Genomic DNA, 144,179 nt, shown 5'->3' on the forward strand with positions numbered 1-144,179 from the left:
TCATGCCCATCATGCCCGTCAGTTGTTCCTGACATTTAACTCCCTCCTCAGGCTCCCTGTTCCTCCCCCTCCTCCATCCCTCACCCTCAACGATCTGGCCTTCTACTTCATTAGTAAAATTAACACCATCAGGTCTGAGCTTCCCAAAGTCACCCCTCCCCCTTCTCCATCCCCCCCTCCACCCCACCGCCAGCTCTCAACCATCTCCGCTACTTTCCCGTCCTTCCCAGCAGCATCTTCAGAGGAGATCTCCCTCCTCTCAAGTGCCACCCCATCCATCTGTGCTTCAGACCCCATCCCCCCTCATCTTATGAAAACTCTCGCCCCTTCCCTCCTCCCCTTCTTAACTTCCATCTTCAACCACTCACTCTCCACTGGTTCCTTCCCCTCTGCCTTCAAACATGCCCACATCTCCCCCATCCTAAAAAAAACACTCTCTTGACTCCACTGCCCCTTCTAGTTATCATCCTATCTCCCGCCTACCCTTACTTTCCAAACTCCTCGAATGAGTTGTCTACACTCGCTGCCTCGAATTCCTCAACTCCAACTGTCTCCTAGACCCCTTCCAATCTGGCTTCCGTCCCCTACACTCCACCAAAACGGCCCTCTCAAAGGTTACCAATGACCTCCTTCTTGACAAATTCAATGGCTCGTACTCTATCCTAATCCTCCTCGACTGCTCAGCTGCCTTCAACACTGTGGACCATCCTCTTCTCCTCAACACGCTAACCAACCTTGGCTTCACAGACTCCATCCTCTCCTGGTTCTCCTCTTATCTCTCTGGCTGTTCATTATCAGTCTCCTTCGAGGGCTCCTCCTCCCCCTCCCATACCCTTACTGTAGGGGTTCCTCAAGGGTCAGTTCTCAATCCTCTTCTGTTCTCCATCTATACTCACTCCCTTGGTGAACTCATTTGCTCCCATGGCTTCAGCTATCATCTCTATGCTGATGACACCCAAATCTACATCTCCATCCCTGCCCTTTCTCCCTCCTTCCAGGCTCGTATCTCCTCCTGCCTTCAGAACATCTCCATCTGGATGTCTGCCTGCCATCTAAAACTCAGTGTGTCCAAGGCTGAACTCCTTATCTTCCCTCCCAAACCCTGCCCTCTCCCTGACTTTCCTGTCACTGTGGATGGCATTACCATCCTTCCCGTCTCACAAGCCCACAACCTTGGTATCATCCCTGACTCCTCTCTCTCATTCACCCCACACATCCAATCCCTCATCAAAACATGCTGGTCTCACCTCCACAACATCGCCAAGATCTGCCCTTTCCTCTCCATCCAAACTGCTACCTTGCTGGTTCAATCTCTCATCCTATCCTGACTGGATTACTGCATCAGCCTCCTTTCGGATCTACCATCCTCCTGTCTTTCCCCTCTTCAGTCTATACTTCACTCCGCTGTCTGGATTGTCTTTCTACAGAGAAACGGTCTGGGCATGTCACTCCCCTCCTCAAAAATCTCCAGTGGTTGCCTATCAACCTTCACATGAAGCAAAAACTCCTTACTGTTGCCTTCAAGGCTCTCCGTCACCTTGCCTCCTCCTACCTCACCTCCCTTCTCTCCTTTTACAGCCCAGCCCACACACTCCACTCCTCTGCTGCTTACTTCCTCACTGTACCACATTCTCGCTGGTCCTACCATCGACCCCTGGCCCACATCCTACCTCTGGCCTGGAATGTCCTCCCTCCACACATTCGCCAAACTAGCTCTTTTACTTCCTTCAAAGCCCTACTGAGAGCTCACCTCCTCCAGGAGTCCTTTTTCTTCCCTCCTCCTCCTCCCCTCATCACCCCCACTCCCTCCCTCTGTCCTACCCCTCTTCCCCTTCCCACAGCACTTGTGTATATTTATTACTCTATTTATTTTATTAATGATTTCTATATATCTATAATTCTATTTATTTTGATGGTATTGTCACCTGTCTACTTGTTCTGTTTTGCTGTCTGTCTCCCCCTTCTAGACTGTGAGCCCATTGTTACGTAGGAACAGTCTCTTTATGTTGCCGAATTTTACTTTCCAAGTGCTTAGTAGAGTGCTTTGCACACAGTAAGTGCTCAATAAATACAATTGAGCACTTGTATATATTTGTACATATTTATTACTCTGTTCATTTTATTTGTACATATTTATTACTCCATTTTATTAATGATGTATATATAGCTATAGTTCTATTTATTCTGATGGTATTAATGCTTGTCTGCTTGCTTTGTTCTGTTGTCTGTCTCCTCCTTCTAGACTGTGAGCCCGTTGCTGTGTAGGGACCATCTCTATATGTTGATGATTTGTAATTCTCAAGTGCTTAGTGCAATGCTCTGCACGCAGTAAGTGCTCAATAAATATGATTGAATAAATGAATGAATGAATGAACAGAATTAGCAGACACACTCCCTACCCATTATGGGTTTATAGTCTAGAGGGGAAAACAGACATTAATTTATAATATAGAATTCAAAAATATGTACATACATGCTGTGGGGTTGGGGTGGGGTGAATATCAAATGTCCAAAGGTCACTGATCTGGTCACAGATCGTAGTCCATAGATGATGCAGAAGGGAGAGTGAGCCGAGGAAAAGAGGGCTTAATCAGGGAAGGTCTCTTGGAGAGATGTGACCTTAATAATGCTTTGAAGATGGAGAGAGAGGTTGTCTGGAATATATGAATGGGAAGGGAATTCCAGGCTAGGGGAAAGATGTGGGAAAGGGGTCAGCAGCAAGATGAAGAGATTGGGGCACAGTGAGTAAGGTGGTGCTAGAGGAGCAAAGTGTGCAGGTTGGACTATGTAGGAGATCAGTTAGATGAGGTAGAATGGGGTGAGCTGATTGATTGGTTTAAAGCCAATGGCAAAGAGTTTCTGTTTGATGCAGAGGTGAATGGGGAAGCCATTGGATGTTCTTGAGGAGTGGGAAGGCATGGACTGAACGCTTTTGTTGGCGAATGATCCATGCAGCAGAATGAAGTATGGACTGGAGTGGGGAGAGACAGGAGGCTGGGAGATCAGCGAGTAGGTACATGCAGTACTCAAGATGGGATAGGATAAGTGCTTGGATCAGCATGGTAGTAGTTTGGTTGGAGAGGAAAGGGTGGATTTTAGCAGTGTTGTTAAAGTAGAACCAACAATACTGGGTGACAGATTGAATATGTGGGCGGAATGAGGGAGATAAGTTAAGGACAATGCCAAGGTTGTGGGCTTGTGAGTCAGAGAGAACAGTGGTGTTGTCTACAGTGATGGGAAAGACAGGGGGAAGACTGGGTTTGGGTGGGAAGACAGGGAGTTCAGTTTTGGACATGTTTAGTTTGAGGTGTCAGCAGGACATCCAGGGAGAAATGTCCCAAAGGCAGTGGGAAACACAAGATTGCAGGAAAAGAGAGGTCAGGGCTGGAGATTTAGATTTGGGAATCATCTGCATAGTGGTGGTAACTGAAGCCATGAGCGCATATGAGTTCTCCAAGGGAGGGGTTGTAGATGGAGACTAGAAGAGGACCTAGAACTGAGCCTCGAGGGACCCTTACTCTTGTAGGGTGGGAGGCAGAGGAGCCAGCAGAAAAGACTGAGGGGAAGCAGTCAGAGAGCTATGAGGAGACCCAAGGGAGCAGAGTGTCAGTGAAGCCAAGATTAGATGAAGTTTTCAAGAAAAGTGTGGTTCAAGGAAGAGGGGGTGGTCTACAGTGTTGAAGGCAGCTGAGAGGTCTAAGAGAATAGGATTGAGAAGCAGCGTGGCTCAGTGGAAAGAGCACGGGCTTGGAAGTCAGAAGTCGTGGATTCTAATCCCAGATCCGCCACTAGTCAGCTGTGTGACTTCGGGAAAGTTACTCAATTTCTCTGGGCCTCAGTTCCCTCATCTGTAAAATGGGGATTAATACTGTGAGCCCAATGTGGAACAACTTGATAACCTTGTATCTATCCCAGCACATAGAACAGAGCTTGGAGACAAATACCATTATTATTATTATTATTATTATTATTATTATTAGGATAGAGTAGAGATCATCAGATTTGGTGAGAGGAAGACTTCCTTAGAGAGGGATATTTCTGTGGAGTGAAGCCAGTGGAAGCCAGATTGGAGGGGATCTAGAAGAGGTAGTGGAGACACCAGGTGTAAATAACTCTCTTAAGAAGTATGGTGTTCTGGTAGGAGGGAGATGGGGCATTAACTGGAGGGAGCCATGGTGGTCAAGGGAGGGTTTTTTTAAGACAGGGAATACATAAGCATATTTGAAAGCAGTGGGGAAGAAGTTGTTGGAGATTGAGCAGTTGAAGATGGCAGTCAAGGAGGGAAGAAAGGAGGAGGAGAGTGTCTTAAAAAGGTATGAAGAGATGGGGTCAGAAGCATAAGTGGAGGGAGTAGATTTAGAGAAAAGGTGAGAGATGACACCTTGAGTAATTGCAGGGAATATAGGGAGACTCAAATTGGGTGGAAGAGAGTGTGGGGGGAAATGGAAAGGAGCAAGGGAGATTTTAGGGAGATCATGCCTAATGGTTTCAATTTTGTTGATGAATTATGTGGCCAGGTCAGTAGGGGAAAGAGATGGTGGGGGCAGAGGAACAGGAGGTTTGAGGAGGGGAGTTAAATGTCTGGAATAGCTGGAGGGGGGAGTAGGTATGGGAGTGAATTAGAAAGGACAAGTATTGTTGTTGGTTGATGGAGAGCGCCTATTTGAAGCAGATGAATTTCAGGTGGACAGGGACAGAGAGATGGTCTGGATTTCTTGCAACAGCACTCCACAGGTCAGACACAGGAATGGAGGAAGCTTACTGTGGAGGTGATCCAGGTTGTGTGTTAGTGGTATGAGACTGGCGGAGAGATGGAAGAGCAATGGAGTTCAGTACAGTGGTGAGGATGGTGTTGAGTGTGTCGATTTGTGCATTAGGAGAAGGAAAGTAGTTTGGGTATAGAGACCAAATGGAGTAGGATATGTGGGGAGATGCCCCCTAAGTCAGCTGGGGTCGCCAACCAGAGGGTGGCTCCAGGTTCTTTAGAGTGGGCGACGACGAGCCAAAGACCAGACACCAAGCCAGAGTGGTCAGTTCTGCGTCTTTATTGGCTGTACTCACACAGCTGTAGCCTGCAATCAGCAGTGCAGGCTCTGCAGGGCTTGGTCTAAATGCCTACAACTAATAATAGCAGCAGTGCCTCTTGTGTGACCTTGGGCAAGTCACTTAACTTTTCTGTGCCTCAGTTCCCTAATCTGTAAGATGGGGATCGAAACTGTGAGCCTCATGTGGGAAAGGGATTGTGTCCAACCTGATTTGCTTGTATTCATCCCAGCGCTTAGTACAGTGCATGGCACACAGTAAGCACTTAACAAATACCACAATTATTATTATTATTATTATTTTTGTAATATACGAAGCCCCCTTACACCAAGTAGCCCTCCCTGTGTTCCCAGGATGTCTGTCTGACTGGGGCAGTTCCCATTCCACAACCTTTTCATTCATTCATTCAATCAATCGTATTTATTGAGCGCTTACTGTGTGCAGAGCACTGTACTAAGCGCTTGGGAAGTACAAGTTGGCAACATATAGAGACGGTCCGTACCCAACAGTGGGCTCACAGTCTAGAAGGGGGAGACAGAGAACAAAACATAGTAACAAAATAAAATAGAATAAATATGAACAAATAAAATAGAGTAGTAAATACGTACAAACATATATACATATATACAGGTGTTGTGAGGAGGGGAAGGAAGTAAGGCGGGGGGGATGGGGAGTATCCAAATATTCAAGTGTCAGGAGAATGTTGAAGTGACCACCATGGGGGATGTAGTCATTCATTCAGTTCCGTGTCCTTGCTGTGGGTTTCTCAAGAGGAGGGAGGGGGTGAATTCAACAGATACGGCACTCTTCCCACAGATAGACTATTGGAGGGGTTGAAAAAATGAAGTCTGTAGGGGGGAAAGGACAGATTTGGGGGGGGGGGAGAGTGGGAGAAAGCAGGTGAGAAGGTGGTGGTCTTACAGAGGAATTTCAGAATTGGTCAGGGTGGAAATTGCACAGTTACTAGAGATTCTAAAATCAAGTGTGTGCCCAAATTGGTGAGTGTGTTAAGTGGGGTGGAGCAGAAGGTCATTGGAGTAGAGGAGTGAGAGTAGGTGGACAGTGGAAGAATTGTCAGGGACATCCACGTGGATGATATTGAAGTCTCCAAGGGTCAATGCAGGAATGGAGAATGAGAGAAGGAATGTGAGAAAAGGATCAAAATGGTTCAGAAAGTTGGAGGTGGGACCTGGGTAAGGTGGTAGATGACTGTGACTAGTAATTGGAGTGGGTGGTAAAGGTGGATGCTATGGACTTCAAAGGAAGCGAAAGAGGGATGGAGGGGGGGATGGTGAAAAAAGGGGCATTGGAGAGTGAGAAGGAAGTAGATTTCTCCTCCTTTTCCCAGTGAGTCTGGGGGAGTGGGAGAAGATGAGGCCCTCTCTAGAGAAAGAACGCGGAGGGGAGACTATGTCATCTGGGAAGTAGTTGCCAGTGATGGCAAGGAGCAGTGCTTGGTCAGGAACAGGTCAATGATGAAGGGAAGCTCCCCCATGATGGAGCAGGGATGCACATGGGTGAAGCTGTGGGGAGAGTGCGTGGGATGGGGCATGTACAAAGGGTAGAAAGGGGGTGAGTTGGGGTGAGTTGGCAGAGAATAGAATGGGGATGGGGATGAGAGGCGGCATTGGGACAGGATGACAGGGATGGGGGAAGCGTTGTGGAGAGTTTGGATGGGAGTGCACCGAGGAGAGCCGGCCTGTGGGGAGGGGATGAGAAAGGCTGTTGGGGGTGGGGAGGAGGAGGGATCAGAGGGAGGGGACTGAGGCACATGGGGGGGCTGGGGGAGGGCGAGTATAGGAGAAAGAAAACCCGGAGCTGCAGCAGCTGATCTGTAGACTCCGTGGCTAATGCAAGTTCATCTAGTTGGTGGCGACTCAGCAGCTCTCAAATGGGGAGAGGGGTGTAGAATCCACAAGTTCTGAGCAGCGATTAGCAAGTCACTAAAGCGTCTGTCCAGACTGAGTAGGCGAGCAGCGCTACCAAATCCTGAGTTGGTGATGGATCGTTGTTAACACGTTCTTCTCTCCTTGTTGAGTCACAGCCCTACTTCTTTGGTCGGGGTCGGGGATCCCCGTGTGCGGAGGGGGTGGGGGGATTAGAGATGCTTCCTCGTACAGGCTCCAGGCCTCGGTGCACGGTTGGGGGGTGTGGGGGGGCCGTGGGGGGGCCGGTTCTCCTCTCCCTGTGCAGTTCCAGGCTCCTGGTGCCTGGGGCCTCTTTCCTCTGGATAGTCCCGGGCCTCCGGCGGGTAGGGCTGGGGAAGGGGACGACCCTCCCCTTTGCTCAGTCACGCACCCACGGTCAGTGGGCAACCCTTCCGGCGGGATCCTAGGCCTCCGGAGTTGGGGAAGGGGCCGGGGTGCTCAGCGCCCTTTCCCCTGGAGCGAGTGTAGATCCCTCGAGGTGGTGGTGGTGGTGGTGGTGGTGGTGGTGGTGGGGAGGAGGTGGCGGAGACGCTCCCCTTGCCTCAGTTTTCTGGCCCGTGGCTTGCAAAGTGGGCGCTGGGGAGGTCGACAACCCTTCCTTCCGGTATGAAGGGAGGGGAGGGACTGGAGGGTTCGACTTCCCTCCCTCCACTGCGATTCTAGGCCCCCCTTGGTGGGGGGAGGGTGGCGGAGACCCTCCCCTTATCTCAGTTTTTGCCCTCCGTGGCTTGCGGGTGGTCTGCAGCCCTTCTCTCTGGCATGGTCATAGGTGTGCTGCATGTAAAATTATGCCTGTTCGTTGCCTTGCATGGTCTCCAAATTTTATTCTGCAGAGTGGTCAAACACCACACCTCGGGAGGTGATCAGTGTAAGACTCCGAAGACACTTTCTAGATTACATTTATACGCAGGCCCCCCACCCCTCCCGTGCAGGCACATTTCAATCTCTGACATAGGCATCTTGAGTCTCAGGTACAGTCATCTTAGCTGCCAGGGTTTGTTAACACACTCTCAATGGTCAGCAGTAAAATTCAGCCACTACAAAGGATTCTCTAAACCAGTCAGAACCTTTTCAACTTTTCGTATTAACATTTTAAAAGTTCTCTTCGAGTTCCTCAAAAAGGTGTTACTTCAGCCAAGGGCTGTATTTAGCCCCTTGTTGGGTAGGGACCCTCTCTTTATGTTGCCAACTTGTACTTCCCAAGCGCTTAGTACAGTGCTCTTGCACACAGTAAAACGCTCAATAAATACGATTGAATGAATTGGTGGAATGTATTTCCACCAAATGGTGGGGTCTTGGCTCAGGTATGGCAGTTTACATCGCTTTTCAGAGGTGTGTGTGTCGAGGGGGAAGGGTCCGGAGGGCTCAGCCTTCCTTCTCTCCAGGGTGATCCTAGGCCCCTCCGCGATGGGGGGAGGGGCGGGGTGGCGGAGACCCTCCCCTTGGCTCAGTTTTCTGGCCTGTGGCTTGCGAAATGGGTGACCTTCCTTTCATTAAGGGGAAGGGGCCAAAGGGGGTCTCAGCGTCTCTTCCTTCCATCGTAGTCCTAGACCCACCCTCAGGCTGGAAGGGGGCACGGGGGTAGGGTTCAGCGACCCTTCCCCTTCGGAGTGGTCCTGGAGGAGTTGCCCCACTTCAGGCCTCTGGCGCTGTTGCTACCGCCTCACAGCCCTGCCTCCACCTCTGCCATCTTGGGGCAAAACTGTGCCACAGCGAGCAGGAGGTGGAGCTGCGATTAGAACCTCGCTCCCGTGACTCCCCGACCTGTGCTCTTCTCACTAGGCCACCCTCCCGCGCTGAATCCATCCCAATAATAATCGTGGCATTTGTTAAGCGCTTTTTATGTGCCAGACACTATACTAAGCGCTGGGGTAGACGAAGGTGATTGGGTTGGACTCAGTCCCTGTCCCACATAGGGCTCACTGTCTCAATCCACATTTTACAGATGAGGGAATTGAGGCCCTGGGAAGTGAAGTGACTTGCCTAAGGTCACACAGCAGACATGTGGGAGAGCTGGAATTAGAACCCATGACCTTCTGACTTAACTTTCGCAGCTCAAGAGACCCCATCATCCTCCCTGTCCCAGAAGCTAGCAGCCTCAGTAAACCTCGATTTTTGGCTCTCAGTCCTCAGCCAAATCCTGCCTATCTTTATCACTCAGCATCTCCCAACTAGCCCCCCCGCCCAAACCAACACACACACGCATGCACACGCTCACATCCACACACACCCTCTTACCCACGCTCCTTCTTACCACTCACCCTGGTCCCAGCTCTGGTCTCACCTCGGTACCCACACAATTGCCCCTTCCCCCCCAGCACTGGTACCGACTCTCACCCACTCCCCCTGGCACCAGAGTCTACTCTCCCCTGGGGGTGTCACTACAGGAGGGGGAAGAAGACTCTTTGAACCCCTGGGAAGTTGGCCCATACCCCTCTGCCGGCAGGTGGTCCAGGGGACGGCCAGAATGCTGCTGCTGCTGCTGCTGATGATGGCATTTCTTAAGCACTTACTATGTGCAAAGCACTGTTCTAAGCGCTGGAGGATGCTGAAGGCCAGTGTGGTATGATGTGGGGCTCAGTGGGCCTTTATCATGTCTGGAGCAGGTTGGGCAGTGCCTTCAGAGCAGGCAGGATTATGGGCACGAGCACGGGGGCTGGGCAGGGGGAGGCGGGGAGTGGGTCTTGACAAGCTTCACAGCTTTGGCACTGCCAGAAGAGGAGAGGAAATGGGGGAAGCAGGTCACCAGGTGGGTAGCACTGCAATCTTTCTGTCACTTGGCTGAGGGTCAGGACAAGGCCAAGGCAAGGATCTCATGGGGGTCTTGCTCCATTAAAAGCAGATCTGCAAGAAATCTTTCCAAATCTTCACCTCCCCACTCTATTTGCCCTCTCTTCCTCCATCAACTATAAACTTGGGTCTGTAGCCCTTAAGGACTTTGATACCCCACCCTCACTGTATCATCATCATCATCGTCAATCATATTTATTGAGTGCTTACTGTGTGCAGAGCACTGTACTAAGCGCTTGGAAAGTACAAGTCGGCAACATATAGAGACAGTCCCTTCCCAACAGTGGGCTCACAGTCTAAAAGGGAACAAAACCAAACTTACTAACAAAATAAAATAGAATAGATATGTACAAGTAAAATAAATAAATAAATAAATAAATAGAGTAACAAATATGTACAAACATATACATATAAACAGGTGCTGTGGGGAAGGGAAGGAGGTAAAATTGGGGGGTAGAGAGGGGGACGAGGGGGAGAGGAACGAAGGGGCTCAGTCTGGGAAGGCCTCTTGGAGTAGGTGAGCTCTCAGTAGGGCCTTGAAGGGAGGAAGAGAGCTAGCTTGGCGGATGGGCAGAGGGAGTGCATTCCAGGCCCGGGGGATGACCTGGGCCAGGCGTCGATGGCAGGACAGGCGAGAACGAGGTACGGTGAGGAGATTAGCGGCAGAGGAGCAGAGGGTGCGGGCTGGGCTGTAAAAGGAGAGAAGGTAGGTGAGGTAGGAGGGGGAGAGGTGATGGAGAGCCTTGAAGCCCAGGGTGAGAAGTTTCTGCCTGATGCGCAGATTGATTGGTAGCCACTGGAGATTTTTGAGGAGGGGAGTAACATGCCCAGAGCGTTTCTGGACAAAGACAATCCGGGCAGCAGCATGAAGTCTGGATAGAAGTGGGGAGAGACACGAGGATGGGAGATCAGAGAGAAGGGTGATGCAGTAGTCCAGACGGGATAGAATGAGAGCTTGAACGAGAAGGGTAGCTGTGTGGATGGAGAGGAAAGGGCGGATCTTGGCAATGTTGCGGAGCTAAGACTGGCAGGTTTTGGTGACGGCTTGGATGTGAGGGGTGAATGAGAGAGCGGAGTCGAGGATGACACCAAGGTTGCGGGCTTGTGAGACGGGAAGGATGGTAGTGCCGTCAACAGAGATGGGAAAGTCAGGGAGAGGGCAGGGTTTGGGAGGGAAGACAAGGAGTTCAGTCTTGGACATGTTGAGTTTTAGGTGGTGGGCAGACATCCAGATGGAGATGTCCTGAAGGCAGGAGGAGATGCGAGCCTGGAGAGAGGGGGAGAGAGCAGGGGTAGAGATGAAGATATATACTGTATATACTGTACAGTGTATACAGTTATATACTGTATAACTGTAGTTATATACTGATCCTTATATTTTGCTACTTCCCCTCTTTGTAATTTGATTTCAGTATGTGTCTCCCTTTGTAATGATGACATTTATTAAGCACTTACGATATGCTCCTTGAGGGCAGGGATCATGTCTATCAACTGTATTGTATTGTACTCTCCCAAGCATTTAGTACAGTGCTCTGTACACAATAAGTACTCAATGAACATTATTATGTCTCTGTTGCCTCAGTTTCCCCATCTGTAAAATGGGAATAAGATACCTTTTCTTCCTCCCACTCAGACTGAGCCCCAAGACTGAGTCTGATCTGATTTCATTCCATGTATCCCAGTGCCTAGTTCAGTGCTTAGCATTTACTAACTGCTTAACAAATACCACAGTTATTAGTATTACTAATGAAAAAGGAGTAGGACAACCCAAGCAGATACTGACCTGAGAATCTAGGGTCAGAGTGCACATCATTGGTCATAGTACACATCAGAACTTTCTTGAAAATGATCTTTTCAGCTCTACCCTCTCTTTGCTCTTAAATACCCTTTTTAAATAGTCATGGAAAGGGTGGACCCCCTTTAAACAAGGCATATATTCCAGCATTTAAGGTTTTAGGCCAACTTTGACCCTGAAAATCCAAAAGCTGAGGAATAATACATTCAGGCCCCATAAGGACCCAGTCTCAGAACAGGTATGACTGCTGTAACTAAAACATTTGAGGGCCCCATTGCAATTCTTACCTCTGGCTTTCCAGTGAGAGATATTATTGTTATTGTTATTATTATTATTGTCTTTATTAAGTGCTTACTATGTGCTGGGGTTAATCAGGTTGGACACAGTCCCTGTTCCATATGTGCCTCACAGTCTTATTCCCCATTTTACAGATGAGGTGACTGAGGGCCAGAGAAGTTAAGTGACTTTCCCAAGGTCACATAGCAGACAAGTGGGGGAGCTGGGATTAGAACGCAGTTCCGTCTGATTCCCAGGCCCGTGCTCTATCCACTAAGCCAAGCTGCTCAGATATATCTGCTTCTCAGATATTGATGTATACACATAAGTAACAATTCCCACATCATCCTACTTTCCTTGTTGATTTTCTTTTTCATTACACCCCCCACTCCTGCCATTCATAAAACTAGCATTACCCAAGTTACAAAAGTTTTTAAATGAAGTAGGCCCCTTGGCCATTTCAGTCCTCTGGTTGTTGATGTTACTGTCCAAGATTAGACAATTAAAAGGCATCACCTTCTTTTAAGGAACACAAACTGAAAACTTTATTTTAAATGGGAAAAAATCTGAACATTTGTATTACCTCTGAATATTTTTTGAAATGAGGGTCAGAAAAAGTACAAATTCCTATTGTTAAATATATTTCCCTTTCATTTTCCGACCTACTTGCTGTTTAGTGGGAATCAATTTGCACATTTCTAGTTTTACTCATCAGAGCACCTGCCCCCTTATAGAGATTATGGGATGTGTAGACAACCAGGTTATGACTATTTTCAAAGAAATGGGAAATTTCTTTAAAAAAAAAAGCAGGTAAAAGTTAAAGCTCAATAATATGAAGTGAGAAAAGAATTAAGGATGATGTTTTGGTCACAGAGTTTATAGAGAGCTTTTCCCATTCCACATGGCCAATAATTTATTAGTTGGATATCTGCCTCTTTCTACCACTTCCAGATTTCCATATTCTGGAAATCCCATTTAGATTTCTAACCAATGGTAACCTTACCATCTGAGGTGTCCTGTTCCTTTTTCAGCATTCCCTAACTGCTCTGAGGAACTTGATTTTTAATTTTTATAAATGAGGTGGAGATCAATTAGGCTGATGTTAAGATAAGCAGCAGAGTGTAAGGATATGTACATAAGTACTGTGGGACTGAGGGTGGAGTGAGTATCAGAGTTCCAGACGAAGTGCATAGAGCATACAGAATGGAGGGAAAATAGGGTAAGGAAATGAGAGGTAAGTCAGGGAAGGCTTTTTGTAGAAGATGTGATTTTAGCAGGGGTTGGAAGATGGGTTGAATAGTTGTCTGTCGGGGATGAAGGAGGGAGGGAGTTCCAGGCTGGAGGGAGGATGTGAGCTAGGGGTCAAAGGTGAAAGAGACAAGATTGAGATACAATAAGGACATTGCCATTAGAGGAGCGAAATGTGCAGGCTGGGTTATAGTGGAAGATAAGGAACATTAGGTAGGAGGGGGAGAGTTGATTGAGTAACTTAAAGCCTAGGGTAGAGACTTTGTTTAACGGATGGGCCAACCATTGGAGGTTGTTGAGGAGTGGGGAGATGTGCGCAGAATGATTTTTCGAAAAAATAATCCAGATGGCAGAGTGAAGTGGGGAGAGACTAGAGGCAGATAGGTCAGAGATCAGGCTGATGAGGTAGTCCAGGCAGGATGTGATAAAGTAATCTTTGTAAATCCCTTGAAATAACAATAGTAATAATAATTGTGATATTTGTTAAGTGCTTACTGTGTGCCAGGCACTGTACTAAGTGCTGTGGTGGATAGCAAGTCGGGTTGCTGTCTATCCCATTCTATCCCACATGGGGCTCACAGTCTCAATCCCCATTTTACAGATGAGGTAATTGAGGCACAGAGATGTCAAGTGACTTGCCCAAGGTCACACAGCAGACAAGTGGTCTGACTCCCAGGCCTGTGTTCTATCCACTAGGCCATGAAAATTTAATTGGGGTTCAACCATTTCTTACTGGTTTTTATGGAAAGAAGAAGAAGAATGATTCTCTAGAGGTGTATGGACTGAGTGACCAGAGACGGAGAACTAGAGGAAGGGGCAAGTCCAAGAAATGTGGAGAAAAATTGGCTACAGATTGACTGCGGAGTTAAAAGACAAAGAGGAGTCAAAGATGGCACTGGCTGAGAACTACTTGGACAGGCAGGATGCTGCTGTTGATTGTGGATTGTGAGGAGAAAGTTAGGCAATAAAGAGAGTTTCAGTTTTAGATATCATCAGCAGAAGGTGCTGGCAGAATATCCATGTTGAGATGTCTTGGAGGCAGGAGAAAATGAGATTTTGGGCTGGTTAGTACTGGTGAGGTAGATCTGAGAGTCAAGTGCAGAGAAAAGTGGGATCAATCAATCAATCAATCAATCGTATTTATTGAGCACTTATTGTGTGCAGAACACTGTACTAAGCGCTTGGGAAGTACAAGTTGTGTGAAGTATGAACTCCGAGAGCTAATTACCTGACATCTAGACGAGTAGACCAAAAAACTCCCATTCTGTCAGGCAGTGCAGGGGTTTGTCTGGTTAAATTCTTAAAATGATTTTCTCTATGCTTGTGATTTTACTTTGGTGACTTCAGGCTGCTAAGTGGCGGCTAATATTCATTCATTCAAAGCAATGCCACATAGTAGGTGCAAACCCTGCCAGTAAGGAGCTTCCAGTCTATCCTCTCATAACTGGACAGAATGCGCTAAGCATTTGGTTAGAGACATTTCTGGTTGGCCTGTTCCAGGAATGTGGGATGCCAGGAAAAAAACAATTGCTTGTCAATCCTGATGACTCTAGAGAATCTAAAATGACCTGCATGGAGTTCAGAGAATGGAGAATGGCATCAGTGTGGCTCAGTGGAAAGAGCACGGGCTTGGGAATCAGAGGCCATGGGTTCTAATCCCGACTCCACCACTTGTCAGCTGTGTGACTTTGGGCAGGTCACTTAACTTTTCTGTGCCTCAGTTACCTCATCTGTAAAATGGGGGTGAAGACTGTGAGTCCCATGTGAGACAACCTGATTACTTTGTATCCCCCCAGCACTTAGAACAGTGCTTTGCACATATTAAGCACTTAACAAATGCCATCATTATTATTATTATCCCCTGGTTTCAGTAGGATGATGAACCAGGCCTGTTAGGGAGGCATCCATAGAGAAAATGATTTTATGAGTGGATTCTGTGAATGGGTGACCCTTTGATCAGTTCTCCCAAAGGGTCCCTTTAGGTGGCTGAGGAGATTTCATGAGTCATCTTGACCTTATAAAACAGAGGACTAGTAGTAAGGATCCCTTCTGAAGGTTGTGGCCTCCATGAGATGTACAGGTAGGCATGCACTTGTTGAGACATAGTTCTTTGTTTTGAAGCTAGGAATGAATGATGGGGCATTCGGAATCCTTTTGCTGGGCAGAATCGTGTTCTTCTGGGTGCCCCAGTTGTCTACTATGGTGTCCAAAGATTTAGGAGAAACTAGTCTGGACATCAGTAGGTTGAGCAGAGAAGCAGTATGGCTTAGTGGAAAGAGCGTGAACTTGGCACATCACTGAAGGAGGCACCACCACCCTCCCTAAGAATAATAATATTATTACTAATAATTAATAATAATTATTATTAATAATATGGTGATATTTGTCAAGGACTTACTATGTGCCAAGCACTCTACTAAGCACTGGGGTGGATACAAGCAAATCGGGTTGGACACAATCCCTGTCCCACACGGGGCTCATAGTTTCAATCCCCATTTTACAGAGAAGGTAACTGAGGACCAAAGAAGTGAAGTGACTTGCCCAAGGTCACATAGCACACAAGTGACAGATTAACTCTCTGGGATTAGCCTTATGACTCTATCCGCTAAGTCATGCGCCCTGTCTCACAAGCCCCTAACCTTGACTTATCCTCGACTCATCTCTCTCCTACAACCCACATATTCAATCTGTCACCAAATCCTGATGGCTTTACCTTCACTACATTACAAACATCCGCCCTTTCCTTTCCATTCAAACTGCTACCCCATTGATCCAAATACGTCTCCTATCTTGGCTTGACTACTGCATCAGCCTCCTCACTCACCTCACTGTTTTCTGTTTCTCCCCACTCCATTTTATACTTCACTTTGATGCCCAGATCATTTTCTAAAAAAAATTTAGTCCATATTCCCCACATCTCAAGAACCTCCAGTGGTTGTCCACCCACCACCACATCAAACAGAAACTCCTTTGAATTGGCATTAAAGTAGTCGATCACCTTTCTCCCTCCTACGTTTCCTCACTGATTACCTACTCCATTCCAGCAAGTTCACTTCACTCCTCTAACACAGCTAAAGCTGTACTCACTGGACCTCTCAACCTCATCTGTTGCCAACTTGTACTTCCCAAGCGCTTAGTACAGTGCTCTGAACACAGTAAACGCTCAATAAATACGATTGAACGAATGAATGAATGAATCTGTCAGCCCCTTGCCCTTGTCCTACTTTTGGTCTGGACCTCCCTCTCTCTTAATATCCAACAGATGATCACTTTCCCTACCTTCAAAGACATAATAATAATAATAATAATAATGGCACTTATTAAGTGGTTACTATGTGCAAAGCACTGTTCTAAGCACTGGGGAGGTTACAAGGAGATCAGGTTGTCCCACAGAGGGCGTACAGACTTAATCCCCATTTTACAGATGAGGGAACTGAGGCCCAGAGAAGTGAAGTGACCTACCCAAAGTCACACAGCTGACAATTGGCAGAGCCAGGATTTGAACCCATGACCCCTGACTCCAAAGCCCGGCCTCTTTCCACTGAACCACGCTGCTTCTACTTGGGATTCAGCCAACACCTCAAGCTTAACATGCCCAGACAGAACTCATTTTTTCCAAACCAAACCCTGTCCTCCCCATGATTTTCATGTTACTGTAGACAGCACCACCATCCTTCCTGACTCACAGGCCCTCAAACTTGGTGTTATCTTCGACTCATCTCCCTCATTCAACCCACATAATCAATCTGTCACTAAATCCTGTTGGTTCAACAGGGTTCACAACATCACTAAAATCCTCCCTTTCCTCTCCATCCAAATTGCTACCCGACTGATTCAGGCACTTATGCTCTCCTGCCTTGATTACTGTATCAGCCTCCTTTCTGAACCTCCTGCCTCCTGTCGCTCCCCAGTCCAGTTCATATTTCACTCTGCTGCCTGGGTCATTCTTTCTACAGAAACGTTTGGGCCATGTTTCCCCACTCCTTAAGAACCACAAGTGGTTGCCCAACCAGCTCTGTGTCAAACAGAAACTCCTTACCATCAGCTTCTAAGGCACTGAGTCACCTTGGCCTCTCATACTGTACCTCACTGTTCTCCTATTACAACCAGCTGGCACATTTTGCTCTTGTACCTTAGTGTACCTTCATCTTGTCTATCTCTCTGACGACCTCTTGCCCACATCCTGCCTCTGGCCTGGGATGGCCTGCGTCATATCCAATAGACAATTACTCTCCCCACCTTCAAAGCCTTATTGAAGCCACATCTCCTCCAAGAGGCTTTTCTCGAGTAAACCCTCATTCCCTCTTCTCCCACTTCCTTCTGCATTGCCCTTGCATTTGGATTTGCTCCCTCTATTCATCCCTCCCTCGGTGTCACAGCATTTATGTACATATCCGTAATGTATTTATATTATGATTAGAGAAGCAGCGTGGCTCAGTGGAAATCAATCAATCAATCAATTATATTTATTGAGCGCTTACTGTGTGCAGAGCACTGTACTAAGCGCTTGGGAAGTACAAGTTGGCAACATATAGAGACGGTCCCTACCCAACAGTGGGCTCACGGTCTAGAAGGGGGAGACAGAGAACAAAACAAAACATTAACAAAATAAAATAAATAGAATAGATATGTAAAAGTAAAATAAATAAATAAATAGAGTAATGAATACGTACATATATACATATATACAGGTGCTGTGGGGAAGGGAAGGAGGTAAGGCAGGCGGGATGGAGAGGGGGAGGAGGGGGAGAGGAAGGAGGGGGCTCACTCTGGGAAGGCCTCCTGGAGGAGGTGATCTCTCAGTAGGCCCTTGAAGGGAAAGAGCACGGGCTTGGGAGTCAGAGGTCATGGGTTCAAATCCGGCTGTCCCAATTGCCAGCTGTGTGACTTTGGGCAAGTCACTTAACTTCACTGTGCCTCAGTTACCTCATCTGTAAAATGGGGATTAAGACTGTGAGCCCCACGTGGGACAACCTGATCACGTTGTATCCTCCCCAGCACTTAGACAAGTGATTTGCACATAGTAAGCACTTAACAAATACCAAAGTTATTATTAGTCAGTGCTTAGAACAGTGCTGTGCACATAGTAAGCGCTTAATAAATGCCATTATTATTATTATTATTGTCTGTCCCCCACCCCCCAAGACTGTAAGGTCTTTGTGGCCAGAGAATATGCCTACCAACTCTGTTATATTTTATTCTCCCAAGTGCTTAGTACAGTGCTCTGCACACAGTAAATGCTCAATAAATCCTACTGACTGATGGGTTGATTGATTGATTCAAAGCCTTACTAAAATACCATCTCCTTCAAGAGGCCTTTCTTGGCTAGACCCTCACTTCCCCCTCTCCTTTCTGGGTACTCTTGTACTTGGATTTGTACCCTTTATTCAGCCCTTTCTCAGCCCCACAGCATTTATGTATATATCTGTAATTTATTTTAATGTCTTATCTCCCCTTTGAGACATTGTGGGCAGGCAACGCATCTACCATGTGAGCAGGCAACATATCTACCAACTCTGCTGTGTTGTACTATCCCAAGCATTTACTAGAATATTCTGCACACAGAAGGGCTTAATAAATATTATTGATTGATTGATTGAATAAGAATCAGAGAATAAAGATGATCCAGGAGCAGGGTGTTGTATTATTGTATTGTATTAAGGCTGGGAGCCCCATGTGGGACAGGGACTGTGTCCAACCCGATTTGCTGGTATCCACCCCAATGCTTAGAACAGTGCTTTGCACATAGTAAGTGCTTAACAAATACCACAGTTATTACTTTTATTATTATCATTATTATTATTAGTAGTAGTAGTAGTAGTTTACAGACTGAAGAGGGGAAAGGCTAGAGGGAATAATCCAGCAGGGAGGTACCTCAGTCTCGTCTATCTCACTGCCGACCTGTCATCCACGTCCTGCCTCTGGCCTGAAATGCCTTCCCTTTTCATGTCTGACAATTACTCTCCCCACCTTCAAAGACTTATTGAAAGTACATCTCTTCCAAGAGGCCTTCCCTAAATCTGCATTTCCTCCTTCTCTCTTCTTCTTTGCCCTGATTTGCTCTCTTTATTCATTAATTCATTCAGTCGTATTTATTGAGCGCTTACTGTGTGCAGAGCACTGTACTAAGCGCTTGGGAAGTACAAGTTGGCAACATATAGAGACAGTCCCTACCCAACAGTGGGCTCACAGCCTAGAAGGGGGAGACAGAGAACAAAACAAAACATATTAACAAAATAAAATTAATAGAATAAATATGTACAAATAAAATAAATAAATAAATAGAGTAATAAGTATGTACAAACTTATATACATATATACAGGTGCTGTGGGGAGGGGAAGGAGGTAAGGTGGGGGGATGGGAAGGGGGAGGAGGGGGAGAGGAAGGAGGGGGCTCAGTCTGGGAAGGCCTCCTGGAGGAGGTGAGCTCTCAGTAGGGCCTTGAATGGAGGAAGAGAGGTAGCTTGGCGGATGTGCGGAGGGAGGGCATTCCAGGGGATGACGTGGGCCGGGAGTCGACGGCGGGACAGGCAAGAACGAGGCACGGTGAGGAGATTAGCAGCAGAGGAGCCCGAGGGTGCAGGCTGGGCTGTAGAAGGAGAGAAGGGAGGTAAGGTAGGAGGGGGCGAGGTGATGGAGAACCTTGAAGCCGAGGGTGAGGAGTTTTTGCCTGGTTCACCACCCTGACCCAGCCCCACAGCACTTGTGTACATATCTGTTATTTTATTTATTTATATTAATGTCTGTCTTCCCCCACTAGACTTTAAGCTCATTATGGGCAGGGAATATGTCTGTTATATTGTACTCTCCCAAGGTCTTAGTATAGTGCCCTGCACAAAGTACTTGATAAATGATTGATTGATTGCTCCACACACAGTAAACACGCAATAAATACAATTGAATTAGATGAGAGAGATGAGTATGAGAGAGATGAGTCAAGGACAACACCAAGGTTATGAGGTATATTCTCTACAGTGATGGGAAAGGCAAAGAAAGGACACGGTTTGGATGGGAGGATCAGGAATTCTGTTTTGGACATTTAGGTTTGAGGTGTAGAAATGTCCTGAAGGCCGGAGGAAATAAAGAGCTACAGAGAAGGAGAGAATTCAGGATTGGTTATGTAGATTTGGGATCATCAGCATAAAGATGGTACATAGTCGAAGCCATGGGAGTGAATGATTTTCCAAGGGAGTAGGTGAAGATGGATAATAGAAGGTAACCCAGAACTGAGCCACGAGCTACTCCCACAGTTAGAGGGTGGGAGGCAGAAGAGGAATCTGAAAAAGAGATTGAGAATCAATCAGTCAATAGTATGTGAGCCCACTGTTGGGTAGGGACTTTATATGTTGCCAACTTGTACTTCCCAAGCGCTTAGTACAGTGCTCTGCACACAGTAAGCACTCAATAAATACGATTGATGATGATGATGATTTACTGAGTGCTTACTATGTGCAGAGCAATATACTAAGCGTTTGGGAGAGTACAATACAACAGAGTTGTCAGACACGTTCCCTGCCCACAATAAGCTTACAGTCTAGAGGAGAAGACAGACATTAATATAAATACTTTAATGTATATAATGTAAAAATAGGCACATAAGTGGTAGGGGGTTGAGGGTGGGGCGAGTATCAAATGTCCAAAGGACAGAGATCCAGGTGTAGCCAGCAGGAAAAAGTGCTGTCCAACTTTTATGGTGCTTTTATTGCAAACTCCAGAAATGAGTGCTTTTCATCGAGAATACGATCGTCACGCAGGTGCTGTCCGTAAATTGAAGCCTAACAGCTAAATTATTTGAAACCAAATCCGAATTTGACGATTCCAATACTCACGCCCCAAACCGGGTAGCGTTTCAAACCTCCCAACTCTTCAGCTTAGCAACCATGTCTTGGGAGACAGTGAAGACGCTGCTGCAAGAAGAACCGTTCTCGCGGTTCCTCGACCCCGTTGCCGCCTGATCAGTCGGGGTCTGGGGCTTCGAGCCTCGCAAACGTGGGTGATCCGTTATTAAGTCGGGCGGCTGCAGTGCGGGAGCCGTGGCCGAGCCAACTCGGCGGCCAGCTGCCCCCCCCCCCCCCCCGCCCTCGCCCCCCGCGGCGGCAGTCTCTCGGGCCGGATCCGGACAGGGGGGATCCGGGCCTCCGGAACGATTCTTGGAGCGGGGAAGTAGGGCTCGGCCGTCCCGACTGAGCCAGGGGAGGACGACGAGGAGGAGCCCACGTGGACGCGCTGCAAGGGAAATCGCGCCTTTTCAGCGGAGTCCAGTGAGAAGGGAAAAGCGAAGCCCGACCGGTCCTTGGCCCGAGGTGGACCGGCCCGGGGTCCAAACCACAGTCACCGTGACCCCCCCCAAAAAAAGATTGGGGGTGTGGGGGAAGGCTGGCTGCCGCCCCGTTGCCAACATCCTGCGGACCCTGCCCACGACCCTCCCAGGGCACTGCCCCTACCACCCCGTCCCCATCTTTCCCTCCCCCGCCCTGCCCGCACTCCCTCCCCTCACGCCCCCCCATCCCATCCTTCCTCACACTTGGCCCCCTTCCTTCTTCCCCTCCCAACACCCCCCAGGCTCTTCACTTTTTCCTCCCTGTCCCCCGTGCGCCCTCATTCCGCCTTTTCTTCCTGCCGCCCCTCTCTGCCCCGCCCCGGTGCCCCTCCCCGTCCCCGTCCCCGGCCCGGTGCCCTGCCCCTCCCCGTCGGGCGGAGCGCGGTTGCGGCTGGGAGCGCCGGTCCCCTGGGGCAGGAGCCAGACCCTCCCCGGGGGATCCGCGGTCCCCCTAGCAGGCTGAGCCCCAAGTTGGGCCGGGAACGAGGGTCTGGAGCCCCGCAGAGGCGGGCTGGATCTCGGGGAGACAGCGGGAGGGAGACCCTCCCCTCACCCCGGGACCCCCAGCCATGGCCCGACTGCCGCCCCTCCGGAGCTGCCCGGTCCCGGTCCCGGCCCCGGCCTTGGCCCTGGCCCTGGCCCTGGCCCTGGGCAGCCGCCTCCGCGCCGGCGCCCAGGTGAGTGGCACCCACTGGGGGTCTGGGGCGGGGAGAGGCGGACATCCCAGGAGCGGCGGCAGCTGGGGTCGCGGGACCGACCGAGGGGCGGCTAGATAACGGGGGCCGGGGAGCGGAGAAGCGGGGGCCGGGGCCGCGGGAGGGATTGGGGGCTCCGGGTTGGGGGCTTGGGAGTGGGGGCAGGACAGGCGAGGAGCGGGGGACGCTGTTGTCCCCCTCAGGACCGGCCGGAAGCGAGACGCGCTCCAGTCTGGTCCCATCCCGGTCCAGGCTTGGCTGGAGGGTGAAGCCCGGTGAGCCAGAGTCCCTGGAAGCCCCGGAGCCGCTGGAGAGGCTGGGGCGGCGGCTGCTGGGGTTCCAGCGGTCCGCCCAGCGCTTCCACCTCGGGCCGCCCCTCGCCGCCCCTGACCGCTGCTCCTTCCCCAAGCCCGCACTCCCTCCCCAACGCCCGCCCCGACGGCCCCACCGTCTCCCGGGGCTGAATTGCACGTTGGGCTGAGTTTAATCGTGGGCTGGGAGAAGTTGGAGCCTTAGGGGTGGGGCTTGAGCTTCATCCCGAATTCATCTTTTGAACCGGGATCCTCTCCCGGGCGTGAACTCCACCGGGAAATGGGAAAGAGAAGAGGACCGGCGGGGGGGGTGGGGGTGGGAGGGGTGTGTGTGTGTGTTTGTGTGTGTGTGTGTTGGGGGTGGAAGGGTGGGGAGAGGAGAGTCCACACTGCCAGGTTGGACAAAACAGAGCTGGATTTGTGTACTCCAGGAAGCAATGGAGGGTTGAATTTAGAGCCGGGTCTAAGGCGACTGTGAGCTCGTTACAGGCAGGGATCGTCCCTCCTTATTTCTGCATTGTACTTTCCCAAGCGCTTAGTGCAGTGCTCTACACACAGTAAGCACTTAATAAATACGATTGAATGAGTAGGTTGGGGGAACTCGAGAATGAGATCTGTAACGTGTCTTCTCTCTCTGCTGCACAGCACGGGGCACCTCCTCCCACCCCCCCATTTGACGCCTCTGCGCGACTGTTCCCCTGAAGGAAATTCTTGGACACCTATGCCCCCTGGTTCGCTTGATGCTATTATTAATATGAATTCCGACTCTCAGGGGAGAATTCCGAAATGCAGGAATTGCACAGTAGCCATAATGTCCCAGTTTACGTGACATAACTTCATGCATCAGGATATAAGAGGAGCACTCCTGTAAAGTTTCCCATTGACTGGAAGGTGTATTCTTGGAGTATGTCACTTCAGTTGATATTTTGAGTGATTTTGTCTATCAAATCCCAAATCTGCCAGGAAGTTTGGAACCTTTTATGGAAGGATCACCCAGAATTTTATTTTGCCTGAATTATGTCAACAGGTGAGCAAGCGAAGAGTTTGGGAACAGGAAATACCCAACAAGACTCTGCAATGTCAGGTTTACTTTAATGGAATTCTTCTTATTTCCTTTGAGAGATGTGAATTATTCATTAACAAACACGGCTTCCTCGCCCATAGTTCAAGGAAATTGCAACCAGTTGTTCTGTTTGTCAAAAAGTATTGCTAGTTTGTTTTTCTTGAGCTGAGAAGAGAATGAGGGTTGCAGGCTAGGGGAATTCCAAACTCCCCTAGGCCATAGCTTGATTGGATTCTCATGAGTAGCTACATCCCCTAAATTCAAGTAGCTTTAAAAATGTCAGACCATTTGATTTTATAGCAAGACAGCAATTCTATCACATCAGTGTTTTCAAACCCAATTGATTTCTAGCAGGGCTCCAGTTGTAGAGATTGTTTGGAGACAGCTTTTCGATGACCACTGAGGAGGATGGGCTAAATTTACCTTTGCTAAAAGGAAAAAAAATGTTAAATTCTAGTTGCAAATTCAGGTATGAGGGACAATTTGCCTATTCCACATTTGGCTAATCTGGGTGTTTTCCCCTTCTAGAGGACTGTTTTTCTCCTTTCTGTTGGAAACTCCTGCAATTTGGCCTCTGGCTCCTGGGGAGTCACTTATTTCGGATGTGAAATTTCTCTTGGGTAAAATGGCCACCTTCCGCCCTAGTGCTATCTCACTGGCAAGATTCATGATCTAGAGGATGTGAGTCTCTACTAGCACACAGAGCATTTGCTGTCTGCTTTGAGAACCTTTAACATGGAGAAACGTCCTTCCGGTAGGTAGTTCCTCTGCATGAGACATTAACTGGAAGCAGTCTTACTGCCATCAGGAAAAGAATGACTTTTTTTGAGCAAAACCTTCGTAAGGAATGAGAGACAAGATATAAAGGGGAAAACAATACCAGGCACTGCACACATTAAACCTGACAGCACAACAATATGTTAATATGTTTTGTTTTGTTCTCTGTCTCCCCCTTCTAGACTGAGCCCCCTTCTAGACTGAGCCCACTGTTGGGTAGGGACCGTCTCCATATGTTGCCAACTTGTACTTTCCAAGTGCTTAGTAGAGTGCTCTGCACACAGTAAGCGCTCAATAAATGCAATTGAATGAATGAATGAACAAGGGATGGCCTTTACATGGGCACAGTGGGAATTTCACCATCTCTCCTCTCTTCAAACACCCAGGACAAGGGAAGCAGCTTGGCCTAGTAGGAAGAGCTCAGACCTGAGAGTCAGAGGACCTTGGTTCTAACCTCAACTGTACCACATACCTGCTGTGTGGCTTTGGACAGGTCACTAAACTCTCTGTGACTCAGTTCGCTCATCTGCAAAATGGGGCTTCTCAATCTGTTCTCCCTCCTACTTAGACTGTGAGCCCCATGTGGGACCTGATTATCTTGTATCTACCCTACCCTGAACTAGGGTTCAGTGCTTGGTGAGAACAGAGGCAGGAGGAAGCTTTGATGACTTTCTTTTTCTGGAGGTGTTTCCCTAGAGGAGTCAGTCTCAGAAACAAGACAAAGCTGCTATTTCCAGCTCCGAATAGACACATGACTCCTCTCCCCGGCCCAGCTGTCCGGCCCTCTCAATCCATCCATTAAGAAACCAAAACCAACACTGATGAATCCTTTTTCCTTTTCCCGTTTTGGGCTTGTACTCATTTTGGAAGCCTAACACACATGAAGTGCTAATTGAGAGGCTTTATTATTTTATTTTTCCTCCTTTCTTTTCTCTCTTTAAATCCTGGATGCAGACAGTCACATCTTTCCCCTTTTGCCCCACTGTCATTGTGCAATCTTTCTGAAGACTTGGCGGTCAACAGATTAAGGCAAGCAAATATTTTTTTAAGATGTTCTGACCTGAACAGCTCTGTTAGCTGTCCTCTTTCATAACAAGGCTGCAAATGCAAACAGGTGACTGTTTACATTAAAATGTAAACATGAAATACTCATGTTTACTCATGAGTTTACTCATGAAATACTCTTTTCATTGCATAATGTGGTTGGGATGGCAGTCATCAATAGAACCATTTAGCCACTTCCTTGCACTTTGATTCAATTCCACTTTCAAGATGTCATCTTTGAATCTGGTCTTTTTCATGGAAATAGCCACAGTTGGCACTCCAGTCATTCATTCATTCAGTCATATTTATTGAGCACTTACTGTGGGCAGAGCACTGTACTAAGCGCTTGGGAAGTACAAGTTGGCAACATATAGAGACGGTCCCTACCCAACAGTGGACTCATAGTCCAGAAGAACTCTGATTCCCAGGTCCGTGCTCATTCCACTAAGGCCAATTGCTTTGCAAACTGTACTAAGCATTTGGTAGAGGATAATCTAGTAAGTGGAAATGATTCCAGCCTCCAAAGAGCTTACAATTTATCAATCAGGGGACATAGGTGTAAAAATAAATTACAGATAAGGGAAGCAAACTTGTGTTAGCATAGCCAGGTGGAAAGAACACAAGTCTGGAAGTCAGAGGACCTGTGTTCTAATCCCTGCTCTGCCACATGCCTGCTGTGTTACCTTGGGAAAATCTCTTAACTTTCCTGTGCCTCAGTATCCTCAATTGTAAAACAGGGATTCAATACCAACTCCTCTCCCTCTCCTTTAGACTGCAGGTCCCATGTGGGACCAGGACTGTGTCTGACCTGATTATCATGTATTAACCCCAGGGTTTACAGCCATGCTTGACACGTAGTAAGCGCTTAACAAATCCCATAAAAAAAGGATGTGCATATACAGTGTTGTCGGAGTTGGGTTGGTATAAGGAAAGCAGCGTGGTGTAGTGGATAGAGCATTAGCCTGGGAATCAGAAGGTCATGGGTTCTAATACTGGCTCTACTGCATGCCCGGCACATACTAAGCACTTAATAAATACCACAATTATTATTATCACATAGCACTTGACCAATACCATTATTATTATTATCATTGTTATGAATAGTAGCGAAACATTTTAGAGTGGAAAACTCAGAGAAAAAGAGCCAGCTATGAAATTTAGCATCTTTCTCATAACGTTTCATTTACTTCTAAACTGCCCTAATCAAATCCCAATCCAGACATGAACCCAAACTCTCTCCCATCTCCCTCTCCCTGACTTCCAGCCCAGCAGCCCATCATCCTGGATTAGCTTGGTCTGGTGAAAAAAGCACAGGACTGGGAGACTAGGGCGCCGGAGACTAGGGCTTTAATCCTTGCCCTTGACTTCTTTGTGACCTGTGACTCAGTTTCTTCACCTGTAACAGGGTTAAAACATCTGTTCTCCTTCCCTGTCAGACCGTGCACCCCGTGTGGAACCGGAACTGTGTCCGGTAGGATTATCTTATACCTATCTGCCCTGGTGCATAGCATAGTACTTAGTACACAGTAAGTGTTTAAAAAATGCCACTGTTATGGAAACCGCAGTGGCCAAGGGAAAAATCACATACCCGCCCCTCCCCAATTAGCTTGTGACTGTTGACTGTTTTCCCATTATCCTCCATTCCAAGCAGGGAACGTCTCTTGTAGGAGCTTAAGCCATCCGACTTCCACCTTCACCTTCCCATCCCATCTCTTCCCATCCCGGCTCGTCAATCAATCGATCAATTGTATTTATTAAGTGCTTACTGTGTAAGGAACACTGTATTCATTCAGTCACTCATTCATTCAATCGTATTTATTGAGCGCTTACTGTGTGCAGAGCACTGTACTAAGTGCTTGGGAAGTACAAGTCGGCTACATATGGAGATGGTCCCTACCTAACAACAGGCTCACAGTCTAGAAGGGGAAGACAGACAACAAAACAAAACATGTAGACAGGTGAAACATGTAGTCACTTGGGTGAGTACACTATAAAAGAATTGGTAGACATGCTCCCTTCCCACAACGAGTGTCCTGGTGCCCATCCTGCCTCATCCCCATCCCGTCCCTATCTCCAACCCAGCCTGTCCCAACTAGTCCCTAATCCATCCCAGGGAATCCCCATCCCATCCAGTCCATTCTGCTCTCACTCGTGGTCAAGGAGGATGTGTCCTGTCCTCTTCTATGACCTCTGACCCAAATCTGCGTGGTGTTTGTTTGTTTTATGGTATTAAATGCTTACTATGTGTCAAGCACTGTTTTAAGCACTGGAGTAGATACAAGTTTATCAGGTTGAACACAGTCCCTGTCTCACATGGAGCTCACAGTCTGGTGGTCCCCCAAACTGAACCTGTGGCTGACAGTTCCCACAGCACAGCACAACTGTGTGTGGCAAATACACTCTGTATGGGGAAGGAGTTGGATTTGTGGCCAACAAAGGGGTCAAACCACGGAATGGTGCTGAACCAATACAGGCCAGGTCTCACAAATATAACAGACTTGGTATTTCAGCATCTATTCTGCCAGTTTATTTCGCATATCAGGAAATCTGCTAGGAGAAAGGCCTGGTCTCCTGCGGAGGTCTTAGGATCCAATGCTTTGGTTGGATTTTTATGGGTATGGATGAATGCTGTCTGGAGATTCATTCATTCATTCATTCAATCGTATTTATTGAGCGCTTACTGTGTGCAGAGCACTGTACTAAGCGCTTGGGAAGTACAAGTTGGTAACATATTGAGACGGTCCCTACCCAATAGAGGGCTCACAATCTAGAAGGGGGAGACAGGCAACAAAACAACACATATTAACAAAATAAAATAAATAGAATAGTAAATATGTACAAGTAAAATAGAGTAATAAATCTGTACAAACATATATACAGGTGCTGTGGGGAGGGGAAGGAGGTAGGGCGGGGGGGATGGGGAAGGGGAGGAAGGGGAGAGGAAGGAGGGGGCTCAGTCTGGGAAGGCCTCCTGGAGGAGGTGAGCTCTCAGTAGGGCTTTGAAGGGAGGAAGAGCGCTAGCTTGGCGGTTGTGCGGAGGGAGGGCATTCCAGGCCAGGAGGAAGACGTGGGCCGGGGGTCAACGGCGGGACAGGCGAGAACGAGGCACAGTGAGGAGGTTAGCGGCAGAGGAGCTGAGGGTGCGGTCTGGGCTGTAGAAGGAAAGAAGGGAGGTGAGGTAGGAGGGGGCGAGGTGATGGAGAGCCTTGAAGCCGAGAGTGAGATAATCAAAGGAGCATGGAATCTAGAGGCTCTTTGGGACTAACCTAGAGTAATGCAATTAAATGTATAGGTGATACTGGTGAAAGTGGATACATCTCCTAGAACAGTCCCTGGTCTCCCAGCCATATACAAGGTGAGACACACAAGAATCTTATATAACTTCCACTTAATAAAGAAGATGATAATGTATCGTCCTCACTCCGTCTCCATCTCCCCAGGAACATATTGGCATTTTAGCTTCAGTTTTTTCTTCATAAGAATGTTTGACAGTAAGCAACTCCACTCCTGAGCCAAACCAATGACCCATTAGCCCAGGATCTGGTCTCTGAAAGTGGCAAAATGTGAAAAATCTTGTATAATATTGAGGAAAATCCTGGACATTGGTTAAATTTAAGTTTTCCTGTGCAGGGCTGTCTACCATAGGGGCAAACCAGGACATTGTCTTGTGTGCCATTTGTCAACAGCTGCTCTCTGCCCTTTCCAACTTCTTATTTATTTATTTATATTAATAACTGTCTCCCCCTCTAGACTGTATGCTTATTGTGGGCAGGGAATGTGTCTATTTATTGTTATATTGTACTGTCCCAAGCACTTAGTACAGTGCTCTGCACCTGGTAAGTGTTCAGTAAATACAAATGAATGAATGAATGAATGCTTCTAACTCCATCACTCACATGCTTTTCTCATCCCATTTTCCCACTTTTGACAATCACACCATCGGGTGGATGAATCACAAGAAAGACTGATCCAGTCCACAGGGGGACTTGATCTAGTTAAGTCTCTATTCTTATGGGTCCCTAGCAGCCGGTGCATGACAGATCAATCAATCAGTTGGTCAATTTGCTAAGCACTTGCTGTGTGCAGAGCACTGGACTAAGTACTTGGGAAATTATAATGTAATAGAGTTAGTAGACACAATCCCTGCCCATAGAGAGCTTAAATTTTATCACCCCGTCCCACACTGCACCACGACACGCTAGAATGAAAGGAAAGAAATCTGCCTTTCATATTTGATAAACATTTTTATAGACTATGAATAAATTTGGTAAAGTATTTTTTACATATAGTAATAATAATGGCATTTATTAAGTTCTTATGTGCAAAGCACTGTTCTAAGCACTGGGGAGGTTACATATGTAATGCTGATAAGTATATTTTGTGGGGAAAATGGAATAATTCTGTAATGTTAACTTCAACTTCCTATATATGATGGCAAGGTTGCATGTTTCGATTTTTGACTGGATTCATTAATTATTCATTATTAAGTCAAATTAGTAACTATTATTTGACTAAGAAACTTTACTCCATGACTACTGCAGCAGTATTTCCTCAAGGGGTACATTGTGATAGGTAATGCAGGGAGGCAAAATGTCTTGAGTCATCCTTGGAGGTTCAGTCTCAAGGAGCTCGGCCTAATGGAAAGGGCAGAAGCCTGAGACTCAGAAGGACCTGGGTTCTAATCCTGACTCTGCCATGTGCCTGCTGTGTGACTTCAGGCAAGTCTCGTAACTCGCCTGGGCCTCAGTCTCTTCATCTGAAAAATGGGGATTCAAGTACCTGATCTCCCTCCTGCTTAGACTATGAGGTCCACCTTGCCCTTTCCAACCACACCTCGTTATTTTCCTAGTACAACCCAGCCCATAATCTCCCTCCTGATATCTGACTCTCTCCCACTTCAAAGGCAGATCTCCTCCATGAGACCTTTCCTGATTAAGCCCTCCTTTCCTCTTCTCCTATTTCCTTCTGCATTACACTGCTTTGCTCCCTTTACTCATCACCGCTCCCACCCCCACAGCCCTCATATACATATCTATAATTTATTTATTTATATTAATGTCTGTCTCCCCCTCTAGTCTGTAGGCTTGCTGTGGACAGAGAATGTGTCTGTTTATTGTTATATTGTACTTTCCCAAGCACTTAGTACAGTGTTCTGCACACAGTAAGTGCTCAATAAATATGACTGACTGCATGAATGAATAAATGCTACAGGGATTGTGTCCAACTTGTTTATCTTGTATCTATACCCTGTGCTTGACACATAGTAATTATTATTGTTGTTCTACAATGGGGAATGTAGGCACTTAGGGACCTCTTAATGCAATGGATTTTTTCACTGGTCTCTGCCCCTTTCTTCCACTCCCACCACTGGGCCTCTCTTGAGATAAGTCCATAGTCATCAAGGGGGCCATTCCTTTAGACTGTCCTGACAGCTGCTTCCCTGTTTCCCCAGGGCTCTCTTTCTCCTCTGCTACCTAGTTCACTGGCCATACACTCCCCCTGTAATATTTTCCTGATCACAGCCTTGCCTCCTCCCATTAGCCTCTGTCTGGCTATGGCTAATGATTAGAAAGACCCCAGTTATTTATGCAGAAGGAGTCCTACAAATATTCTGTTTTTGCCATCATATTCAATGATTTTTGAAGTCTCTGGCAAGTAGATCCATATTGTTTTACATTTGGCATTCTTAATTCAATATTTGCTTATTAGAGGAGTTTCTACATGGTGTTTTGCTTATGGGAAAACTGCCTTGAATGTTTGGGAATCTTTATATGCTTTAAATTGCTGAGGCATTAATCCAAAATTCAATAAGCAGTAGTTCATACTTTTTTCACAGATATAGCTTACTTCAAGGAACTCTATCTATCTTGGTGGGGTACAATGTTTTGTATATCTGAATGTTCATTATTTTTAAAGATGGCGCTACTAAAGGTGAGAGTCTCTTTGTGGATAAATGTGATTGAAAAGACTGATGTGAGGCAAACACTCCCTATTGGTGTTCTTTGCACATCAAAAAAGATCCTTGCTGTGCTAATGGGTTTGTCTCTTATCTGGCCTGTCTCTGGTCTGAGTCTGCCTCTTGGAATCCCATTCTTCTCAAAGCTTTTTCCTGAAGAAAGCAACTTGTTCCATGATGGCTAACCACAAGGCTGGCCTGTCTGCTGCAGAGGTTATGATAATGCTAATAATAATAATAATAATAATAATTGTTAAGCACTTACTCTGTGCCAAGCACTGTACTAAGTCCTGCAGTAGAGGCAAAATAACTAGGATAGTTACAGTCCCTATCCAACATGGGAAACTAAGTCTAGTATTTCCCAGCAGTCCACAGTATTTTGTCATGACTTGAGATTGGGCTTCATTGTGTCTTTAAACCATACACTTTGTCCTTGCGGCTTTACAGTTCACCACACAGTAGCTGCTTGGGTATATGGTCAGTGTTCATTTTCCTCACAGGTCCCATCCAGTGTCACTATGAGCTTAGTCACAATGCAGTTGAGCTGACTTCATTTCATGGCTTTGCTTGGGTTACCGTCTCCTCCCATACAATGTGACTCGAAGGTAATACCAGTGAAAAAATTCTAAAAACTGGACATCATGTCTACAGAAGGAGCTCCATTTAGAGTGTTGGACCCAGACACAGGCTTAACTACTGTCAATGTCATGTGCAAATTGAGGCACCACTGTTTCCATGCTGTGAAGTGCAGAATGTTGAAAGCCATGCTGGCCTTTAAGAGTAAGTTTTCTACTTTGAAATGTTGGAAAGTCTACTGCCTAGGTAGTGGAATTCAGTGACAGCTTTAAATTATTTTTTTAATGATATTTGTTAAGTACTTATTATGCTCCAGGCACTCTACTAAGCTTTGGAGTAGATACAGGCTAATCAAGTTGGACACAATCCATGTACCCATTTTACAAATGAGGCAACAGAGAACAGAGAAGTGAAGTGACTTGCCTAAGGTCACACAGCAGACATGTGGCAGAACCGGAATTAGAACCTCTGACTCCCAGGCCCATGAATTCTATTTGTTCTGATGATTTTGACACCTGTCTACATGTTTTGTTTTGTTGTCTGTCTCCCCCTTCTAGACTGTAAGCCCGTTATTGGGTAGGGACTGTCTCTATATGTTGCTGACTTGTACTTCCCAAGTGCTTAGTACAGTGCTCTGCACACAGTAAGCGCTGAATAAATATGATTGAATGAATGAATGAATCTTTCCACTAGGCCACGCTGATTCTCTAGTTCTGCATTGCCAGTGAAAATTTAGGTTGTGTGTAGGTGTATGTAACATCCATCTTCTTCAAATGTATTGTCAGTCCACAACAATGTACCGAGTCTGCAAATCAATTCATAATCATGTGCATGACCGTCCCCAAGAATGCAATAATTCAGTTCAGTTCCTGAACCACTGCCTCAAAGACTTTTAATTATGCTCTTTAACCTTTTGAGCTAGAAGAGTTTCCTGGTGAATTATAAGATTATTTAAGGCTCCATTTACTAGACCTACTGTATCCTCGAGTCTGGCTGCATAGAATAAACTGAACAGGTATGGATCAACCACTATTGATTGACTGATTTTTTTGTGATGTGCTTCAGTGGTGTGTAAGGAGTGTGTATGACAGCTTAAAGTTTCTTTAATGAAGGGTCAAAGTTCTTAGTTTTGTAGCACTTAACCTAACCCTTGGATCTCTTCAGCTTTAGCATCCTTCCACTGATAATTGTTTCTTAATTTTATCTGCAAGTTCTGTCATGGATTTTGGTAGATCTCCTATTTACTACTGTCCAGAGGAGGTGTGAAAGGATGTTGCTTCATTTCTTGCTTGTCTGAAATAGTTTTTAGATATGAGTTGTTGTCTTATTATTATTATTATTGATGATAATAATGGTATGTTAGGTACTTACTTTGTGTCATACAATGTTCTAAGCGCTGGAATAGATACAAGAATATCAGGTCTCATGGGACTTGCAGTCTAAAAGGGAGAGAGAACAGGCATTCAATCCTCATTTTACAGATGGGGAAACTGAAGTGCAGAGCTGTTAAGTGAATTGCCCAAAGTCACACAGCAGGCAAGTGGTGGAGCTGGAATTAGAACCAGGTCCTCCGATTTCCTGGCCCATGCTTTTTTCACTACGCCACGATACTTAATTGTATTGTACTCTCCCAAGTGCTTAGTACAGTGCACTGCACATTAATACAGTGCTCTGTACACAGTAAGCACTCAGTAAATATGATTGAATGAATGTATGCTAAGAACTCAATAAATACAACTGATTGGTTAGAAGCTACTGGTGTCCTTTTTTGGAGAAGGAGTGTGGCTCACTGGAAAGAGCACGGGCTTTGGAGTCAGAGGTCATGGGTTCAGATTCTGACTCTGCCAATTGTCAGCTGTGTGACTTTGGGCAAGTCACTTAACTTCTCTGGGCCTAAGTTACTCATCTGTAAAATGGGGATTAAGACTGTGAGCCCCCACTGGGACAACCTGATCACCTTGTAACCTCCCCAGCACTTAGAACAGTGCTTTGCACATAGTAAGTGCTTAGCGTGGCTCAGTGGAAAGAGCACGGGCTTTGGAGCCAGAGGTCATGGGTTTGAATCCCGGCTCCGCCACATGTCTGCTGTGTGACCTTGGGCAAGTCACTTAACTTCTCTGAGCCTCAGTTCCCTCATCTGTAAAACGAGGATTAAGACTGTGAGCCCCACATGGGACAACCTGATCACCTTGTATCCCCCCAGCGCTTAGAACAGTGCTTTGCACATAGTAAGCGCTTAACAAATGCCATTATTATTATTATTAAATAGACATTTAACTCAATAATTTGATGTAGCTCTCTGGACAATCAATCAGTCAAAGAATGGTATTCATTGAGTGCTTATTTTGTGCACTGTACTGCACTAATAAGCATTTGGGAGAGTCTAGTAGAATGAATGTAGCAGAACCCTATCCTCAAGGAGCAGATGGGGGCAGATGGGCATTACATTGGCTTGTTTGTCCCCAGGGATAATTCATCTATGGAAGTTTGGGAGAGTAATAGAAAATGGGGAAGTGCAAAGTGCTACCAACTTGGACATAAATATGAAAATTCAAAGGTCCGTGATTCCAGGCTTGAAGGAGTGGGGTTGGTGATGTATTCCCACCAAATGAGGACTATTTCCAATGGGAGCCCTACACCCAGTTTCAATAAACAAGCACCTAGACTTATGTTTGTTCTCCAACACCACTAGCCAAGACACAACTGCTCTCTTTGCTCAAAGGGAAAGCCAGCTGCAGTCTCTGGGAGCTGCTCATTACCAAGCAGAAGAGATTCCTTTGACACAATGGGGATGGAGAGCCCCCTCTTACCAAGACATAAGTGCTATTCTTCCTTGAAAACAATCACTGTTACTTTCATCAGGTGATATTCTGATGTTCCATGCCACAGTGTTTTTTTTCCTATTTCTTAATTCTATTTGTTAGTACAACTTGTTTATTGGGACATAGTCTCCTTTCACTCAAAACCAAAGTTTAAATTATCTTTATCTTTTTTATCCTACTCTTCTAAAGTAAGTAGAAATGTATTGTGTGTGTGACTCAGTCTTACATTTCCTTGGAAAAATGTAAACTCGCTTTGCAAACAAAACTTTCCAAATTGGAATCACTTGAATCTGAACCTATTTCCTGGTGAAAACCTTCACAGTTCCCACACTCATTTTTCTCTCCCCTTCAACCTCATTTCCTAATCTTTTTTCTCCTTTTTATGCAGTGGTCTACTTTTGCTCAGTGGCTAAGGTAAATGTCAGCTAATAATCACCAGCACTGCCTTTCCCTTTCCAAATAAGAGGAAGACAACATGGAAGCACCTCCAGTTCTAAAGAGTAACTTTTCACTGACTATATCTTTTGATTGTAAACTCCATGAGGGAGGGGACTGTAACATCACTAAAATCCACCCTTTCTTCTTTATCCAGACTGCTTCCATGTTAATCCAATCCTTCCTTGATTACTGCATTAGTCTCCTTGCTGAGCCCCTGCCTCCTGTCTCTCCCCACTTCAGTCCATATTTCACTCTGCTGCCCAGATCATTTTTCTACAAAAACACTCAGTCCATGTTTCTCTACTCAAGAGCCTCTAGTGCTTTGCCCATCCACCTCTACATCAAACAGAAACTAGTGCTTGCCTATCCACCTCTACATCAAACAGAAACTCCTTACCATATGCTGTAGTGATTTCATACAATCCATCCTGGTAACGCCAATCTACTCACTGTACCTTAATCTCATTTATCTTATGGCTGACCCCTTGCACATGTCCTGCTTCTGGCCTGAATGCCCTTCCCCTTCACATCTGACAGAAGACCACTGTCCCCACCTCCAAAGCCTTATTAAAAGCCCATCTCCCCCCAAGAGGCTTTCCCTGACTAAGCCTTCATTTTCTCTTCTCCCACTCCCTTCTACATCACCCTTACACTTGGATTTGCTTCCTTTTTTCACCCCTCCCTCGGCTTTGCAGCACTTATCTAAGTATGTGTAAATTATTTATTTATATTAATGCCTGTCTTCCGTTCTGGACTGTAAGGTCACTGTGGGTAGGGAACGTGTCTACCACTTCGTTATATTGTACTGTCCCAAGCACTTAGTAAAGTGCTTTGCACACTGTAAGCTCTCAATAAATATGATTGATTGATTGTATTTTCTACTCCTATTGAATACTCCAGTGTTCAGCACACAGTAGGCTGTCAGTGCCTACTGGAGATGATCATGGAGATGATCTAAGAGGATCACAGGAAATGAAACCTGTGGGTTTTGCAGGTACACGAGGCACCCTGTGTTGAACTGACCATTGACTCATTCGTGTTCCTATCTCAAGATAACAGTGGAATCCATTTCCAAGAGCAGCATCCAAATCACTAAGAGACTTAATGTCCAACTTCTGAAAGACCCTTTAAAGTGATCTGGGGTACCATTACCCCAGCCAACCTGGAATAAGGAACCCCAGCTTACAAGTAGCATGGTGAACAGCCAATGGACACTCCCCAAAGGCGGTGTCACTAAGGCAGTCATTGAGGCCATGGGCATGGCAAGGAGACACCAGTAATACTGGGAAAATCAAAACAACTTACAGATGGAAATACTGTTTGGCACAAGGCAAGAAATGCACTATCAACATCTTGAGCTACTTGTGATCATAGCAAAATGGAGGCTTAAAAAATCTGCAACACGATATGTAGATCAAGCTAAGAATCATATGTGACTAGCTGTGGGATGTCAAGTCTAAATAAATCTATTCACCTGTTACCTCCAATTCCACTCCTCCAATTCCCTTCCCGATCCTCTACAACTCAGTTTTCACCCACTTCAATCCACTACGATCCCTCTCTCCAAAGTCACCAATGATCTCCTCACTAACTCTAATAGACCATACTCTGTCCTAATCGCCTTAAATATCTTGGCTGTCTTTGATTTTGTGGAACACTGTTTTCTTTTGAAAACACTGTCTAACGTTTTTTACTGACAGTTCTGTCCTGGACCTTCTCTTAATTCTGTGGCCAATCATCAGTCTCTATTGCCAGCTCTTCCTCTGTCTCTTAACCCCCAGTTTGGATACAGGTCCCTTTCATTTATTTATTTAAATTCACTTGTCTTGGGCACTCACCCACTCCCACAACTTCAACTGCCACCTCTATACTGGTGACTTCCAAATCAACATTGCCAGCCCTGGACTCCCACCTTCTTTGCAATGTTACATTTCCATGTGCCTCCAGGACATCTCTAGGTGGCTGTCCTGCTGGTATTTCAAGCTCAATATGTCTAAAATGGAATCTTCTCTTCCACCTAACTTTATCATCACAGTCAACAGCACCACCCTCCTTCCTGTCTTCTCAAGCCCAATTCCTTGGCATTACCTTTGATTCCACCCCCTGTCTTTCAACCCCCATTATCAGTCTGTCCTCAGATCATGTTATATTTTTCACAACATCTCTAGGGTCTGCCCACTACCAAAACAACACCTGTCCATTTCCACCCACTCCTCAAAAGCTTTCAATGCTTACCCACTTCTCTCTACATTCAAAAACTCCTTTCTATAGAGTTGAAGACTCTTAATCAGCTCCCTCCTTCCTATTTATCCCCTCTCTTCCCCATTACACATAAACTCTTTGCTTTCATCCCTCTCAAGCTAACATGCTCACTGTGCCTCATTCTCATCTCTTCCACCTCTGACGTTTTGCTCAAACCCACCCCTGCTGCCTGAAACTCAATCCCCTTACACATCTGATGGCCCCATCTTCAAAGCCCTTTGAAATCGCATCTCTTCCTTGAGGCCTTCTCCAATGAAATACTAAGTTCCCCACTTTATAATCCCCAATTATCTTGACAGTAGTTTCATGCCACTCAAGACCTGAAGTACTGAAAACCCCTCTTAGCTCACATATGTGCCTATCATTTTCACAGGGAGTTCCACTTGCCCCGACACTTAGGAGAAGGAGGAGGAAGCCAGGAGAGTCACTCCTCAGTGTCCCTCACTGAGGGAAGTGTAAATACTTCAATCAATCATATTTATTGAGTACTTATGATGTGCAGAGCACTGTACTAAGTGCTTGGGCGAATACAATGTAACAATATAACAGAGTGGGTAGACACTTTCCGTGCCCATAGTGAGCTTACAGTCTAGAGGGGGGGACAGACATTAATGTAAATAAATAAATGATATGTAAATAAGTGCTGTGAGGCTGTGAATAATGGGTGCAAATCCAAGTGCAAAGGTGACACAGATGGGAGTGGGAGAAGAGGAAATGAGGGCTTAGTCAGGGAAGGCCTCTTGGAGAAGGTGTGGTGTTAATAAGGCTTTGAAGGTGGGGAGAGTAATTGTCTATTGAATATGAAGAGGGAGGGCATTCCAGGTCAGAGGCAGGACTTGGGCAAGAGGTCAGCAGTGGGATAGATGAGACTGAGGTACAGTGAGTAGGTTGGTATTAGATTAGGAAACTGTGTGGGCTGGGTTGTACTAGGAGAGCAGTGAGATGATGTATGACGGGTCATGGTGATTGAGTGCTTTAAAGCCGATGGTGAGGAGTTTCTGATTGATGTGGAGGTAGATGGGCAATCACTGGAGGTTCTTGAAGGGTGGGAAAACAAGGACTGAACATTTTTGTGGAACAATGATCCAGGCAGCAGAGTGACGTATGGGCTGGAGTGGAGAGAGACAAGAGGGAGGGAGGTCAGCAAGGAGGCTGGTACAGTATGCTGAAGCAGCATGGCGTAGTGGCTAGAGCATGGGCCTGGGAATCAGAAGGTCATAGGTTCTAATTCTGGCTCCTCCACTTGTCTGCTGTGTGGCCTTGGACAAGTCATTTGACTTCTCTGTGCCTCAGTTACCTCATCTGTAAAATGGGAATTAAGTCTGTGAGCCCTCTGTGGGACAGGGACCATGTCCAACCTGATTTGCTTGTAGCCAACCCATCACTCAGTACAGTGCCTGGCACATAGTAAGCACTTAACAAATACCATAAGTATTATTATTATACAGTAATCAGGACAGGCTAGAATAAGTGCTTGGATCATTCGGGTAGCTGTTTGGATGGAAAGGAAAGGGCAGATTTTAGCAATGTTGTGAAAGTTGAACCGTCAGGATTTAGTGATAGATTATGTGAGTGGAATGAGAGAGGAGTCAATACTTAACTTAGCCAATCAGAGAGAAGAACTGGGGAGGAGGTGGAGACCCTTGGCCATCTTGGAGGTGAGAGGTGGCAAGCTGTGTACCTCTGACCTCCCCTTGGTTCCCATCACCCCTGGAACTGGCTGAGGTCCAAAAGCTGTCATCATCACCATCATCATCATCATCATCATTACCATCACCATCAATGATATTTATTTAGAGCCTTCTGAATGTGAAGCAAAAGTACAAATAGAAGAAAAAATGATTTACAAGTATTCAGAGTAACAGAAAGACAAGATTATAACAAGAATTAGTACAAATTTGCATTTGTTAAGCACTTACTACGTGTGGGGCATTGTTCTAAATGCTGGGGTACATACCAACTAATCAGGTTGGACACATCCCAGGTCCCACATGGGGCTCACAGTCTTAATCCCTGTTTTACAGATGAAGTAACTGAGGCACAGGGAAGGAGCATGGCCTAGTATATTGAACTTGGGCCTGGGAGTCAGAAGGACCTGGGTTCTAATCCTGCTCCATCACTTGTGCGCTGTGTGACCTTGGACTGGTCACTTAATTTCTCTGTGCCTCACTTATCTCAACTGTAAAATGGGAATTAAGACTATGAGCCCCATGTGGAATATGGACTGTGTCCAACCTGATTAGCTTGAATCTACCCAGTGTTTGACGCATAGTAAGCACTTAACAAATGCCATTATTATTATTATTTGAAGTGACTTGCCAAAGGTCACACAGCAGTCTAGTGGTAAAGCCAGGATTAGAACCCAGGTCCTTCTGGCTCCCAGGCTCATGCTCTATCCACTAGGCCTTGCTGCTTCTCAAGTGTTGCCACACTTTCTGGGCAATGAATTCTCTTTATCACGCAGGGCCCTGATCACAGAACGCCTGGTCCCCATGATTCTTCAAAAGCTCCTCTTTTCAGAATTTGGTCAGTGGAAGGACAAATAGACAGAGATTCAGGCTCTCCTGTTTCCTGGATCCAGTTCGTACATAACTCATTTCCAATGTCCAAACCATTGGTGACCACAAGGTATTCAGTAATGGAGGTACCAGCTGTAGTCAGTGAATGAGTGAGGAAAAGTCACATAAAAGACATTCTAAAATATATGGAAAGGAGAAACCAGTAAGAAAGCCAGTGGGAACACAGACAACTTCACATTGCTCTCCATTTTAACCAGGAGGCTTATGTATTCGGAATAAGAATGAAATGTATATGTGCTAAGGGTGGGGAGGGGTTGATAATAATATTAGTAATTATAATAACAATAGGTGAAAGGATATGGGAGAGAGTCAGCTGAGTTCAGTAGAGAGGGAGCAGCGGCGTGGCTTAGTGGCAAGAGCCCAGGCTTGAGAGTCGGAGTATGTGGGTTCAAATCCCGGCTCAGCCACTTAACAGCTGTGTGACTTTGGGCAAGTCACTTAACTTCTCCGTGTCTCAGTTCCCTCATCTGTAAAATGGGGATTAAGTCTGTGAGTCCCAAGTGGGACAACCTGATTACCTTGTATCTACCCCAGCACTTAAAACAGTGCTTGGCACATAGTAAACTCTTAACAAATACCATTGTTATTATTATTATCATTGAGGGTGTCAATTTGTGTATTAAGGGAAGGTAGTTTAGGTATGGAAAGCAAATGAGGCATGATGACCTGAGAAAATTGGATGGGGTCTTGAGCAAATTGTCTACACCTGCTGTCTCCATTTTCTCTCCTCCAACTTTCTCTTTGACCACTTCAGTTGGGCTTACATACCCTTCACTCCACCAAAGCTGCCCACCCAAAGGTCACCAATGATTTCCTTGCCAAATCCAACAGCCTCTAGTCCAACCTAATCCTCGTTGACCTTTCAGCAGCCTTTGACACTGTTGACCACCCCCTTCTTCTGGGAATATTATCTAACCTTGGCTTCACCAATACTGCCCTCTCCTGGTTCTCCTCCTACCTCTCTGGCTGTTCATTCTGTCACTTTCACAGGCTCTTTGTCTGCCTCCCACCGCCTAAACTGTGGAAGTCCCTCAAAGTTCAGTTCTGGGTCCCCTTCCTGTTCTCCTTATACACCAATTGCCTTGGATAATTAATTCACTCCCAGTAGCAGCATGCCCCAGTGGAGAGAGTACAAACCTGCAAGTCAGAAGGACCTGGGTTCTACTCCCAGCTCTGCCACGTGTCTGCTGTGTAACCTTGGTCAAGTCACTTAACTTCTCTGTGCCTCAGTTACCTTGTCTGTTAAATGGGAATTAAGACTGTGAGCCTCACGTGGGACATGGTCTGTGTCCAACCTTGCTTGCTTGCATCTACCCCAATGTTTGGTACACTGGAATATGGTAAGTGCTTAACAAATGCCATAAAAAAATGACTTCAACTACCATCTTTATGTGGATGATTCCCAAATATATCATCATCATCATCAATCGTATTTATTGAGCGCTTACTATGTGCAGAGCACTGTACTAAGCGCTTGGGAAGTACAAATTGGCAACATATAGAGACAGTCCCTACCCAACAGTGGGCTCACAGTCTAAAAATATATCTCCAGTCCTGATCTTTCTCCTCTGCAGTATTGTATTTCGTTCTGCATTCAGAACATCTCTACTTGGATGTTCTGTTGACACCTCAAAGTTAACATGTCCAATACAGAGCTCCTCATTTTTCCACACAAACCCTGATCTCCCACTGACTGCACCACCATCCTTCCTGTCTCTCAAACCCATAACCTTGGAGGTATCTTTGATTCCTCTCTCTCATTCAACCCACATGTTCAGTCCGTCCTTAAATCCTGTTGGTTCCACCTTCACAACATTGCTAAACTCTGCCCTTTCCTCTTCATCCAAATGGCTTCCATGTTAATCCAAGCACTTATCCTATGATGCCTTGGTTACAGCATCAGCCTCTTTACTGACCTCCCTCCCTTCCGTCTCTTTTCACTCCAATCCATACTTCATTCTGCTGTCCAGATCATTTTTGTACAAAAATGTTCAGTTCATGTTTTGCCACTCCTCAGGAACCTCCAGTGGTTGCCCATCCACTTCCACAGTAAACATAAATGCCTTACCATTGGCTTTAAAGCAGGCAATCACTTTGCCACTCCTCTCTTACCTTGCTGATTTCCTACTACAACCCAGCATGCTCGCTTGGTTCCTCTATTGTTTGCCTACTGACTGTCAATCGTATCTATCTCGCCACTGACCCCTCCCCCACGTCCTTCCTCTTGCCTGGAACTCCCTCCCCCTTCATTTTTGACAGACACTCATTCTCCCCACTTTCAAAGTCTTATTAAAATCATATCTCCAAAAGACCTTCCCCTTCAAAGCCCTCATTTCCTCTACTCCCTCTCTTTTCTATATCATCCTTGTACTTGTATTTGTACCTTTTATTTACACCCCACCCACAGCCCCACAGCACTTATGTACATATTTGTAATGTATTTTAATATCTGTCTCTCCCTCTGGACTGTAATGTCATTGAGAGCAGGGAACATATATGTTAACTCTGTTATCCTGTATTCTCCCAAGCACTTAATACAGTGCTCTGCACACAGGTAGTAATCAGTAGAATATGAATGATTGATTAGATTAATAATAATGATTTTTATTAAGCTCTTGCTGGGGGCCTGGCACATGCTAAACACTGGGATAATAATAATAATAATGATGGTATTTATTAAGTGCTTACTATGTGCAAAGCACTGTTCTAAGCACTGGGGGGCATACAAGGTGATTAGGTTGTCCCATGTGGGGCTCACAGGCTTAATCCCCATTTTACAGATGAGTTAACTGAGGCACAGAGAAGTTAAGTGGCTTACCCAAGGTCACACAGCTGACAAGTGGCAGGGCCAGGATTTGAGCCCATGACCTCTGACTCCCAAGCCCATGCTCTTTCCACTGAGCCATGCTGCTTCAAACACAGGATAATTAGATTGGTCATATCACCTGTTCCACACAGGGTTCCCAAGTTTGGCAGAGAAGTTAATGTGACTGGGGTGCTGTTGATTAATCAGAGAAAGCTTCCTGGAGGACTTTGGTCCCTTGTTTTCAGAGGACTTTGGATGTGGGAAGAGCTGTGTTAGTACATATTTGTCGGGAGAGGGAGTTCATTCATTCATTCAATCAATCGTATTTATTGAGCACTTACTGTGTGCAGAGCACCGTACTAAGCGCTTGGGAAGTACAAGTTGGCAACATATAGAGATGGTCCCTACCCAACAATGGGCTCACAGTCTAGAAGATTGACTGGGTATGTAAATGAATCTCCTCTCCAGTAAGTTTTACTTCACCTGGCAGAGAGACCTGCATTTCAACTGTCTCCATGGATATGATTCTGTTCTATTCAGTCCATGTCATGCTATAGCATTTAAATTAATGCTCATTTACTGTAGCTTTAAGACACTCAGTCAGTTCTCTTCTATCTTGTCTCTTTGATTTTCCACTTCAACCTAATCCTCACAACCTGCTCCTCTAATGCCAACCTACTCTCTGTACCTCAGCCTTCTCTACCCCAGCACCAACTACATGCCTACATCCTCCCTCTGGCCTTGGAACTCCTTTCCCATTCAAATCTGACAGACCATCATTCTTCCCTCTAGACTGTAAGCTTATTATGGGCAGGTAATCTGTCTGCTAATTCTGTTGTATTATACTCTCCCAAGGATTTATTACAGTGCTCTACACATACTAAGTGCTTAGTAAATACCATTGATTGATCTTACCAACTTCCAAGCACTCCTAAAATCCCATCTCCTCCAAGAGGCCTTCCCTGACTAAGCCCTGATTTCCCCTCTCTCCCTCTCATCTATGTCACCTATGCACTTAGATCTGTACCCCTTAGGCATTTGATATTCAACCCACCCTTCACCCCAAAGCACTAATATGCATATCCTTACACTCTGCCATTTCCCTTATCTGCAATTCTATTTTAAAGCCTGTCTCCCACCTAGAATGAAAATTCCTTGTGGTCAGGGCTCATGTCTACAAATGTCTACAAATTCTACTGCATTGGATTCTCCCAAGTGCTTAGTACAGTGCTCTGCATGCACAAAGTGCTCAATAAATACCAGTGATTGATTGATTCATAAACATGGACAAAAATCCTAAAAAAAAGAAAAAGAAATAATTCTAATTGGATTAAAAAAGTTAGCTCAGCGAATGAGATTGTTAGTTAAATGGACAGAGCCTCCTTAAATTCCCAAATGATGGTAGACCTGTTTGTTTCTAAGCTGGCATTAGTGTATTCTGCAAATTAAATTATTATATTCTGCAAATTATATATTTCTTTCTACAGTTACTGATACAAATTGTCTTATTCTGACATTTTCCTGAGGTGGTAATTATAGCTCAGTGCTTTTGAAAATGAGGACCTTTCTGCCTGGTTAGGATCTCAAGTTTGTCGTCATCTTCAGAAATGGGAGCCAGGTAGATGCAGCTATGTAGCCATGTAAATTTACACCTGGGCTAGCTACTGTGAAGATATTGTTCCTCATTTATTTTTCAAATTCATTTTGGCAGAGAATGACAATTTGTGAATGGCCTTTGGGTAAAGGAACGTGAAGGGCAGTCTTTCTCGGTTTTGTCTGTGCACTGAGGAGCCTGGATAGAATGACATGTGCGTGGCACTTCTTCCCACCTTGCTTACAGGGAAAGGTAGTCCCTTGTTGCACTACTAAGTTTTTTCCATGCACGATCAGTCTGTGTTTCCTTATATGCCTACTGACTTCCCTTTTTTAAATGTCATTTGTTATGTAGATACAAGATAATCAGGTTCCACATGGGGCTCACAGATTAGACAAAATGAGGCATAGTGACTTGCCCAATGTCACACAACAGGCAAGTGGCAGAGCTAGTATTAGAACCCAAGTCTTCTGACTCCCAGGCCTGTGCTCTATCCACTAAGACACATTTCTTTTTCCTGGAACATTTGTTTAAGAGTGAAATCCTTGTAATCCAGAAAACCAGTATGGTCTGATGGAAAGAGCTCAGGCTTGGAAGTCAGAAGACCTGATTTCTAAGCATGGTGCTGTGGACCTAAATATCCTGTATCTACTTCAGGGCTTGGAATACTGCTTGGCCTTGGGAGTCAGGGGACCTGGGTTCTAATTCTGGCCCTATCCTTTCCTGCTGTATGATCTTGGATAAGTCACTTAACATCCCTGTGCCTCAGTTTCCTCATCTATATAGTGAGGATTCAATGCCTGATTTCCCTCCTACTTAGACTGTGAGACCTAAATGGGACAGGGGCTGTTACTGATCTGCATACTCTATATGTACTCAAGCACTTAGTTCAGAACTTGGCATATAGTAGAGAAACAACGTGGCTCAGTGGAAAGAGCACGAGCTTTGGAGTCAGTGGTCATGGGTTCATATCCCGGCTCCACCAATTGTCAACTTTGTGACTTTGATCAAGTCACTTAACTTCTCTGTGCCTCAGTTACCTCATCTGCAAAATGGGGATTGACTGTGAGCCCCCCATGGGACAATCTGATCACCTTGTAACCTCCCCAGCACTTAGAACAGTGCTTTGCACATATTAAGCACTTAATACATGCCATTATTATTATTATATAGTAAGCACTTAACAAATACCACTATTAATAGTATGAGCACTTAACAAATGCCATTATTGTTATCATTATTATTATCATTCAAGCTGGAATATGACAAGTGCCTGGATCAGAATGGTGGCCATTTAGATGGAGAGTAATGGGAAGCTTTTGAAAATGTGGAGGAAAAACTAGTAGGATTTGGAAATAGAGTGAATATAGGGTTTGAAAGAGGAGAAACCAAGGATAATGCCAAGGTTGCTAGAATCAGAGGCAGAGAGGATGGAGGTATCAACTGTGATTTTAGAAATGGTCATCTACCCCTCCCAGGTCCCACTTCCAACTTCTTTAACCATTTTGATCCCTTTCTCACATTCCTTCTCTCTTTCTCCTTGCCTACATTGATCCTTGGGAACTCCAATATCCACATAGATGTTCCTGATGACCCTTCTGCTGTCCACCTTTGATCACTCCTCAACTCCACAGACCTCGTGCTCCACTCCACCTCACCCACTCGCCAACTTGGACACATGCTAGATCTCATCATCTCTAGCTATTGCACAATCTCTACCCTCACCAAGTCTGAAATTCCTCTCTCTGACCACAACCTTCTCACCTGCCTCTCTCCCACACTCCCCCTCCCATAAATCTCTACTGTTCTCCGACAGAGACCTCTGATCTTTTGACCTCGTCCAATTTTCTCCAGTCATCATGCCCATTTAACCTCCATACCCCAACTACCAAACTGCTTGATGACCAAATGGACACTCTCTCTATGAATTCAACTCACTCACTCCCTTATCCCTTTGTTGCTCTTGTACCACAAACCCACAGTCCTAGATCACACCTACATTCTTCCTCCTTCACTCCTGTGCATGAGCAGCGGGGTGTCGCTGGCAGAAATCTATATATCAGGCCAATTTTGTCCACATTAAGTTTATCCTTGCATACTTTAACTCTGCCCTCTCCTCTGACAGCAAAACTCTTTCTCCACCTGTATTGACACCCAGGCTCATTGCTCTCTCCAGTTGTTCTGAACATTTAACTCCCTCCTCAGGACCCCAGCCCCCCCGCCTCCTCCAGCCCTTGCCCCCAATGACCTGGTCACCTACTTCATCAACAAAATTGACATGATCAGGTGTGATCTCCCCAAAATCTCCCCTGCCCCTCTCTAATCCCTCCCCTCTCCTTCCCCTTCTTCAACTCCTCAATCTTTCCCAATACAATCTCTAATGGAAATCTCCTGCCTTCTCTCAAAATCTGCTCCCTCCATTTGTGCATCCAATCCCATTCCATCACACCTCATCAAAACATTTTCCCCTTCCCTTCTTCCCTCCCTAACTGCTATCTTCAACTTTTCTCTTTTCAATGGCTTCTTCCACACTGCTTTGATCTCACGGCCTTGATCTCACGGCTCCCTCCAGTTATTGCCCCATTTTCCTCCAACCATTCCTTTCCAAAGTCCTTGAGCGAGTTGCCTACACCCGCTGCTTCAAGTTCCTCTCCTCCAATTCTCTCCTTGACCCCCTCCAAACTGGCTTCTGTCCCCTTCATTCCACAGAAACTACCTTCTCAAAGGTCACCAATGAGCTCCTCCTTGCCAAATCCAATAGTCTTTACTCTATCCAAATCCTCCTTGACCTCTCAGCTGCCTTTGACACTGTTGGTCTCTCCCTTCTCCTGGAAACATTATCCAACCTCAGCTTCATTGACACTGTCCTCTCCTGGTTCTCCTCTTGTTTCTCTGACCACTGATTCTCAGACTCTTCCATGGGCTCCTCCTCTGTCTCCCATCCCCTAACTGTGGGTGTCCCTCAGAGTTCAGTTCTGGGTCCCCTTCTTTTCTCTATCCATGCCTACTAAATAATAAATACGATTGATGATGATGATGCCTACTACCTTGGAAAATTGCAGTCTCACATTTCCTCCTGCCTTCAAGACATCTCTACTTGGCTGTCCTCCTGTCACCTCAAACTTAATATGGCTAAAACTGAACTTCTTATTTCCCCATCCAAACCCTGTCCTCCCGCTCACTTTCCCATCACTGTTGATGGCACCTCCATTCTTCCTGTCTCAGAAACCTCTAACCTTGGCATTATCCTTGACTCCTCTCTCTCATTCCACCCACATATTTAAGCCATCATTAAATCCTGCCAGTTCTACCTTCACAACGCTCCCCAAATCTGCCCCTCCCTCTCTGTTCTAACTGCTACCACATAAATGCAGGCCCTTATCTTATCCTGCCTTGATTATTGTAGCAGCCTCCTTGCCGACCTCCCTTACCTCCTTTTTCTCCCCAGTCCAGTCCATACTCCAATCAATCAATCAATCAATCAATCGTATTTATTGAGCGCTTACTGTGTGCAGAGCACTGTACTAAGAGCTTGGGAAGTACAAGCTGGCAACATATAGAGACAGTCCCTACCCAACAGTGTGCTCACAGTCTAGAAGGGGGAGACAGAGAACAAAACCAAACATATTAACAAAATAAAATAAATAGAACAGATATGTACAAGTAAAATAAATAAACAAATAAATAGAGTAATAAATATGTACAAACATATATACATATATACAGGTGCTGTGGGGAAGGGAAGGAGGTAAGACGGGGGGGTGGAGAGGGGGACGAGGGGGAGAGGAAGGAAGGTGCTCAGTCTGGGAAGGCGTCCTGGAGGAGGTGAGCTCTCAGTAGGGCCTTGAAGGGAGGAAGAGAGCTAGCTTGGTGGATGGGCAGAGGGAGGGCATTCCAGGCCTGGGGGATGACGTGGGCCAGGGGTCGACGGCGGGACAGGTGAGAACGAGGCACGGTGAGGAGATTAGCGGCAGAAGAGCGGAGGGTGCGGGGTGGGCTGTAGAAGGAGAGAAGGGAGGTGAGGTAGGAGGGGGCGAGGTGATGGAGAGCCTTGAGGCCGAGGGTGAGGAGTTGCTGCCCTAATCATTTTCATTCAAAAATATTCAGCCCATGTTTCCCCACTCCTCAAGAAACTCCAGTGGTTGCCCACCCACCTCCATATCAAACAAAAGCTCCTCACCATTGGCTTTAAAGCACTTAATCACCTTGCCCCTTCCTACCTTACCTCACTACTCTCCTTTTACAACCCAGCCCACACATTTCATTCATCTAATGTTAACCTCACTGTACCTCAGTCTCGTCTATCTCACTGTTGGCTTCTCACCCATATCTTACTCTGGCCTGGAATGCACTCCCTCCTCAAATCCAAGAGACTATTCTACCCCACTTCAAAGCCTTATCAAAAGTACATCTCCAAGAGGGCCTTTCTGACCAAGCCCCCCTTTCCTCTTCTCCTAGCCCCCCTTTCCTCTTCTTCTAGCCCCCCTTTCCTCTTTTCCCACTCCCTTCTGCTTTGCCTTGACTTGGTCCCTTTGCCCTCCCAGTCCCACAGCATTTATGGACATATCTGTAATTTATTTATATGTATTAATTGTCTGTGTCTCCCTCTAGACTATAAGCTCATTGTGAGCAGGGAATGTGTCTGTTTATTGTTATATTGTACTCTCCGAAGTGCTTTATATTGTGTTCTGCACACAGTAAGTTCTCAATAAATATGAATGAATGAATGAATGAACTGTGATGAGACTGTTAAGAGGAGAAGAGGATTTTAGAGGGGAAAAAGAGGAGTTCAGTTTGGGACATATTGAGCTTGTGGTGCCAGCAAGACATCCCTGTCCAGATGTCTTGAGAGCAAAAAGAAGCATGAGATTGCAAAGGAAGTTATATCTAGGACTAGTGGTGTAGATTTGGGAGTCATCCATAGGGAGGTTGAAGGCATATGAGTGCATGAGTTCCCTAAGGAGTGAGTGTAAAGTGAGAAGAGAACAGGGCTCAGAGGAGAGTCTTGAGGGACACCCACTTTTAGGGGGTGAGAGGTTGAGGAAGAGTCAGTGAAACTTTTGCTGATAAATACCACTGATTGATTGACTGAGAGGCTTACAGTGTACAAGATGATACCGACATTAAAATAAATTATTCCTAGGGAAAATAGTAGATTGTATTTACATTAGTACTGAGAGATTGAGGTGATTATCAAAGTGCTTAAGGGATAGACAGGCAAGTACATAGTTGACAGTAAGGAGAGGGCAGATGGGGAAATGAAGGCTTAGTCAGAAAAGACCTCTTGGAGGCTATCCAATGCACACAGCAGTCCATATTGAGCACTCTATCAAGCACCTGGGTGAATACAGTAACAGTAAATGATGTGGTTCCTGCCCTGAAGGAGCTTACTGTCTAATGGGAAGACAAAAAGACACAGATGATTTATAGATAGTGAAAGCTGAGAGAAGACATGGAAATACAGGTGATAGCCACCAGAATATGGAAAGACAACAAATTGAATAAATGAATAACTATTTAAAGTACATGACTCATTAGATATGTATGTGCTAATGATGGCCTGACCGAGGGTAGTAGAAATTAAACAAGGAATCCTTGGTTAGAACCTCACCATCAACACCACTGTCTTCCAAAATGAAGGACAGCTGGTTATTCTTAGAGTCTAATGTGCTTCGGAGTGGCCTCATTCTAGGTGATGGAAGCCACATTTATCAGATTGTTAAAGAGATGTTGCTATCCTGCAGGATTCCCTCTTTGTGTCTTCTTGTATTTCAAATACAGTTGTTTCTCAGGAGTGGCCTTCACATTCACTGCACAAATTCTGGGACCTCTATTGCAAACTCAGTATCTGGGGCTCTATATGTAACAAGCTGGATTTCTGCATGGTGGTGGTGGTGGTAGTAGTAGTAGTAGTAGTAGTAGTAGTAGTAGCAGCAGTAAGTACAACTGGTATTTATTTAAAGCATAAAGCATAAAGTACTTGAAGTACTGGATTGAATGATATTTATGGAGCACCTACTGTATGCAGAGGACCATTCTCAGTACTTGGAAGACTACAAAAGTGTTAGTAGACATGATCTATGTCCTCAAGGATGGGAGAAAGACGCTACAATAAATTACAGATAAGAGGACATGATAGAGTGCAAAGCTATTTAAGATATATACATAAGTACTAGTGGGGATGGAAGGGGGAAAACACAACTGCTTAAGTCAGTCAATCAATTGCATTTATTTAACTGCTGATTATGTGCAGAGCACTACACTAAGTTCTTGGGAGAGTACAACACAACAATATAATAGGTACATTTCCTTCCCACAACTAGCTTACAGTCTAGAGGGGGAGACAATGTTAACATAAATAAATAAATTACAGAAATGTACATAAGTGCTGCGGGGCTGAGAGGGGTGGTGAGAAAAGGGAGCAAGTCACAGTGACACAGAAAGGAGTGGGGAAAGAGGAAATGAGGGCTTAGTCAGGGAAGGCCTCTTGGATGATATGTCCTTTTGATAAAGCTTTGAAAGTGGGGACATTAATTTTTTGTCTGATATGAAAAGGGAGGGCATTCCAGGCCGCAGGCAGGATGTGTGTGAGAGGTTGGGGGCAAGATAGGTGAGATTAAGTTACAGTGAGTAGGTTGGCAGTAGAGGAGTGAAGTGTGCTGGCTGGGTTGTAGTAGGAGAGCAGCAAGATGAGGTAGGAGAGCACAAGGTGATTGAGTGCTTTAAAGCTCATGGTAAGCAGTTTCTGTTTGATGCAGAGGTGGATAGATAATCACTGTAGGTTCTTGAGTGGGGAAACTTAGCCTGAATGCTTTTGTAAAAAAGTAATCCAGACAGCACAGTGAAGTATGGACTGGAGTAGGGAGACACAGGAGTCTGGGAGGTCAGCAAGGAGGCTGATACAGTAATCGAGGTGGGATAAGTGATTGGATTAATATGGTAGCAGTTCAGATGGAGAGGAGAGAGAAGATTTTAGTGATGTTGTGAAGGTTGAACTGACAGCACTGAGAACTGACTGAGCTGAGAAGCAGCACGGCTCAGTGGAAAGAGCACGGGCTTTGGAGTCAGTGGTCATGGGTTCAAATTCTGGTTCCACCAATTGTCAGCTGTGTGACTTTGGGCAAGTCACTTAACTTCTCTGTGCCTCAGTTACCTCATCTGTAAAATGGGGATTGACTGTGAGCCCCCCTTGGGACAACCTGATCACCTTGTAGCCTCCCCTACACTTAGAACAGTGCGTTGCACATAGTAAATGCTTAATAAATGCCATCATTATTATTATATAGGGTTTTGTGGTAGAATGAATATGTGGGTTGAATGAAAGAGAGGAGGCAGGGATAACATGAAGATTACAGACTTGTGAGACAGGAAGGATGGTGGGTGCCATCTACAGTGATGGGAAAGTCAAGGGGAGGACAGGATTTGGCTGGGAAGATAAGGAGTACTCTTTTGGACATATTAAGCCTGAGGTGATGGGAGGGCATCTAAGTAGAGTTGTCTTGAAGGCAGGAGGAAGTGTGAGACTGTGGAGAGGGAGAGAGATAAGGGCTGGAGATGTAGATTTGGGTTTCATCTACCTAGAGGTGGTAGTTTGCTGAAGCAACAGTAGGGAAGAGAAGTAAGGTGGGGAAATTAATTGGGCAAGGCCTCCTGGAGAAGATATGACTTCAGAAGGGCTTTCAAGATGGGGAAAGAAGTGATCTCTGCCAGATATGAAGCAACATGCAGCAGGATGGCCTAGTGGAAAGAGCATGGGCCTGGGTGTCACAGGCCTTGAGTTCTAATCCTAGTTCCACCACTTACCTACTTATGACCTTGGGTAAGTCACATAACTTCTTTGTGCCTCAGTTACCTCACCTGTAAAATGGGGATTAAGACTAAGCCCCACTTGGGACATGGACTATGTCCAATCTGATTATCTTGTATCTACCCCAGTGCTTAGTACAGTGCCTGGCACACAGTAAGCTCTTAACAAATACCATAAAAAGTGTGAAGGCAGAATTACAGGCAAGAAGAAAGGGAGTGAGCAGTGCTAGCCATTGTTAGTACCCATTGGTTGTCTTTATTGAGGGTATCCTTTGGTCTGTCTTAGATGTTCATGTCCACTTGGAAGAGATGAGTTTAGATTCATTTGAATGAAAGAGAAAAATTGTGAAAAGGAATTCCCTTCTAACTGGGAATGAGTTTCCCTTACTCTTGCAGTCCAGCGTAAGAGGAGAGAAGCATCAGAGGTACGAAGAAAAACCTCAAAAAAGGGTGGATGGGAAAGGAAACAAGCACCACAGACAAGCTGTTTTTCCCCTAGCACCACTCTAGCTAAACACAAACCCATCAGACCCTCCAGTGTAGCCTTCTCTAGAGCAAAAGTAGGCAAGACACCCCATTGCATCAGGTGTCCCCCAGTCCAGATGGGGTCAGCTGAGTTATAATAAGCAGCACATTCTCCCAGGTCTGGTTTAAAGATCCATTTTTCAGTTGAAATGGGTCCAAAATGACTGTGGACAGCTGGGTGACAGAACTCCCCATCAGCTGTTGGAAGGTCAATGGGACTCTAGAGGTCAGTGACAGCGATTTCATCAGGCACAAACACCAGTGAGCACACTGTGAAAGATCACGGACTGGTCCTTTAGTCCAGCCTATTGAGATTTTGCTATCTACACTTCCCTCTTTGAAACATGTCAAGGAAACTCACTAATAATAAGTGAAACAGAAGCAATACCTCTTGAATAAGAGAGAATATTTTTCATGGCTCTTCCATAACATTTTTGAACACCATGGCAGTAGTAGTAATAGTATTTATTAAGCACTTACTGGGTGTAGAACTGTGTACTAAGCACTGGGAAAGAATACACAGATGAGAATCAGTCAGGGTTTCTGGCCCTCAAGGAGCTTGGGTCCTAACAATGTGGTAGAAGGTTGCTGGCAATGGACACATAAGGATGAAATAGAACTAGAAAAGCACGTGATCAAAATAAAAGATGACATGGATAAATAGAAAACAAAATAAAAGCTGTATGGGGAGTGTGGCTGGAAAAGCTGAGTTTCAGGGTTTTCGCAGCTCAGAGTCTGACCATTTTAGCCACAGTGATTGCCACTGTTAATGGATCAGGCTTACCTCTTGAGATTTCCCGTCATTAGATAGCCTTAACAAAGTCACTGTCCTCTCCTACACAGATTAAATTCAAATCCAGGAAATTTTTACAGCCACCAAACATGGTGGCATATCCACAAAAGGAAGTATGGTTTCCCCAGGCCCTTTCCATCATGCCCATCTCCCTCTTGTAATTCAGCACACACTCCCTTCCATTAAGGACAATGCACCTTGATGGGGCTCAGTGAGCCCAGTGCCTCATGCACAAAACCATTTATTTTCAACATCAAGGCCCAGTGAGTTCAAACCATCTCACCCTGTCGACAGACTCCCCCTTTGTCTCTAGCCACATTACAGCCAAACCACAGTGAATATTCAGGGACTGCATATAAAGAGAGAATAAATTAGCTGAATATGAGAATAGATTATTCAGTAAAGCAGTATGGCCTAGTGGATAGAGCAAGGGCCTAGGAGTTAGAAGGACCTGGGTTCTAATTCCGGCTCCGCCACTTGTCTGTTTTGTGACTTTGGGCAAATACCTTAACTTCTCTGTGCCTCAGTTACCTCATCTGTAAATGAGGATTAAGACCATGAGCCCCATGTGGGACATGGACTGCATCCAAACTGACTAGCCTGTATCTACCCTAGCACTTAGAACAGTGCCTGGGACATAATAAGCGCTTAACATATACCCTTAGAAAAAAGATTAAGTCCAAGGATGGTGCTCCTTGTCAATCAATCGATGCTATGTATTGAGTGCTTACTATGCATAGAGCACAGCTGTTAGCATATGGGAGAGTACAACAAGCTCACAGTCTAAGAAAATCAATCTATATAGACTCAGATCTGTAAAATATCAGTTTCTTCATCTGGAACAAGGAGACGAGATTGTGAGGTCCATGCAGGGCTGTAAAGGACTTGAGGCATGGCTGTCTGCCCCTCAGTTTCACTTCCCACAGGTCCACTGAGCAAAATCACTGCGAATTCCTGTTGTCTTCCCTATGTGCCTCCCATCATCATCAATCATCAATCGTATTTATTGAGCGCTTACTGTGTGCAGAGCACTGTACTAAGCGCTTGGGAAGTACAAGTTGGCAACATATAGAGACAGTCCCTACCCAGCAGTGGGCTCACAGTCTAAAAGGGGGAGACAGAGAACAAAACCAAACATACTAACAAAATAAAATAAATAGAATAGATATGTACAAGTAAAATAAATAAATAAATAAATAGAGTAATAAATACGTACACACATATATACATATATACAGGTGCTGTGGGGAAGGGAAGGAGGTAAGATGGGGGGATGGAGAGGGGGACGAGGGGGAGAGGAAGGAAGGGGCTCAGTCTAGGAAGGCCTCCTGGAGGAGGTGAGCTCTCAGCAGGGCCTTGAAGGGAGGAAGAGAGCTAGCTTGGCGGATGGGCAGAGGGAGGGCATCCCAGGCCCGGGGGATGACGTGGGCCGGGGGTCGATGGCGGGACAAGCGAGAACGAGGTATGGTGAGGAGATTAGCAGCAGAGGAGCGGAGGGTGCGGGGTGGGCAGTAGAAGGAGAGAAGGGAGGTGAGGTAGGAGGGGGCGAGGTGATGGAGAGCCTTGAAGCCCAGGGTGAGGGGTTTCTGCCTGATGCGCAGATTGATTGGTAGCCACTGGAGATTTTTGAGGAGGGGAGTAATATGCCCAGAGCGTTTCTGGACAAAGATAATCCGGGCAGCAGCATGAAGTATGGATTGAAGTGGGGAGAGACACGAGGATGGGAGATCAGAGAGAAGGCTGATGCGGTAGTCCAGACGGGATAGGATGAGAGCTTGAATGAGCAGGGTAGCGGTATGCATGGAGAGGAAAGGGCGGATCTTGGCAATGTTGCAGAGCTGAGACCGGCAGATTTTGGTGACGGCTTGGATGTGAGGGGTGAATGAGAGAGCGGAGTCGAGGAAGACACCAAGGTTGCGGGCTTGTGAGACGGGAAGGATGGTAGTGCCATCAACAGAGATGGGAAAGTCAGGGAGAGGGCCAGGTTTGGGAGGGAAGACAAGGAGTTCAGTCTTCGACATGTTGAGCTTTAGGTGGTGGGCAGACATCCAGATGGAGATGTCCTGAAGGCAGGAGGAGATGCGAGTCTGGAGAGAGGGGGAGAGAGCAGGGGCGGAGATGTAGATCTGGGTGTCATCAGCGATGACAGATCCCAAGATCCCAGGATCTTCACTCCCACCTCGACTGCACCTGCAGGGCCACGAGACACCCAAGTTGCAACCCAGATGGTCTCTTCCCAGGCTAGAATGATGGCAATCTTCCATTGTGACTGGGCTGTCGGGGCAGCACTATGGAACCACCTCAGATCCTCGCTACCATGGAAACTATTGGACTCTGAGTGCTGTATTTTATGTTGTTTTAAGGTTTCTGTTGTTTTCAGCTTTCCTTATGTGTCTGTCAAAAAACCCCTTCCACCTCTGGAGGGCCAGGGGACTGTGTTTAATTTTCCCCCATGTATTTTTACCAGTGTTTAGTATAGTGCTTTGCATGGAGTAAGTATGTTACATATACTACCAGTATTACTACTTTATTAGGATTGTGTCTGATCTGATTATCTTATATCCACCTCAGGCTTAATCCAATGCTTGGCTCATAGTGAGCATTTAGTAAATGTCATTATATACGTTTTTCTTACATTATTAACTTCACATTGGCCTTCACCTATTCCACATTAGTAATCTATCTCAGAAGAGAATGTGTTCCACATAGATTTAATGATTGGTTGTTTGATGTGAGAAATGATGTCATCACCTTGAAAGATACCTAGGCCCTTAGGTAAGCTATAGACTGGGGGTCAGAAGTAGGAAGGAGGAAGTCGGGTCAATGAATGGTGGTATGGGAAAGCCATGAAGCAGCATGGCTTAATGAATAAGGCAAGGGTCTGGAATTCAGAAGCCTTAGGTTCTACTTCTGGTTTCACCACTTCTCTGCTGTATGACCTTGGGCAAGTCACTTAATGTCTCTGTGCCTCAGTTACCTCATCTGTTAAAAGAGGATTAAGACTGTGAATCTCATGTGGACATAGACTGAGTCCAACCTGATTAGCTTTTATCTTCCCAACATTTAGTTCACTGTCTGGCACATAACAAGCACTCAACAAATGCAATTTGTTTAAAAAAGCCAACTACAGCGACATTCTCCACAAACAAGCCCCTTTCAGCTGCTACTGGCTCATCATGCTATCTCTCCTTGCAGGAGAATTCCTAAATCATAGGTTGGATCTTGGCTGGTTAAAAAACTTTTTAGTTTACTTGTTAATACTTTCCAATTTAGTTCTAGTTCTGCTGACATCCATTTTCTTTTCATTTTTATTCCCGTGGCTAAAAAAAAAATGCACAAGCTGGAATTGCTCTCAAGCCAGAATTGCTCTCAGAACAGAGGTTTGTGCTTGGATTCAGGTGAAGGAATGCTTTATGTTGGTTTTCCGGAACTATCAGAAGTTTTAGTGCATCCCCAACCATGTCTTCAGAGTGAAAATGTGGTCCTTTAGGAAAACTTTAATCTTTTGACAGTGACAGTTTTCTGCTGATTCTCTTTGAAATGAAACTCAGTGCACCTTAAGCCCAGCAATGTGCAGAGGAGGTGGGGTTAGGAATGGGATGAGCTTCTGTTTTGCAGGTGGATGCTGATGGCACCATTACCATGGAGGAGCAGATTGTTCTGGTCCTGAAAGCTAAAGTACAATGTGAGCAGAACATCACAACCCAGCTGCAGGAGGGAGGTAAGGTAGAGAAACTAAATGGCTAAGCTGCTTCTGCCTCCCTTAAGAGAGAGATGAAGGGGATGGGGTGAGGGCAGAAGGGAAGGGGGAGGAGGGGGAGAAGGGAGGGAAGGGGGAGGTGTGGAGAAGTTATGGTCAGATACTCAAAGCAGGGATAAACTACTATACTCTAGTAATAATAATAATAATAATAATGACAACAGTAATAATAGTAATAATAATGGTATTTATTAAGGGCTTACTATGTGCAAAGCACTGTTCTAAGCGCTGGGAAGGTTACAAGGTGATCAGGTTATCCCACGGGGGGCTCACAGTCTTAATCCCATTTTACAGATGAGGTAACTGAGGCACAGAGAAGTTAAGTGACTTGCCCAAAGTCACACAGCTGACAGTTGGCAGAGCTGGGATTTGAACCCACGACCTCTGATTCCAAAGCCTGTGCTCTTTCCACTGAGCCACACTGCTTAATCTTAACTGGGTCAATGGAAATAGAGTATTACTATTATTACTGTTATTATTATTATCATTGTTTTGTGGCATTTGCTAAGTACTTACTATGTGTCTAGCAGTGTGCTTAACTCTCAGGTAGCTACAAGATAATCAGGTCAGACAAAGTTCCCATCCCAGCTAGGGTTCACAGTCTAAGTAGAAGAGATAATAGGTCTTTCAACCCTAATTTCACAAATGAAGAAACTGAGGCATAGAGAAGTTCAGTGACTTGTCCAATGTTGTACGGCAGACAAGGGGGCCGAGTCAGGATTAGAACCCGGGTTCTCTGATTCCAAGGTCTGTGCTCTTCCCATTAGTGTTAAGTGAAAGAGCACCAAACCAAGTATAGTTTTCCAAAGGAAAAACCCAAAGACCCCAAAATTTGACCAATACAGTGTACGCATATTAGGAAAGAGGGTAAAGACACAATAAACATAGTAGTTAGTATTTGCTAAGTGCAAATCTATCAGGTCAGACACAGCCCCTCTCTGTGATTTGCCCAAGGTCACAAAACAGGTAAGTGGCAGAGCTGGGATGAGAACCCAGGTCCTCTGACTCCCTAAATTGCATTGTAAATATACATATACATTTTATTCCATAAGAAAAGTGCCATCATGATTGTAGTGGTCTAGTTCATCATTGGTACTGGGACATTTACAAATAAATCGTCAGGCACATGCATATATCTGTAATATATACCCCAGTGATAAAAACATTTTGAATTTTTTACATGCACATATAAGAGGATCTTTCATTGTGGACAGGCAATGTCCACAATGTTTACTGTTATACTGTACTTTCCTAAGTGCTTAGTACAGTGCTTTGCACCCAGTAAGCTCTCAATAAATATGATTGAATGAATGAATCCTATTCAGCAAGAAATTACCTTTATGCTAAGATACTACAGGTCCTTTTCCTACTCCTCCTGCTCTTTCTCCTAAATATATCTGTCATTATCTAATGCTAAGTTGTAGTGGACTTTCCATCTTTGTTTTTCAATTAGAATACTTTGGAAGTAGAGGGGGAAGGAAAGGGAACAGTTTATGCCCAGGTAAACTTTGCAGGACAATCTTGAAGTGAGAGAGTACTGTAAGAAATTCCACCATTAAAATTAAATTGCTCCATCATGAAAGAGTACTAAAAGAAGCATCATAAATGGACCTCCCTGTCTATTAGGTAGACATTTGTTATGTTTTAGGGACATAGATACTTAAAGATGTGCCTCCTCTCTACTGCCAGGAAACATCCACAACATTGGAGAGTTTTAGGGAAGATTCAGGCAAAACTTTGGGAGGGCTGAAAAGATTTTCTTGAAGTGATTAAAACGACCTAGAAATCAAGTTTACCACTGTCTGGAGAATAGTGGCTTGTAACCATGATATTCCCCCACAGGTTGGAAAATCTTAATCACACAGAAAGAGGAATGGGACTTGATCTAGTATCCTTCAAGAAATAGTAGAGAATTGTCCCAGAAGAAAAATCAAGAATAAGCCCAGAAGAAATAGTCAAAACTTGAACATAAAAAAATGTCATTTGCCCACCGCCTTGAATTTCCCATTACCATGTTAATGGACACAAACAAGAAGCGATAGAATCAGTTTCACACAATTAAGTAAAAGCCAATTAGATAAAACATTGGCCAATTGAATAAAAACTAGGGTTAAATGAATTGAGTAATAGAAATTAGAAATGAAAATTTACTCTGACCTCATAAAATGAAACCGAATCATAAACAAGCCACCAAAATGGAGAGACCAAAAGAACTCCTCATCCTGGCTCTGCTTTAATAAAACGTCTGCCCACCTGGGTTATTTGTAATTACCCTGACAGCAATAATGAACCAGACCACTACAAACACGACTGCACTTTGCTTATGGAATGAAATGAGAGACAAGTAGAAACTCAATCTCGGTAACTCCAAAGTTTAAATTCACTCCAAATGCCACAGCTCAAAAAAACTCCAGTTAATTAGTTTGGTCCTGGCCCGCACAAAGGATTTGGAAACAGTAATTAATAGTGTTCATTTGGAAAGAGAGATTGGGGAGTTCATCATTCAATTAATTGGAAGTGGAAAGTCATCCACTTTTCTCTTTGCCGTGCAATGAAACCCAGTTTTCCTCTAGAACAGAGGTTGGATCAGTGCTGGAATAACAGCCACTCACTCAGGCCCACCTTCAGAGAGTCCCTGTGCAGCTGAAACGTCTGGGCCTAACTGCACCCCACTACTGTCTACCACCACCTGCCAGGTCTGAGGGTCTGAGTGGCCACTGGAGGGATAAGGATTTACAGGGAGCATCCCACTGAAGAAGGTGCTGACAGCCTCTGGGACCAGATGTTTAAGGGTGTTCAAGGACTGCTCGTGAGCCACCCTAGGTGGCACTTGAATACCTCTGCCAAGAGGGATTTTGGCTGGACAGGGCTCCTTGTACTGTCTGCCTTGCAGCCCTGAACTGACAGACTCTCAGAGATTAAGGGTCTCAGGGTGGTGTTAAAGATTGGGACAGTGGGTTGTGGCAAACTGGAGTCGAAGTAGGATCCAGGGATTGTGGGGAAAGAGACATATATGAAATGAGAAGTAGCATGGCTTAATGGCTAGAGCACAGGCCTGGGAGACAGAGATCCTGAGTGCTAATCCTGGCTCTCCTACTAGCCTGCTGGGAGACCTTGGGCATGCCACTTAACTTCTCTGTGCTTCTGCTTCCTCATTTATAAAACGGGGATTAAATTACCTGGTCATCTTCCTACTTAGACTGTAAGCCCCATGTGGGATGGGAACTGGGTCCGATCTGATTATTCCAAATCTAACCAGGCAATTAGTACAGCCCTGGGAAGGTAATAAGGGTTTACCAAACCATAATTATTAATTATTGTTGTTATTATTAGAACCTATCATTTTGGGAATGAACAAAAGTTTCTACTTTGAGACAAATTGCCCTAGTTTCTGAGCATACCCAGGTTGCTCTGTGATGCAGTCCAGCCCCAGTCTAGCCCAGTCCCACCTGCTTCATCCTCTGCTTAGTCCTAATTCCAGCCCTAATCCAACCCAGATCAGTTCAAGTCTCAACCTCCCTCCTTCTCTTTGGTTCCCCATCACCCTCACTCCCCAAAAAGAAGGTTGAGGACAGCTGAATCTTTGAAAGCTGAAGTTTCAACAGTGTGGGCAAGAAGGCCTGGGGACAGGAAAGATGAAGGAAGGAGAGACTACAATAGATGCAGAGTGACAGAGAGGGAGATGGACCTCTCCCAAGGTAATGAGAAGCAAGTGGCAGTATGAGAGTCAGTGAAGGACAGCTACATTGGAAAGACAGGACTGAGGTAGGCTGGTGGATGAGAGAGGATGGAAGCCAGAGCTCTCTGGGTTAAATTCAATTGGTGCTACCCCCATATTAAAGCTGGGGCCCTTTCCAATGGCCTGGCCAAATCAGAGTTTCTGGATCTTGTTCCGAGGAAAAAATGCATTACATCTGGGATCAGCTTTCATTTTGAAACAGGGCAGAATGACTGAGGCTCTGAACAGTGGCAGGCTGGACAGGGAGAGGAGTAATGGGGTAGAGCCCGTACCACAGAATTCAGCAGCAGTGGCAGCAGCAATAGCAATAGGGGGAGGGAGAAAATGCAGAGATAAAAAAGAATGGGAATCCTAGAGGTGGTATGTCATAGCACTTTTAAGCAGGAAAAAGTGTGGATGGAGCATTCATCAAGAGAATGTGCTTTCTTAGAAGGACATGATGACCAGGATCCCAGGAATAAACATAAGAACACCCACTTGTTCAGAACATTAACTGGTCTTCATGGAAACCGTCCAAGATTTGTGATGTTGGAATGAACCTGGTGAGGAGGAGGGGCTGATTCTTGAAATGGGACTGAATTTGGGGACAATCAGAAGCTAGGAGAGGAGCAGAACAAGGTGGGAGGGCATAAATTGTCCAATGCCTCCAGGGGGCTTTGAGGTCTTGATGGCTGTGTGATGAAGGCAGTGGGAGTGAAATCGGGAGTCTCGCTGCCAGGTCCTGTATAAGAACTCTGCTGTCAGGACATGGGCAAAGAGGCTGTGCCAGACTCTCTAAAATTAAGGGTGCCACCAAATGTGAAATTCAGCTCTTGCTGCCGACTTGTCAAATCCACTTGGTCAGGGAGATGGGATTCCTGTAGTGAAGTGTCTTGGAGGTAAAAAGGCAGACAAAAGAGAAAAAGACAGAGAGGGTAAAAGAAAGAGAAGGGAAAAGAGGGAGCAAAACAGAGGAGATGGACAATATCCATAAAGAGGTACACACACATATACTGAGAATACACATGCATGCAGACAGACATGGACCTTGGACAGAATTGGTGGAGAGACTTATTAATAATAATAATAATAATAATATTAAAAATAAGTGCTAACTATGTGTCAAGCACTGTTCTAAGCACTGGGGTAGATACAAGTTAATCAAGTTGGGCACAGTTCCTGTCCCATATGGGGCTCACACTCTTAATTCCCATTTTACAGATAAGGTAACTGAGGCCCAGAGAAGTGAAGTGACTTGCCCAAGGTCACACTGCAGGCAAGTGGCAGAACAGGGATTAAACCCCACGTCATTCTGACTCACTGGTACATGCTCTATCCACTAAGCCACACTGCTTCAGTACTGACTTGAAGTCAGTAGTCAGGAGTTTCTTTTTGTTGTGGAGAGAAGTGGCTTTCTTTTGGAGCTTCCTAAGGATAGAAGTGAGTAGGATAGAGCAAAGAGGGAGAGGCTGGAAGCAGGAAGATCAGTAAGGAAGTGGTAACAAGAGCTTGGACCATAGGGTGGAGAGGAAGGAGCAGAGTTAGGAAACACTGAAGAAGAAAACAACCTCCATTTCACTGCTGGGTCATCATCACAGCACAGCCATAGCTGTTTCAATCCTCTTCCACCACCAGGCCACAACAGTCCCACTAGAGGAGTCAAAGCAGCCCCAGATTTCAGGATCATCCTGTATAATTCCAGTCCCCCAAGCCAGATCCCAAATCATTTACAACGGGGTTCCACAGGGGTGCTAAGCTTGCCCAGAAAGCACTTCTGGCTTGAGCTAGAAGACTTTTGCAAAGGCCAGGCCCAGTGCTCTAAATTTGAATTTCTCTCCAGCTCTCCTGGGGAGTCTTCAGTGGTTTTTCACATTTACAAGAGCAACATAGCCTAGTGACCACAGCATAGGTCTGAGAGTCAGGAGACCTGTATTCTAATCCCTGAAACCTCCACTGCTTGTAGCATGACTTGAAGTAAATCACTTCTTTGGGCCTGTTTCCTCATCTATGAAATGGAGATACCTATGGATACCTATTCTGCCTCCTCCATAGACTGGGAGCGCCATGTGGCATAGATCTGATTGCATTGTATCTAGTACAGTGGTTGGCACATAGTAAGCCATAAATCTTAAAAGTTAACATTGACAGTACAGCCAGAAAAGACACTGACTTCAGGTCACATGTAGACCTCATTTTTCCTCCCATATTTCTTTCTTCCATCTTCACTGAGGCTTTGAAACAGCTGAGATTGGAAAAACACCGAAGAAAAGGTTTAATGGGCAATGTCTGCTTAGCTGTGTCTGTAAACTCGTCTCTCTTCCCACTTCCTTCTTTCAGAGGGAAGCTGTCTTCCAGAATGGGATGGACTCATATGTTGGCCCAGAGGGACCGTGGGACATATGGTGGCTGTCCCCTGCCCTGCCTATATCTATGACTTCAATCACAAAGGTACTTCATGCATCCTTGTGTGGTGTCTCCTCTAGCAACAGGTCCCCATTGATTGATTGATTCATTCATTCAATTGTATTTATTGAGCTCTTACTGTGTGCAGAGCACTGTACTAAGCGCTTGGGAAAGTACAATACAACAATAAACAGTGACATTCACTGCCCACAACGAGCGCACAGTCTAGAGTGGGGGAGACAGCTATCAGTACAAGTAAATAAAATAACAGATGTGTATATAAGTGCTTTGGGGCTGGGAGTGGGGAGAGCAAAGAGAGCAAGTCAGGGTGACACAGAAGGGAGTGGGAGCTCAGAAAAAGTGGGGCTTAGTCTGGGAAGACCTCTTGGAGTAGATGTGCCTTCAATAGGGCTTTGAACCTGGGGAGAGTGGTTGTCTGTCAGATTAGAGGAGAGAGGGTGTTCCAGGCCAGAGGCTGGATGTGGGCTAGTGGTTAGCGGTGAGACAAGCGAGATCTGAGGCCCAGTGAGAAGGTTAGGACTAGAGAAACAAAGTGTGAAGCCTGAGTTGTAAGAGGGAAGTAGGGTGTGGTAGGAGGGGGCAAGGTGATTAAGTGCTTTATATCCAATGGGGAAGAGTTTTTGTTAGATACTGAGGTTGATGGACAACCACTGTAGTTCTTTGAGGAGCAGGATGATGTGCCCAGAACATTTTGGTAGAAAAATGATCCGGGAAGCAGTGTGAAGTGTGGACTAGAGTGGGAAGAGACAAGAAGCTGGGAGGTAAGCAAGGAGGCTGATGCAGTAATCTAGGCAGAATAGGATGAGTGATTGTAGTAACGTGGTAGCAATGGAGTTGGAGAAGAAAGGGCGTATTTTAGCAGTGTTATGCAGGTGGAACCAACAGGATTTGGTGATGGATTAAATTTGTAGGTTGATTGAGAGAGAGGAGTCAAGGATAACACCAAGGTTATGGGCTTGTGAGACAGGAAGGTTGGTGGTGCTGTCTAAAGTGATGGGACAGTCAGGGGGAGGACAGGGTTTGTTTCCACCAAAAAATGTGATTTCACAACTGAAATATGGGAAGAGAAAAGGTAAAATTGTGGGAACTGATATTGATTTTTTTTGGAAATTGGGTCTCTGGGAAAGGAAAATATTGATTAACAGCAATTGAAAGTACCACACTAAAATCAAGATCCCACATAAAATCAGGTTCTGAAGGAAAAGAACATCTTCATTCTAGTTAGAGCATATTCCTTTAAGTGGGAGACAGGCAAGCTGAAACAGTAGAAAAGCCTGGGAAACCTTTTCCCAAGAGCAAAGCTTTGAGTCAAAGAGGAAAATGAACCCCAAAGAAGAATTTCTCTTAGGAATCATATATTTTGTCATGGACAATCAAGTGAGAGAACCAATCAAAGAAAAGGAAGGAAGTGAATTAGCCAGGAGAAAGGGGTAAATATTGTGTAAAAATGAGACAGAAAATGGAATCTAGATTTGGGGACCAGTGAGTGGATTTATCCTCCATAAATCCTTGTTCTAAGGAACTGGAGTGTGAATAAAGGAATGCAACCCTGAGCTGCTGGATGTGACCAGCGATGCTGCCAGCTGCAAGCAGGAACTGACCAGAAGGATTTTGAGATGAATGGCTCCAGGAATTCATAAGGAATGGTGGAGGGACTGGGATAGGAGGGAAGGCTGTACCCCTTCTCAGGGACTGTGCAGACTGGGGCTAGGCAGTTCTTGAGCTCTGACTTTTGTTCTGCTCTTTCCTTGAGAAGTGCATGTCACGAATTTGTCTATTAAGTGCTTATATCAGGGTGCGTAGTTGTGTGCCTTCAGAGAAGTGAAAAAGAACCTAGGTTCACTCCTCTAGTGCCAACCTATTTTATCTTACCCCTTTCCCATATCCTGCCTCTGGTCTGGAATGCCCTTCCCTTTCATAACTAACAGACCACTACTACACACCATAAGTATTCATTAAACAATAAATGCAATTGATTTAGCATTTATTAAGGGTTTACTGTGCACAGAGCACTGTACTGAGCTCTTGGGAGAGTGTAAAACAATTGAATTGGTAAACACAATACTGGCCCACAAGAAGCTTACAGACTAGAAGGGTACAGACATTAAAATAAATTACTGATGGATATGCACATAAGTGCCAAGGGGTTCAGACCCAGGTGCCCAGGTGGCACAGAAAGGAGGGCTTAGATAGGAAAGTGAGAGCTTGGTCAGGGAAAGTCTTTTGGAGGAAAGGTGCTTTTTGTAGGGATTTGAAGATGAGTGATGGTCTGCCTGATATGAAATGGGAAGGAGTTCTAGGCCAGAGGGAGCACATATGCGAGGTGTCAGTGATGAAATGGGTGAGATCAAAGTAGGTAGACTGGCAGTAGAGGAGTGAAGTGTGAAAGTGGGATTGAGAAGATCAGCAAAGTAAGGTAGGACAGTACTCTCCCAAGTGCTTTGAACAGTATTCTGCACATATTAAGTGCTCAATACATGCCATTGATTGATTGAGAGATGATTGAGTGATATAGCAAATGGTAAGGAGTTTCTGTTTGATGCAGAGATGGATGGGCCAGTCATTGGAGGTTTTTGAAGAGTGGAGAGTCAGAGACTAAACAGTTTTTTAGAAAAACGATCCTGGCAGCACAGTGAAGTATGGACTGGAGAGGTGGGAGTTCAGTGAGGAGGCTGATGCAGTAGTCAGGGTGAGATATGATAAATGCTTGAATCAGTGTGGTAGCTGTTTGGAAAGGAAAGGGCAGATTCTAGAGATGTGGTGTAAGTCGAACAGACAGGATTTGGTAACAGGATGATTGGTGAGAGAGAGTTGGCTGATTGAACCTTAAAATATCCACTTGCCTTTTTAGGAGTGTTTGTAGGCAGTGAAACTGGTGGGGCTTGATTTCAGAGTCCTGACACAGTTCCTCTCCTGGGGAATGATAGGGAGTTTGGGGCCCTGGGGAAATCCAAGTGTGAAAAAGCTCACACCCCTACTCCCGACAATGGTCTTTGGGGTTCCCCTTATTGGGTGAGGAGCTGTAGTCTCCCAAAATATCACATTCCTGAAATGCCTTCTCTGGCAGTGGGTGTGTTCCCCCCCTAAAATGCTTCCTTTGTTATGATATATGTCCCCCAAGTCCTACTCTAGTTCCAGTGAAGAGAGAACTGCTCTTGGAAGAAGGAGAGCTGGATCTGCCTATGATGGCTATGCCATCAGCACTGAAAGTTTCTGAACAAATAAATACCTAGGGGTTACTGCGAGGTGGACAGGGGTAAAAAAAAAACAGCTGGCCAATATGGGAGGTTACAGACTGCAGCTGCTCCTGAGGTAACTCCCTTCTGGTTCATGGTTCTGTGGCACAGCTACAAGCAGCTAAAGCAGGGAAAAATAAGTCTTGCCCATAAAAGATCTGCCATGTGCAATCTGTAATATGCAGCACCCCATTCTCCCGGTAACTCATTGCACTCCAGGCTGGCAGTGAAGTACATTGCACTGTGCAAACTATAATCAATTCCTTTGGGCAGGGCCTCAGTCGGGTAAGTCTGATGGCTGAGGCTAAACCATCAGTCTCAATGGGAGACTACCTCAAACACCTCCCCTGGAAAGAATGGAAAGTGGAGTTGCATTCAGCTTGCAGTCAATCTGAAGAGAACTGCTCCCACATAATGTCTTCTTTATCTTCACAGGATTTGCCTTTAGGCACTGCACTCCAAATGGATCATGGGATTTTATGCCAGGTTTAAATAAAACCTGGGCCAATTATTCAGACTGCCTTCACTTAGTCCAGCCGGAAATCAGCACCAAAAAGGTAGTGTCTTAGTGATTTGGGGTCCTAGAGAACATAAATTTCTTAGTTCTGGTCCTTTGAACTCTATGGTATGCATCCAGTTCTTCTGGAGAATCTTTTCCACTTAGTACTGAGAAATAAGTGAGATGTAGCAAGAAGAAAAGATGGATTTTGGTTTTAAGGTATATCCTAGGCCTGGATAATTCTGAGCAGCATGGCCCCCGTTTCTGCTCCTTCTGCATCCCACCAGCCTAGTCACTCGAGAGATTGACTTTTTACAGCTTCAGAAGACCACCAGCTCCTGAGGAAATTGTCATGGCACTTAGTTATACTCTCCATGGCTGGTAAGATCATAGCCAGTGCCCTTATGGATGGGATGCCAAAGAATTCCATTGACTGCAGGCTCCCAGAATCACAATATGCCTTCGGATCACAGCAAGGTACAGCAAACATTGCAGCATGTTGAATACAGAAGTGAAGGTAACAGCACTGATGATCGCTATTCAGCTTGCATAAACACTCCAAGAGCATTGGACTCCACCAGTAGATCCAGGTTTTGGAAATTGTTTAGTTACTGTGGTGGTCTTGAATAGTTCATTAAGGTTCTGAAGCTGCTTTGTGATGAATGTCAGAATGGGGGTACTGTCTAATCTATTGCCCATTGCCAGTGGGGCAAAGCCAGGAGTGAAGGAGATCCAAGTCTACTAATAATAATTAGGGTAATAACTGTGGTATTTGTTAAGCACTTACTATGTGTCAAGCAGTGTTCTAAGCACTGGGGAAGATATAAGTTAATCAGTTTGGACACGGTCCCTGTCCCATATGAGTCTTCGTAGGAGGGAGTAGGATTATTCTATTTATTATGCACATCCATGCTAGAAGATGCAACAGGGAACCTGGGTTCAAGAGTTAGAATACTCTTCTGATCCAACAGGGAGCTCTTCCACATCAATATCCAACTATAAACATCTTTCACCATTCTAGAGACAATAATTCAAGAGCTGCTCTATGTACAAGATTGCATCCTTGAGCTACAATTCCCAGAAGAGATACTAATAATCTTAAAGCACTTTTCTGAATGAGCCAGGTGCTATGGACTGGCAATAATCTGAGGAAAATCTAAGTGACATAGCATCCTAAAACAGGGAAATCCTAACAACAACCCTCTGCTTAGTAACACAGAGTTAATTATATGCACAGAATTCTCTTACCTAGGCAGTACAATGGTCAATGTACAAATACAAAAAGAAGTTGAATTTTGTTCTTTCCAGCAGCACATATACTAAAATCGGAATGATACAGAGAAGATTAGCATGTCCCCTATTCATGAAGCATTCCATATTTTTTCCCTCTAGACTGTAAGGTCATTGTGGGTAGGGAATGTGTCTACCAACTGTTGTACTGAACTCTCCCAACTGCTTAGTATAATGCTCTGCACACCATAAGCACTCAATAAGTACCATTGGCGATGGTGATGATAATGATAAAATAGAATATCTAATCAAGAGGATCACCACATCTTTTTGCATATATAGTGTGGTAGCAGCATATTTGGTTTGAAACAAAGTATAGGCCCACCCAGATGCAGGCTCTCCAACATTCTCCATATCTATAAGATTTGAATTCCACAACAGATTCCACCGTCTGACTCCTTTAGCAGTTTCATTAATGTCACTTAACAACCCAAACTCAACCCCAATTAGTAGAATCACAAACAAGGAGGCCTGGAATGAAATCAGTCTCCTAGCCAAAAAAGTTATGCTCAACTCAACACAGTTTAGCTAGGTGGAATATGTAAGGGGAATGTATTACCCTTGGCTACCCAAACAGCTGCTGTATTGTAACTTGTAAAGGGCCATTGAAAACAATCGGGATGGAGGAAATCTTTCAGGATGCAGGAATGTGAAGCTTCAGACAAAAAAAAAGCCTCTCACTCAAAGGTGGAAGACAGCTGGCATTCTGCTCTTTTGGAAGGGAATATTTGAGAGGATCCTGAAGCAAAGAGGCAAATCTGAAAGCTGCCCAGTCATAGGAAGCAGTATCTTTGTATAACCCCACCATAGTCAGATCTCAGTTCCATGTTATATGTTCAGCTAGTCCAGATCTGTCCATTTCAATGATTTTACACCTTCCTCTGAAACAAAAGCTGTCTGCTGTGTGATATTAGGCAAGTCACTTAACTACTTTGTGCTCTATTTACCTCATCTGTAATATTGGAATTAAGACCATGAGCCCTATATGGGCGAGGACAGTGCCCAACCTGATTACTCTGTGTCTACTCCTGTGCTTGTATAATGCATGGCACATAAGAAACACTTAGCAAATACCATAAAAATAGCCTGGGATACCATCTTTGGCCCAGCAATAACAAATAGCAACAGAGAGAAAGAAACATTCTGCAAGGATGTGGATAGGCCTGTCATTTTGAATCCCAAGTCTGGAAATCTGATCTGCAAGGGAGATTCCATTGCTTAGGTGAGCAGTGATGTTTTAACATGGAATAAACTCCTTGGACCCCATGAGATTGGAAAACAAATAGCAATGTTCTACTTTTGCTTGGTGAATATGTCAAACATCAGCTTAAAATCACCAATCCTATCTTCCACGTAGATCTGAAAGCTGGAGCTAAAGTACACTTTTAATCCTCTGGGAAACTTCCCCAGCCCTACAGGCTAAGAGCAATATCAGAAGTTTTTGAAACAGCCATTCCTATATTCAGACAGCTTTGCTCTAGAGACAGCCACACAAGAAGACATGCAAATCATATCAAATATCTTTGCAGAGTTAGTACAGTACTTTGAATGAATAATAATTATGATATTTGTTAAGCATGTACTAGGTGCTGGGATAATTACAAGGTAATCAGGATGGACACAGCCCCTGTCCCACATGGGGCTCACAGTCTTAATCCCTATTTTACAGATGAGGTAACTGTGGCAAAGAGAAGTGAAGTGACTTGCCCAAGGTCACGCAGCAGACAAGTGGTAGAGCCAGGAATAGAACCCACATCCTCTGACTCCAAAGCTCACACTCTTGCCACTAAGCCATGCTGCTTCTCCCAAGTGAGGTAGCAAGCTACACTCAGGAAATCCTACACAGAACCAAAGATTTCCATCAGCAACTCAGAACCAAATGCTGTTCTCATCTTCTACCTTGCAGTTCACCATCCAACAATGCACCAATAGCTAAAAGAGATTAAAAAATAATTAAAACAACCAGTATGGCATCTGGTAGATTGGCAGAGTGTGATGACAACAACAAAGCCTTAAGCTTCATAATAAGGTGCAGGCATATGAAGGCTGCTATTGAGGTGTCCAACCTTCGCCATGACCTGGGATGTACTACAGAATCTTCATCCAGGTTCTTGAACAACTTTATCTACCTCATCTATGGACTGAATTCATCATCAGAAGCTAACAAGGCTTTGGACAAAATTCAGTTCACCAGCACTGAAACATCAACACAGTCCCACTGGGCCAGATATTTGAGGAGAATAGATAATAGAGAGATAGTCTATTAATTGATTATTCTGTCTTATGTTTCCTACTGAACTGTCTGATTGAACATAGCCCTGCTTCAAGAAAACTACAATTTGGGGGAGAAAATAAGTATAGAAAAAAAAACTAACTTCCAATCATTCAGTCTAACCTTAACCCTCCCCAGTCCCCAAACCCCAGCCCAGAAACATCAGTTTCCAGCATTCTAAATGTTTCTGGAAGCCATGCTGCTGCTGCCTTCTTTAAGCCAAGGGATGATGGCATAAAATACTCTTGGAAGGATGCCAAACTCACAAGCCCCCCTATCACCTAGTCCTGGGGCTGGGGAGTCAGGCTCACCCTTCTTTTGGAGGCAGTGTGCCTTGTAACTTCTGCCTGGGGAACTAAAAGGGGCCCAAGCAAACTGGTAGGGCAGACTAAATGATTTAAAGACACAATGAAACATGATGCTAAACAATGCAACACAATCACCACAGCAGACAGGGCAGCCCAGAAGGCAGAAAACAGGAGTGGTTCAAGTGGCTCTCTTTGAGCAAAGACTTTGGAAAGCGCTGGATACCATGGAGCAGACTTGAAAACAGAGGCAACTCCCATATAGAGCAAACTCCATGTTGTTGCAGGGATGTAGTCTTACTGTGCCAGCCATGAGGGAAAGGGTGTTAGTCCCCCACTCAATCAATCAATCAGTGGCTTTTACTTAGTGTTTAGTGTGTGGAAAGCATTGTACTAGGTGCTTGGGAAACTACATTATGATAGAGTTGATAAACATGATTGATCCCTGCTCATAAGGAGTTAGTGTATAGTAGAGCAAAAATGTCAGGATGAAATATTGGAATAAATCCACGCAAATAGTTGGGCTTACATGTGTGCAGAGGGTAAGCATAAACTTATTTGAACATTTGAGTCCAGATCCCCTAAGCTCTTAGGTGATCACCCCACCCCTCATCTCAAAACAGTTATGTACATATTCTTATCCTCTGTGGCTCCCTCCTACCAGCAATTTATCAACCAATTAAGTAACCAGTCAATCAAAAGTATTTATTGAGCACTTACTATGAGCAGAGCACTATCATTAGCACTTGGGAGAGTACAGTATAAGAGTTGGTAGCCACTTTCCCTGCCCACAAGGAGCTTACAGTTTAGAAAGGGAGAAAAATCAATCAATGGTATTAATAATAATAATATTGGCATTTGTCAAGTGCTTACCGTGTGTGAAGCACTGTTCTGAGCACTGGGGAAGGTACAAGATAATCAGGTCAGACAGTCCCTGTCCCAACTGGGGCTTATTAGGAGGGAGAACAGGTATTGAATCCCCATTGTATAGATGAGGCACAGAGAAGTTAAGTGACTTGCCCAAGGTCACATAGCAGACAAGTGGAAGAGCAAGGATTAGAACCCAGGTTCTTCTGACTCTCAGGCCTGGGCTTTATCCACTAGGCCATGCTGCTGTGTACAGAGCACAGTACTAAGGGTTTGAGAGAGTAAAATACTGCAAAGGTGGTAAGCTTATTCCTGGCTCCCAAGGAGCTTACAGTATCTGCCTCCTCCACCAGATTGCAAGCTCTCAAAGGGCAGGGATCATGACTACTTCCTCTGTTACACTCTCCTGAGCACTTAGTTCAATGGTCTGTACACAATGAGTGGACAATAAATAACACTGATTGATTGATTGATAGTTTTAAGGGTGACTCTTGTTTTAATATGACTTCAGGGGTTGGGTATTAATGGTGGAAGGGACTCATCTTGTCCCCTTCTAGCTTACCTCCGTAGTCTCCTACTATACCCCAGCCCGCACACTTCACTCCTCCTTTGCTAACCTACTCACTGAACTATCTCATCTATTCATTCATTCATTCAATCATATTTATTGAGCGCTTACTGTGTGCAGAGCACTGTACTAAGCGCTTGGGAAGTACGAGTTGGCAACATATAGAGATGGTCCCTAACCAATAACGGACTCACAGTCTAGAAGGGGGAGACAGACAACAAAACAAAACATGTAGACAGGTGTCAAAATCATCAGAACAAATAGAATTCATGGGCCTGGGAGTCAGAGGTTCTAATCCCGGTTCTGCCACGTGTCTGCTGTGTGACCTTAGGCAAGTCATTTCATTTCTCTGTGCTCTGTTGCCTCATTTGTAAAATGGGTACATGGATCTTGCCACCTATCTCCTGCCTCTGGCCTAGAATGCCCTCCCTCTTCATGTCTGACAGTTACTCTTACCAATTTCAAAACCTTATTGAAGGCACATATCCCCCAAGAGGCCTTCCTTCCTTCATTTATTCATTCAATCAATTGCATTTATTAAACAGTTGTGTGCAGAGCACTGTACTAAGCACATGGGAAAGAACAATACAGCAATAAACAGTGACAATCCCTGCCCACAACAAACTCACAGTCTAGAGTGGGGGAGACAGAAATCAATGCAAATAAATAAAATTACAGATTTATACATGAGTGCTGTGGGGCTGGGAGCTGGGGGGATAGCAAAGGAAACAAGTCAGGGCAATGCAGAAGGGAGCGGGGGATGAGGAAAAGTGGGGTTTAGTCTGGGAAGGCCTCTTGGAGGAGACAAACCTTCAATAAGGCTTTGAAGTGGGGACCAGTAATTGTCTGTCATTTTTGAAGAGAGAGGACATTCAAGGCCAGAGGCAGGATGTGGGCTAGGGGTCAGTGGCAAGACAGGTGAGATCGAGGCACAGTGAGAAGTTTAGCACCAGAGGAGCAAAGTATATGGACTGGGCTGTAGAAGGAGAGAAGCAAGGTGAGGTAGGAGGGGGCAAGGTGATGGGGTGTTTTAAAGTAAGTGGTGAGGAGTTTTTGTTTGATACACAGAGATGGATAGGTAACCACTGGAGATTTTTGAGGAAGGGGATGACATCTCCTGAATTTTTTTTTATAGAAAGACGATCTGGACAATGGCGTGAAGTATGGACTGGAGTGGAGAGAGACAGAAGGTTGGGAGGTCAGCAAGGAGGCTGTATCAGGCAGGATAGGATGAGTGATTATATTAACATGGTAGCAGTTTGGATGGAGAGGAAAGGGCAGATTTTAGCAATGTTGTGAAGGTGGGACCGACAGGATTAGGTGAAGAATTGAATATTTCGGGTTGAATGAGAGAGAGGAGTCATGGATAACGCCAAAGTTACGGGCTTGTGAGACGGGAAGGATGGTGGTGCCATCTACAGTGATGGAAAAGTCAGAAAGAGGACAGGGTTTGCATGACTAAGCCCTCTTTTCCTTTTCGTCCATTCTCTACTGCATGCCCCTGACTTGTTCCCTTTATTCATTCCCCCTCTTCACCTCACAGCATTTATGTCTTGTCTTGTCTTGTCTTATGCTGTCTAGTCGTCTCTGACCCATAGCGACACCATGGACACAGTTCTCCTAGAATGCCCCACCTCCACCTGCAGTTGTTCTGGTAGGGTAGCCATAGAGTTTTCCTGGTAAAAATATGGCTGTGTTTACCATTGCCTCCTTCCACTCAGTAAACTTGAGTCTCTGCCCTCGAATCTCTCCCATGCTGCTGCTGCCCAGCACCGGTGAGTATTGACTTGTAGCAGGTTGCCTTCCACTTGTTAGTCACTGCCCAACCTAGGAATGGAATGGGTAGGCCTCTACTTGACTCTCCCTCCTGTATTTGAGACTGGTATACCACTGGAAACTCTCCAGGTGTGACCCTGAGAGGCTAACATTTATGCACATATCTGCAATTCATTTATTTACTTATTCATTTATTTATATTAATGTCCGCCTCCCCCCTCTAGACTGTAAACTCACGGTCAGGGAATGTGTCTGTTATATTGCTATATTGTACTCTCCCAAGTACTTAGTACAGTGCTCTGCACACAGTAAGCGTTTAATGAATACAGTTGATTGATTGATTGGGAAGGCTTGCTGGAGTCAGTGGAATTTTAGGAGGACTTTGGAGATGGCTAAATCTGAGACCTGGTGGATTTAGGAGGTGGGGAGGAAGCTCCAAGCTGGGGAAATAGTATGAGCAAGCGGTCAGAGGCTGAAGCGCTGAGAGTTCAGTTAGAAAGTGAGCCTGAGAAGATCAAAGAGTGTAAGCTGGGCAAAGAAACTTCACCATTGTTATTAAAATTAGGATTTATGGGGAACCTAGAGTCCCCATACAATTTTGTTTGACTTCTTTACTGTTTAGCTCTGAATTTAACCCATGATCTTTCATGAACAACCATTAGACCAAAGTGACTGTATCAAGCAGCTACAACCATTACAGGATGTCATGGAACTATTTATCAACATTATGACCAGGCTTCATAGTCCCTGTATCTACCCAAGTCACACAGCAGCAAGGATTAGAGAGCATTCAAGATGATTGTACAGCTAGACACCAGGATGCAATCAGGTTGTTTTCCTCAGAAGTGAAGTTGTGAGGCAAATGGTGTGGTATTGTGGTGTGTGTTTTCCTGTAGACGTTAGTTAGGTTCTGCTTCAAACCCAGCCCTGACATGATGGCTAAGCCCTTCAGATAAGTAAAAATTTCATTATGAATCCCTCATCATCCTTTCCCCCTCCTCATCTCCCTGCTCTTTCCCCTCTCCTGTTTCTATCATTCATTTTTGGCCCATCCTGCACCTTGAACTTAAACCTTTCTTCCCTCTTTCCCCAATCTCTTCTGCCTAGGCTTCAGAATGATTTTTCTTTGTTTCAGCTTCAATCATAGCCTCCACTGTTGCTGCAGGCATGACTGTGGCCACCAGCACCATAATTTTGATAATAGTAACTGTGGCATTTGTTAAACATTTACTATTTGCCAAGCACCATACTAACCACTGGGGAAAATACATGATAACTTGATCAGAAACAGTTCTTGAGCCACATGGAACTCACAATTAAAGAAAAGGTGCCTTACTCCACCCCTTATCCTTTCTCCTTCCTGGCTTTTAGTCCCATCTTTCTGGCCCAAATCCACCTCTTCATCACTGGTTAGGGAATGCTGGGGAAGGGGATGGGGAGGCTGCACTTGCAGCAGTAGCTGTGGTTCCCATCATGCTCAGTACTGTCTCTGTCCCCACTCCTCCAGCTTGAGCCAGAATGGGGAGGTAGAGGAACAAATATGAAGGGGAATGGGAGCCAGGCCATGTGTGTGGCTTTATGGCAGTAACCACTCATGTAATAATGATGATATTTATTAAATGCTTGCTCTGTGCCAAGCACTGGATTAGATACAGTGCAATCAGATTGGACACACTCCCTATCCTGGATGTGGCTCACTGCCTAAAATGAAGTGAAAACAGGTATTTTATCCCCACTTTACAGAAGAAGAGACTGAGGCATAAAGAAATTAAGTGACTTGCCCAAGCTCCCAAGTGGCAGAGCTGGGACTAGAACATGGGTCTCCTGACTCACATTCTCATGTTTCTTGCTGCTGGACCAAGCTGCCTTGCATTAGGATTAGTTTAAAACAGGTGTCTGTTACTTTTTCATGCTGATAGCTTAACATTAGATTTTCCTATTACATGAAACTTTTGAGAAAATGGTGTGTGAAGAGTCAATCATACAATTTAAACAGAAGAGAACAGAAGAGTTGAGGAGGGGAAGAAAGTAAAAGGTGGTGGGAGGAGAGAGAGAGAGTGAGTGAGAGTGAGAGAGAGAGAGAGAGAGTGTGTGTGTGTGTGTGTGTGTGTGTGTGTGTGTGTGTGTGTGTGTGAGAGAGAGGGGGGGGGGGGAAAGTGGAAGGAAGAAAAAAGGAAAGAAAGGACTTATTCCAGGTTCACTGGGGAATGTGAGAGGGCAAACAGCCAGAATGGCAAAGAAAAACAATTGAAGAGAAGCAAATTGAAAAAGATTTGAAGCCTCTAGGGGTAAAGCAGGAACATCCCTCAGCTTATGCTGCATATCAGCAGCCAGAAACACATGTTTTTAAAGGAATGATGGGTGCTTCCTGAATGGAGCCTCTCTCTGTTTTTGAGCCTGCTTCTTAGAAAAGCTACGCTCACAGAGAGCAACCCCTCTCCCTACTGCCGCACACTTAACAGGTCTATCTGTTGCAGTGGCCTCTCAACCAACCATCACCTTGTTTGAGTCTGTTCTTCATCATGTCTTTAAATTATTTAATGTGTTCACCCATTTTCTGTCTGCTCCGTTTCAGTAGTTCATCATAAAACATATCCTACTGCTGTCCTTTCTGCTCACATGTTCTGCTTAGCAAAACTGTGTTGCCAAGAGCATTGCTTCATTGCTGGTGAGTGGAGTGTGTTCCAGGAACTTGTTATTGAGAATCTTGTCCTTCCATTTAGCAGAATGTAGATGGTACTGCTGAAACTGCTGTAGGAGCTATGTAGCCTAATATGATTTAAAAAGTCTAAATTTCACAGTTATGGAAGGAGGATGGGGGACACAACAGCCTTACAGACCTACAACTTGTTGTGGAGTTTGAAGTTCCATTGTTACCACACTCTGCTTTGCAGTCTGTGGAAGCCTTTTTGATTCTTGTTTTCTGTCTCTGTATATACATCTGTGCATCATTGGACTACTTGCTACCTAAGTAGAAAAATTTTGTGACAGCTTTAAGTTCTGGGTTGCCAGTGAAAATCCTTGGTTAAGTGTAAAGCTTCCTGAGTGTAGACTGGTACCCAGCTTCCATTTTCTTCTGAGTAATTGTCAGTCTATAGTGCTTTGCAGCACCCACACAGTTGCATATCTCTTTGTGTGCATGCCTCCAGGGCTCAGTCATCTACATAAAGAAATTTCTGAACTCCTGTATGAAAGACTTTGGAATATACCCTTGGCCTGTTGAGCTGGAAAATTTCCCAGTGGATTGGAAGAGTATTTGGACTCCAGCTTGCAGATCTCAGATTGCATCCTTAAGCATGACAACAGAATCAGACATACTGTCAATCAATCAATATTTGTTGAGCACTTGCTGTATGCAGAGCATGAACTAAACACTTGGAAGAGAACAATAAAGCAGACTTACACAGCTCTATGACAATCAATTGATCAATCAAATGTATTTATGGTATTTGTTAATCATTTGCTATGTAATAATAATAATGATGGTTTTTGTTAAGCACTTACTATATGCCAAGCACTGTTCTAAGTGCTGGGGTAGGTACAAGGTTATCAGGTTGTCCCATATGAGGCTTACAGTCTTCATCCCCATTTTACAGATGAGGGAACTGAGGCACAGATAAGTGAAGTGATTTGCCCAAAGTCACACAACTGATAAATGACAGAGCCGGGATTAGAACTCATGACCTCTGACTCCTAAGCCCGGGCTCTTTCCACTAAGCCACGGTACTTCTCTAAATGTCAGGCATTGTTCTAAGCACTGGGGTAGATACAAGATAATCAGGTTGGACACAGTAGGGCTCTAAGTCTTAATCCCCATTTTACAGATGAAGTAACTAAGACACAGAGCAGCGAAATGACTCATCCAAGGTCACATGACAGACAAGTGGTGGAGCCGGGATTAGAACCCAGGTCCTTCTGACTCCCAGGCCCACCCTCTATCCACTAGGAACTTACTGTTTGCAGGACATTGGACTAAGCTCTTGACATAACCACAGACTTTCTACTAAATAAAAAGTGAAAAGACCAAGCTAAAACCAAAGATTACAATGAACAGAAATGCCCATAAGATTACTGAGGCACATATCTTAACTGACAACTTGATGCTGGGGGCAGTCACTGAATTCTGCTACTAAGGTAGCATACTCTCTAAAGAGACAATGAAAAATAAAGATGTAGAAAATCAAGACATTAATAAGGGCACTCAGAGTCAGGCATCGTGCTTCAGACCAAATTGAAGGTCATCAAAAGCTGAACTACTGTCCAATGTCTATGTAGTTAGAAGACCTAATTTTCCCACATACCATCTCCAACTCCCTCCTTTATTATCTCTTGAAGATCATTCTCAACATCTAGTAGCAAGACATGATCACATATAGCAAAGTCCTTAAAAAATGTCAGACTGTTGTTATTGAAGCTATGCTGACTTCAGTACAGCTCTGCTGGATGGAACACATGCAGAGGATGCATGACAATATGACACCCAAACAGCTGCGGTATAGTGTGCTTAAATGGGACAACCAAAATCAAGTAGGAAAAGGGCAATGTTTTAAGGAATCAGTAAGGTGTGGCCTCAGACAATAGGATGATTCAGCAGGAACAACCATGTCAGGCAAATCAGCTTTGACTACAGTGAAGAAAGGAACTGCTCTTTTCAAGCAGAAGCTTCACGGGATGAAGAGCAAAAGTCAAAAATGACAATCAGCTCTGCAAACAACAAGCATGACAGTACTAGAACTGGCAGCCTATGAGAGTGTGGGATGGGGTGGACACACTGGGCTTCCATTCTGAACACTTTCACTGGAATTCAGCAGACTGAAGGGACAAACCCCAGACTAAAGCTCCTACTCTCTTTCCCACCTTCAGCACCCAGAGGTAATTGATATTTTCTGTTTGTTCCCCTCCAGAAGGAGTTCTTAGAACGGCTCTCCATCATGTATACAATTGGATATTCCATCTCCTTCAGTTCTTTGGCAGTGGCTATTTTCATCATTGGCTATTTCCGGTGAGCAGCTGACATTTGGGGGCCTGGGTTGGATGGGAGGGCATCTTAGTGCTGTTGAACACATTTCTTTTCCATGTGTTATGTAGATCCAGTAGAAACAAGGTTTGATGACTCACTTTTGTACAAGTCCTTAGGGCCTGGAAAAATCTGTGTCTGTTTTCCAGACCATAATGTATGTGTCATATGTTGACTCACATGTCCAAGACTGAACTCCTTGTCTTCCCTCCCAAACCCTGCCCTCTCCCTGACTTTCCCATCACTGTTGACGGCACTACCATCCCTCTCATCTTACAAGCCCGCAACCTTGGTGTCATCCTTTACTCTGCTCTCTCGTTCACCCCTCACATCCAAGCCATCACCAAAACCTGCCGGTCTCACCTCCGCAACATTGCCAAGATCCGCCCTTTCTTCTCCATACAAACCGCTACCTTGCTCGTTCAAGCTCTCATCCTATCCCGTCTGGATTACTGTATCAACCTCCTCTCCGATCTCCCATCCTTCTGTCTCTCCCCACTTCAATCCATACTTCACGCCGCTGCCCAGATTCAATCCATACTTCATGCCGCTGCCCAGAGTGTCTTTGTCAGAAACGCTCTGGGCATGTTACTCCCCTCCTTAAAAATCTCCAGGGGCTACCAATCAACCTACACATCAGGCAGAAACTCCTCACCCTCGGCTTCAAGGTTTTCCATCACCTCGTCCCCTCCTACCTCACCTCCCTTTCTCTCCTTCTACAGCCCAGCCCGCACCCTCCGCTCCTCTGCCGCTAATCTCCTCACCATGCCTCATTCTTGCCAATCCCACCGTCGACCCCCAGCCCATGTCATTCCCCGGCCTGGAATGCCGTCCCTCCGCCCATCCGCCAAGCTCGCTCTCTTCCTCCCTTCAAGGCCCTACTGAGAGCTCACCTCCTCCAGGAGGCCTTCCCAGACTGAGCCCCCTCCTTCCTCTCCCCCTCCTTCCCCTCTCCATCCCCCCTGCCTTACCTCCTTCCCTTCCCCACAGCACCTGTATATATGTATATATGTTTGTATGTATTTATTACTCTATTTATTTATTTTACTTGTACATATTTATTCTATTTATTTTATTCTGTTAATATGTTTTGTTTTGTTCTCTGTCTCCCCCTTTTAGACTGTGAGCCCACTGTTGGGTAGGGACTGTCTCTATATGTTGCCAATTTGTACTTCCCAAGCGCTTAGTACAGTGCTCTGCACACAGTAAGCGCTCAATAAATACGATTGATGAAGTAGATAGAGTTGGAATTAGAATCCAGGTTCTTCTGGCTCCCAGGCCTGTGCCATAAGGCACACTGCTTCCCAATGGGTAGCATAATAGTCTAGAACCTTTTTCTTCTTTCAGGAGGCCTGACCTCAAAATGTCCAACTAGTAGAGGTCTTTGCAGAAGTGAGATGAGAAGTTCTTGTTTCACCCAAACCAGTGGAAGGAGATCACCCCAACGTTGGTGTGAACCATTTAGCTTACTTTCAAATTAAACCATTCCACTAGACACAGGGATGCTCCTCCATTGCTAGGGCATTATGGTGAAACATTATCCGATTTGCCTGAAACTCTTAGCTGACCAGAGTTTCCCCACCCTCCGTAGGTGCAAGCTCTATCTATTTTTAGATAGAGCAAATTTATTTCTCTTTTGTTCTGCCCTCCTACTCTAGTCTCATTACCAAAGACCCCAGTTGTCTAGATTGTCTAGCTAAGTGCCAATGGTTCTTGCGAGAATTTCCTTTGCCAGAAGCCATGCCCCGGGTACATGTGAGCCTGCCTGAGAAGTGGGACCAAATTGTAAGATCAGAATGAGCAAGGGTTGAATTTGAGTTTGTATTTTTCGAAGGCAGCCTTCTTCTGGCTCCTCCAAAGCTGTCCTAGGAGGAGTAAGCATTCTCAGATTTTGTGGGGACCAATCTGACCTGGTTGACACAATTCCCGAAAGCCCAAGACATCTCGGCTGCACTGAAGGGTGCCATGGGCCTTTGGAGTCCTGATCCAGACTCCCCTATTCAGTTCTGATTCTACCCTATCAGTTGCTCTCTTCTTACACTGTCCCCCTAACTCTCCACATTCTTTTTCTATGTCCCTTCTCCAGGAGGCTGCACTGCACCAGGAACTACATTCACATGCACCTCTTCGTCTCATTCATGCTAAGAGCTGCAAGCATCTTTCTCAAAGATCGAGTGGTGCAGGCTTACATTGGTGTGAAAGAAGGAGAGTCTTTGCATATGAGCGATCTTCAGAGTTCAGCAGTGGTGCCTTCCCAGGACCCATTTCACTATGTAAGGAGCATTGGCCAGCAGAAAGAGCTAGTCTGCTGCCCAGGTCCTCTCCACTGTTTGCTCTCTACCACTACTACCCTGCCCACCTGCCCATCCTACCTCCTCCCCATTGCCTCCTCCTCCTCCTCCTTCCCTCACCCCCTCCTCCTTCCCTCACCCCCAACGAATTGGCCTCCTACTTCACTGACAAAATTAAATCCATCAGGTCCTACCTCCCCATAGTCACTTCCCCCCCTTCTCCAACCCCCCGGCTCTCAACACTCTCTGCTACTCTCCCATCCTTCCCAGCAGTATCCTCAGAGGAGCTCTCATCCCTCCTCTCAAGTGCTACTCCGGCCACCTGTGCTTCTGACCCCATTCCCTCTCATCTCATGAAATCTCTCGCTCCATCCCTTCTCCCCTCCGTAACTTCCATCTTCAACCGCTCACTCTCCACTGGTTCCTTCCCCTCTGCCTTCAAACATGCCCATGTCTCTCCCATCCTAAAAAAACCCTCTCTTGACCCACCTCACCTTATAGTTATCACCCCATATCCCTCCTACCATTCCTTTCCAAACTCCTTGAACGAGTTGTCTACACGCGCTGCCTCGAATTCCTCAACACCAACTCTCTCCTCGACCCCCTCCAGTCTGGCTTCCGTCCCCTACATTCCACGGAAACTGCCCTCTCAAAGGTCACCAATGACCTCCTGCTTGCCAAATCCAACGGCTCATACTCTATACTAATCCTCCTCGACCTCTCAGCTGCCTTCGACACTGTGGACCACCCCCTTCTTCTCAACACGCTATCTGACCTTGGCTTCACAGACTCCGTCCTCTCCTGGTTCTCCTCTTATCTCTCTGGTCGTTCTTTCTCAGTCTCTTTCGCAGGTTCCTCCTCCCCCTCCCATCCCCTTACTGTGGGGGTTCCCAAGGTTCAGTGCTTGGTCCCCTTCTGTTCTCGATCTACACGCACTCCCTTGGTGACCTCATTCGCTCCCACAGCTTCAACTATCATCTCTACGCTGATGACACCCAGATCTACATCTCTGCCCCTGCTCTCTCCCCCTCTCTCCAGGCTCGCATCTCCTCCTGTCTTCAGGACATCTCCAGCTGGATGTCTGCCCGCCACCTAAAACTCAACATGTCCAAGACTGAACTCCTTGTCTTCCCTCCCAAACCCTGCCCTCTCCCTGACTTTCCCATCTCTGTTGATGGCACTACCATCCTTCCCGTCTCACAAGCCCGCAATCTTGGTGTCATCCTCAACTCCACTCTCTCGTTCACCCCTCACATCCAAGCCGTCACCAAAACCTGCCGGTATCAGCTCTGCAACATTGCCAAGATCTGCCCTTTCCTCTCCATCCACACCGCTACCCTTCTCATTCAAGCTCTCATCCTATCCCGTCTGGACTACTGCATCAGCCTTCTCTCTGATCTCCCATCCTCGTGTCTCTCCCCACTTCAATCCATACTTCATGCTGCTGCCCGGATTGTCTTTGTCCAGAAACGCTCTGAGCATGTTACTCCCCTCCTCAAAAATCTCCAGTGGCTTCCGATCAATCTGCGCATCAGGCAGAAACTCCTCACCCTGGGCTTCAAGGCTCTCCATCACCTCGCCCCCTCCTACCTCACCTCCCTTCTCTACTTCTACAGCCCTTGCCGCACCCTCCACTCCTCTGCCGCTAATCTCCTCACTGTACCTCGTTCTCACCTGTCCCGCCATCGACCCCCAGCCCATGTCATCCCCCGGGCCTGGAATGCCCTCCCTCTGCCCATCCGCCAAGCTAGCTCTCTTCCTCCCTTCAAGGCTCTACTGAGAGCTCACCTACTCCAGGAGGCCTTCCCAGACTGAGCCCCTTCCTTCCTGTCCCCCTCGTCCCCCTCTCCATCCCCCCATCTTATCTCCTTCCCTTCCCCACTGCACCTGTATATATGTATATATGTTTGTACATGTGTGTTACTCTATTTATTTATTTTACTTGTACATATCTATTCTATTTATTTTATTTTGTTAGTATGTTTGGCTTTGTTCTCTGTCTCCCCCTTTTAGACTGTGAGCTCACTGTTGGGTAGGGACTGTCTCTATATGTTGCCAACTTGTACTTCCCAAGTGCTTAGTACAGTGCTCTGCACACAGTAAGTGCTCAATAAATACGATTGATGATGATGATGATGATGATGATGATGATTGCCTGCTGCCTGCCTCTGTAGAGCACTGGGCCACTGACCCAAGAAGGTTGATGAACAAGTTGCCAACACCTTAGCCCTCTCCTTAGAAATTGAGGCTTGACCTCTGAGCTCCACGACCTCCTCTGCCTTCCCTGGGTTTGGGTGGAGGGGTTGTGGACTGGAATTTCAAACTTTTGCTGGTCAGAGACTTCTCTTTTGGCCTTGGACTATTCACTATGCCTTGTTCTCATCTGTCTCACCCTGGACCCCTGCTCATATCCTCTCTACTAACTGGAACTCCCTCCCCCTTCCCATTGGATAGATGTTCTCCATCCTCAAAGCCCTACTAAAATTACTTCTGCTCCAGGCAGCCTTCCCTGACTCATCTCTATTTTCCTTTTCTCCCACCCTACCGCATCATAATTGTGCTTGAGTTCTCACCCCCTAAGCACTTAGGTACTCTCTTACTATCCCTCCAGTCTCACCACACTTACCACACTTACCACTCACCACACTTAGATACATGACTTGTTTTCCCTAGCTGTAATTTATTTTAATGTCATTAAGCTTCTTAAAGACCGGGATGCTGTCTACAACTCTTTGGTATTTTGCTAAGCATTTAGTTCAGAGCTCTGTATCCAGTAAACATTCAATAAATGCCCTTGGTTGATTGATTGATCCTCTTCTACCTCTGCCTTGGGCTTGGGACTCTGCAGAATAGGTTGGCTCTCTCTGACGATGCTCCCAGTCTACATGCTGTAAGTCTGGTTTCCTTCCTCTCCACCTCCCAGAAGGAAATGGGGCCCACATTTTGTCCTTGGGGTGCATAGTCACATTTGACTGAAGAAGCAAAACACCCTAGAGAAATACCACTGCTTTCCCCTTTCTTCCCCTGTCCTGACCAATGGTGCATAATAGAGCCCTAAATATTGGCACCTCTGGTGGGTGATTATCAGCTCTGCATGAGAAACAGTTGGCTTTCTGACAGGGTGTGCCTCTCTCTGGTGATTGGTCACAGGTGGGCTGCAAGGTGGCGGTGGTACTGTTCATTTACTTCCTGGCCACAAACTACTATTGGATCCTGGTGGAAGGCCTGTATCTGCACAGTCTCATCTTTGTGGCTTTCTTTTCGGACACCAAGTACCTCTGGGGCTTCACCATGGTCGGCTGGGGTAAGGAGAAGCATCTCTTCTCTCATCATGGGTGTTTTTACATCTGGGGGACATGCAAATTTCCTCAGAGGGAGGAGGCTGAGCAAGGGACTTGGAATAGGACAGCAGGGAGTGGTCAGCAGGGAAGACACAGCACTTCTGCCTGTGGTTCCCTGGAAAAACAACTTTCTACAGTTGGCCCATTGGGAAGTAGAAGTAAGGCTCCACTACTGGTTTCCTGTGGCCCCTGGTGCAAACCCAGACTAGAACAACTGTAATCTGGGCTCTCAATAATAAGAGACTATCTAAGAGTCCTGCTTCCACTTACCCCAACATAACTTAGCATCTGGGTATGAATGCTGCCCCTGGCCTTGGCCCCAGTCCTCAAGCCAGATGGGTGGGAAGGCAGTCACCAACTGGACCGGTTCTTCTTTCCATTTCTGCCAAGAGAGAACTGGTAGGAGAATTAAGAAGCAGTGTGTTCTAGTGGGCCTGGAAGTCAGAAGGACCTGAGTTCTAATTCTGGTTCTGACACCTGTCTGTTGTGTGACCTTGAGCAAATCACTTAACTTCTCTGTGCCTCAGTTACCTCAGCAGTAAAATGGAGATTAAGACTGTAAGCCCCAGGTGGGGCATGACCTGTGTCCAACCTGATTATCTTGTATCTACACCAGTACAGGGCCTGGTACATAGCTTATTATTCATTCATTCAATTGTATTTATTGAGCGCTTACCATATGCAGGGCACTGTACTAAGCACTTGGGAAGTACAAGTCGGCAACATATAGGAACGGTCCCTACCCAACAATGGGCTCACAGTCATTATATGCTTAATGACTTAAAAAATACCATTTAAAAAATCAAATTTGGCAAGAAAGTGCATGCAAGGCAACACTGTGGCTTGAAGGGTGAGTTGGTGGCTTATGGCTGGGAAGCAACAAATAAGGAGCCTGGACTGTGCCTTTTCCCCAGTCCTAAAGAGAGGTTTAAGTGTGATGTGTACAAGTTATATTAGGCACCTCGGGATCAATATGGACTTCATCACTATCATTTCATATTTCCTGCCTGTCCACATTGTGTGAAGAGCTGAATCCAGGGGGAAAGTACATAAATGATGTGGGAATTTCTCCAGTCCCGACCAGTGATTTTAATGTCAAGAGACTTCCAAATGAGAGGCGCATACAGGCACATGTTCAGCCTTAGTGTATTTCTGCCTGTAAAAGTCCAAGGCCTAGTCACCCTGTTGGTCATGTTAGTTCATTAAAAATCCTCCAGATTTAGTGATTTGCTCTGGCATTCCATTTATTAAGCTAGAATAATCATTATGAATAAAATCCTCCCCTCTCCAACACCTTGCTTTTCCCTGATTAGCTCCCCAATCCTTCACTAGCAGTTAATGAACCCAAAAGATATTGCTTTCTTGGGTTGTTGTTGGCCATTTGCAGCCAAATAGCTCTCCTCTCCCGCAGTGTGGACATTCAGAAAATATTCACCAAGGATCGGGAAACTGGAATTAATTTCTTCACCAAGTAGGTGGTTCACAAATGAAGCTGCACAGCCTAAAACATCAGTGGGTTTTAGTAGCTATAGTTTATGAATGAGCAGTGTATAATAAACTAGAATGAAGAGGGGAAAGTCCGGGCTGGTAAATTGTCTATTCCCAAATATTAAGACCAGTGCCATGGAAGTTTTCTCCAAGCAATTTTTATCGACACTAGCCGAGTCACAGTGGATGGATCTGACTTAGTAATGGCAGCTTGGCTTAGTGAAAAGAACATGGGCTTGGGAGTCAGAAAGCATGGGTTCTAATCCCACCTCTGCCACTTCTCTCCTGTGGGACCTTGGGCTAGCCGCTTAACTTCTCTGTGCCTCAGTAAAATATGCATCTGTAAAATGGGAATTAAGACTGTGAGTCCCACATGGGAAAATCTGATAACCTTGTATCTACCCCAGTGCTTGGAACAGTGCTTGGCACCTAATAAGTGCTTAACTGATACCATTATTATCATTTTTACTTATGAATTCAACTTCCTCTTAAATCATATTTCCTGAAACAATAGGGTAAATCGCGATCTTTATAGTAAGCCTGTCTACTTGTTTTGCTTTGTTTTGTTGTCTGTCTCCCCTCTTCTAGGCTGTGAGCCCATTGTTGGGTAGGGATCGTCTCTACTTGTTGCTGAATTGTACTTTCCAAGTCCTTAGTACAGTGCTCTCCACAGAGTAAGTGCTCAATAAATAATTGAATGAATGAATGGATTTAACGAATTTCTATGAAATCTGTCACACTTCTGGATTCCTTCTTATCTGTGTGCTGATGACTCAGTAGTAAATGCTCTTGAGTTTAATTTTATGCAGGCTCATTAGTGGTGGTTTACATTTGCAAATATAAAGTCTAGTGCTAGTGCTCCCTACTGCTGTTTCTTATCATTGTTAACCATGCATGAGCAAGCAGAAATTGAAATTCTGTTCTATAAAACATCTTTATGCTTCACTTTCAATGTTAGTCTCCACCTGGAAATGATCTGAAAATTTACACTCCAGAAAAAACAGTTTGAGGGCTCCTTCATATTCAAAATATCAAATCTGGCAATTTGAGCCAAGAAATATTTTGGGAGCCTTTATTATTTTCTTTTTAATTTCCTATGGTATTTGCTAAGTGCTTAATTTGTGTCAAGCACTGTTCTAAGTCCTGTGGTAGATACAAGTTAATCAGTTTGGACACAGTCTTTGTCCCACATGGGGCTCACAGTCTAAGTAGGAGGGGTGACATATATTTAGTTACCATTTTACAGTTGAGGAAACTGAGGCACAGAGAAGTTAAGTGACTTGCTCAAGATCACACACCAAGGAATTGGCAGAGCCCAAATTAGAACCCAGGTCCTCTGTCTTCCAGGCCCCATGCTCTTTCCACTAGTCCACGCTGCTTCTAAGAATTGTCCTAAAATCAGCTCCCAACTTTCCTCTAAATGTTCAAGAAACAAAAGGGATCTGAAATCAAAGCACATGATTTTCTTAGATTCCTCCAAATGACTTTCTCCTATGCAAGAAAAGCATCTTTACAATTTAAACAAGATCCCTGTTTATCATGCTGTACTTTTCATATCCCTGCCCTCTCCCTGACTTTCCCATCACTGTTGATGGCACTACCATCCTTCCCATCTCACAAGTGCAACCTTGGTGTCACCCTCGACTCCGCTCTCTTGTTCACCCCTCACATCCAAGCCATCACCAAAACCTGCCAGTCTCAGCTCCGCAACATTGCCAAGATCCGCCCTTTCCTCTCCATCCAAACCTCTACCCTGCTCGTTCAAGCTCTTATCCTATCCCGTCTGGATTACTGTATCAGCCTCCTCTCCGATCTCCCATCCTCCTGTCTCTCCCCACTTCAATGCATGCTTCACGCCGCTGCCCGGATTGTCATTGTCCAGAAACACTCTGGGCATGTTACTCTCCTCCTCAAAAATCTCCAGTGGCTACCAATCAACGTACGCATCAGGCAGAAACTCCTCACCCTCAGCTTCAAGGCTCTCCATCACCTTGCCCCTTCCTACCTCACCTCCCTTCTCTCCTTCTACAGCCCAGCCCGCACCCTCCACGGACCTGTCCTGCCGTCGACCTCTGGCCCACGTCATCCCCCTGGCCTGGAATGCCCTTCCTCCCTACATCCACTAGCTAGCTCTCTTCCTCCCTTCAAGGCCCTACTGAGAGCTCACCTCCTCCAGGAGGCCTTCCCAGACTGAGCCCCCTCCTTCCTCTCCCCCTCCTTCCCCTCTCCATCCCCCCTGCCTTACCTCCTTCCCTTCCCCACAGCACCTGTATATATGTATATATGTTTGTATGTATTTATTGCTCTGTTTATTTATTTTACTTGTACATATTTATTCTACTTATTTCATTTTGTTAATATGTTTTGTTTTGTTCTCTGTCTCCCCCTTCTAGACTGTGAGCCCACTGTTGGGTAGGGACCGTCTCTAAATGTTGCCAACTTGCACTTCCCAAGTGCTTAGTACAGTGCTCTGCACACAGTAAGCGCTCAATAAATATGATTGAATGAATGAATGAATGAATATCATTTTTCCCATCTTGGTGGATGGTAATCAGGAGAGGTTTTCTCTCCTTGAGCAAAGGCTTTGGGAAGATCAAGAGATCAAGAGGCAGGTTTTAGAACAGTGGCAGGCCCCACAAGAGACTGGGGAAGATGCACAAGGACTGGACAGCTCACAAATTCCAACACCTCTAGGAAATGAAAGACTTCTGATCACCTTTCAATTTGGGGATTCTTTCAGTTAAAACATTGGCCAGCCCTCCAGTACCATCCTCCAATTTGTTCCCCCAAGCAAATTGATTAGTGGGCGTGATTAGTGGGTAAATTTTCTTGTTGAGTGCCTGGCACTAGCACAACCATATGGTGATAGGGAATTTTTTCCATACTCAGTCTGGAATGGAATTTTGGTCACATTGCAGTCTTTTCAGACATACCCACTTAATAATAATAATAATAATAATGATGATGGTATTTGTTACTATGTGCAAAGCACTGTTTTAAGCACTGGAGAGGTTACAAGGTGATCAGGTTGTCCCACGGGGGGCTCACAGTTTTAATCCCTATTTTTACAGATGAGGGAACTAAGGCACGGTTAAGTGACTTGCCCAAGGTCACATATATTGCTTATATATATAGATTCTTGTGTCAGTAGAGCTATCTTCAAACATGAAGGGGGACTACATATATAAGTATATATTTCCAAATCTGATGATATATGATGAGAAATGCTTAAATATATTTGTTTTTAAAAGGTGTGAATGAGTTGGGCTTGGTTATATGAATCAGAGGAGGGGGAATTTCAGAAGGTGGGGGAGGCTGAGGTCTGGCAGATTTCATTTATTCATTCAGTTGTATTTATTGAGCACTTTCTTTGTGCAGAGCACTGTACTAAGTACTTGGAAAGTACAATATAGCAATAAAGAGACACAATCCCTGCCCATAATGGGATTATAGTCTAGAAGGGGGGAGACAGATAAAAACAAGTAAACAGGCATCAACATAAATAAATAGAATGTATATATATATATATATATATATATATATGTATATACACATATATACATAAGTGCTGTGTGGTGGGGGGACAGCAAAGGCAGTGAATCGAGGTGACGCAGAAGGGAAGGGGAGCTGAGGAAAAGGGTGCTTAGTCTGGGAAGGCCTCTTGGAGGAGGTGTGCCTTCAGTAGGGCTTTGAAGGGGGGAAGAGTTAATATTTGGTGGATTTGAGGAGGGAGGGTATTCCAGGCCAGAGGTGGGACGTGGCCTGGGGTCGGCAGTGAGACAGGCGAGATCAAGGCACAGTGAGAACGTTAGCACCAGAGGAGAGGAGTGTGTGGGCTGGGATGTAGAAGGAGAGAAGGGAGGTGAGGTAAAAAGGGGCAAGGTGATGGGGAGAATACAATTTTTTCTTGAATGAAAAGAAATTTTGCAATATCAGGAATTAGACTTTTATTATCATTATTGTACTTGTTAAGTGCTTACTATGTGTCTGGTCTAAGTACTGGGGTAGATACAAGTTAATCCGGTAAAACCAAGTTCCTGTGCTACATGGAGTTCACAGTCTAAGTAGGAAAGAGACCAGGCATCGCATCCTGAGGTACAGAGAAGTTAAGTGACTTGCTTAAGGTCCCAAAGCAAGTAATTTACAGAGCTGGGATTAGAATTCAGGTCCCCTGGTTCCCAGTCCCATGCTGCTCCTTGATTATCTCTGAGACCTCAGGTGATAGTGCTGCTATTTGCATTCACTTGGTAATCTGACTCTAATTTTTAAAAAACAGAACCTAGGCAAGAGCAAAAAAAAAAGAAAATCCATCACTCTAGTTCTTGAGAGTATGTTTTTGAAGGTGACAAGTTGTGAAAATTGTTTCTCAAAACCTCTAGATTTTTCTAAGGGGTTGCTCTGTGCCAGGCAATGCATTAATTGCTGGGGTGGATGTAAGCTAATCAATTTGGGCAAAGTCCATGTCTCACATGGGCTCACAGTCTTAATCCCCCATTTTATAGATGAGGTAATGGAGTTGCTTAGGGTCACATAGAAGACAAGTGGTGGATCAGGATTAGAACCCAAGTCCTTCTGACCCCCAGGTTCTTGCTTTATCCACTAGACCCTGCTGCTTCTCTTAGATTTAGTCTCTTTTCCTTTGCATGCACATGTATGGTTTCTTCTTCCTGATTCTTCTTCCTGATATGCTCTTTCTTTCAGTAGGGAGAAACCACAAATTGGTTTTGCCAAGCCCACTGGTGATTGGTATTTGCAAAATCACAGATTTGTTTGGCTCTCTCATCATTTCATCATCATCTCATCTCATCAACCTCACAACCATGTCCTGTCTCTGGCCTGGAACTCTTCCTCCCTTCACATTAGAGATAACATCACTTTCCCCACCTTCATAGCCTTATTAAAAGCACATCTCCTCCAAGAGGCCTTCCCTGACTAAGCACTCATTTCCTCTTCTCCCACTCCCTTCTGCATCACCCTTGCACTTGGATTTGCTCCCTTTCATTCACCCCACCCTAAGCCCCACAGCATTACTGTACATACCCGTAATTTATTCTTTTATATTAGTGTTTGACTCCCCCTCTAGATTGTAAGCTCCTTGTGGGAGGGAACTTGTCTACCCATTCTATTATACTGTATTCTCCCAAGCACTTAGTACAGTGCTCTGCTCAGAGTAAGTGCTCAATAAATATAATTGATTGATTGATAGATTGATCATCTTCCCTTATTAAGTTCAGTTAATAGACAGTTGATGGAGTGAACATTCATTGTCAGAGTCTGCAACACTGACCACTGATGGATGCTTCCAAGCAACTGCCTTAATCTACTTAACACTTGGAGACCTGAAGACTGTAAGCTCCCCTGTAAACTGTACACTCCTTGTGGGCAGGGACTGTATATGCCAACTCCTGTATTGTTCTTTCAGAAGGATTTAGTACAGTCCTGTGCACATGGTAAGTGCTTAATAAGTACCATAGATTGATTGATGGGATAATGTGTGTGCTTATGCTATTCAATGACTAACAAGTCAGATGGATTTGTGATTTCAGAGACCATAGAGCTTGGGCCTGGGAGTCAGAAGGATCTGGGTTCTAATCCTGAGTCTGCCACTTGTCTGCTATGTGACTTTGGGGTAGTCACTTAATTTCTCTGTGCCTCAGTTCCTCAGTGCACTCACTGCTGTGGAATCATGGATTAATGGCTGGCTGTGTCGGAATCATGGATTGGTGGCTGGGCTATGTTGGAATCACAAATTGGTGACTGGGCTGTGTTGGAAAGCGCAGGTTACTCTGCTTTCATTTCAACTAAAGACAATGCTTTGTCTATCCAGATTTCTTGGGAATTGGCTCAGCTGTTTGTTTACTCTGAATCTGGTCGCTCTACAGTTCTTATTCTGAAAGACTCTGCCCCTGCAGGCACCAGGTAACCTTTCTCTGATCTTAGGGTTCCCAGCGGTGTTTGTGGTGGCTTGGGCAGCAGTTCGAGCAACGCTGGCAGATGGCAGGTGAGTAACAAGGATGAGGAAAGGCGGTCTCCTCTTTCCAAAAGCCTCTGATCTTTTTCAGATTCATGTCTTGTCCTGGTCCTTTTGTATGTCACAGGTTGGGTCTTCAGAAGTTTGGTTGTGCTTGAATTCTAGCTGCCAATTTGCAGAGATGGCAGGCTTGGTCCAGACTGAGATCAATTGATCAGACTCCTTGTGCTTCTGGAGTCTCTAGCAGACGTCTAAGAGAAGTAGGGCTCACAGACTTAAATTCTGGGAAGATTAAAAAACTTATAGAACAATCAACCCAAATCAGTCCTGAGTGCCCTAGAGCCAGTCACTAAGTAGTGGGAGAAGCTTTTCCAAATGCAGATGGGCATTAGAAAACCCTGGCCTTCACCTTAAAGGAACCGAAGTTGTTACAGGTGGAAGTTTCCAAGCATCCTGAGCTCTCTGCCAACAAAAACGGCCCTCTTTATCTGGAGATCATTGCAGTTCCGAGCAGTCCCTGAGGGAAGACCCGAGGGACTGAGCATCCTTTAGAGGACTCACTGGCCATGAGGGTGTGGAACGCCCAAGGTCATAAAAACACTCAATCCATCAACAGTGTGGTGCTGAGGCTGACAGTACAGCTAGACTGACATTGCTGAAGATGGGGGTCACCAGCATCTTTTGCATGGCCTAATGAAAAAAGCATGGACTTAAGCTTCAGAGGACCTGGGTGATAATCCTGGTTCTGAAACTTGCCCATTATGTGACCTTGGGGAAGTCGCTTAACTCCTCTGTTAATCAATCAACCAATCAACAATGTTTACTGAGTGCTTACTGTGTGCAGAATACTGTACTAAGTGCTCGGGAAAGTACAATAAAACAATATAACGGAGTTGGTAGATATGTTCCTTTCCCACAGTGAGCTTACAGTCTAGACTTTCCTCATCTGTAAAATAGGGATTCATTACCTGTTCCCCCTCCCACTTAAACTGCGAGCTGTGAGCCCCCTGTGGGACAGGGACTGTGCCCAACCTGATTTTCATGTATGTACTCCAGTGGTTGGCACATACTGCTTAACAAATAATATTATTATTATGTCCCATCTGCTTTCATTCCACCCCCTCTTCCTGTGCCTCTGGCTCCATCCTCTCTCTCCTCCCAAAAACGCTTGTGTACCCTCTTCTTCCCTCCTTGACTGCCATCTAGAACCATTCACTCTAATGGCTCCTTCCCTTCTTCCTTCAAACATGCTCATGTTTCCCTGATACTAATATGATCTTTTCTGGATCCCAATTCAGGTAACAGTCCTTCTCTTGTCTTCACTTTTAGACCAAGTTCTCTGAACAGGTTGTATACACCCATTGCTTCCACTTCCTCTCCCACAACTCCCCTGAGGCAACACATTCAGGTGTCACCATTGCCACCCTCCTTGCCGAAGCTAACAAAAGCTCCTTTATCCTGTTCCTCTTCCCAGCTTCCTTTGACACAATGGACAACTCCTTTTTCCTGGAATTGCAGTCAACCTTGGTTTTGCTGACACAGTTTTCTTCCCTGTTCTCCTATCTATTTGGTTGTTCCTTCTCAGTCCCTTTCACCAGCTCTTCCTCAGTTTTCCATCCCCAAACTGTGGGGGTCCCTCAGGACTCATTTCTGGGACCCCTTCTCTTCTCACTTTACCCCCCCCACCCCAGGAGAGCTCATTTGTGCCCTTGGCTTTGTTCCCTTCGAGCAGTGTTGCCTAGTGGAAAGAGCATGGGCCTGGAAGTGAGAGGATTTGGGTTCTAATCCTGACTCTGTCACTTACTGCTGTGTGACCTTGGGCAAGTCACTTAACTTCTCTGTGCCTCAGTTCCCTCATCTGCAAAATGGGGATTCAATAACTGTGCTTCCTCCTACTTAGCCTGTGAACCCCATGTGGGACCTGATTATCTGGTAACTGACCCAAGCTCTTAGCATCGTGCTTGGCACATAGTAAGAACTTCACAAATACCACAGTTATTATTGTTATTATTATTACTCTTCTATGTGGATGACTCCCAATTCTACCTCTCTAGCCCCAACCTTTCTGCTCCTTTACAATCATGCATTTCCTCTTGCCTCTGAGATATCAATCAATCAATCAATCGTATTTATTGAGCGCTTACTGTGTGCAGAGCACTGTACTAAGCGCTTGGGAAGTACAGGTTGGCAACATATAGAGACAGTCCCTACCCAACAGTGGGCTCATGTAACTACCCCCACCACCACCCTAAACTCGATGTCTAAAAATGAACTATTTATCCTACCACCTGACTTCACCTAACTTTCCCATCTCTGTTGATAACACCATCCTCCTCTTGAACCAGAAGGCCACAAACTTGGTGTTATCCTCAACTCCTTCCTAATAGTAATAACAATAATTTTGGTTTTAAGTGCTTCCTATGTGCCAGGTTAGAATTGAAATAATCAGATCCAAAGCAATCCCTGCCCCACATTGGACTCACAGTCTAAGGAGGAGAGAGAGGTATTCAACATCCACACTTCACAGATGAGAAAACTGAGGCATGTAGAAGTTAAATGACTTGCCTGAGGTCATATAGCAGGCAAGTAGTGGAGCTGGAATTAGAACCCAAGTCTGCTGACTCCCAGTCCTGTGGACTTTTCACTAGGCCACACTAATTCTCTGCCTTTCAAATCTCTTTTAATTTACTGTCAAAGGCTGCCACTTCTTCCTCCAAAACATTTCCTTGATCCCATTCTTCCTCTCCATCCAAAAGGCCACTGCCCTGGTCAAGAAGCAGCATGGTCTAATGGAAACAGCAGAGGCTTGAGAGTCAGAGGACCTGTGTTTTAATCCCAGCTCCACCGCTTTTCTGCTTTGTCACCTTGGGCAAGTCACTTAATTTCTCTATGCCTCAGTTACCGCAACTGTACAATGGGGATTAAGACAGTGAGCCTTATCTGGGACAGGGACTGTTTCCAATGTGATTATCCTGTAAATATCCCAGGGTTTATTACATTGACTGATAAGCACTTAACAGATACTACTATTATATTATATATTATCCTGACTAGACTACTTAGTGTATCACTGTCACCCTACTTGCTTTCTCTCCTCTCTCCAGTCCATACCTCACTCTTCTACCAGATCATGTTTCCCAAATGTCATTCTTCACATCTTTCCCCACTTCTCAAGAACGTAGATTGTGAGCCCCACAAAGGACAGGGACTAGATTTAATTCCCACTTTTGTTTTCTTTTGCAGTGCAGAGAAACTGTACACAGTAAGCTCTAAATAAATACTATTGCTACTACTTGTTCTTATTATTGTTATGGTATTTCTTAACTACTTATGTGTCAAGCACTGCTGTAAGTATTGATTGGGTTAGATACAAGTTATTCAAGTCAGACCCTGTCCCCATACCACCTGAGGCTAAGAAGTCTAAGAAGAGGAGAGAACAGGCATTGAATTATCATTTTACAGATGGAGAACCTGAGGCCCAGAGAAGTGAAGTGACTTTCCTAAGGTCATACAGCAGGCAGCTATTAGAATCAGGATAAGGACCCAGGTCTTCTGACTCCCATGCTCATTCCACTAGGCTGTGTTACTCCCAGTTATACATTTCTCTCTGCATCAAGCAGAAATAAATGCCTTACCATTGGTTTTAAGGCACTCATTCAGCTCTCTCCCAATTTGCCCTCTTCATTCCTGTCAAACTAACCTACTCACTGTGCTTTTTTTTTGCTCTGGAAACTCCTTTCTCTCTCCTCCCCTCTGCCTCTTCACATTTCTAACCCACCCAACATTTCTGAGACACCTCCAGAATCCTGCATGGTCATTTCAAAAAAACACTAGGGAAAATAATTCTTAAGGTTTCTAATTCTTGCCTATTCTTAAAAAGATGAACTTTTTGGCCCTTTAAAACATCAAGTTTTCTTTCTATCCAGAATACCCCCTTTTCGAATATTATGTTTCCTAAGCCATCGTATTCTAGCCTAGTTTTAGAGTCATGTTTGTCGAAGAGTAGAGATTGGTAGTGGAGGACAAAACAATCATGAATGAGGGGACAATATGCTACCCCTGGGCTGGAGGGGAGGGATTGTTCTTTGGCAGTCACAAGAAGGAAATAATCCTGCAGAGCAAGAAGTGATCCTGAGAGATCCAGTCCCTGATGAATTGTCAAAGGAAGAAGAGCTCTAGGAGAGGAGATGGGGAGAGCAGTTGAGGTCTCACTACAGGAGCCTCTCCCTCAATGGCCCACAGTTCTCAGCTGTTGGTGGACTGCCACACACCCAGAGTCAGGCACATGCAATCCTCACTTCATGGGTTGCGCCATGCTGGAGGCAAGGATGTCAGAGTTTGGTTTGAAGTCAGTGTGATAGAGTGGAGGGAGCAGGTTGTGTTATCTCAGGCTGTTGGGGAGCAAGAGGGACGGGGGGCTCCTCCCTCAACCCCCATGCCATGGTGGAGCAGCTCGAGTTTTATTGTTATATTGTACTCACCCAAGTGCTTAGTACTGTGCTCTGCACCAAGTAAGCGCTTAATAAATATGATTGACTGATTGACTTACTGAAGTGGTCCTGGGCTTTGCCCAATGTCCTAGGGCTGCCACATCTGTGCTGAGTCACTGAGTGAGGACTCGCAGGAATTTCAGTGAAATATCTGGTGGAGAAAGCTGGAGGTCTCTGTGATTTTGTGAAGCAGATCGTCTCTCCTTCTAAAAATGCCTGCCCTCTAAGACCAACCCCTGAAAGTTCTTTCTCTTCTTTCCCTTGGAAATGGGGTTTGAGTGTTGCCAGAACAAAATCAGTTTTCCACCATTCTTGCATGAAGAATGCCAAAGGCCCAAGTCTGTGATATATCGATTCCCCAGCCCTCTAGCTCCAAGGTAGTGGTACGTGCCACCCCAAGCAGTAGCAGCCACCTCAGTGGGGCCTGGGAGTGGAAAAAACACCTAAACCAAGATGCACAAGTTACATGAAATGTTCTACTCACTGGAACTTCTAGATGGGCAAGTGTTGAACCAGGCAGTGTTGATTTGGCTGAGGGGTGAGAGGGAATTGTCACTTCCCCAGTCTTCTTCAATCAATCAATCAATAAATCAGCTGTATTTATTGAGAGCTTACTATGTCCAGAACCCCATACTAGGCACTGGGATAGTACTACAAATGGAGTTATTAGACACGTTCCCTGTCCACAAAGAACTTTCAGTCTCGAGTGGGAGACAGTTGCTAATATAAATAAATAATTTATAATCTGTAGTTTATATATATATGTATATAAGTCTATATTCTTCTGTAGACTGCAAGCTCCTTGAGGGCAGGGTTTGCATCTACTGCATGGCCTAGTGGCAAGAAGAGCAAGGGCGTGGGAGTCAGAGGAAGTTCTAATCCCAGCCCTGCCACTTATCTGCTGTGTGACTTTGGCCAAGTCACTTAACTTTTCTGTGACTCAGTGACCTCATCTTTAAAATGGAAATTAAGATTGTGAGCCCCAAGTGGAACAAGCTGATTACCTTATATCTACCCCAGTGCTTAGAACAGTGCTTGGCACATAGTAAGCGCTTAACAAATACCATCATCATTATTATTATTGTCTACCAGTTTTGTTGCATTGTGCTTTTCCAGGCTATCTGCACACAGTAAGTGCTCAATAAATACTATTGATGGATTGATGACTGGTCTTAGTTCTGGAGGGGAGGCAGGTGCACAAACCAAAGAGACCAACAAGACCGGAACATCAAATCAATCCAAATGTTTTATAGAAAAAACATGAGCACTCTCCTAGTCACCTACCCTGCCTCTGGAAGGAAATATGGAAGCTCAGTGGGGCCTTTTTGTTAGGGGCAGGGGGAGGACCTGTGGATCTGTGCAGGATGAGGTCTTTGAGTAGTGTTTTCTTCTCCACAAGTGAAGGGCCAGGTCCCCATGGGTCCTCACAGTGACATTTCTGACCCAGAACCTAGTGACATTATGGCTTCATTTGGAGAGCCAGGATACATCAGCCTCAATTATTCGCTCAATGTTCGGCTTTGAAGGCCACAGATTCTTGATCAGTGAAGTCACTTCTTCCACTACCTTTCATTCATTCATTCAATTGTAATTATTGAGCACTTACTGTGTGCAGAGCACTGTACTAAGTCCTTGGGGAAGTGCAATACAACTATAAACAGTCACATTCCATGTCCACAATGAGTTTACAGCCTAGAGTGGGGGAGACAAGCATCATGCACTAAGATGTGCACTAACCAACTACAGGGAGTAGTGTGGGGAAGGATTGAAGGGTTGTAGTTTTAGAGTCCTTATTTGTGGCTCCAAAATACTGAACTTGTGACTTGCCTTTGATTTCATCCAATGGATCATGACTGTTTCCTTGTTTTCACAGGTGCTGGGAGCTCAGTGCTGGAGATGTCAAGTGGATTTATCAAGCACCGATTTTGGCAGCCATTGGGGTAAGCAGAGAACTGAAATGGTTCAGAGCTCTGAAATGGCCCAGATCAGAGGGGATTGGACAGCTGACCCCCAGGAAGCAGTGCTTGTGATATCTGTGTTTTGTATGGGAACAGACTCCAGGAACATCTGTTGCTCAAACAGCAAGGAATGGTCCTGTCCCGCTGCAGTGTGGGCAAGGAGCTGCCTGAAAATTTGGAAATTCATATCTATCTGACATGAAGGGGGTTGCCATAGGAACCCCAATTAGTTGGCAGAGGGGCAACTAATGTTGAGAGGCAGGGCTCCTGGAGCAGAGCTATGAAAGGCCCCAACTAGCAGAGGGGCTGGGATGCTGGGGAGGAGCCCACTTAGCCCCTGACCCTTTTCCCAGAACAGAGGAGAGCCAGGTAGGGGGAAGCTAGTTTGCTGGGGGAGTCAGACTGGAGCTCCCCCAAAGTCTACTGGAGCAGGAGCCTCAACATACTGGAACCTTGTCCAGCTCTCCAGTACAGAGGCAAGCCAGGAGGCCCCATCAAATAAACTCCTCCTGACCACAGACTCAAGCTGAAAACACTCCCATGTGGGACGTGGCTAACACACCTGCTGCAGGTGTTGCTGGAAGAAGTTCAGGGAAGCGGTCCTGACTGCCAAGTCGTGGGCAGAATTGAACTTGCCGTGTGTAGGTCTGGAAGCCATCCTGGGGAACTTGGGTTCAGCCCCTTGCCTGCTCTGGAGGAAGGGCATCCAATCCCAGCACTGCCCTTTCTGCAGTGGCTCCAGAAAGCAGCTCAGACCATTAATCTCCTGGTGCCTACCCCCTGATTGATGGAATTATTGTTCTTCCTACGCTTCCCCTTTTCCTTTCTGTCCCCGCACCCTCACTCTTTCCCATTCTCTACTATTTAAAAGAGAAAGTTCCTTTATCCTTTGGGGTTTAAATAGGATATGTTTCCTGGAGGAAAATCACCAGACAAATCTGCAGAATTTGTATTTGGTAGGACCAGCACAAAGCCTCAAGACTCTTTCATGTCGAGTGCAGGTCCAGCGCATGGCTGGCACACTGGCTTGTTCCAGGAAGGGTTCTTGAAGGAGAGGCATGGGATCTGAGGAGCTCCCCAGCAAGGCTCAACCCCCACCTCCAGAGGGTGGCTCAGGTTGAAAGCTAGTGCCTCATCCAGCCACGGCGAACAGCTGGACAGGACCCCAGGGGTTCCAGAGGGGAGGAGGGACAAGGATGGTTTTCAGAGCAGAAATGAAGCACAGTGAGCAATTTAGCTTGAGAGGAATGAAGAGGGCAAGCTGAGGGACAGTTTATTGAGTGTCTTAAAGCCAATGGTGAGGCATTTCTCTTTGTTGTGGAGGTGGATGGGCAGCCACTGGAAGTTTTTGAGGAGTTGGGGGATATGGACTGAGCAGTTTTTCAGAAAAATGATCCATTCAGCAGAGTGAAATTTGGACTGGAGAGAGGAGAGACAGGAGGCAGGGAGGTCAGCGAGGAAGCTGATGCAGTAATCAAGGTGAGAAATGATGAGTCCTTCTATCAGCATGATACCAGTTTGGAGGGAGAGGAAAGGGTAGATTCAAGAGATTTTGTGAAGGTAGAACAGACAGGATTTGGTGACATAGAATGTGTGGGCTGAATGAGAGAGATGAGTCAAAGATAACGCCATGGTTATGGGTTTGTGAGATAGGGAGAATGGTGGTGCTGTGATGGGAAAGTTAGGGGAAGCCCAGGGTTTGAATGGAAAGATGAGTAGTCAGCCTTCCTGCCAGACACCCTACAAGGCCCGAGGTCTTCTGCTACCTCCACCTAAGACCCGATTCCCTCCCAGAGTGCCCTTCTTGCCTCCCTCCAGAGGGACTGTTACTCAGAGAATCTGCTTGGCCAAAGTTCTTCTAGGTTGTGGCCCTGTGTTGTACTGCCTTCAAGACTCTAAGCCCAACTACTAATGGAGTAAGTGTACTCAGGAGACATAGAAGGAAAACAAAGCTCTCACGAGTGGTCCACTAAATCTTTCCTTTTTAAATCTCTTTGTCTTTTGTAGCTCAACTTCATTCTCTTCCTCAACACGGTGCGAGTCCTGGCCACTAAAATTTGGGAGACCAATGCAGTTGGATATGATACAAGGAAGCAATACCGGTAATTCTGAGCCAGAAATCTACAACAGTCTTTGCCTGTGATTCTTTTCCCAAGGATGAGATGTTTTCCTGGTGGGTCAGCTCAAAAGGTTGAAAGACAGTCATTTCTGAGAAAAATAGGTATTGCCTCCCCCTATCCTTAACCATTTCTAGTTTCCTTGAAAAGCACCCTGTGTGTTCTACATTACATACGTTCACATCGAGCTGCCTTTATTTTTGAAGACTTGGAGGCTATCGACCTGGAAGTCTTATGCAAGTGTGCAGCTGCGGTTGAAGATTCAAATGCAGGACCAAGATTCTGACTCATTGTTTACCCATAAAAACAGCTCCTTCTTCTACTGATGGGTTTGTCCCACATAGGATCTATCTCTGTTTTTCAGCCTGCCTCCTGGAAATCCAATCCACACATGTTGGTTCACAGAGAGAGCAAATATGAATTCAGGGACTTCCCAGTTAGTACTCTTTAATTGATTCCATGAAGAATTCTAAATGAGTATAGTTACCCTAGGAAATGATGGAAAGTGCTTAAATGCTCCCCCAAATTCCAAGAACAGTGATTTAAAATGTAATTAATATCATTATGTAATCAAATAGCATGGTATATAAGCGCCAGTATTAGATAATTATTAATTTGATTTTTCATATGTACATATATGAATACTTCATTTCAAAATGTCTTGTACTATTCTGAGCAAAATACACAAGATTTGTCATTACCTAAAGCTTAACTAGAGAACAGCTGTTGAATTGGACTTTAATCTCTCTATTCAAGTCAGCCAAAATGCTTTGAAAGTGAGTGAATGGAGATGGGAAGTGTAAAAGCCAAGGTAAATATTTGCACGTTCTACAAATACAGGGTATTAACTTGTTGCAAGAGAATGCTGTCAAAAATACTGGTACTAAAATTCAAAAGCAGAGGCAGCATGGCCTAGTGGAAAGAGCATGGGCTTGGGAGTCAGAGGACTTGGGTTCTAATCCCAGCTCCACCACTTGTGCGATGTGTGACCTCGGGGAAGTCACTTCACTTCTCTGTGCTGCCGTTACCTCATTTATAAAGTGAGGATTAAGCCCCTCATAGGACCTGGACTGAGTCCAACCTGATTAGTGTGTAACTACTCCAGTAGTAGTAGTAGTAGTGGTGGTGATGGTGGTACATCATAAGTGCTTAACAAATACCATTTAAAAAATGGCATTGTTGTGAAACACACTGAAAGAAGATCATTATGACAAAGGATCCCTGTAGTATCAAACATACTTACCTTGCTTTCAGTAACAAACCTGTCCCTATCTACTGACTCTATTGTATTACACTCTCCCAAGTGCATAGCACAGTGCTCTGCACACAGTAAGAGCTCAACAAATACTACTGATTAATTGAACATGGGGTCATGGCTACTAAGTCTATTGTTCTCTCTCAGTTGCCTAGTACAGTTTTCTGTCCATAAAAGGCATTCAGTAAATACTATTTATTTTTTGACTGATTTTCTTGAAACTGTCACACTGCAAAGTTTGTACCTGCTGTGATGCACTTTGGTCAGTGACTCAGGAAGTGCCTGATTAAATTGATTATGTTCTCCTGTAGTCTCTCCATAAATAATCTGTCTAGGATTTTGTCATCAATGGAGAACAATGGCATACCTTAGCAGTTTCCACAATTAGTTCTCTCGTTTTTCTTCTTGAAGATGGTGATCATAATGGAATCTTTGAAACATTGTTATCATTATCATTACTCTAAATCAAACACTATACTAAATTCTGGGGGATGGTTTAAGCGTTTTGATTTAGATATAGTTCCTGGTCCAGGGTGGTGAATAGTCTAATTGGTAAAGATTAGAACAGTCAGTTCTGCTATAACACAAATTTGGAGCTAGCATGATGCAAAAATTCCGCAACATGAGACTGTTGTGGTATAATGTATTATACTTGCCCACAAGTTGGTGCAAGAATATTTGGTATAAGAGGAAATGCTTATATGCATTCAGTCAAGGCATGATGCTCCTTCACTTCCCAGCCTCTACTTCGGCCTCCTTATAAATTTCATGAGGGTAGAGACCCCAAGTGCCATCTACTTTTATTGTATGTTTTCCAGCACATAGTACACTGCCCTGCACAGAATATTAGAGTAGCTCAGTAAATGCTGATGGTGATGCTGTTAGAGCTTGTAACAGGGTAGTAGCAGTTTGGGCAGAGAGGAAAAACTGCGTGCTTCTGGTATGGGGAGGATGGTGGTGCTGTCAATTGAGAGCAGAAAGTTAGGGAGAAGAATAGGGGTAGGAATAAAGATAATGATAATGATAATAATAATAATGGTATTTGTTAAGCGCTTACTATGTGGCAAGCACTGTTCTAAGCACTGGGGGATATACAAGATAATCAGGTTGTTCTACGTGGGGCTCACAGTCTTCACCCCCGTTTTACAGATGAGGGAACTGAGGCACAGAGAAGTTAAGTGACTTGCCCAAAGTCACACAGCAGACAAGTAGCAGAGCTGGGATTAGAACCCATTAGAACTCCCAGGCCTGTGCTCTTTCCACTGAGCCACACTGCTTCTCTAAGAAATCCTGTTTTAGGCATACTTAGTCTGAGATCTTGGGAGGACATATAAGTAGAGATAAGTGGAATGGAGGCAATAGGAGATTCGGGGTTGCAGGCCAGAGTAGAGGTTGGAGCTGTGCAAAATAGATTTGGGAAGTCACCCACAGAGAAGAGGTAGTTGAAGCCATGTGAGCGTATGAACTCCCTGAGAGAGTGAGTATAAAGTAAATGTATGGGGCCCAGAACAGAGCTTTGGGGAATGCCCAGAGTAAGAGGATGAGAGATAGAGGAGGAGCCAGCAAACAAAGCTGAGAATGGTAATGGCATGGATAATGGGATCGATAAAGTATTTGTATAGTGCCAGGTATATCCATATCAAGAACAGTATCACTAATGGAAGCTGTTAAAGTATCATAACAGTGTCACTATCTGTAATGGTTCAGGCATGAAGAAAGCTAATTATGCCAGGAATAGCTTCTTTAATGGTACTGATGTAAACATCAGTGAGAATTCCAGTGTCTTTATAGGTGGCAGCATCAGTATCTGGATAATCAATCAATCACATTTATTGAGCATTTTCTTTGGGCAGAGCACTGAACTAAGCGCTTGCTAAATATCTGTAACAGCTTCAGGATTGGCCTCGGGGGTGGAATTGCAAATGGGTTTGTTGCTTGGATACTTACCTCAGTCCCTCCTAGGATGGCTGTTTTGTTCTGAGGTTAGAATCTCACAGATGCCTCCTGACTGGCCTGGCTAACCGTGCATGGGGCACCACAGACTCATAGGTAGATTTTGTCCTCATCAAATGGCCTGGCTCCCAGTGGACCCGTACCAAGAGAGGAGACCCTGCCTCTCCTGCAGAAATCCTACCATTGGCAGTGGGCAGAACTCCACCTCACAAGGGCCTGACTGGGCAGCCAAGATGGTTGGTTTCAGTGAATTTCTGTCACCCAGCCCAGCACAGTTCAGGTTCAGACAGGCAGGGTCAGGCGGGGCAGGTTCCGAGGGGCTGAGATGCCGCCAGTCCTGGAAGGGTTGTCTCCTCTCCCAGGAGTCTCTCCAGCCTGGAAACTGAGACTCTTTCTCACTATTCTCTTGCAGGAAGTTGGCCAAGTCAACCTTGGTCCTGGTGTTGGTCTTCGGCGTGCACTACATTGTGTTTGTATGTCTGCCCCATAACCTCTCGGGCCTTGGGTGGGAGATACGCCTGCACTGTGAACTCTTCTTCAACTCCTTTCAGGTACAGAGGGTAAAGTAAAAGCTGTGTGTGTGCATGCATATATGGGTATGTGTGTGCATGCATGTGTGTATGTGTATGTGTGTGTCCATGTGTGGGTGGTTGTGTGCCTGTGTATATGTGTTTGTGTGTGTGCGCGTATGCAGAAATGCAGGTGTGCACATACAGACATGTGTGAGCAGATCCATAGGGTACATGTGTTTGTATGTGTGTGGGCATGTGTGGAGGGGGTTGCTTGTGCATGTGTGCATTTTGGCATCCCCCATCCCTCTGATGCCTCTGTCCCCAGGTCATGTTGGAGTTCAATCTGCCTCAGTGTGGTTTTTTTATCCCTTGCTAACCACTCCCTGTCTGCCTGAGAGCCAACCACCAAGAGCGAGAGCCACTCTGAAGCTTATTGTCAAAGAAGAAAGTGAACTTCCAAGCTGAAGGAAGAAGTAGGGAGAGTTGTTGGACAAGAAGCTGAATGGAACAGGCTCCCACTGTCAGCTCTGTTCAGGGAGTCATTTATTCATTCATTCATTCATTCAATCGTATTTATTGATTGTACTAAGCACTTGGAAGGTATAATTCAGCAATAAAAAGAGACAATTAAAAAGAGACAATCCCCGCCCACAATGGGATTACAGTCTAGAAGGGAGAAACAGACATCAAAACAAGTAAACAGGCATCAATATAAATAAATAGAATAATAGATATATAAATATACACATCTAAACAAGTAAATAGGCATTAATGTAAATAAATAGAATTATAGAGTATATATATACATACACAAGTGCTGTGGGGCAGGGAGAGAGGGGTAGAGCAAAAGGAGCAAGTCGGGGTGATGGGGGGGAAGCTGAGGAAAAGGTGGCTTTGTCTGGGAAGGCCTCTTGGAGGAGGTGGGCCTTCAGTAGAACTTTGAAGGAGGGATTGTGTGGCGAATTTGAGGAGGGAGGGCATTCCAGGTCAGAGGTAGGACATGGGCCAGGGGTCGATGGTGGGACAGGCAAGAACAAGGCACAGTGAGAAGGTTAACACCAGAGGAATGGAGTGTGTGGGCTGGGATGTAGAAGAAGAGAAGGGAAGTTAGATAGGAGGGGACAAGATGATGGAAAGCTCTGATATGCTTGATATGGAGGTTGATAGGCAACCACTGGAAATTTTTGAGGAGGGGGGTGACATGCCCAGAACGTTTCTATAGAAAGATAATCCGGCAGCAGAGTGTAGTATGGACTGAAGTGGGGAGAGACAGGAGGTTGGGAAGACAGAAAGGTTGCTGATGCAGCAATCCAGTCGGGATAGGATGAGTGATTGTACTAACGTAGTAGCGGTTTGGATGGAGACGAAAGGGTGGATCTTGGCAATGTTATGAAGGTGAGACTGACAGGTTTTGGTAATGGATTGGATATGTGGGATAAATGAGAGAGCGGAGTCAAGGATGACTCCAAGGTTGTGTACATGTGAGATGGGAAGGTTGGTAATGCTGTCCACAGTGACGGGAAAGTCAGGGAGAGGGCAGAGTTTGGGAGGGAAGATAAGGAGCCCTGTCTTGGACATGCTGAGTTTTAGGTGGTGGGAGGACATCCAAGTAGAGATGTCCCGAAGGCAGTAGGAGATGTGTGCTTGGAGGGGGAGAGAGAGAACAGGGGAGGAGATATAGATTTGGGTATCATCTGCGTGAAGATGATAGTTGAAGCCATGGGAGTGATTGAGTTCACCAAGGGAGTGAGTATTATAATAATAATAATAGTGGTATTTGTTAAGCGCTTACTATGTGCAAAGCACTGTTCTAAGTGCTGGGGGAATACAAGGTGATCAGGTTGTCCCATGTAGGGCTCACAGTCTTAATCCCCATTATACAGATGAGGGAACTGAGGCCCAGAGAAGTTAAGTAACTTGCCCAAAGTCACACAGCTGACAATTGGTGGAGCCGGGATTTGAACCCATGACCTCTGACTCCAAAGCCCGTGCTCTTTCCACTGAGCCACGCTGCTTCTCTGTATAGATGGAGAATAGAAGGGGATCAAGAACTGACCCTTGAGGAACCCCTACAGTTAGGGGATGGGAGGGAGAGGAGGAGCCCGCGAAGGAGACTGAGCATGAACGGCCAGAGAGATAAGAGGAGAAACAGGAGAGGATGGAGTCCATGAAGCCAAGGTTGGATAATGTGTTGAGGAGAAGGGAATGATCGACAGTGTCAGAGGCAGCTGAGAGGTCGAAGAGGATTGGGATAGAGTAGGAGCCATTGGATTTGATAAGAAGGAGGTCTTTGGTGACCTTTGAGAGGGCAGTTTCAGTGGAGTGAGTGGAGTCAGTGAACTGGGAGTTGTGGGGTTAGTTTCTGGGTTAACGTGATTTCTGGTGCCTCAATCAGCCCAGCCCAAGATTGGCCCTAAAACCCTGCTTGTGCTTGTGGATGGCCACAAGACGAGCACGTCCGAAGTGATGGACCAAATGCTGAAGTGAAACCAATTTAAAAGGGCAAAACATCCATCCCATCTCTTTTTGTTTGGGGTATTTTTTGGTTTTCTAAGAGCTTGATAAATATCAGTGGCCATGGGGTTGGAATTACAGGGAGGTTTGCTGCTTGGATACTTCCCTCAATCCCCCCTGCCCCCAGTCTGGCTGTTTTGTTCCACAGTCAGGATCTCACAATGTCTCCTGACTGGCCTGGCTAGCCTTGCCCCAGAGTTCACTCTAGGGAGGCAGGGTGACCAAACTTAGGAAAACAGTGACACTGAAGCACCAAAATAATAGTTAAGCACTGAGGTAGATGCAAGCTAATCAGGTTGAACACAGACCCTGTCCCACATAGGATGCTCCTCTAATGCTAACCTTCTCACTGTGCCTTGATCTAATCTAACTCACCACTAACCTTTTGCCCAAATCCTGCCTCTGACCTGGGATGCCCTCCCTCCTCAAATCTGACAACTACTCTCCACACTTTCAAAGCCTTATTGAAGGCACGTCTCCTCCAAGAGGCCTTCCCTGACTAAGCCCACCTTTCCTCTTCTTCCATTCTCTTCCGTTTTACCCTGACTTGCTCCCTTTGTTCTTTCCCCCCACCCCCACCCCAGTCCCACAGCACTTTTGTGCATATCTGTAATTTGTTTAATTATATTAATGTTTGTTTCCTCTCCTCTAGACTTTAAGCTTGTTGTGGGCAGGGAATGTATCTGTTTATTGTTGTATTGTACTCTCCCAAGTGCTTAGTACATTACGGTGCACACAGTAAGTGCTCAGTAAATATGATTGAATAAATAAGTAGGAGGGAGTAGGATTTAAACCCCAATTTACTGTTGAGGTAACTGAGGCACCGAAAAATTAAGTGATTGTCCAAGGTCACACAACAGACTCGTGACAGAGCTGGGATTAGAACAGGTCCCCTGACACCCAGGCCCATGCAGTTTCCACTACGCCATGCTGCTTCTCACCACCCCAGGTTTGGCCCCCATCCCTTTCTGTCTCATCAAGTAGACCAACATGGGAGGAAATAGATGATCGGTATGAGGCATAAATCCCCTCAAGATTCCAGGGCATCTGAACTACATGTTCCAGAATACTTTAGGCCCTCAAGCAAGTAGGGACTGAGCATGCTCTACCTCAACTATGGCCATCAAACACTTAAAGCAAGCAGAGCAGTTGGGAGTTGGTCAAGGGCAGGCTCTCTGGTGGACCTTTATCTGGAACCTGGAATATTTTTCTGTTTCCAAATATTATCTAGGCAGCCCTTAGCCACTCAGGACAGTCCAGCAGGATGTGTACTTCCCCATGAGGAAAGAATTTGGACAAACGTTTGAAGTGTAAATTGCCACTGGCAAAGACTTGAACCTTAGGGAAAGGAGAGCTTTCTTTGATTTTTTTACTAATTTACACATTTTGAGTGGGACACATATTTTCTGTGCCCAATTATTCCTCTCCGACCACTCAACATACACATTGCCTGATTCTTATTTCTTTTGCCCTTTAGGGTTTCTTTGTTTCTATCATCTATTGTTACTGCAACGGAGAGGTAAGTTGGAAGCAGCAGCAGTAGCACCGTCCAGGGAGGCTGGCTCATTCAGGCTGGGAATCAGCCTTAGGAATGGTCAGGTCCTCCTTGCTCTGGACCCAGGACGGACCAGAAACAGCCCAAGATGACAAGAGTCAGAAAAAGTGGGGGCGGTCCTGGACCCCCATAACTACATTTCCCCTAACCCATTTCATTCTTGGTTTTTCTCCAGCCACTCCTCCTCTGGCTTCCTTCAGGAAATGGGGAGCAAAGTGGCACAGCTCTACCCACTTCCATTCTCTTCCTACACTTTCTTCCCCAAACTTTTCCCTTTACTCAGCAACCTCCCCTATGTCCCCAAATCCCTCAAGGACCCACAGGGTTGGGATGGTGAGTTTGGTCGGCCCTGTGCAGACCCCTGGCTAAAGCTCTGGTAATGGCTCAGGTTCAGGCGGAGATCAAGAAAACTTGGAGCAGGTGGAACGTGGCTGTGGACTGGAAGAGGACGACTCCATGTGGCAGTTATAGATATGGCTCCGTCCTGACCAATGTGACGCACAGCACCAGCAGCCAGTCTCAGACAGTGGCCACCTCCCGCATGGTCCTGCTCACCAGCAAGAGCAGCCGAACTGCCAGCAGGCAGGCGGACCCCCATGTGAACTTACCAGGCTACGTCCGGAGCAACTCTGATCAGGAGAGCCTGCCTCCCTGGATCCATGGTGACATGACTGAGAATGCAGGGACTGGGGTGGAGGACCAATCACAGAAGGAGATTATGAAGCCTGTAGATGTGAGCTCAAACTCCGCGAGGAGCCAGACTGAAACTGAGGATGCACTCTGAGGAAATGGTGTTAGGCTAGGGCTAGAATTGAATGAGCCCATCCAATTCATCATGGCAGCAGCACCAACCCCCTCACTCCACGCCCCCGACCTTGTTGCCTCAAGCCCAATCTGCTGCCATTTCATTCTGTGGCAAATATCATCTCCAAGGGTTTTGAATCTCCATTCTCTGAGCCCTGAAGCTATCAAAGGCAAAAAAAAAAAGATTTCCTGATGAGATGATTCATTGAATTATTTTGGCATAAAACTATCCTCTGTTTAGAGGCATGGAAGCTTTGGTGCTAATGCACATCACTGCTACATTCCTCTGTAGCCCCATGGGCCTTAGAAAATGACTTGAAATTCAAAGGGATTAGAAATACATCCAGGATTCGCTTTTGTTCTTCAGTAAAGTTTTTTCTTATATTTGACTGTCTTTCATTTCAAAACTGAGACACTGCCCTTCTCTTTTCCTTCCATTTTCTCTCTCTGTTTCTCAGTCTGAATTGCTTTGGCAAAACCTTTGTATAGTGTGAGTAGCACTGTGTGTAAGTGTGCCATTAAACAAAGCCTGAAGAAGTCTGGAAAGAGCAAAGATTTTTGAAGCAATTAGTAACATTAGGGAGTTGGAATGGAACTTCAAATTAATGACAAACAGTGAAACTCAGAAATGGCACATCATATTTTGCTTGTTGTTGCATGAACCAACCCACAGGACCACAGGTCAACCCTTCACTCCAGTTGATATGGGATCTGCCCCTTTGGGTGGGTGAGAACTTTGGAACTGCCACTCTACATGAACGTTTCTGAGCAAAGGATATTGCCCTGAAATCCTCTGTGGTACTGAACTCTTTTGTGTTGGATCTTGTGAAATGCCATGTGGGGGACATTAAAATCTCATGTCTATCAACCTTTCAGTCTCTGACCTTTGCTGTGCTTAGGGAGCCCAGGTTGAGAAGTTTTGCTCCTTCAAGAGTTTGCAGGCTCCAGGTGGGAAACTTTTGGCCTTAGGGTTGTTTTTGCTTCTTTCTCAGGGTATTGCAAATGTATCGTAAAGGTTCCTTCAAAACAATCACAGTGTTTCCGGTTGCTACCTGCCAGATTGGTCCATCTGCTGCTGCTGCCCCCTAAGCTGCCCTCTGCTGAGATTTTGTTTCATCGTGTCTTAAAGGTTTTTGTGTTTCCCCCTCTGCTTATAGTTTCCCCATTTCAGCTCATAGCGCACCTATTTGGGTATCCTGCTGCCATCCCTACTTACATCTTGCAAAAGTGTGACATGACAGACATTGTTTGGATGCTGGTGGGTTTTGGGGCCTCAGTGTTTGTGATACTATAATACCCCTTGATGTTAAGTTCACTGTTGCACTTAGGATAAATAGGTGGAACTGCTCGAGAAGTCCAATGGGGTGTATGGGATAAGTTTAGGTTTCACATTCATAAGGAAGGCTGGACACTGCAATTCTTCTGCAGATATTTAATCTGGTCTGAAGTTTGATAACACTGAAGTTTAGAACCTTACTATCCATCAGTCTTCCAAGTGACATGCCAAACTTCTCAATTTGGTTTTCTCTTTCTTTGACCTTATATTATTGGACAGTGTAGCCAAAATTCAGGAACAAAACAGAGCTAGCAGCTACTTTCTCTGCCCACAATGATCGTATAGTCTAGAGTGCCTATTTGCTCCTCGGCTAAATTAGGGGATAGGATCTTCTAAATCATGTGGAATCTGCTCTTTGGAGGAGAGAGAGAGAGAGCTATGTTTTGTCCATCCCCTACCAAGAAAACTCAGGGATCTTGTCTTTGTCTAAAACTACTTTTGTGCCTTACTGTGTCACAAAAAGCTCACTGACCCCTTTGCTGCCTGGAAAGCAAATGTAGTTTCTCCTTTCCTTCTCTGCAATTCCCTTGTCAACCTCCAACAGAACCTTTGGATTTTTGTAACTCACACATCTTTCTCCAAAACTGAATATAATACATCACAGTCTTACAATCATGGCTCAAATTTTTTTTTAAAAAAGGTATTTGTTAAGCACTTACTATGTGGGCAAGCTCTGTTCTAAGTGTTGGGGTAGAAATAAGGTTATCAACTTGTACATAGTTCCTGACACACATGGGGCTCTCAGTCTAGATAAGAGGGAGTAGGATTTAATCCCTATTTTATAGATGAGGAAACCAAGGCACAGAGAAGTTAAGTGACTTGCCCAAGGTCACATAGAAGACAAGTGGCAGATCCAGGATTAAAACCCAGGTCTTCTGACTCATAAGCCCCTAATTTTTCCACTACACTACACTGCTTCCCATCTGCCACTGTTCCAACTTTGAGATTAGTGGGTTTTTTTCTTTTTTTTCAGAGACGATACTGAATAATATGCTAGTGATCTGCACATAGTACAAAGAACAGCTCTCACCTCACCTGCTTTACAATTTTTTTTTTAATGGCTGCTGGAGGCATCAGAATAATAATGGCAACTCTATATAGTTTGACCTGATTGTTATAGGCCAACCTCAGGGAGGGCTTGGTAGGGGAGAGGGGGCAACAAAAAGTGGTATTCTCCTGAAGCATCATCAGTGCCAACAGAATTCATTGTGTAATTACAGCACACAGAGGAGAGCATGATATTGCATTGGGTGCTTGGAAACGTAAGATGCAGAAGATGTGGGACCTGCCCTCAAGAAGGACACATTCAATGGGAAAGACAAGTGAGCACAAATTGCAAACTTTCAATACACTGAAGATCAATAACTTAGGTACAAGTGATAAAAAGTAAGCAATCAAAGAATAAGTAAATAGATATAATAATAATTATAGTATTTGTTAAGCGCTTACTATGTGCCAAGCACTATTCTAAGCACTGGGGTAGATACTGGGTAATCAGGTTGTCCCATGTGGGGCTCACACTTTTATTCCCCAATTTACAGAAGAGGTAACTGAAACACAGAGAAGTTAAGTGCCTTGCTCAAGATCACACAGCAGACAAGTGGTGGAGGTGGGATTAGAACTCATGTCCTCTAACTCCCAAGCCCATGCTCTTTCCACTAAGCCATGATGCTTCAAATAATGGTATTTGGTAAGTGCTTACTATCTGCCAAGCACTGTTATAAGCACTGGGGTAGGTACGAGGTCATCATAGTCTTAATCCTCATTTTTCAGATAAGGTAACTGAGGCACAGAGAAGTTAAGCAGCTTGTCCAAGGTCAAACAGCAGCCAAGTGGCGGAGCAGGGATTAGAACCCCCATCCTCTGGCTCCCAAACCCGTGCTCTTTCCACTAAGCCACGCCGCTTCCCGTATGAGTGCCTAAGTGACTAATGGGATTACATGACCAAGGAGTCACTGGCAAATGGAAGAAGTGGTTTTGTAAGAGTCTTCTGAATAAAGTGAAGAATTTGGTTTGGTTGAAAGGATGTGGGAGGGAGTTCCAATCAGAGACAAAGAATTGGAGACTGAAAGTTCAAAAACTTAGCTTGAGAGTAGTCAAGAGTCAAGAGTGTGAGATGGGGGTTAGTGGGAGAAGAGAAAAGATAGGAAAAAGGGAGAATCTTGAAGCTTTGTTCATGTGGAAGGAAATGGGTTATCGTAAGGGCTTTTGAAGAAGAGAACTGCATATTTTGAATGGTGTTTTGGGAAGAAGATCTGAGCCACAGAGTGTAAAACAAACTAAAAGGGGAGAGTCAGGAAGACCAGTGAAGAAGCTGGCTCAGGAATCCACTTGGGATATAGAAAGGCTTCATATAGGGTGGTGGTGGTGTTAAAGGGAGGAAAAAAGGAGTGGATTCACAAAATACTAAATATGAAGAACCAGCAGGCAAAATGAAAGAGGGAGGCAAAAGTTAGAGAGGAGTCATGGATGAAATTGGAGTCATTGGAGAAAATTGGGCAGGAGGCCACCCAAGAGCGAATGTCCCTGGGGCAGAAAGAGACAGGAGATGGTAAATCAGGTGAGAGGCTGGGGTTAGGGAGAGAGATTGGGAGCAGAGATGGTAATTGAGGCCATGTGAATTAATGAGCTTCTGAGAGAATGAATGTGAAATTGAAAGAGGAGTAGAACCAGAACGGAGCCAGGTGGGCTGCCCTCAGTTAAGGGACCAGGGGAGGAAGCAGAGTCAGTGAACAAGATTGATAAGGAGTGGCTGGAGATATTAGAAGAGAACTAGACACATGTCAAGTGGGTGAAACCCAGGCCAGAGGGAATGTCTAGGAAGGAGGAAAAAACAGTCACAAAGGCAGTTGAAAGGTCAATGAGGGCTAGGACTAAAGAGCAGTTGATGATTGGTAGCTACAGTGGGTAGAAGAGGCACATGCTAGGGGCCTTGAATGATATGGTGACTGATGATAGAGGTGAGATGGCCAGGAATCAGTCCTGGAGCAAGATGGAGAGTTTTGAAGATGGGAAGAGTTGGGTTTTGGCAGATTTGAAAGAGGACAGAGTTCAGGGTGGAGGGAACGGTGTAAGAATGGGGTTGAAGACCAAAGCAAGAATGACAAAATTTAGATATCCCATTTATGATTTGATTTAATAATATCATTTTTGCAATACTAAAATGAAACAGCTTTCTATTCCAAAATCCAAGAATTCCTTTCATTTGCCTCCATAACTGATTAATAATAATAATAATAATGGCATTAAGCACTTACTATGTGCAAAGCACTGTTCTATACACTGGGGAGGTTACAAGTTGATCAGGTTGTCCCACGGGGGGCTCACAGTTAACCCCCATTTTACAGATGAGGTAAATGAGGCCCAGAGAAGTTAAGTGACTTGCCCAAAGTCACACAGCTGACAGCTGGTGGAGCAGGGATTTGAACCCATGACCACTGACTCCAAAGCCCAGGCTTTTTCCACTGAGCCACTGATTACAATTTATGAAAGTATTTGATGCCAATGACTGAGGATAGTTAATGCACTGGAATAATTTTTTAGTCTACATGGCTTTACTGGACAGTTTTTCAAATTGGGTTCCAGACAAGGGTCACAGTCAAAGGGATTTTGCTTTATTTAAAATTGAGCTTTCCTACTTATGGCCCAAGATTGGTCCTGGACAGTGTCCTCTTTGGCCAAGATGATGGAGGACGGGACAAGATGGAGGGTCAAGGGGAAAGAGAAAATAGAGTTTTCTCTTCCAAGAAGCAATGTGGCCTCGTGGAAAGATTATGGGCTTGAGAGGCAGAAGATCTGATTTCTAATCCAGGCTACACCACTTGTCTGCGGTGTGACCTGGAGTGAGTCACTCAACTTCCATGTAACTCAGTTTTTTCAACTACAAAATGTGGATTCACTACCAGTTCTCACTCTCCCTTAGACTGTAAGGCCCAGGTGAGGAAAAGACTGTGTCTGATCTGATTGTATTATATCTACCCAGGAGTAGTTACAATGTTTGTCACATAGTAAGCATCTAATAAATACCATAATTACTACTATTACTCTGCACCAATGAATTGCACTGTAATCCCAAGGCAGGAGGATGTTATGGGGATGGGAGTGCTTCTACTGGCCCAGCTGGCCTGGCCTGACCTGCACAGAAAACCCACCATCCTCCACCAACCAGGGTGAGGCTTTGATCCCTTCTTTCTGCAGCTTCTTCTTACTTTTTTGCCTTCTCACCAAGTGTTGTCCTAAGACATTTATGCAGGCAAGATCCCCCAGTTGGTTCAAATGGTACCAGAGTCCTACACAATAGCAAAGCTACCCAGAAGGCTACTCCCGGCTGATCTTCCTTCTAAAAAAAGTTGAGTCCTTGTCCCCCACTCCTTGAGAACCTCCGGGGGTTGCCCAACCATCTCCCCATAAAGCAGAATCTCCTAACCATCAGTTTTAAGGCACTCAATCTGCTCATTCCCTCTATTCTCACTGATCTCCTACTATAAACCAGCTTGTTCACTTCCCTCCTTTAACCCCAACCTATCCATTGTACCTTGAAGTCATCTATCTTTCATTCATTCATTCAATTGTATTTATTGAGCACTTGCTGTGTGCAGAGCACTGTACTAAGCACTTGGAAAGTACAATTCATCAAGAGAGACAATCCCTGCCCACCGGGCTTACAGTCTAGAAGGGGGGAGAAAGACATCAAAACACGTAAACAGGCATTAATATGAATAAATAGAATTATAGATATATACACATCAAAACAAGCAAACATCAATATAAATGAATAGACTATTAGTATGTACTGTATACACAAGTGCTGCGGGGTGGGGAAAGGTGGGTAGAACAAAGGGAGTGAGTCAGAGTGACGCGGAGGGGAGGGAGAGCAGAGGAAAGGGGGACTTAGTCTGGGAAGGCCTCTTGGAGGAGGTGAGCCTTCAGTAGGGCTATGAAGGGGGGAAGTGTGATCGTTTGGCAGAATTGAGGAGGGAGGGCATTCCAGGCCTCCCTTGATGTGGATCAGGGGTTGATGGCAGGACAGACTAGAATGAGGCACAGTGAGGAAGTTAGCACCAAAGGAGCAGAGTGTGTGGGCTGGGATATAGAAGGAGAGAAGGGAGGTGAGGTAAGAGGGGGCAAGGTAATGGAGAGCTTTGAAGCCGATAGTGAGGAGTTTTTGTTCGATACGGAGGTTGATAGACAACCACTGGAGATTTTTGAGGAGGGGGTGACATGCCCAGCACATTTCTGCAGAAAGATAATCCAGGCAGCAGAGTGAAGTATGGACTGATATGGGGAGAGACAGAAGGTTGGGAGGTCAGAAAGGGAGCTGATGCAATAATCCAGATAATGTGGTAGTGGTTTGGATGGAGCGGAAAGGGTGGATCTTGGCGATGTTGTGAAGGTGAGACTGGCAGGCTTTGGTGACGGATTGGATATGTAAGGTGAATGAGAGAGCAGAGTCAAGGATGACACCAAGGTTGCGGGCTTGTTAGACGGGAAGGATGGTAGTGCTGTCTACAGTGATGGGAAAGTCAGGGAGAGGACGGGGTTTGGGAGGGAAAATAAGGAGCTCTGTCTTGGACATCTTGAGTTTTAGGTGGCAGGGGGACATCCAAGTAGAGATGTCCTGAAGGCAGGAAGTGATGTGAGCCTGAAAGGAGGGAGAGAGAACAGGGGAGGAGATATAGATTTGGTGTCAACCACATAAAGATGATAGTTGAAACCATGGGAGCGAGTGAGTTCACCAAGGGAGTGAGTGTAGACGGAGAATAGAAGGGGACCAAGAACTGACCCTTGAGAGACCTCCAAGGTTAGGAGATGGGAGGGGGAGGAGGATCCTGTGAAGGAGACTGAGAATGATCGGCCAGAGAGATGAGAAGAACCAGGAGAGGATGGAATCAGAGAAACCAAGGTTGGATAAGGTGTTGAGGAGAAGGGGATGGTCCACAGTGTCAAAGGCAGCTGAGAGGTCAAGGAGGATGAGGATGGAGTAGGAACCATTGGATTTGGCAAGAAGAAGGCCACTGGTGACCTCTGAGAGGGCAGTTTCAGTGAAGAGGGGGGCAGAAGCCTGATTGGAAGGGGTCCAGGAGAGATTTGGAGGAGAAGAATTTGAGGCAGCGAGTGTAGATGACTCGCTCCAGGAATTTGGAAAGGAGGGGTAGGAGGGAGATGAGATGATAAGTAGAATGGGCTATGGGGTCAAGGGAGGTTTTTTTTTTTAGGATGAGGGAGACGTAGACATGTTTGAAGGCAGTGGGGAAGAAGCCTGGTTGAGCAGTTGAAGATAGAAGTTAAGAGGAGGAGAGGAGGGAAGGGGCGAGAATTTTTATAAGGTGTGAGGGAATGGGGTCTGATGCACTTGTGGAACACATATGAAGAGTCTGATGTGCTTGCCACCACCCTTTATCCACGTCCTCCCCCAGGTCTGAAACTCCCTCTCAGTTCATATTCACCACTTTCCCCATCTTCTAAGACTTACTAAAATCAGACCTTTCCCAAAAGCTTTCCCCAAGTAAGCCCTCATTTTCCCTACCCACCCTTCTGATTCACCTGGATACAATGAACTGTACCCCTTAAACACTTGATATTCACCCTACCCTCAACCTCAAAGCATTTACACTCTGCCAATTTTTGTAATTGTAATGTCCATCTCTCCCTCTAGTCTTTAAGATCCTTGTAGGCAGGGATCATGTTTTACAATTCTATGGTTCTGTACTTTCCCAAGCACCTCACCACACAGTAAGCATTCAATAAATACCTAATTAACTGACTGATTGGTGGATTGATCTTCACCATCCTCGCTGCAGCTGTGAAGAACCAAGTCCTCACTCTGCAGAGTGGGCGAGACAGGGAATAGAGTCTCGTTTTTTTCCCCTTCTTTTCCTCCCCCAACCCAGCCATAGCCTGAGACCTCTGGGGTCAGAGAGTTCAAACGTAAATCTTAATGATGTAAAGATGGAATTGTGCTTCTAGTACATCCTGTTGGCTATTTATAGATCTAAAGAACTAATGAGTTTTGTGCACTGACTCTGGTAATTCTGTTTTCTTCCTCTGTTATGCTGGCTTCTGCTGTCCTATTCACTCTGATTTAACTATTTCAGATGGGAACAAGAGCTGCTGAACATCCATTCTCCAGTCTCCTTTCCCCTTCAAAATCATTCCTACACAATCACTCTCTTGTGTTTGAATGATTGACTTGGGGATTTCCAAAACCAAAAGTTCTCATCATCATGGAGCTTCTTCAAGAGCCTGAGATAGCCATTGATGGAAGGGATGCTGAGCCCCCGGCCCAACCCCTTACCCTGGAGGCCTAGGATCATATCTGGAATCATGCCTGCGGGAAGGGTTGCCCACTGCATGTGGGCGTCTGAGGACTGAGCAAAGGCGAGGGTTGTTGCCTCCACAGCCACCCACCGGAGGCCCAGGACTACCCAGAGGGAAGAGACCCCAGCCCCCTGAGCCCCTCTCACGCTGCCACTTCCATGCCCTGGGGCTTAGAACTGCACCCCAGGAGGGGACACCAGCATCTTCATTCCCACTCACTGCCCACCCATCCATGCACTGAGGACTTGAGTCTGCACAAGGAAGGAATCGCCAATCCTCCCACCACCTCCACCCCCACAAAAGAAGCAGGACAACAACTCATTAAAAAACGAAGGACATGTTAACAATGGCCCATCAATAACTAAGGACTTGCTAGCGCTGCTTACCAATTCTCTCCGGACAGACGTTTCAATGACTCACTCATCACAGTTCAGAATTTGTGGATTTTCCCCATCTGGAAACTGCCTAGTCACCTTCAACTAGAGGAACCTGCATTGGCCACTGAGTCTGTAGATCAGCTGCTGCTTCTCAAGACTTTCTTTTATGCCCTAGCTTCATAGGCCTTCTGTCAGCTCCTTCTGATCTCTCCTCTTCATCCCCCTCTCCACAGGCTAGCCCTCCTCAGTACACTCCCATCCAACCCCTCCCCACCACTTGCGCAGCCCCCACTCTTCTCCCCTGCCCCATTCCTGTCATTTAGTCCCAGCATTGTCCCAGCACCGCCCCTCATCCTCTTTCCCCCACACCGATCCTACCAGTTTACCCCTCCGTACAAAGCTGTGTGGCTCAGTGGAAAGAGCACGGGCTTTGGAGTCAGAGGTTATGGGTTCAAATCCCAGCTCTGCCAATTGTCAGCTGTGTGACTTTGGGCAAGTCACTTAACTTCTCTGTGCCTCAGTTACCTCATCTGTAAAATGGGGATTAAAACTGTGAGCCCCCCATGGGACAACCTGATTACCCTGTAACCTCCCCAGCACTTAGAACAGTGCTTGGCACATAGTAAATGCTTAAAAAATACCATTATTATTATTAACCTCTTCCTACCCCTCACACCTTCCCCACAGCTTCAACTGTGTGTGGCCTGTGAAACCCCCTCTCCATTAAGCAGCGTGGCTCAGGGGAAGCAGCATGGCTCAGTGGAAAGAGCCCGGGTTTTGGAGTCAGAGGTTATGGGTTCAAATCCTGGCTCCACCAATTGTCAGCTGTGTGACTTTGGGCAAGTCACTTAACTTCTCTGTGCCTCAGTTCCCTCATCTGTAAAATGGGGGTTAAGACTGTGAGCCCCCCGTGGGACAACCCGATCACCTTGTAACCTCCCCAGCACTTAGAACAGTGCTTTGCACATAGTAAGTGCTTAATAAATGCCATTACTATCATTATTATTATTATTATTATCATTATAGGGAAGCTTCCCTTCATTACTGAACTGTTCCTGACCAAGTCACTGCTCCTAGCCATCACTAAAACCTGACTCTTCCCAGATGACACAGTCTCCCCTGCCACTCTCTCTAGAAGGGACCTCATTTTCTCCCATACCCCCAAATTCACTGGGAAAAGGGGGAGAAGTCGACTTCCTCCTCGCTCCCCAGTGTCACTTTAGCACCATTCCACCTTCCCCATCCCTTTGTTTTCCTTCTTTTGAAGCCCATATCTTCTGCCTTTACCATCCATTCTAATTACTGGTTAGTCATATACCTCCCCGTCCAGGCCCCACCTCCAACTTTCTGAACGATTTTGATCCCTTTCAAACCTTTTTCTCTCATCCTCCATCCCTACATTGATATAGAACCAGCATGGCCTAGTGACAAGAGCAAGGGTTTGGGAGTCAGAGAACGTGGGTTTTAATCCTGGCACTGCCTCTTGTCTGCTGTGTGACCTTGGGTAAGTCACTTAACTTCTCTATGTCTCAGTTACCTCATCCGTAAAATGGAGATCAAGACTGTGAGCCCCATGTGGGACAACCTGATTACCTTGTAACTACCCCAGCATTTAGAACAGTGCTTGGCACATAATAAATACTTCACAAATACCATTATTATTATTATAATAATCCTGGGGGACTTTAACATTCTTGTGGATGTACCCAATGATCCTTCCACTGTCATTTCTGTCACTGTCTTCTCATTCTTTTACTCCACCCTTGCACCACCCCAGCTCACACACTCACCAATTTGGGCACACACTTGATTTTATAATCTCCAGTAACTGTTCAGCCTCTACCCTCAACAATTCTGAAATTTCTTGATCTGACCACAACCTCCTCACCAGCTCTCTTTCCCATATACCCACTCCCCGCAAATCTGTCCTTTTCCCCCAGAGAGACCTCTGTTCTTTTAACCCCCTCCAGTATTCTACATCATCCTACCCTATTTGGTCTCCATAGCCTAACTACCTGACACACAAATCGACACACTCAATACCACCCCGTCCACTGAACTGAACTCCCTTGGTCCCCTGTCTCTCCGCCAGTCTCATACCACTAACCCATTCCCTCGGATCATCTCCTCAGTAAGCTTCCTCCACTCCTGTGCCTTACCTGAGGATTACTGTTGGAGAAAAGCCAGACATTTCTCTGACCTCGTCCACCTTAAATTAATTCATATCTGCTTTGATGTGGCTCTCTCTACTTCCTGACAAAAGTACTTCTCCTTTCTAATTCATTCCCATACCCACTGAGCCCACTAGCTGTTCCAGCCCTCTCTCATCAAACCTCCTCTTCCCCCCTCCCCACAATCTCTTTCCCCTAATGACCAGGCCATCAACAAGATTGAAACCATCAGGTGTGATCTCCCTAAAATGTCCCCTGCTCATCTCCAACCACTCCCCCTCACCCTCTTTGACTTCCTTTATTCCCTGCAGTTACTTGAGATGAAATCTCTCACCTCCCCTCTAAATCTCCCCCTTCAATCTGTGCTTCTGATTCCATCCCATCTTACCTTTTTAAAACACCCACACCTTCCTTTCTTCCCTCCTTGACTGCCATTTTCAACTGTTCACTTTCCAATGGTTTCTTCCCCACTGCTTTCAAACAAGCTTATGAACCCCCATTCTAAAAAAAACTCTCCCTTGACTCCACAGTTCCCTCCAATTATCGCCCCATCCCCCTTCTACCATTTCTCTTCAAACTTCTTGAAAGAGTTGTTTGGACCCATTGTCATCCCTTCCTCTTCTCCAATTTTCTCCTAGATCCCCTCCAATCTGGTCTCTGCCCCCTTCACTTCACAGAAACAGCCCTATCTAAGGTAATCAATGACTTTCTTCTCTCCAAATCTGAAGGCCTCTACTTTGTTCTAATCCTCCTAGACCTCTCAGCCTCCTTTGACACTGTAGACCACCCTTTCTCCTTAAAACTTTATCCACCTTGGACTCATTGACCCTGTCCTCTCTTGGTTCTCCTCCTAGCTCACTGACCACTCCTCAGTCTCTTTTACTGACTTTCCTCTGCCTCCCACCCTCTGACAGTAGGGGTTTCTCAAGGCTCAGTTCTAGATCCCCTTCGATTCTCCCTCTACACCCCACTCCTTGGAGAACTCGTTCACTCCCATGGCTTTCATTACCATCTCTATGCAGATGATTCCCAAATCTACTTCTCCATCCCTGACCTCTCTCCTTCCTTGCAATCTCACATTTCCTTCTGCTTTGAAGACATATCTATTTGGATATCTCACCGACATCTCAAATTAAACATGTCCAAAACTGAGCTCCTTATCTTCCCACCCAAACCCTATCCTCCCCCTGTCTTTCCCATCAGTGTAGACAATACCACCACCCTCTCTACCTCACAGGCCCCTAGCCTTGGCATTGTCCTTGTCTCATCTCTCTCATTCCACCCACATATACTGTCACCAAATCCTGTCGGTTCTACCTTCACAACAGTGCTAAAATCCTCCCTTTCCTCTCCATCAAAAATGCTACCATGCTCATCCAAGCCTTTATTCTATCCTGTCTTGCCTATTGCATCTGCCTCCTCTCTGACCTCTCAGCCTCCTATCTCTCCCCACACCAATCCATACTTCACTCTGCTTCATAGATCATTTATCAACAAATACGTTCAGTTCATGTCTCCCCACTCCTCAAGAACCTTCAATGGCTGCCCATTCACCTCCATATCAAAAAGAAACTTCTTACCATTGACTTTAAAGCACTTTAAAGCCTTCTCCAACTAAGCCCTCTTATCCATGGCTTGCTCTCCCCTCTGTGTCATCTGTGCACTTGGATCTGTGACCTTTGAACATTTGATATTCACCACACCTCCAACCCCACAGCACTTGTGTATGTATCTTTAAATTATATATTATAAATTATTTATTCAAATTAACATCTGTTTACCCCTCTAAACTGTAAGCTTGTCATGGGCAGGGAATACGTCTGTTAATTCTGTTGTACTCCCCCAAGTACAGTGCTGTGAGCATAGTAAGTACTCAGTAAATACCATTAATTGATTTATTGATTAAAGTCCTTTGCTATGTTGCATTGTTTGAGACTATCTCTCACTATTAGTCAATCAATAAATGGTATTTATTGAGCTCTTACTAAGTGCTTGGAATACAATACAATACAATACAACAGAGTTGATAGACAGTTTGATAAATTTGATAGATGTAGACATTTTCCCTGTCCAAAATGTGTTTATAATATAGAGGGACTTCATTTTTATATTGACTCTTCTCAATATATCTAAAACTGAGCTCCTTGTCTCTTCCAAATCTCCTTCTCCACCTATCCTTCCCATCATAGTTGCCAACACCACCATCCTCTCATCTGTGAAAACCATACTTTGACATTATCCCTGTCCCACCTTTTTCAGCCTCCATTAACTGTTGCCAAACTCTGTGAGTTTTTCCTGCACTACATTTCCAGAATCCAACCCTTCTCCTCTCCTTCCAAACAGCCACCATGCTGGTCCAAGTGCTTATCATCAGCCATCACACTTCTCTGTCTTGAGTCTCTTCCCTCTCCAGTTCATATTTAACTCTACTTCCCGGATCATTTTTCTGCATTAAAGAGAAACTCCTCATCATTAGCTTTAAAGCACTCCATCACCTTGCCCCCTTCTACCTCACCTTGCTACTCTCTTTCTACATCACAGCCTGTACACCACTTCACTCCTCTAACGCTAACCTTCTCACTATGCCATGGTCTCATCTATCTCACCACCGACCTCTTGCCCACATTCTCCCTCTGGCCTGGAATGCCCTCCCTCTTCATATCTGACAGACAATTACAATCCCCACCTTCAAAGCCATATTGAAGGCACATCTCCTCCAAGAAGGCCTTCCCTGACTAAGCTCTCCTTTCGTCTTCTCCCACTCCCTTCTGTGTCACTCTGACCTGCTCCCTTTATTCATCCCCATTCCCAGCCCCATAGCAGTTATGTACATATCTATAGTTTATTTATCTGTATTTATGTCCATCAGTCCATCTTCCCCTCTAGACTGTAAGCTTGTTGTGGGCAGGGAATATGTCTGCTATATTGTTCTCTCCCAAAGCACCTAGTACAGTGCTCTGCACACAGTAAGTACTAAATAAATAAATAATACATAAATAAGACTGACTGACTGAGGTGGGTGAGGGGTCGATGGCAAAATAGATAAAGTTCGAGGTCCAGAGACTAGATTGGTGTTAGAGGAGCAAAGTGAGTATGCTGGATTGTATGTAGGAAGTAGGTAATCAGCAAGGTAAGGTAGGCGGAGACAAGATGATTGTGTGCTTTAAAGCTGATGGTAAGGAGTTTCTGCTTAATGCTGAGCTGGTTGGACAACCACTGGAAGTTCTTGAGGAGTGGAGAGTTGTTGACTGATTTTTTTTTTAGAAAAAATGATCCAGGTAGCACAGTGAAGTATGGACTGGAGAGGGGAGAGTCCTGGAGAGGGAAGAGTCAGGAGTCAGGGACGTCAGCAAGGAAACAGATGCAGTAGTCGAGGAGGGGAAGTATAAATGCTTGGATCAGTGTGGTAGCAGTTTAGATGTAGAGGAAAGGGTGGATTTTAGTGATGTGAAGGTAGAACTGACAGAATTTGGTGACGATTGAATATGTGGGTTGAATGAGGGAGATGAGTCGAGGATAATATCTACCCTTGAGCCTCTACCACTACATTCCAGCCCACACACTTCACTTCCCTAATACTAATCTATGTACTGTACCTCAATCTTGTCTCTCTCACTGTTAACCCCTTGCTCACATTATCCCTCCTGCCTGGAACTCTCTCCTGCTTCATTTTTGACAGACCACCACTCTCCCTTAATTCCAAACTTTACTGAAATAAAATTTCTTCCAAGAAGCCTTCCCCAACTAACCCCTCATTTCTCAACTCTATTCACCCTCCTCCTCTGTGATTCCTTTGCATTGATTCCTATGCACCTGGGTCTTTACCCCTTAAGGACGTTGATACTCACCCCTCCCCCAGCCCCACATCAGTAATGTATGTATCCTTATATTCTGCCACTTTTATCTTTAATTCATTTTAATGTCTGTCGCCCCCACTAGTTTGTAAGCTCCTTGAGGGCAGGGAATTACTGCATTTTGATATCCCAAGTGCTTATTACAATGTTTAACACACAGTATCTGTTCAATAAATACTATTGATTGATTGATTGACAAATTTATTGAGTCACTTGGTCATCAAGGGTTGAGGGAGGGATGGAGGCAATGAGGGCTTCAGGACAGAGTTAGAAGTTTGGAAGAGTTGACGGGGTCTGTGAGCACGGGATTTGATGAGGGAAGAATAGAGTTGTTGAGTGGAAGAGACAGTTGAGGTGTAACAGGACACAGCAAATTTGTAAAGGCAGAAGGCAGACTGATGCCTGCATTTCTCCTGGCTGCATTCAGCTGCATGGGCACAGGAGGAGAGAAAGCAAATTAGGAAGGTGATCTGAGCTGTGGGATGGTAATGTGAGAGCAGGGAAGAGGGACGTAGATGAGGGAGTTGAGACTGGTGGAGAGGGCAGAGTTTAGTGCTTGCCGTACAGTGCTGTGCACAAAGTAGACTCTCAACAAGTGATAGTATTCAATCAATCAAAATCATTTGGTCTGGAAAATAATTAGTCAATCAATTAATGGTATTTATTGAGCACTTAATGTGAGCAGTGCTTTGTACAAAGTGCTGGAGATACTGCAAGGCAAATAGAATAGGCAGGCATGATCGAGGATCTTGCAGTGCAGCAGGGGAGGCAGACAATAAAATACCTTTATTTTATCCTCAGTTCCACCTCAAAGGGAGCCTCAGCAGCAAGACTGTTGAGTGGGAGGAAAACACATGACTGCCAAAGCCCATCAATTCCACTAGGTGTTTCTTATTCCTTATCCTATCCATCCATGACCTCGTGTAGAACAAACAAGAAACACTGATCCCTGGAGCGCTTGGATTCCTGGGATTAGGGCTGGGACCAGGCAAGAAAAGACTGGATCACCCTGTCTGAAATTAGAAATGGGTAGGGGAGGGGTAGAGAAGAGGGGAGTCCAGAACCAAACCAATTTCAAGATGCCATAATTATGATGGTAGTTTATTAAGGGTTTACTGAGGGCCAAGCACTGTTATAGAAGAGAAGCAGTGTGGCTCACTAGAAAGAGCCCGGGCTTTGGAGTCAGAGGTCATGGGTTCAAATCCCAGCTCCGCCAGTTGTCAGCTGTGTGACTTTAGGCAAGTCACTTAACTTCTCTGTGCCTCAGTTCCCCCATCTGTAAAATGGGAATTGCCTGTGAGTTCCCTGTGGGACAACCTGACCACCTTGTAACCTCCCCAGTGCTTAGAACAGTGCTTTGCACATAGTAAGCACTTAATAAATGCCATTATTATTATTATTATTATTATTATTGTTATTATTATTATTATTAAGACAAACAAATCAGATCCAGTCCCCATCCTTCATGGGACTCACAATCTAAGAAGAAAGGAGAACAGATATTTAATGGTTTATTGAGAGGAGAGTGAGTGTCTCTTCAATCAATCAATCAATCAATCGTATTTATTGAGCGCTTACTATGTGCAGAGCACTGTACTAAGCGCTTGGGAAGTACAAATTGGCATCACATAGAGACAGTCCCTACCCAACAGTGGGCTCACAGTCTAAAAGGGGGAGACAGAGAACAGAACCAAACATACCAACAAAATAAAATAAGTAGGATAGAAATGTACAAGTAAAATAAATAAATAAATAAATAAATAGAGTAATAGATATGTACAACCATATATACATATATACAGGTGCTGTGGGGAAGGGAAGGAGGTAAGACGGGGGGATGGAGAGGGGGACGAGGGGGAGAGGAAAGAAGGGGCTCAGTCTGGGAAGGCCTCCTGGAGGAGGTGAGCTCTCAGCAGGGCCTTGAAGGGAGGAAGAGAGCTAGCTTGGCGGATGGGCAGAGGGAGGGCATTCCAGGCCCGGGGGATGACGTGGGCCGGGGGTCGATGGCGGGACAGGCGAGAGCAAGGTACAGTGAGGAGATTAGTGGTGGAGGAGCGGAGGGTGCGGGCTGGGCAGTAGAAGGAGAGAAGGGAGGTGAGGTAGGAGGGGGCGAGGTGATGGAGAGCCTTGAAGCCCAGGGTGAGGAGTTTCTGCCTGATGCGCAGATTGATCGGTAGCCATTGGAGGTTTTTGAGGAGGGGAGTAATATGTCCAGAGCGTTTCTGGACAAAGATAATCCGGGCAGCAGCATGAAGTATGGATTGAAGTGGAGAGAGACACGAGGATGGGAGATCAGAGAGAAGGCTAGTGCAGTAGTCCAGACGGGATAGGATGAGAGCTTGAATTAGCAGGGTAGCAGTTTGGATGGAGAGGAAAGGGCGGATCTTGGCAATGTTGCGGAGCTGAGACCGGCAGGTTTTGGTGACGGCTTGGATGTGAGGGGTGAATGAGAGAGCAGAGTCGAGGATGACACCAAGGTTGCGGGCTTTTGAGACGGGAAGGATGGTAGTGCCATCAACTGAGATGGGAAAGTCAGGGAGAGGACAAGGTTTGGGAGGGAAGACAAGGAGCTCAGTCTTCGACATGTTGAGCTTTAGGTGGCGGGCGGACATCCAGATGGAGATGTCCTGAAGGCAGGAGGAGATGCGAGCCTGGAGGGAGGGGGAGAGAGCAGGGGCAGAGATGTAGATCTGGGTGTCATCAGCGTAGAGATGATAGTTGAAGCCGTGGGAGCGAATGAGGTCACCAAGGGAGTGAGTGTATACTGAGAACAGAAGGGGACCAAGCACTGAACCTTGGGGAATTTTACCTCTTCAGTAATTTATTCAACAGCTCTTCTGGCTGCAATGTTTAGGGGTGGTCTTAGCCCTGTCCCCACCACTACCTCCTCTTCCTCTCTGCTTTCTCAGCACTGTTAGCAGTGTTGGTAGTGCCTAACAGGATGGGAACAAAAGTCTATGCATGTTGGCAGGGCAGCTTTCTTTCCTGCACTGAGATTAATGAGAAGGTGTTGGGCTATCCAGATATCCCTACTGTTTTTGCTAATTAATTTTGCAAAGCCTCTCCACCTCTGGACAACTCTTAGACCCACCCACCCACACTTAGACAAGCTCAATGTCAAGGCTGCTGTACTCCAACGAGCTTCTAGTGCCAGCTCTGGAACAAGGCTGGATCTAGGAAGATGCGGGGATTGGGGTGAAGGCTATCTCTCTCCTTACTTTAGTGTGACCTATCTGAAAAAGCACTGGTCTGTGAGTCAGAAGACTTGGGTTCTAATCCTGCTTCTACCTTTTTTATGGTATTTGTTAAGCACTTACTATGTGCCAAACATTGTCCTAAGCAATGGGGTAGATATAAGTGAGTTAGGTTGGACACAGCCCCTTTCCCGATTGGGACTCACAGTCTAAGTAAGATTCAATCAGTCACTTAATCATATTAATTGAGTGCATAACAATAAAAATAATGATAATGGTATTTGTTAAGCACTTATTCATTCATTCATTCAATCATATTTATTAAGCACTTACTGTGTGCAGAGCACTGTACTAAGCGTTTGGGAAATACAAGTTGGCAACATATAGTTGGCAACATATAGAGACGGTCCCTACCCAACAATGGGCTCACCGTCTAGAAGTACTTACTATGTGCCAAGCACTATTCTAAGTTCTGGGGTCATCAGGTTGTCCCACGTGGGACTCACAGTCTTAATCCCCATTTTACAGATGAGGTAACTGAAGCACAGAGAAATTAAGTGACTTGTCCAAAGCCACATAGCTGACAGGTGGTGGAGCTGGGATTATTAGAGCCCACGAACTCTGACTCCCAAATCCATTCTCTTTCCACTAGGCCATGCTGCTTTCTGTGTGCAGAGCACTGTATTAAGCTCTTGGGAGGGTACAATCAACAATATAACAGACACATTTTTTGCCTTCAACAAGCTTGCAGTCTAGAGGGATAACATTTGTCTGTTCTGTGACTTTGGGCAAGTCACTTAACGTCACTTGCCTAATCTGTAAAATGGAGACCTGTTCTCTTTCCCTCCCTTTTACTCAGGGAGCCTCATGTGGGATAGAGACTGTGTTTGACCTGATCTTGTGTCTATCCTAGCATTTAGGATAGACATAGTAAGCACTCATTAAATATCACAATCAAGTTGTTATTATTATAGTTATTACTATTATAGAAATGAAAGCCCTGAGCCTGCTGCTCCCCTCACCCTCAGCACCGCCATCTTTGCCCTGAAGGTCTGCTGGCTTCCAGTCCCAAAGGAAACTCAGAATCCTTGGTAGGGTGAAGCCAGGGTGTCCAGTAATAATGCCTTTCCCTGATAAAGGGAAGAAATCACCATCTTACCTTCCACTTTTCTGCTCTTAGAGTTGTAGAGTAGTGATGTTCTCTGAGAATAGGGCACATGGTGCTTCCAGGTCTGGGAGGGAAGGGGCCTCAGAGTATCTTGTGGAGAGGGTGTCCAGGCCCAGGTTCAATAATCAGGCAGCACACCCACTGGTTAAAGTGTTAACACCAGCATCCTAGGGTGGTATGGAGTCATGGAGTAGAAAGGGTTGTGCCATAGAACTGAATGGTTTACCTGGGTGCTCGGAGAGACACTCTTTGGATGCTGCAGTGCTTTTCCCTGGTTTTCCAATATTCTGGGGGAAGTAAGAATTGGGGTGGGATAGGACTGCCCATCTCATTGGCCTGGCATGGCCTGAGTTCAACCCTGAAGAACCAGGAATGAGTCAACAAAAACTCAGATTCTAAATTGGCAAAGCAGCTGTTCTGCTCTGCCAGCAGGAAACCCCAGTCTCAGGAAAGCATCCCAGGCTGTGGCCTCCAAACCCACCGTGGGGCTATGTACTGGGACCAATAGGACAGGGTGCAGGGCTTCAGTGGGTTGGGGCCCAGGAGGCTGGAAAGGGAGAGAGAAAGGCAGGGTCTTTGAGAACAGAGAAAGAAGAATGGAAACAACAGACATGTGTACTCAAGTATGCACCCTTACATATCCACACACACATAAATAACAATAAAGTTGCTCTTGTATTTTGAATGTGATGGTACTGATGAGGAGATCCCACCTTGCTTTTGGGTGTGGCTGAAAAGATGAATGGGTGACTGACACTCTTTCCCACAATGCCCAACTATAAGAATAAATCCCTGCTGCACTGTCTGGCTTGCCCCGTTTCAAGTCTGTCTCCGTTTTCAAGTCTGCCTCTTGGTATTCTGAGGTTTCCAGAGCCTTTGCTGAAAAACAACCCATCTCCTTATTGTTGCCTTCCAGGCTGGATGGCTCCTAACAGTACGCTTCTATGTTACCTTGCTTGAAATGCTACGTCACTGTGTCTTTAAATCATTTACCTTGCCTACCTGGTTTGCATATTTACTTACAGCAGCTGACTGGGTATCTAGCTGCCATAAAATCTCCTCTCATGGCCTGGTCAGTAGAGTTGTGTTGCTTGTGTGCTGACTGTATTCCTGGACCTGGTTGTCAGTCACCTGTCCTGCCATTTTATGTTGAGTTCGGTTTAAAGCTCCTCTCGGAGTTGCACCTGGAGAGTTTCTAGCGCTCTACCAGTCTCAACTATGGGGTGAGGGAGGGAGAGTAAAGCAGAGGCCTAGCTATTCCATTCCTAGCTTGGTCAGTGGCTAGTGAATGGAAAGCAATCTGCTACAAGTCAAAACTCCCCTGCACTGGGCAGCAGTGGCATGGGAAAGAGTCGAAGGTGGAGACTCAAGTTATCTTTGCGGAAGAAGGCAATGGTAAACCACTTCTGTACTTTTACCAAGAAAACTCTATGGATACAATACCAGAACGATAGCAGATGGAGGTGGGGCATTTTGGGAGAGGTGTACCCATGGTGTCACTGTGGGTTGGAGAAGACTTGACAGCATAAGACAAGACGAAATGGTTTAAAGGTGATGAAAGTGACAGTGTGAGCTCTCCCCCTCTAGACTGTGAGCTCATTATGGGCAGGGAATGTGTCTGTTGTTGTGTACTCTCCCAAGAGCCTAGTACATTCTTTGCACACAGTAAGCACTCAATAAATATGACACTGACTGGATGAATGAATGAATGGTCCAGAAGCTGGCTGTATTTTCTGTAGGGGAGCCAGGTCTCACGACCATATGGAAAGTTGGACACCACCATGATCTCATAGACTTTGGACATTGTAAGCATGGAACCTCCAGCAAAAACTTGGAGAGCTGCCCCCCAACCACCTGCAACGTTGATCAACATTGATCAACCCCTTGTGTCACTGATGAGACTACTGACATAATGACATACTACTGACTACTCCCAGATCGTCTTTGTGCAGGAAAGGCTCTGGGCATGTTACCCCCCTCCTCAAAAATCTCCAGTGGCTACCAATCAAACTACACATCAGGCAAAAACTCCTCATCCTCGCCTTCAAGGCTCTCCATCACCTTGCCCCCTCCTACCTCACCTCCCTTCTCTCCTTCTACAGCCCAGCCCACACCCTCCACTACTCTGCTGTTAATCTCCTCACTGTGCCTCGTTCTCGCCTGTCCCGCCGTCGACCCCCGGCCCACGTCATCCCCCTGGCCTGGAATGCCCTCCCTCTGCACATCTGCCAAGCTAGCTCTCTTCCTCCCTTTAAAGCCCTACTGGGAGCTCACCTCCTCCAGGAGGCCTTCCCAGACTGAGCCCCCTACTTCCTCTCCACCTTCTCCCCCTCCCCATCCCCCTGCCTTACCTCCTTTCCCTCCCACAGCACCTGCATATATGTATATATGTTTGTATGTATTTATTACTCTATTTATTTATTTTATTTGTACATATTTATTCTATTTATTTTATTTTGTTAATATGTTTTGTTTTGTTGTCTGTCTCCCCCTTCTAGACTGTGAGCCCGCTGTTGGGTAGGGGCCGTCTCTATATGTTGCCAACTTGTACTTCCCAAGTGCTTAGTACAGTGCTCTGCACACAGTAAGCGCTCAGTAAATATGATTGAATGAATGAATGAATGACATAGCAAAACAGTTATCCCTAAACTGGACTCTGATGATCAGCTGGCTATGGGTAGGCTGAAGTCACTGTTGGGAAGTCCTTCTGCTTTGAACTGGTTCTCCTGAACCCACTCCTCCACTATACCCATCTTGTCTAATTTTATTCAACAGTCATCCACCATGCCTTTTGGTTTCCATGATCAGCTTCATCATTGTCAACATCATCATCATCATCTTCAGTGGTATTTACTGAGGGTTTACTGTGTGCAGAGCACTGTACTAAGCACTTGGGAAAGTCTTCTTCAAATGCCAGAATTTTGTTGGTCAGGATGTTCAAAAGGCAATATCTGGAACTGTGTCCCCTTTTTAAAAGTGACCACCAGAAATCCCCAGAGGAAAACACGACACAAGTCAAGTTGAGCAGCGCACCGTCAGGACACAGCCGGATAGTCAGCAGCCACTTGGTCATGTTTCTCGGAGTCCCACGACTCAGACTGCAGGTAATCTGTGAACGGGGCCTTGGCCCAGGGGAGGATCTTCCTGAGGTTGTTTCCATACCAGTTTGTCAAAGTGCAAACCCAACTCCTTGTAATCCATGCTGTTCTTCATTTTGTGACCTCTGTGCTCCAGTGGGACAACCAGGAAGAGGAAGACCATGACCGGATTGCCTTTGCCAAACACAGGTTAACTGAGCCAAGTGGAGAGGTAGAAAATGGGGCAGGAGGTGGAACGGGACTAAGGTGATTGAGAGATGGAGAGGAGGGAGTTGTGCTCTTCAACAGATCACCTTTCTCTGAAAAAAACCTATTTTCACTGTCTGGGTTTAGCTCTGGGGATGAGAAAGTAGTGTAGGAGGCCTTGTTAGGGCTCAGAGAAGGAGCTGAAGAGGACTTCGTCATATTCAGGGAAATCGGACAGGGTAGTTGTATTAGAGAATATCTCTCCCTACAGTTTTCATCCTCCTCTTTTGTGGGCAGCTTGGATCATTCCAGAATCCCAGTAGAAAAATTCAAGATTCGATCCTTTTCAGAGTAATCCTCGCTATAATTCTTAAATTTTCCCAAACTGGCTTTTTTCACCAAGGGACCATTCCCAACAATCTTTTCACTCATATCGATTTCTTCTACTTCCTTTTTTCCTGGTAGCAGTGCTTTGCCTCCTTCTTTCTCAATAAAGTCACAAGTAGTCACATTTTCACCCCAACTTTTGATTTTTGTCTGTTTTTCTTCTGGTCCACTGGGTGAATTCTGTTTGGAATTAATTATAGTTTCGTCATTCATCATTAGGTTTACTTTGGCTGTGTTTTAATTGCACCGTATTCTGCTGTTACCTTTGCATTAGGTCACTGTGATGCCATTTGGTATTTGATTCTCCTGTTGTTCTGTTCCTTCTATTCTGCAAGCTATTGCATTAGTGGAGAGAAATCACCCTGATCCTTCACTTTAGTCCACTCCCCCGAAGCCTGGATTATCCAACTGGCAACAGAGCTCTTGCTCTTAAACCCAGAGTGTGGTCTAGTGGAAAGAGCAGGGGCCTAGGAATCAGAGGTCCTGGGTTCTTATCCAGCTCCACTATGTCGATCAAGCAATCATATTTACTGAATACTTACTGCATGCAGAGCACTGTGCTAAGTGCTTGGGAGAGTACAATATAACAGAGTTGGTAGACACATTCCCTGCTCATAAGGAGCTTACAGTTGATAGGGGGAGGCAGGCATTGATAAGATAAAAACTTACTGATAGTTAAAAGACTGTCATTCCTATTAGGAATTTTAGCATTACATCATAAAGCACTGGCATTTAATGTTAAAAAGCAGATGTGTCTCTGTTTGTTCATTCATTCATTCAATCATATTTATTGAGCGCTTACTGTGTACAGAGCACTGTACTAAGCACGTGGGAAGTACAAATTGGCAACATATAGAGACGGTCCCTACCCAACAATGGGCCCACAGTCTAGAAGGGGGAGAAAGACAACAAAATGAAACAAGTTGACAGGTGTCAATGCCATCAGAATAAATAGAATTATAGCTATGTACACATCATTAATAAAATAAATAGAGTAATAAATATGTACAAATATACACAAGTGCTGTGGGGAGGGGAAGTGGATAGGGCAGAGGGAGGGAGGGGGAGCACTGGGGAGGGGAGGAGGAGGAGAGAAAAAGGGGAGGCTCAGTCTGGGAAGGCCTCCTGGAGGAGGTGAACCATCAGTAGGGTTTTGAAGGGAGGAAGAGAGCTAGTTTGGCACATGTGTAGAGGGAGGGCATTCCAGGCCAGAGGTAGGACGTGGGCCAGGGGTCGATGGTGGTACAAGCAAGAACGAGGCCCAGTGAGAAGGTGAGCGGCAGAGGAGTAGAGGGTGCTGTCTGGGCTGTAGAAAGAGAGAAGGGAGGTGAGGTAGGATCAATCTGTGCATCAGGCAGAAACTCCTCACCCTGGGCTTCAAGGCTCTCCATCACCTCGCCCCCTCCTACCTCACCTCCCTTCTCTCCTTCTACAGTCCACCCTGCATCCTCTGCTCCTCTGCTGCTAATCTCCTCACCGTACCTCGTTCTCGCCTGTCCCGCCATCGACCCCCGGCCCACGTCATCCCCCGGGCCTGGAATGCCCTCCCTCTGCCCATCCACCAAGCTAGCTCTCTTCCTCCCTTCAAGGCCCTACTGAGAGCTCACCTCCTCCAGGAGGCCTTCCCAGACTGAGCCCCTTCCTTCCTCTCCCCCTCATCCCCCTCTCCATCCCCCCATCTTACCTCCTTCCCTTCCCCACAGCACCTGTATATATGTATATATGTTTGTACATATTTATTACTCTATTTATTTATTTATTTATTTTACTTGTACATATCTATTCTATTTATTTTATTTTGTTAGTATGTTTGGTTTTGTTCTCTGTCTCTCCCTTTTAGACTGTGAGTCCACTGTTGGGTAGGGACTGTCTCTATATGTTGCCAACTTGTACTTCCCAAGCACTTAGTACAGTGCTCTGCACACAGTAAGTGCTCAATAAATACGATTGATTGATTGATTGATTGATTGTAGGAGGGGCGAGGTGTTGGAGAGCTTTGAAGCCGAGTGAGGAGTTTTTGCTTCATTCGAAGGTTGATAGGCAACCACTGGAGATTTTTGAGGAGGGAAATGACATGCCCAGAGCGTTTCTGTAGAAAGATAACCCGGGCAGCAGAGTGAAGTATAGGCTGAAGCAGGAGGAGACAGGAGGATGGGAGATCAGAAAGGAAAATAATTATGGTTTTTGTTAAGAATTTACTATGTGCCCAGCACTGTTCTAAGTGATAGGGTAAATACAAGGTAATCAGATTGTCCCACGTGGAGTCTAACCAAGTATCCCTTTATAATACTTATCTACAGTCATTTCTCAAAGAAAGATTGAGTTTACTATAATCCAGTATATTTTCAAAGGAAGATTTTTATCATCTTTCATTTACTGAGCACTTACTGTGTGCAGAGCACTGTACTAAGAGCTTGGGAAGTACAATTCAGCAAAAAATACAGACAATTACAGTCTAGAAGGGGGGAGACAGACATCCAAACAAGTAAACGGGCATCAGTAGCATCATTATAAATAAAAAGAGTTATAAATATTTACACATCATGAATAGAAATAAATAGAATTATAATTATAAATAGGTACATGTATATGCAAGTGCTGTGGGGCAGGGAGGGGGGTAGAGCAAAGGGAGTGAGTTGGGATGAGGGGGAGGGGAGCGGGAGCAGAGGAAAAGGGGAGCTTAGTCTGGGAAGGCCTCCTGGAGAAGGTGAGCTTTCAGTAGGGCTTTGAAGGGGGGAAGTGTGCTAGTTTGGCATATTTGAGGAGAGAGGGCATTCCAGGCCAGAGGTAGGATGTGGGCCAGGGGTCGATGGCAGGACAGGCAAGAATGGGGCACAGTGAGAAGGTTAGTGCCAGAGGAGCAGAGTGTACAGACTGGGATAATAATAATAATAATAACAATAATAATAATAATAATAACAATAATAATGGCATTTGTTAAGCACTTACTATGTGCCAAGCACTGTTCTAAGTCCTGGGGTAGATACAAGGTAATCATGTGGGGCTCACAGTCTTAATCCCCATTTTACAGATCAAGTAACCGAGGCACAGAGAAGTTAAGTGACTTGCCCTAAGTCACACAGCTGATAAGTGGCAGAGCTGGGATTAGAACCCACGACATCTGACTCCCAAGCCTGTGCTCTTTCCACTAAACTACACTGCTTGATGTAGAAGGAGAGAAGGGAGGTGAAGTAAGAAGGGGCAAGGTGATGGAGAGCTTTGAAGCCAATAGTGAGGAGTTTTTGCTTGATACGGAGGTTGATAGGCAACCACTGGAGATTTTTGAGGAGGAGGGTGAGATGCCCAGAACGTTGTCTATAGAAAGATAATCCAGGCAGCAGAGTGAAGTATAGACTGAAGCAGGGAGAGACAGGAGGTTGGGGGATCAGAAAATTTGCTGATGCAGTAATCCTGTCAGGGCATGATGAGTGGTTGTACTAATATGATAGTGGTTTGGATGGAGAGGAAAGGGCAAATCTTGGCGATGTTGTGAAGGTGAGACCAGCAGGTCTTGGTGATGGACTGGATATGGGGGGTGAATGAGAGATCGGAGTCAAGGATGACACCAAGTTTGTGGGCTTGTGAGACGGGAAGGATGGTAGTGCCATCCACAGTGACAGAAAGCCAGGGAGAGGACAGGGTTTAGGAGGGAAAACAAGGAGCTCTGTCTTGGACACGTTGAGTTTTAAATGCTGGGAGGACATACAATTGGAGATGTCCTGAAGGCAGGAGGGGATGTGAGCCTGGAGAGAGGGTGAGAGAACAGGGGAGGAGATGTAGATTTGGATATTATCTGCATAGAGATGATAATTAAAGCATCCTGTGGTCCCACGTCTTTTTCCTTATGACAGGTAACTAAAAATTACAAACTGTAATCAGAATAGAAAAATGGATAGTCTATAAACACCGTTGGTATCTCTGACGTGATTTGGTCTTCAAACGCAATAAAATTAAAGTACAATTAATTCTAACTGCACTCTCATACTCTCCAGACTTTTATTATGGACCAATAATTTATGTGTATGAGAGTATGTGTCAGTGTGTAGGATGAGGGAGATGTTTAAAGAGTCTCTTTAGATTTGTTTTCCCTTTCATGATTTTCACTGAACTGTTTCCAACAAAGAGCTCCTCTAGAACTTTTAAGGATGGAAGCCACAGCACTTGGGACTAAAAGAAGAAATGAAAATCTGGTTGGGGAGAGGTGGTTAAGGTTAAAGGCTAAGGTAACATTTCCACAGATAATAATTATAATAATTGTGGCATTTCTTAAGTGCTTACTATGTGCCAAGCACTCTACTAAGCGCTGGGGTAGATACAATTTCATCAGATCCCACATGGACTTTATAGCCTAAGTAGGAGGGAGAACAGGTGCTGAATCTCCATTTTGCAGTTGAGGGAGATGAGGCACAAAAAAGTTTTACTTGCCCAAGGTCACAAAGCAGACAAGTGGTGGAGCCAGAATTAGAACCCAGATCCTCTGAGTCTCAGACCCACATTATTTCCACTAAGCCCCCTTAATTCCCCCTTAACTCCTAGAGGACATGGATTCAAGATGGCTGATGTGGCCATGAATCGGCGATCAAGGAGATAGCTTTGAGGTCACCATGAAAGTCTTATACAGTTTGCATGCCAGCTGGAGCACTGGAGGATTGACCAAGAGTGATGAACTGGTACCATTGGAGACCACTTCTGCATTTCCCTGACTTGCTCCATTTATTCATCCCCACTCCCACCCCCACAGCACATATGTACATGTCTGTAATTTATTGATTTATATTAACATCTGTCTTCCCCTCTATACTGTAAGCTCATGGGCAGGGAATGTGTTTGTATACTCTTATATTGTACTCTCCTAAGCAGTTAGTACAGTGCTGTAAATACAGTAAGCACTCAATAAATATGATTGACTTACTGACTGACTTCAGGGGAGCTGATTTCCTGCTCAACCATCAACAGTGAGAAGGTGTAGAATGCAAATGACAGCTCAAGGACAACTGATGGTTTGTACAGGTGGGATCATCTATGGTAGGGCCAAGGGGAGATGACTGAATCAGCAAGAGCTGGGATTATGTAAATGTAAATATGGGTTAGAACACTACACTTTTAAGTAGTCTGTTCTCAGTGCCTGGACCAGTGGCCATGTGCTGAGACCTCTTTGGAACGAGTGGGAATGAAGATGCCTGACTTAGAACTGTCTTCCCTGTCCTCTCTATGCTGGTCTCTCCCTGTTCACACATGGAGGTTTGGTTTTTGGCCTTTGGCCATGTAAGTCACAAGGTGGGAGGGTTAGGCAGCAAGGTCACAGACCTGGGAGGAGTGTACCAGAGAAGACAGCAGAGACACAGACTCCCTGCCCTGTACCTTGAAGCCACTAGAGAATTCTGCCTGCCCTGTAACTTGAAGCCACTAGAGAATTCTAGAAGGGTGCTTGTTCCTCTCTTTTCACAGAACTCAGAAGCAGCGTTTTCACAGAACTCTTTTCACAGAACTCAGAAGAACTGAGAAGCAGCACAGTTCAGTGGAAAGGAGCCCGGGCTTTGGAGTCAGAGGTCATGGGTTCAAACCCTGGCTCCACCAATTGTCAACTGTGTGACTTTGGGCAAGTCACTTCACTTCTCTGTGCCTCAGTTGCCTCAACTGGAAATTGGGGATTAAGACTGTGAGCCTCACGTGGGACACCTGATCACCTTGTAACCTCCCCAGCGCTTAGAACAGTGCTTTGCACATAGTAAGCGCTTAATAAATGCCATCATTATTATAACTCTCAGTTGGATCCTGGATGGAACTCTTAATCTATTTCCCTTGAGCACCCTAAATACAGGATGGCTAATTTTGGCCCTATGTTTAAGGTGACTCAAAGATGTCCCAATTTTAATCTCTTGAAGAAAGAAGTTCTGGGTCTCCTACCCCCTCTCACTCTTTCCCCACCTCTCCCCTTCAGAAGAACAAGTCTAAAGAGGCAAGAGGATGTCACAATAAATTCCTCCTCTGGACTGTAAGATCCTTGAAAGCAGAGATCATGTCTATTAACTCCATGGAATTCTACTGAGCATTTAGAATAATGCCTCCACATAGAGGCATATACCTGTATATATGTATATATGTTTGTACATATTTATTACTCTATTTATTTATTTTATTTGTATATATTTATTCTATTTATTTTATTTTGTTAATATGTTTTGTTTTGTTGTCTGTCTACCCCTTCTAGACTGTGAGCCCGCTGTTGGGTAGGGACCGTCTCTATATGTTGCCAACTTGTACTTCCCAACCACTTAGTGTAGTGCTCTGCACACAGTAAGCGATCAATAAATATGATTGATTGAATGAATGAATGGAGAAAGCCATCAATAAATACTACTGATTGATAGAGGGGTTTGACAGCACAGCTGATCATCATAGTCCAATTGAGAGACAGTCTTTTGGAGCATCATGATCTCACAAATGTTTGCAAAAGGGGTAAGCTCTCTAAAGTTGTCCTCAAAGTCTTCTTGGACATTTCTGAAATGGCTGCCTGCTTTCACCTTCCGGACCCCCACGAAGGAAGTAGCCACTCCCCCTTCCCCATGGTGACTGCTCAACATGGTGTCTGAAGACAGGACTGTCCTGTTCTTCCTGACTCAGAACAGACCACCACTATCTCTCTCCTTGTCCTGTGACTAAAAACTGGTATAGGCTGTGCTACTCTGGGGGTGGGAGGGGGAAAGAGGGGGCTCCCTGGGGCTGTAGGGTGGATGTCCAAGTCTTCCTGCTCTGGCTCTTGCCCACAGTCCTCCTCTTCCCCTCCCCTTCTCTCCCTTCCAGCTCCAAAGAACTTCTGAACTTCTGAAACCCCAGGGATCCCATGATGGGGGAAGTGGTACAGGATGGACCATCAGAGTGGTATGATAGGGGTCTGACTCCAACTGGGGCCCACTGTGTGTGGGAAATGGGGAAGTGGTAGTGGAGGATCTGGGATCCTGGGCTTCTGGGGATTGGCCCCACCTGCCTGACCCAGTGGAGGCTCTGGGGTGCTGCCTGCAGGTGGTCCAGGAGGCTTCTTGTTTCTAACTCCTCCTGGCCTCTTGCCTTTCCTCTACCCCTGCCCTGCTCTCCCTAACAATAATAATAATAATAATAATGATAATGATAATTGTGGTATTTATTAAACATTTATTAGGTGCCAAATATTACACTAAGCACTGGGGTAGATAGAAGACAATTTTTTTATGGCATTTGTTAAGCACTTACTATGTGCGGGGCACTGTTCTAAGTGCTGTGGGGATACAAGGTGATCAGTCCCACGTGGGGCTCAAAGTCTTAATCCCCATTTTACAGATGAGGTAACTGAGGAACAGAGAAGTTAGGTGGCTAGCCCAAGGTCACACAGCTGACAAGTGGCGGAGCTGGGATTCGAACCCATGACCATGACAAATGGATTAGACACAGTTCCTGTCTAAGCATTTTACAGATGAGGATGCTGAGGCACAGAGGAAGTGAAGTTACTTGACCAAGGTCACAGAACAAGCAAGTGGTGGAGCTGGGATTAGAACTCAGATCTCCTGTGCACTCTGCTCTTTTCATTAGGCCCCGCTGCTTCTCCATGCCCAAGCAGCAATAGGCTGGACAGATTCCAGCAGCCCCACAACACCTGACAGGACTTTGAGCTAGATGGAGGCTGCAATGGTGTGTGGAGGAATTGGCACTGTGCACTGTCAATATTTCTTGGGGGAGTCCCCTTAGCCCAAGGCCCTTCTCGAGAGCCATATTTGACACCAAGTAAGGCCCACAACCTTGGCCTTATCCTCAGCTCATCTCTCTCATTCAACCTACATATTCAATCTGTCACCAAATCTTGTAGGGTCAACCTTCATAGCATCTGCTAAAATCTGCCCTTCCTCTCCATCCAAACTTCTACGATGTTAAGCCAAGCACTTATAATAATAATAACGGTATTTATTAAGTGCTTACTATGTGCTTACTGGGCACTGTAGTAATAATAGGGGTGGCTATTTGCAAATCATGTTGGACACAGCCCCTTGTCCCACATAGGGCTCACAGTCTCCCTCCCCATTTCACAGATGAGGAACTGTGGCACAGAGAAGTTAAGTGACTTGCCCAAGGTCACACAACAGACAAGTGGCAGAGACAGGATTAGAACCCATGACCTTGTGACTCTCAGGCTGGTTCTTTATTAACTGCGCCATGCTATCCTATCCCATCTTGATCAGCCTCCTTGTTGACTTCCTGCTTCATGTCTCTTTTCACTCCAGTCCATACTTCACTCTGCTGTCTGGATCACTTTTCTACGAAAACATTCAGTCCATGTTTGCCCACTCCTCAAGAACCTCCAGTGATTTCCCATCCAGCTCTTAGAACAGTGCTTTGCACATAGTAAGCGCTTAACAAATGCCAACATCATCATCATCCATCTCCTCATTCATTCATTCATTCATTCAATCATATTTATTGAGCACTTACTGTGTGCAGAGCACTATACTAAGCGCTTGGGAGAGCACAATACAACAATAGTCACATTTCCTGCCCACAACAGGCTCACAGTCTAGAGTTGGGGAGACAGTCATCAATACAAATAAATAAAATTACAGATATGTACATAAGAGCTGTGGGGCTGGGAGGGGGGATGAGTAAAGCGAACAAGTCAGTGTGATGCAGAAGGGAGAGGGAGATGAGGAAACATGGGGCTTATCAAACAGAAGCACATTACCATCAGTTTCAAAGAACTCAATCACCTCACTCCCTCCTCCCTCACCTCGCTGCTCTCCTACTACAACCCAGCCTGCCCACTTTGCTCCTATAATGCCAGCATCTCACTGTACCTTGATCTTGTCTATCTCACCCTCCAACCCCTTGCCTACATCCTGCCTCTGGCCTGTTATGCCTGCCCTTTTCATATCCAACAGACAATCACTCTCCCCACCTTCAAAGCCACATCTCCTCCAACAGATCTTCCCTAAGTCCACCTTTCCCCTGCTCCCACTCCCTTCTGCGGTGCCCTTACATTTGTATTTGCACCCATTATTCACCCTTCTCTCTGCCCACAGTACTTATGAACATATTATTTATTCATATGAATGTCTGTCTCCCTCTCTAGTCTATGAGCTCGTTGTGTGCAGGAAACATGTTTACCAACTCTATTATAGTGTACTCTTCCAAACGCTTAATACAGTGCTCTGCACACAGTAAGTGCTCAATAAACATGATTGATTGACTGATTTGTTAAGCACTGGGGTAGATACAAGATAATCAGGTTGGACATAGTTCCTGCCCCATTTAGGGCTCACGGTTTGGTTCTCTCAGCAGTGCTTAGAACAGTACTCTGCACCCAATAACTGTTCAATAAATACTACTGATTGATTGATTGATTAACCAAAGAATTGCTTGACATATCTGAGGCAGACAACCCCCTTGCTACTTTTTGAGAGAATAATGAGAAACTCTGGTCTAATTATTTCAGATTCAGAAGGGCAAAACAGGGGAGAAGCTTTAGAGGTGTTGAATCCCAAGTTAATTCAACTTGTATGTACCAAGAAAGAGGGACATGGGCCATTTGTGAGCAATGTGTTTTTGCACAATTGCTCTGTTCCCTCAAGGAATCACATACTCATGACACAAAGTGAATACCTAAAGTCATAATTCATTCTCCTGTGGTGAACTGAAGGAATAGCTTCACCTTGGCTCCATTTGCTACATCAAAAAAAGAAAGCACCGGCACTCTGAAATGGGAGTGGAAAAAACTCAGAAAAATAAGCTTTTCTTCAAGCTCTTTAGTGGAGTTGTTCACAGACTTTGGTGAAGAGAAAGATGGAAATGAGCAGTAATGAAGCAAACATCTAAATACTCTGTTGAATTCAGCAGCCAACTCAAATCAACTCCAGTCTCCTTAATGGGAAGAGATTCAGAGCTTCTTTCACTTCTTTTCTGGTTTAGCCAATTAAAACTTCACCTTTTCACCTCCAGGAGTTTGGATTGATACCAAATGAAAATAATTAGAAACTAAAGGAAAATCAAAGGACTAAAACCCACGATGTCACATTTATTAAAGTGTTGCTAGGAAAAGATTGTGTTTGATCAATGCAAAACAAGGCATTAAGTGGGGATTTTAGAGTAATTGTGGTTTGGGAAGCAGGGGCTCAATGCCTCTGAAGAATTCCCATTGTGAATAGATAGTCCCAAACACTTCTGAAATAGTAAGAAATGACTTAGAGTAGGAACCAGACGTTAATGGTAACCCATGAGAAATAGTTCAATCTCACACCTTTGAGAAGGTGAAGGATCTGCCTATCACAGATAGCTAGAGTTCCTTGATTTAACCATTTGTAATACTAACCAACACAAGCCTTTGTTTCATTGCCCATCTCAGTAATTCCCTGGCTGGCAAGATTCTAGACAGAATTGTTCTGGACAGGATAGCTGAAGAATTTATTTTTCTCTCCTGTGGATTTGAAGGGTGTGCTAAAGGTGGCAAGATTTTTTTTCTGTTGGTGCTTGCTGAATGTGCCTAAGACAAATGAATGCCCCTCCATCCTTTTCCCATTTAAAAAAAAAATGGTATTTGTTAAATGCTTACTTCCAGGTACTGATGCAAGCTAACCAGGTTGGAAACAGTCCAAGTTCCACATGGTGCTCCATCTTAATCCCCATTTTCAGATGAGGTAACTGAGGCACAGAGAAGTCAATCAATCAATCAAACAGTTGTATTTATTAAGCACTTACTGTCTGCAGAGCACAGCAACTGGTAGACACTTTCTCTGACCACAACCAGTTTACAGTCTAGAAGGGGAGACAGACATTAATACTAACAACATCAACTGACTTGACCAAAGTCACACAGCAGACAAATGGTGGAGCTAGGATTAGAACCCAAGTCCTCTGACTCTCAGGCCTGTACTGTCTCCACTGGGCATCATTGCTTACTTAGGATTGATTTTGTGTGCAAGTCTAACCACAGTGATAGATGAGGTTTTCAATTCTTCAAGGAGTCACAGTCTTCCTAAAGTCTCTGATCCAAGGCAGTCTCCCATGTTAATACAATCACTTATCCTAGTCTGCCTTGATTACAGTATCAGCCTCTTTGCTGATCTACCAGCCTCCTGTCTCTCCCCATTCCAGTCCAGGCTTCACTCTGCTGCCAGGATCGATTTTCTACAAAAACATTCAGGACATGTTTCCCCACTCCTCAAGAAATTCCATTGGTTTCCCATCTACCTCTGCATCACACAGAAAATCCTCATCATTGGCTTCAAAGCACTCAATCACCTTGTCCCCTCCTATTTTCGTTCATTCATTCATTCAATCGTATGTATTGAGTGCTTACTGTATGGAGAGCACTGTACTAAGCGCTTGGGAAGTACAGGTCGGCAACATATAGAGACGGTCCCTGCCCAAAAACGGGCTCACAGTCTAGAAGGGCGAGACAGAAAACAAAACAAAACATGTAGACAGGTGTCAAAATCGTCAGAACAAATAGAATTAAAGCCATATGCACATCATTAACAAAATCAATAGAATAGTAAATATGTACAAGTAAAATCAATAGAGTGATAAATCTGTACAAATATATATACAAGTGCTGTGGGGAGGGGAAGGAGGTATGGCGGGGGGATGGGGAGGAGGAGAGGGAAAAGGGGGCTCAGTCTGGGAAGGCCTCTTGGGGGAGGTGA

The 144,179-nt window shown here is 45.4% G+C and overlaps 1 protein-coding gene and 2 pseudogenes across 3 annotated transcripts; all 3 read left to right on the forward strand.

Annotated features, from left to right (window-relative positions):
* The first annotated feature begins 22,027 nt into the window (after window positions 1–22,027).
* Window positions 22,028–110,297, forward strand: PTH2R (parathyroid hormone 2 receptor). 3 transcript variants are annotated; one of them, XM_038766783.1, is made up of 14 exons: window positions 22,028–22,077; window positions 57,066–57,168; window positions 63,263–63,373; window positions 67,021–67,142; window positions 79,067–79,164; window positions 81,266–81,452; window positions 84,621–84,774; window positions 91,571–91,647; window positions 92,240–92,300; window positions 98,634–98,700; window positions 100,726–100,820; window positions 104,456–104,594; window positions 108,547–108,588; window positions 109,013–109,205. In XM_038766783.1, the coding sequence occupies exons 2-14, from the start codon at window positions 57,090–57,092 to the stop codon at window positions 109,110–109,112; spliced, it is 1,332 nt and encodes a 443-aa protein (XP_038622711.1). In that variant the 5' UTR covers window positions 22,028–22,077; window positions 57,066–57,089; the 3' UTR covers window positions 109,113–109,205. The 3 variants fall into 3 exon arrangements, with proteins under 3 accessions (XP_038622711.1, XP_038622709.1, XP_038622710.1); XM_038766781.1 differs by lacking the exon at window positions 91,571–91,647 and having other exon boundaries at window positions 109,013–110,297; XM_038766782.1 differs by lacking the exons at window positions 22,028–22,077; window positions 57,066–57,168; window positions 91,571–91,647 and adding an exon at window positions 61,340–61,488 and having other exon boundaries at window positions 109,013–110,297.
* Window positions 68,382–68,467, forward strand: LOC119945590 (annotated as a pseudogene).
* Window positions 110,298–130,011: 19,714 nt separating the features above from the next.
* Window positions 130,012–130,156, forward strand: LOC119945600 (annotated as a pseudogene).
* The last annotated feature ends 14,023 nt before the right edge of the window (window positions 130,157–144,179 follow it).

The sequence above is a fragment of the Tachyglossus aculeatus genome, chromosome 25 (assembly GCF_015852505.1).
Source record: "Tachyglossus aculeatus isolate mTacAcu1 chromosome 25, mTacAcu1.pri, whole genome shotgun sequence".
NCBI lineage: Eukaryota > Metazoa > Chordata > Mammalia > Monotremata > Tachyglossidae > Tachyglossus > Tachyglossus aculeatus.

Coding starts and splice junctions, on each gene's coding strand:
- PTH2R (XM_038766781.1), top strand. CDS start 57,090: ATGGAGGAGCAGATTGTTCTGGTCCTGAAAGCTAAAGTACAATGTGAG. Junction 63,374..67,020: donor CTATGACTTCAATCACAAAG/GTACTTCATGCA, acceptor TTATCTTCACAG/GATTTGCCTTTAGGCACTGC. Junction 84,775..92,239: donor CTTCACCATGGTCGGCTGGG/GTAAGGAGAAGC, acceptor CTCTGATCTTAG/GGTTCCCAGCGGTGTTTGTG.